The sequence below is a fragment of the Lagenorhynchus albirostris genome, chromosome 1, assembly GCF_949774975.1.
Source record: "Lagenorhynchus albirostris chromosome 1, mLagAlb1.1, whole genome shotgun sequence".
NCBI lineage: Eukaryota > Metazoa > Chordata > Mammalia > Artiodactyla > Delphinidae > Lagenorhynchus > Lagenorhynchus albirostris.
In genome coordinates, this window is record NC_083095.1 from 64,069,111 (window position 1) to 64,213,289 (window position 144,179).

At 43.3% G+C, this 144,179-nt stretch overlaps 1 protein-coding gene, 1 non-coding gene and 1 pseudogene across 6 annotated transcripts; 2 read left to right on the forward strand and 1 right to left on the reverse strand.

Moving 5' to 3' along the window:
• The first annotated feature begins 6,060 nt into the window (after positions 1-6,060).
• SPTSSA (serine palmitoyltransferase small subunit A) lies at positions 6,061-57,310 on the forward strand. Of its 5 annotated transcripts, XR_009539597.1 has the most exons (4): positions 36,071-36,439; positions 37,028-37,103; positions 39,827-39,870; positions 56,158-57,310. XR_009539597.1 is itself a non-coding variant. In XM_060143775.1 (2 exons), exons 1-2 carry the CDS (start codon positions 35,949-35,951, stop codon positions 56,259-56,261), a joined length of 207 nt encoding a protein of 68 aa, XP_059999758.1. In that variant the 5' UTR covers positions 35,890-35,948; the 3' UTR covers positions 56,262-57,310. The 5 variants fall into 5 exon arrangements, 1 of the variants encoding a protein (XP_059999758.1); XR_009539598.1 differs by lacking the exons at positions 36,071-36,439; positions 37,028-37,103; positions 39,827-39,870 and adding exons at positions 34,243-34,349; positions 34,952-35,129 and having other exon boundaries at positions 56,158-56,273; XR_009539596.1 differs by lacking the exon at positions 37,028-37,103.
• On the reverse strand, positions 14,082-14,154 carry TRNAE-UUC (transfer RNA glutamic acid (anticodon UUC)). Its single transcript has one exon. It is a non-coding gene; the product is annotated as a tRNA-Glu (tRNA).
• A 36,474-nt stretch (positions 57,311-93,784) lies between the features above and the next one.
• Positions 93,785-93,953, forward strand: LOC132530532 (small ribosomal subunit protein uS14-like; annotated as a pseudogene).
• Positions 93,954-144,179: the final 50,226 nt, after the last annotated feature.

Consider the following 144,179-nt stretch of genomic DNA (forward strand, 5'->3'; position numbering starts at 1 on the left):
TAACTAGAATCATGCAGTATATACTCTTTGTATGACCTCCGTCACTCAGACTACTTATTTGGAGATTCATCCATGTTGTTGCATATTATAGATAGTTGTTCCTTTTTATTGCTGAGTAGTATTCTATTGTATGAACTTCATATGGATTATACTACAATTTATTTATCGCCTGTTGATAGACATTTGGGATGTTTCCAATTATTGGCCATTACAAATAACACCGCTATAAATGTTCATATACATGTCTTTGTAGGGGCACATGCCTTCGTTTCTCTTTGGTAAACATTTTGGAGTAGGATGGTTAGGTTGCATGGTTGGTATATGTATCACTTTTTGAGAAACTTCCAAACTATTTTCAAAAGTGATGGCAACCCTTTGCATTCCTACCAGCAGTGTATTAGAGTTCCAGCTGGTGCACATCAACATTTGGTATAGTCTGTCTTTTTATTTTTTAAGTCTGTCTATTTTTTGGCTGCAGCTCATGGCTTGTGGGATCTTAGTTCCCCCACCAGGACCAGGGATTGAAACTGGGGCCTAGCAGGCAGTGAAAGTGCCATATCCTAACCACTGGGTCACCAGGGAAGTCCCTAGTCTGTCTTTTAAATTGTAGCCATTCAATTGGGTGTGTAGAGATTTCTCATTATGGTTTCAATTTGCATTTCCCTATTAACTAACTGATGTTGATCACCTTTTCTTATGCTTACTTGCCATCTTTGGTGAACTGTCTATTTTAAAATTGGGTCTACTTTGTTGGGTATGTATTTTGCCAATATTTTGTCTCAGTCTGTGGCTTGCCTTTTCATTTTAGTTAACAGAGCAAAAGTTTTACATTTTGATGAGGTCCAACTTATCAATGTTTTCTTTTTGTGTCATATTTAAGAAATCTTTGCAAAACCCAAGGTCACTAAGATTTTCTCCTATTTTCCTCTACAAGTTTTCTTTTTTTTTTTGGCTGCGCTGGGTCTTCGTTGTGGGCTTCTCTAGTTGTGGTGTATGGGCTCTAGAGTGCACGAACTCAGTAGTTGTGGCTCCAGGCGTGGGTTTAGTTGCCCCACGGCATGTGGGATCTTAGTTCCCCGACCAGGGATCTAGCGGCGTCCCCTGCATTGGAAGGTGGATTCTAACCACTGGACCACCAGGAAGTCCCTTCATGTACAAGTTTTATACTTTAGGGACTTCCCTGGTGGTGCAGTGATTAAGACTCCGCTTCTCTACTGCGGGGGGCACAGGTTCGATACCTGGTTGGGAAACTAAGGTCCCACGTGCCATGCAGCACGGCCAAAAATAATAAAAGTACAAGTTTTACACTTTAAGTTCCTACATTCATGTCTGTGATCCGTCTTAAGTCAGTTTTTGTATGTGATGTGGGATAAAGGTTGAGTGTTTTTTTTGTTTTTTTTTTTGTATATAGCTACCCAATAGTGTTCCTGCACCATTTGTTGAAAAGATTATCCTTCCCATTGAATTGCCTTGGGACCTTTGTTGAAAATGAAATGATCATATGTGTGTAGGTCTGTTTCTTGACTCTATTCTGTTTCATTGAAATATAGGTCTATATTTATGCTAATACCACATTGTCTTAATTACTATAGCTTTATAATAAGCTTTGAAATCAGGTAGTATAATCCCTCTAGTTTTGGTATTTTTAAAGTTGTTTTGGCTATCCTAGGCCCTTTGTATTTCTATATAAATTTTAGAATCAGATTGTCAATTTTAATTTTTCTACCTATGTTCTCAAGTGATGTTGTCCAGTACTTGTCCTTTCTTAGCTGTTCTTATCTGTTTCTAGGATCAAGGTTATATCCTGTCATAGAACAAGGTGGGGAGAGCTCTATTTTTCTGTGCTCTGAAAGATTTTGTATAAGATTGTGATGATTTTTCTTTCAAAATTTGGTTTAACTCACCTGTAGACATGCAAACCTTCAGGTCCCACTCCAGGCCATGGGGGGTGGGACCCAGCCATCTTTTTTTTTTTTCCTAAATAATTAATTAATTTTTGGCTGCATTGGGTCTTTGTTGCTGTGCGTGGTCTTTCTCTAGTTGCGGCGAGCAGGGGCTACTCTTTGTTGTGGTGTGCGGGCTTCTCATTGCAGTGGCCTGTCCTGTTGCAGAGCATGGGCTCCAGGCATGCAGACTTCAGTAGTTGTGGCATGCGGGCTCAGTAGTTATGGCTTGAGGGCATATTTGCTCCACAGCACATGGGATCCTCCCTGACCAGGGATCAAACCCGGATCCCCTGCACTGGCAGCTGGACTCCCAACCAATGTGCTACCAGGGAAGCCCCCAGCCATCTTTTTAACAAATCTGCCAGGTGATTCTGATGTGCTCTGAAGTTTGAGAACCACTATGCAGGATTGTTTATTTATTTTTTTATTTAAGTCTTTAAGCCATTTTGAGTTTATTTTTGTGTATGGTGTGAGGCTGTGTAATAACTTCTCTTTTAAAAAAAATTTATTTATTTGGTTGCACCAGGTCTTACTTGAAGCATGTGGGCTCCTTAGTTACGGCCAGTGGGCTCCTTACTGTGGCATGCGAACTCTTAGCTGCGGCTTGCATGTGGGATCTAGTTCCCTGACCAGGGATTGAACCCGGGTCCCCTGCATTGGGAAAGTGGACTCCTCTCCACTGTGCTACCAGGGAAGTCCCTGTTTTTTCTTAAGACAAGGAAAAAACAAGCCAGAGAACATTTGAACATTTATCCTAATAGGTACTTGCTACTATCTTTCCCCTGCTTTTGGTCCCTGTTTTTGGTCAGGTGGGGTGTGTTGCTGTTACTTCTAGGACAGGAACAACCCCAGCCCAAACACACTCATGGTGTGGAATTTTGGCTTTGGGCTTATCAGTGCCAGCCATGGCCTGGTTGTGTTTTTATCTTGATCCTATTTCTCAGCCAGGGCTGAGGGCTAGCTGTATCACAAGGCTGTGGGAGTGGTTTCGGAATTTGAGAATCTGTACTGTTGCTTCACCTACAGTGGGATTGTGAAGGTCACTGGCAAATACTTACAGATGATTCATCTGTACAAGGGATAGAAATACCTTGAGCTAAGGCCAGGGTTGGTGTTGGGGGCTGGGGGGGGGGGCAGATTGTAAGGATCACAGATCCAAGGACTGAGGAGGACATTTTAAAGGCCTGAGCTGGGGTGCTTGGGGTCTAGGATCAGGTTTGTTCACGATCATATCTATCAATCTTTTTTTTTTTTTTTTTTTTACTAGTCCTGCTTTTGGTCATATCTATCAATCTTTTTTTTTTTTTACTAGTCCTGCTTTTGGGATTATGCCTAGGACACATTCTCCCTTTTCTCCCCATTTATACATCTTTTATCTGTTTTTTATTTTTCAAGTATCTCATTGGTCCACTTGGAATTTATTTTGGCTTTAAATTGTATTTAATGTGTAAATTTGGAGGACACTAACATTTCATAATACAGTGTTTCCCATCTACTACATCTCTTCATTGTTAAAATCTTTCAGTTTTGGGGACTTCCCTGGTGGTCCAGTGGCTAAGACTCCACGCTCCCAATGCAGGGGAACCGGGTTCCATCTAGATCCCACATGTCACAACCAAGAGATCACATGCTGCAACTAAGAGATCACATGCTGCGACTAAAGATCCTGCATGCTGCAACTGAGACTTGGCTCAGCCAGATAAATAAATAAATAAATAAATAAATATTAAAAAAAATCTTTCGGTTTTTGTAACTTTGTAAAATTTACCACACGTTTTCAAAGTTTACTCCTAGGTATTTTTGTTTTCACTATTGCAAATTGTATCTTTTGTCCATTATATTTTCTAACAGGTAATAGTTGGAGGAAAGCCACTGATTGTTGTAAGCAATTGCTGTATTTTATAACTCACTACCGTGCTGAACTTGGAGTTCTGATAGTTTTTCAGGTGACTTTCTTGGGTTTTCCTCCTCTTACCTGCAGGTGGCCCTTCTCCATTGCTCTGCAGGATATTGTACCGCCCTGTTCCTCTGTGAACACGCTCTTTGTTGCCCTTTTTACTTCTTTTCCTCTAGACCTTTTCATTCTCCAAGTTTCAGTCCCTCAACCATTCAGTGCATAGTCTCTTCCTTAGAATGTTCATCCACTTTTTCAAAAGTTTCAGTCTCAGTGTTAATGATTCCCAAGTCTATTTTGAGCCTTGACTCTAATTCTGAATGTCTAGAGGCACACTGGATTTTCCTAGGACCTTGCAAAATCTGCTTATCTAAAACTGAACAGGGACTTCCCTGGCAGTCCAGTGGTTAAGACTCCAGGCTTCCACTGCAAGGGACTCAGGTTCGATCCCTGGTCGGGGTACTAAGATCCTGTATGCCACACAGGACATGGCCAAAGGAAAAAAAAAACCCGAAAACCCCAAAACTGAAAAAATTGTCTACTCTAGGATTCCTTTATGCCTGTTGTGGTATCCACTTCCTAGCTGTGTAGGCTTAAAATTGAAAACTTTTCTTTGTTTCCCACTTCCACTTAGTTATCGAGTCTTTTTTGGTTTTTTTCCATCTTCCTTTCAAATGTCCCCTACTTATCTATCATTTTCCTCTAGTCACACTGAGTCCAGGTCATTTCCATCCCTTTTGGACCATTACAACCACCTGCCAACTGGTTTTCTTGCTGCCAGTCTCCCCTTCATTCATTAGTTCATCAACATTAACTGAGCTCCTCTCTGCCTGGGATTGTGTCAGGTGCTAGGAATTTACAGACAGGGGCCTGCTCTCAACGAGTTGAGATGAGTGGCGAAAACAGGTTAACAAACAATCACAATATTGTGTGGTGTCGGCCATGGCACAAATGTAACACCAGGTGCCACCAGAGTACAGAAAAGGAAGGACTCGGGACAGCTCTGGAGAGGAGGAAATGTTTGAGCTGAGTCTTACATGATTGGTATGAATTGGCCAGGAATTCAGCCCTCTGAGGTTTTAACTCTTTGTTAGATCAAACTCTTCTTTGGGAAAGTTTTTTCTCTGAATACAAATTTTCCATATATCTTATTTATTTATTTATTTATTTGTAGTAGACTTTAAGACTCTTTAAGTGCAGTTATCACATTTCAATCATTGTAATTCAAGAATGGAATCAAATTTCAAGCTAACAAATGGGTAGATGTACTAAGAAACTAAACCTCAGGTACAAATCCTTTCCTCTGCCACAGCTGTATAGTCATATCCCAAATACTATCTAGATTGTTACTATAGGATTCTGGAAATCAACAAGGCTCTCATGGATTATGATGCTGTCTTAGCCCATCCACAGACCAGTAATGTGACAAAGTCAGGTTTATTAACCCATTACAATGAGGGAGCCTACTCACCAGAGGACCAAACAAAGTATAGAGTTAATACAGGACCTGAGGGACATCTCTGGTGGTCCAGTGGTTAAGACTCCACGCTCCAAATGCAGGGGGCCAGGGTTTGATCCCTGGTCAGGGAACTAGATTCTGCATATCACAACCAAGACCCCTCGTGCCACAACTAAGACCTGGAGCAGATAAATAAATAAAAAAAATTTTTAAAAATACAAGATTTGAGGGAATGGTGGAGATAAAATTTCAAAGAAGCAGTGACAGGCTGAAAGCAAAGCAGGGCTCATGTGGTCAGTGTCAGGCTTAAACTGCTGAACTGAGCTCAGAGTGATGTTTCCCTGGAAAGTAAAAGTTTAGGTGTGGAATGTTGTGTCCACAACTCCTTTTCTGAAGCTTTACACCTGGGTTGTAAATCAAGGCTGCTGCTCTGTGTCAGAGTGGCTTGGATTCCCAATCAGGAATGGAATGTTTCATTTTTATGGATATAATTTCAAATAGGAAAGTTTCTGATAATCTATGATTTTAGGGAACAAATGCTTTCAGTGAGTTAAGAAAGCAGGAGTCATGCAAAGAAGGGTGTGATTCTGCTACTTTACAGCTGTAGTGTGTCACGGGGAGAGAGGCTTTTCTTGTTATTTTGCAGCTGCCTTTAACTGTGTCTGTTATCCTAGCCTGGGTAATGGCAAGGCAGATTTAAAATTTTCTCAGTCCTACCAAATTTTGACTTTTTCAGTGCTCACATCACAGTAAGGCAGGATCTGTCGACAAAAGGCAGAGAGGGGTCTGATGAAGACGGGTGCTCCTCTGTGAAGCCTGTGATTAATAGGCCGCCATGCTCCCGGCCTCAGCTGCTTACCTCTGTAGAAGACTGGTATGTGATCATCTGTTATGAATCCGGGCTGTGAGCTTCTTGAGTACCGGGCCTTTCAAAGATTCCCTTTGTCCTCCCAGTTCTGGCATACAATGTTGAATGGACTCACAGATGAGTCATCAGGGTTGCTCACCCCTCAGTTTTTACTGATCTGCCACTCTTTCAACACATCCAAGGTGGAGGTAGGAAGCACCAGCCGTCCCCTAAGCGGTGTGTCCCTAGAGTCCCAAGGACTGTAAAAGTGCTTTTGACTCCCGGTGTTGCTTGATCAGTGAAGGATGGCAGGGGAAGTTATTTGCATATGTGTCAAAATCCGACGACTTCACACAGAGCCTTAAGTCATGTTCTGAGCTCCTTGCAGAATCCCTGGCCCAGCCTTTACGAACAAGGCCTCTTCTTTAGCTGTGCAGGTGTAGTACCGAAGCTCCCTCCAGGCGTAGGCTGTCATGGGAAAGTGAGATGATCCTTTTCTGGAAGATCCTTAAAAAAAAAAATGCAAACAGGTACGCAACAGTCATGGAGTTTTCAACTCACAGAGTTTAAAAGGAGCCGTCTCATATTTAAATGAACTCTTAGCCTCAAACTAACTTCATTGGTGTGTAATCCATCTGTGTTGTCATAGGAGTAGCTCACATGAATCTCTTTAAAGGCGTTCAAGTTAAATCCCTTTTTCTTGGGTTTTCAGTTGCCCGGTGCTTGACCGGGATTCCTGTGCATGTGCAGAAATGTCAGCTTTTACAGGGTCTCTAGGTGCTAGGGCCACAGTGATTTCCTTTCTCCTTTTACTGTAGTAAGCTGCTTTCTAAAGTAACTTCAGCTTCTGGTTTAGAATTATTTTATTGAATCAAATATAGCAGTCCCTGCTTATTAACCATCTGTATCCACAATGTAACCATGATATACCAGTTGCCAGGTAGTTTTCCACTATATAAAAATATGATAAATAATTCATAGGGAGAATCATTATCAAAATATAGCTTGTGCCTTCGGTAGCTTTTACCTGGAGATCTCAAGAGAACTCTACACAGATGATCCAGACTAGCACAGAAGGTACCTTTTGCCATGTGTCTTGAATAAAAGAATGGTCTTCGGGGTTCCCTGGTGGCGCAGTGGTTGAGAGTCCGCCTGCCGATGTAGGGGACACCGGTTCGTGCCCCGGTCCGGGAGGATCCCACATGCCGCGGAGCGGCTAGGCCCGTAGGCCATGGCCGACTGGGCCTGCGCGACCGGAGCCTGTGCTCCGCAACGGGAGAGGCCACAACAGTGAGAGGCCCGCATATCGCAAAAAAAAAAAAAAAAAAAAAAAAAAGAATGGTCTTCATCTTTAGGTAACGCATAAAGCTTTGCTCTTTATCACTGCAAATCTTGGAATTTTTATCAAGTTATTTTTATATAACTTTTTTTTTTTTTTTTTTTTTTTTGCGGTACGCGGGCCTCTCACTGCTGTGGCCTCTCCCGTTGCAGAGCACAGGCTCCCGACGCTCAGGCTCAGTGGCCATGAATCACGGGCCCAGCCGCTCCGCGGCCTGTGGGATCTTCCTGGACCGGGGCATAAACCCATGTACCCTGCATCAGCAGGCGGACTCTCAACCACTGCGCCACAAGGGAAGCCCTATATAACTGTTTTAAGAATAAAATAGTATTAAAATGCAACAAAATCAGTGTTTCCCTCCCCTAGCCATGTTGCTACTACACAGAGGCATCTCCTTCTAATGTAATTGTTTTTTCTGGTGTTCACCTCTATCTAAATAACATGCTTATACCATGGATTCTTGACTCATCAACCTTAGATCACGGTGTTTACTTTCTCTCTGGTCAGCAAGGACCTAGAGCTCTCTCATATCCTGCCACCTCTCAATATGAATGTAGTACAGCCTTTCTTTTTAAAGTCAATATTAAATGATTACATTATTATGCCTAAACTAAGCAGTGTAGGATGGTTACAGTTCCTTTCTTCTACATTGTATATATGTATATTTTTTCTTTTTGTGGTACATGGGCCTCTCATTGTTGTGGCTTCTCCCGTTGCGGAGCACAGGCTCCGAACATGCAGGCTCAGGGGCCATGGCTCACGGGCTCAGCTGCTCCGCGGCATGTGGGATCTTCCTGAACCGGGGCACGAACCCGTGTCCCCTGCATCGGCAGGCAGACTCTCAACCACTGCGCCACCAGGGAAGCCCTCTACATTGTATTTTTACTGGAGGTATAATTTGCCTTTACTTCCTGTTTCCTGCAGGGTGGGGAGAAAGGGAAAGTCGCTTGGCTTTCTGGGGTGGTGATGACACCTGGTGCCAAACAGCTTCTTTTTTTTTATAAATTTATTTATTTATTTTTGGCTTCGCGGGGTCTTTATTGCTGTGCGTGGGCTTTCTCTAGTTACGGCGAGCGGGGGCTACTCTTCCTGGCGGTCCGCAGGCTTCTCACTGTGGTGGCTTCTCTTGTTGCGGAGCACGAGCTCTAGGCGCACGGCTTCAGTAGTTGTGGCACGTGGGCTTCAGTAGTTGTGGCTCGCAGGCTCTAGAGCGCAGGCTCAGTAGTTGCAGCATGTGGGCTCAGTAGTTGTGGCTCGCGGGCTCTAGAGCGCAGGCTCAGTATTTGCGGCATGTGGTCTCAGTAGTTGTGGCTCGCGGGCTCTAGAGCGCAGGCTCAGTATTTGTGGCACACGGGCTTAGTTGCTCCGCGGCATGTGGGATCTTCCTGGACCAGAGATAGAATCCATGTCCCCTGCACTGGCAGGCGGATTCTTAACCACTGCCCCACCAGAGAAGCCCCCCCAACAGCTTCTTAACCAGCCTTTTAACCAATTCTCTTGTCCCCAGCCTCTCCTGTCACTCCCTCAGCCCTCCAGCAGAACCCAAGATCCCCAGTTCCTGACGTGGCCCCAAATTCTCATCTTTGGCTTTTCCTGTATACAGGATACAAAGAGAAATGACTGAACTGAGGAAATCATCGTATTGGAAATATTTCAAGATTTTAAATACTGAATACAGGACTGATTGCTATATCTTATATTGCTATATCCTAGTTCAGAACCTCATCATCTACTACCTGAACTACATTTCACGAGCTATACCCTGTTTAACCCTAGAGTCTTACTGAGTATTAATAGATGTTCTACAACCACCATCACAACAAAGATGCTTTGGTCAGATGAGTTTGGGATACACTGCATTGTGCAAAGTTAGGTTACTGCAGGACATCTAAAAGCACCTAATATGCTAATATGCATTATGACTCCCCAGGAAGACTGTCCTCCCCCGCCTTTCTTTTGATCAGAATACCAGTGTTCCTTGGAACATGTTGGGCAACCCTGAACTTGGTCATTTCAATAACTGCCTAAGGGGGTTTTCCCTGTCTCCAGTCTCTTTCATCCTAAACCCGTGACTTACATTGTTGCCACACTTTTCTTTCTAACTCACAAAGCCAATCTTGGCACTTAAGTTCTCAGAAAGCTTCCCCATTTTCATGAAAAATACAGTCCATCCTCAAGATCCTTCATGTTTCAGCCCCAGCAGATTTTCCTACCCACTCTTCCAACCTTTCCTCACGCACCTGCTCGTTTCAGTCAAATCAATCAAGAGTTTTACCTCAGGCTCACAGAGTAACTGCAAAGTCCTGTTCCTGCTCTTCCTTCACCCAGAATGTTCTGTCGTTACTTTTTTTTTTTTTACTTCTTTATTAGAGTATAATTGCTTTACCATGGTGTGTTAGTTTCTGCTTTATAAAAAAGTGAATCAGTTATACATATACATATGTTCCCATATCTCTTCCCTCTTGCGTCTCCCTCCCACCCTCCCTATCCCACCCCTCTAAGTGGTCACAAAGCACGGAGCTGATCTCCCTGTGCTATGCGGCTGCTTCCCACTAGCTATCTATTTTACGTTTGGTAGTGTATATATGTCCATGCCACTCTCTCACTTCGTCCCAGCTTACCCTTCCCCCTCCCCGTGTCCTCAAGTCCATTCTCTAGTAGGTCTGTGTCTTTATTCCTGTCTTAACCTGTTGTTACTTCTCATCATCCTCCACGAAGGCCTCCCTGAACCACTTCCTTCCCTGGGCGCCACACACATTGGAATGTAAGTCATTCCCTCCCTTGTGCTCCACCGTTTAGTCAGTGATTCTGTTAGACTTAGTTCATTCAACCTTGTAGCTTGTTGTCTCACTGGTGGAATCTAAGACCCCTCAGGATAAGACAATGTCTTTTTCATTTCATAATTCTAGCATGTGTCTTGTACTGGGTAAATATTCAATGAAAGCTTGTTAAAAAAAATTAGAAACAGGAGCACTCTTTGGAGATCTAACCTGAAGCAGTAAGAGATGGCTATATTAATATTATTGAGGAGTTGATTTCTCAATTTCTAGGTTATCCGGCACGTTATCAATTCCGCCCCCCCCCCATCTTTTCAGCAGCTTCATCTCTTTCAGATCAGGGTAAAAGGAAACTGACAGTGAGATTACTGTAAGATTTTCTGTATTTATTTAGTAATTTAAAAAATAAATATTTAATTGGAAAAAAGGTTGAACTTGGGGTTTTAGGTTCCATTAATTTTATTCATGTATTCCTACCCCTCACTGGCAAAAGTAATCAAGATCTAATTTTAGGGATTTTTATTTTATTTTAAATTTTTATTTTTATTTTAAATTTAGGGATTTTAGTTCCTTGACCAGGGGTCGAGCCTGTGCCCCTTGCAGTGGAAGCATGGAGTCTTAACCACTGGACCGCCAGGGAAGTCCCTGAATAACTTCTATTTATCTTTCATGCTTCACCTCTATTTATTCAACAAATACTGACTGAATGTCTGATAGGTGCTTAAATGTCCCATCCTCAGGGAAGACTTGTCTGATGTCACAGATCAGGTTAAGGAGCTCCTGTTATCAGGTAAACCATGTTCTTCCCATTAGAGCACTTATCACCATGGAAGTTACATAATTAAAAAATATGTCTATCCCACTAAAATTAATATCCATAAGAGCAGAGATAATGTCTAATTATCACTGTGTCCCCAGTGCCTAGAATAGTGCTTGGTATATAGTAGGTGCTCAATAAATGTTTGCAGAGTGCACAGACATAAAAGGATTTAATGGAATTGCTTATAATCTAGTTGAAGAAAGACAACATTTTCACATGCAACAGATGTTTACAAAGCAATGTTAACAAGGAAGTGGTTAGAATATATGAGTTTTGAAGTCCTGTTCTGTCTGGATACTCTATGATCCTTTTTTTTTTTAATTTAAAAATTGATAAAAGTTTACTAAGTCTTTGCGTTATGAAAGATTTCATTGGTATTACAAAAGAATTCATTGAAGCATTTTTTTTTTTTTGAGTATAATTGCTTTACAGTGGTGTGTTAGTTTCTGTTTTACTCTATGATTCTTAACCTCACATTCAAGTTGCTGTAGAGCACTCTGTACATTTTGGGGTAATGCAAAGCAAGGGCATGTTCAGAGTCGGGTGTGGTTAATTTCAGGAATATTTCCTAATCCAAATTTAGTATATGTGCTGCCGAACATTTCCCTAATCCAAATAGATGAATTTAAAGCTCAACTTAGGGCTTCCCTGGTGGCGCAGTGGTTGAGAGTCCGCCTGCCGATGCAGGGGACACGGGTTCGTGCCCCGGTCCGGGAAGATCCCACGTGCCGCGGAGTGGCTGGGCCCGTGAGCCATGGCCGCTGAGCCTGCGCGTCCGGAGCCTGTGCTCCGCAACGGGAGAGGCCACAACAGTGAGAGGCCTACGTACAGCAAAAAAAAAAAAAAAAAAAAAAAAAAAGCTCAACTTAAAGCAGAGTTTCTCAGTCTGGGTATACTGTTGACCTTTTGGGGCCAGGTAATTCTTTGTGTTGGGGGCTGTCCTATGCATTATAGGATATTTAACAGCGTCCCTGGACTCTACCCATTAGATGCCAGTAGCAACTCCTAGGTTTTTTTTGTTTGTTCTTTTGTATTTTAATTAATTTATTTTTTTATACAGCAGGTTCTTATTAGTTATCTATTTTATACATATTAGTGTATATATGTCAATCCCAATCTCCCAGTTCATCCCTCCCCACACCCCGTTTTCCCCACTTCGTGTTCATATGTTTGTTCTCTACATCTGTGTCTCTATTTCTGCCTTGCAAACCGGTTCACCTGTACCATTTTTCTAGATTCCACATATAGCAACCCTTGGTTCTGACAACGAAAGTGTCTCCAGATATTGCCAAATATTCCCTGGGTGGCAAAATCACCCCTGGATGAGAACCACTGCCTGATAGGAAGAGAATACACTGGACTGCCTGAGGGAAAAGATTTCTAGAGGATGGCATTCATGGAGGCTCTAAGTTGGGAATGAACAAATCATGCCTAGGAAAATGCCAAGATTCTCTTGGTTGGAATGGGAAGTACCAGGATAGAAAGTGGGTCAAGTTGAGGAAGAGAGCTGAATTCTGTTCATGAAGGGTTGTTTGGGGGCATCGATGTAAATTTGAAAAATGCAAGTTCTGTGGGAGTAATAAGTAATGAAAGTCAAGGGCAGCCTGAGCTCCTTGGGGAATGGGTGGTGTTCCTCACTGGGCTGGGTACCTCCTGCCTGGGCCTTTTATCAGAGCAGTTACAGTTACATCCAGGGGATGTCTCTCAGACTAGAGTGAGTACTCCTCAGGGTCAGGGCATGGGGTGGGGGTAGCACTCACAGGGCCTGTGCAGCACATTGACAATGTTCATCGAATGAACTTTTTTTTTGTTTTGTTTTTTAATAAATTTATTTATTTATTATTTATTTTTGGCTGTGTTGGGTCTTCATTGCTGCACGCCGGCTTTCTCTAGTTGTGGCGAGCAGGGGCTACTCTTCGTTGCAGTGTGCAGCTTCTCATTGCTGTGGCTTCTCTTGCTGTGGAGCACGGGCTCTAGGCGCTTGGGCTGCAGTAGTTGTGGCACACGGGCTCAGTAGTTGTGGCACGCGGGCTCAGTAGTTGTGGCACTCGGGCTCAGTAGTTGTGGCACACGGGCTTAGTTGCTCCGTGGCATGTGGGATCTTCCCAGACCAGGGCTCGAACCCGTGTCCCCTGCATTGGCAGGCAGATTCTTAACCACTGCACCACCGGGGAAGTCCCTTGAATGAACTCTTAGCTGGGCTGACCTGAGAAGGAGGAAGGAAAAAGCCGACAGAGAAGGCAAAAGTCTTCTAGTTTGTTGGTTTGATGTATCTCTTATTAAGTACTTAGAATGATATCAGTACGTCAGACATTTGATTTTTTTTGCTAGTCATCAAATTTTTATACCTTCTGATTTCTATCTTTACTTCAGGCTGGAACAAGAAGAGGAAGGTGATCATTTCTGGCTTAGTTAGTCATGACTATTAGGTGTTTAAGTATGACACATTTTAAATATCTTTCAAAATCAGGAGATGATATCACTGAAACCTTTGTATTAAAAATAAAATAAAACATGACTTTCCTCCTGCAACATCCAATGTAATTATAACATGCCACTATATTTTTAAAAATAAATTTATTTATTTTATTTACTTATTTTTGGCTGTGTTGGGTCTTTGTTGCTGTGCACGGGCTTTCTCTAGTTGCAGTGAGCGGGGGCTACTCTTCGTTGGGTGTGTGGGCTTCTCATTGCAGTGGCTTCTCTTGCTGTGGAGCACGGGCTCTAGGCATGCGGGCTTCAGTAGTTGCGGCACATGGGCTCAGTAGTTGTGGCTCATGGGCTCTAGAGCACAGGCTCAGTAGTTGTGGCACATGGGCTTATTTGCTCCACGGCATGTGGGATCCTCCTGGACCAGAGATCGAACCCGTGTCCCCTGCACTGGCAGGCGGATTCTCAACCACTGCGCCACCAGGGAAGCCCCGCCACTATTTTTTAAAATAATTTTTTTTAACTTTTTTGTTTGGCCTTGCCACACCATGCAGCTTGCAGGACCTTAGTTCCCCGACCAGGGATTGAACCTGGGCCCTCGGCAGTGAAAGTGCAGAGTCCAAACCACTGGACCACCAGGGAATTCCCTAAAAATAACTTTTAAAAATTAATTTTATTCTTAATAGCAGTGACTTTGCGAAACTGTGTGCTTATTTTTCTGATGCTTTTGTTGCTAAAATGTTCTCGGAGCTCTTCATTCTTTTATTTATTCTTTTGACAAACATTTGTTGAGAATCTATTTTGTCCCAAGCACTGCTAGAGACATAAAGATGAAGAGGCCTAGGGCTGGTCCTCCAGGAGCTCACTGAATGGTGGGGCGACAGTTACAGTGCAGTGACAGTGACAATGCAGGTAGAAGGTGCTCTAGGGGAGGGGGTGTGAGGTGCTGGGTCCTTATGGGGGGAGGGAGGGAGCGCTGCTGGGGGTCTAAAGGAGACAGTGAGGGCACCTGCAGGAGGAAGCCGTGGAGCTGGTCCTTGAACGGTGAGCTGGAGTTCGCCAGGAGGGACAGGAGTGGAGACTCAGGTGCTTCCTGGTAGAGGGAATAAAAGTTCTCTTATGGGCTTCCCTGGTGGCGCAGTGGTTGAGAGTCCGCCTGCCGAGGCAGGGGACATGGGTTCGTGCCCTGGTCCGGGAGGATCCCACATGCCGCGGAGCAGCTAGGCCCGTGAGCCATGGCCGCTGAGCCTGCGCGTCCGGAGCCTGTGCTCCGCAACGGGAGAGGCCACAGCAGTTAGAGGCCCGCGTACCGCAAAAAAAAAAAAAAAAAAGTTATTTTATGTAGGCATGGGAGTGAGAAAGAGTGTGCCACAGAGAGAAGGAATAGCTCAGCATGCTTGGGGGAGAGAGGGCAGAGCAGAAGTGTGCAGAACTCTGCCCTCCATGCTGAGGTGATGAAAAGCTGTGGAAAGATTCTTGGCAAGTTGACTCTGGCAGTAGTGAGGAAGGACTGGATTTGGGGGCAAGACAGGAAGATGGGGTATGAGGCTAATACTACTTACCTGCACAAATGGGAGGGGGGGAGGTAACCGAGGGAATATGCACCCTCCTCCCTGCATTCCTAGAGGCACTTGAAGTACTTTTTTTTTTAATTGAAGTATAGTTGATTTACAATGTTGTGTTAGTTTCAGGTGTACAGCACAGTGATTCAGTTCACATATATATATATATGTAAAATTCTTTTTCAGATTCTTTTCCATTATAGGCTATTAGAAGGTATTGAATATAGTTCAATATATTGAACTATATATAATTCAATATATATATTGAACTGTGCTATACAATAGGAGCTTGGTGATCCGTTTTATATATAGTAGTGTGTATCTTATACACTTCCATAACTCTTAGAAACGTGATAACTATCCAATTGGTGAACCGTACATGTACATGGTGAAATGTAGCCCACAGTTCCATGTGTTCTCCGGGAACATAACAATTGAACATTTTTCTTCAAGATAGAAAATGACAGCTTGGTTTCCCCCATTCTCCTCCCAATCAAAAAACCTGTCAGTCATGCTGCACATTTGGTCCATCCAGGTCAGAATCAATGGTTAACCTAAGGTAGGGACTGGGAAGGAAAGGAGGGAGATGGCCAGGACAATGGAGTCATTCAGAGGTTGGGCAAATGATTACAGATTTGGCCAGTAATTTAAGGGGCTAAAGGAGTAGTCTAGGATATTTCCTATATTTCCAGCTTGGTCACTAACTTTAAAAATTGCCTTCTGAGTCCCTTTATGGGTCAAGAAGATCAGTTTCATTACTTTTTAAAAAATTTTTACTGAATAATTATTTATTGGGGAACCTTTTATAATCAGAGCAACTTGAGATGCACAAAGATGAAAAAGAAACCATTTGTTTTCAAGGAATTTAAAACTGAGATGGGGAGACAGATATGTCCAACAATTAACCATAAAACCAAGCACTAGTTTAAGGGTTAAAAACAGAGTTACAAACAACCAACTATGAAGATAAGGAAGGTTTTGAACCCTGACCATTTCTCATTCATTTTGTTTTCTGGTTCAGAACCCTCATATTGGAATGCTAGTATGGGGTGTGTGCACGTAGGTATAAGGATTCAGGTTCTTAGGACCTTTCTTAGAATTTGACTCATGATTTTTCTTCTATCTTTCTGCTGGCAGGAATACCTGCCATTTAATCTTTTTTTTTAAAATATATCTTTACTGGAGTATAATTGCTTCACAATACTGTGTTGGTTTCTGTTGTACACCTAAGTGGATCAGCCATATGCATACACATGTCCCCATATCCCCTCCCTCTTGAGCCTCCCTCCCATCCTCCCAATCCCACCCCTCTAGGTCATCACAAAGCACCGAGCCGATTTCCCTGTGCTATGCAGCTGCTTCTCACTAGCTATTATACATTCATTAGTGTATATACGTCGATGCTACTCACACTTTGGCCCAGCTTCCTCCTCCCACCCCATGCCCTCAAGACCATTCTCTAGGTCTGCATCTTTATTACTGTCCTGCAACTAGGTACATCAGTACCATTTTTTAAAAAAATTCCATATATATGTCAGCATACGGCATTTGTTTTTCTCTTTCTGACACAGTTCATTCTGTATGACAGACTCTAATTCCATCCACCTCACTACAAATAACTCAATTTCATTTCTTTTTATGGCTGAGTAATATTCCATTGTATATATGTGCCACATCTTTATCCATTCATCTGTCGATGGACATTTAGGTTGCTTCCATGTCCTGGCTATTGTAAATAGTGCTTCAATGAACACTGTGGTACATGACTCTTTTTGAATTATGGTTTTCTCAAGGTATATGCCCAGGAGTGGGATTGCTGGGTCATATGGTAGTTCTATTTGTAGTTTTTCAAGGAACCTCCATACTGTTCTCCATAGTGGTTGTATCAGTTTACATTCCCACCAACAGTGCAGGAGGGTTCCCTTTCCACCACACCATTTCCAGAATTTATTGTTTCTAGATTTTTTGATAATGGTCATTCTGACCAGCATGAGGTGATACCTCATTGTAGTTTTGATTTGCATTTCTCTAATAATTAGTGATGTTGAGCATCTCTTCATGTGCCTCTTGGCCATCTGTATGTCTTCCTTGGTGAAATGTCTATTTAGGTCTTCTGCCCATTTTTTAACTGGATTGTTTGTTATTTTGATATTGAACTCCATGAGCTGTTTGTATATTTTTGAGATTAATCCTTTGTCAGTTATTTCATTTGCAAATATTTTCTCCCATTCTGAGGGTTGTCTTTTTGTCTTGTTTATGGTTTCTTTTGCTGTGCAAAAGCTTTTAAGTTTAATTAAGTCCCATTTGTTTATTTTTGTTTTTATTTCCATTACTCTAGGAGGTGCGTCAAAAAAGATCTTGCCATGGTTTATGTCAAAGAGTGTTTTGCCTATGTTTTTCTCTAAGAGTTATAGTATCTGGTCTTACATTTAGGTCTTTAATCCATTTGGAGTTTATTTTTGTCTATGGAGTTAGGGAGTGTTCTAATTTCATTCTTTTACATGTAGCTGTCCAGTTTTCCCAGCACCACTTACTGAAGAGACTGTGTTTTCTCCAATGTATGTTCTTGCCTCCTTTGTCATAAATTAGGTGACCATATGTTCATGGGTTTATCTCTGGACATTCTATCCTGTACCATTGATCTATATTTCTGTTTTTGTGCCAGTACCATACTGTCTTGGTTACTGTAGCTTTGTGGTATAGTTTGAAGTCAGGAAGCCTGATTCCTCCAACTCTGTTTTGCTTTCTCAAAATTGCTTTGGCTATTCGGGGTCTTTTGTGTTTCCATACGAATTGTAAAACTTTTTGTTCTAATTCTGTGAAGAATTCCATTGGTAGTTTGATAGGGATTGCATTGAATCTGTAGATTGCTTTGCATAGTATAGTCATTTTCACATTATTGATTCTTCCAATCCAAGAACACGGTATACGTCTCCACCTGTTTATGTCATCTTTGATTTGTTTCATCAGTGTTTTTTAGTTTTCTGAGTACAAGTCTTTCCCACCTTAGGCAGGTTCATTCCTAGGTATTTTATTCTTTTTGTTGCAATGGTATGTGGGGGTGTTTCCTTAATTGCACTTTCTGATTTTTTGTTGTTGGTGTATAGGAATTTCAGAGATTTCTCTGCATTAATTTTGTATCCTGCAACCTTACCAAATTCATTGCTTAGTTCTAGCAGTTTTCTGGTGGCATCTTTCGGATTTTCTATGTATAGTATCATGTCATCAGCAAACAGTGACAGTTTTACTTCTTTTCCAATTTTTATTCCTTTTTCTTCTTTGATTGCTGTGGCTAGGACTTCCAAAACTATGTTGAATAATAGTGGCGAGAGTGGACATCCTTGTCTTGGTCCTGATCTTAGTGGAAATGCTTTCAGTTTTTCACCATTGAGTATGATGCTTGCTGTGGGTTTGTCATATATGGCCTTTATTATGTTGAGGTAGGTTCCCTCTCTGCCCATTCTCTGGAGAGTTTTTATCGTAAATGGGTGTTGAATTTTGTCATAAGCTTTTTCTGCATCTATTGAGATGATCATATGCTTTTTATTCCTTAATTTGTTAATGTGGTGTATCACATTGATTGATTTGCATATACTGAAGAATCCTTGCATCCCTGGGATAAATCCCATTTGATCATAATGCATGATCCTTTTAATGTGTTGTTGGATTCTGTTTGCTAGTATTTTGTTGAGGATTTTTGCATCTATGTTCATCAGTGATATTGGTCTATAATTTTCTTTTTTTATGATATCTTTTTCTGGTTTTGGTATCAGGTTGATGGTGGCTTTGTAGAATGCATTTGGGAGTGTTTCTCCCTCTGCAATTTTTTGGAAGAGTTTCAGAAGGATTGGTGTTAGCTCTTCTCTAAATGTTTGATAGAATTCCCCTGTGAAGCTATCTGGTCCTGGACTTTTGTTTGCTGGAAGATTTTAAAAAATGGTTTCAATTTCATTACCTGTGATAGGTCTGTTTATACTTTCTAATTCTTCCTGGTTCAGTCTTGGAAAATTATACCTTTCCAAGATTTTGTCCATTTCTTTGTGGTTATCTATTTTATTGGCATATAGTTGTTTGTAGTAGTCTCATATAATCCTCTGTATTTCTGCACTGTCAGTGTGAGTTTTCCTTTTTCATTTCTAATTTTATTGATTTGCATCCTCTCCCTTTTTTTTCTTGATGAGTCTGGCTAAGGGTTTATCAATTTTGTTTATCTTCTCAAAGAACCAGCTTTTAGTTTTATTGATCTTTGCTATTGTTTTCTTCGTTTCTATTTCATTTATTTCAGCTCTGATCTTTATGATTTCTTTTTTTTTTTTTTTTTTTTTCGGTACGCGGGCCTCTCACTGTTGTGGCCTCTCCCGTTGCAGAGCACAGGCTCCGGACGCACAGGCTCAGCAGCCATGGCTCACGGGCCCAGCCGCTCCGCGGCAAGTGGGATCTTCCCGGATTGGGGCACGAACCTGTGTCCCCTGCAATGGCAGGCGGACTCTCAACCACTGCGCCACCAGGGAAGCCCTGATCTTTATGATTTCTTTCCTTCTACTGACTTTGGGTTTTCTTTGTTCTTCTTTCTCTAGTTGTTTTAAGTGTAGGGTTAGGTTGTTTATTTGAGATTTTTCTTGTTTCTTGAAGTGAGATTGAATGGCTATAAACATCCTTTTTAGAACTGCTTTTGCTGCATCCCATAGGTTTTGGGTCGTAGTGTTTTCATTGTCATTTTTTTCGATGTGTTTTTTTTATTTCTTCTTTGATTTCTTCAGTGATCTCTTGGTTATTTAGTAGCACACTGTTTAGCCTCCATGTATTTGTGTTTTTTACAGTTTTTTTCCTGTAATTGATTTCCAATCTCATAATGTTGTGGTCAGAAAGATGCTTGATATGATTTCAATTTTCTTAAATTTTCCAAGGCTTGATTTGTGACCCAAGATGTGATCTATCCTGGAGAATGTTCCATGTGCACTTAAGAAGAAAGTGTACTCTGCCACTTTGGGGTGTAGTGTACTATAAATATCAAATAGATCTATCTGGTATATTGTGTCATTTAAAGCTTGTGTTTTCTTATTTATTTTCTGTTTGGATGATCTGTCCATTGGTGTAAGTGGGGTGTTAAAGTCCCCTACTATTATTGTGTTACTGTCGATTTCTCCTTTCATGGTCGTTAGCATTTGCCTTATGTATTGAGGTCCTCCTGTTTTGGGTGCATAAACATTTACAGTTGTTATATCTTCTTCTTGGATTGATCCTTTGATCATTATGTAATGTTCCTCCTTATCTCTTGTAACAGTCTTTATTTTAAAGTCTGTTTTATCTGATACGAGTATTGCTACCCCAGCTTTCTTTTTTTTTTTGCAGTACACAGGCCTCTCACTGTTGTGTCCTCTCCCGTTGCAGAGCACAGGCTCCGGACACACAGGCTCAGCGGCCATGGCTCACGGGCCCAGCCACTCTGCGGCATGTGGGATCTTCCCGGACCGGGGCACGAACCTGTGTCCCCTGCATCGGCAGGCGGACTCTCAACCACTGTGCCACCAGGGAAGCCCTCCCCAGCTTTTTTTTGATTTTCATTTGCATGGAATATCTTTTTACATCCCTTCACTTTCAGCCTGTATGTGTCCCTAGGTCTGAAGTGGGTCTCTTGTGGACAGCATATATATGGATCTTGTTTTTGTATCCATTCAGCCAGTCTGTGTCTTTTGGTTGGGGCATTTAATCCATTTACATTAAGGTTATTAGCGATATGTATGTTCCTCTTACTATTTTCTTAATTGTTTTGGGTTTGTTTTTGTGGGTTTTTTCTTCTCTTGTGTTTCCTGCCTAGAGAAGTTTCTTTAGCATTTGTTGTAAAGCTGGTTTGGTGGTGCTCAATTCTCTTAGCTTTTGCTTGTCTGAAAAGCTTTTGATTTCTCCATCAAATCTGAATTAGATTCTTGCTGGGTAGAGTAATCTTGGTTGTAGTTTTTTCTCTTTCATCACTTTAAGTATATCCTGCCACTCCCTTCTGGCCTGAAGAGTTTCTGCTGAAAAATCAGCTGATCACCTTATGGGAATTCCTCTGTATGTTATTTTTTGTTTTTCTCTTGCTGCTTTTAATATTTTTCTTTGAATTTAATTTTGTTAGTTTGATTCATATGTGTCTTGGCGTGTTTCTGCTTGGATTTATCCTGTATGGGACTGTCTGAGCTTCCTGCACTTGATTATTTCTTTTCCCATGTTAGGGAAGTTCTCAACTATAATCTCTTCAAATATTTTCTCAGACCCTTTCTTTTTCTCTTTTTCTTCTGGGACCCATATTATTCAAATGTTGATGTGTTTAGTGTTGTCCCAGTGGTCTCTGAGATTGTCTTCAATTCTTTTTTCTTTATTCTGTCCCTTGGAAGTTATTTCCACCATTTTTTTTTTTTTTTTTTTTTTTTTGCGGTATGCGGGCCTCTCACTGCTGTGGCCTCTCCCGTTGCGGAGCACAGGCTCCAGACGGGCAGGCTCAGCGGCCATGGCTCACGGGCCCAGCCGCTCCACGGCATATGGGATCTTCCCAGACCGGGGCACGAACCCATGTCCCCTGCATCAGCAGGCGGACTCTCAACCACTGCGCCACCGGGGAAGCCCTATTTCCACCATTTTGTCTTCCAGCTCACTTATTCGTTCTTCTGCTTCTGTTATTCTGTTTTTGATTCCTTCTAGTGTATTTTTCATTTCAGTTATTGTGTCATTCATCTCTGTTTGTTTGTTCTTTAGTTCTTCTATATCTTTGTTAAACATTTCTTATATTTTCTCAATCCGTGCCTCCATTCTATTTCTGAGATTCTGGAGCATACTTTACTCTCATTACTCTGAAAACTTTTTCAGGTAGATTGCCTATTTTCTGTTCAATTATTTGGTCTTGTAGGTTTTTACCTTGCTCCTTCATCTGTGACATATTTTTTTGCTGTCTTATTTATTTATTTATTTTTATGAGTGGGATTGTTTTCCTGTCTTACTGGTTGTTTGGCCTGAGCCTTCCAACACTGGAGTTTGTAGGCTGTTGGGTAGAGCTGGGTGCTGAGATGAGGACCTCCGTGAGAACTCACTCTGACGAATATTCCTTGGGGTCTGAGGTTCTCTGTTAGTCCAGTGGGTCGGACTTGGCACTCCCACCACAGGAGTTTCAGCCTGACCCCCAGTTCGTGAGCCAAGATCCCACAAGTCACGTGGGGTGGCAAAAAAAAAAAAAAAAAGAGAGAGAGAGAGAACAGTAACAAAGTAAAAAATAAAATTAGACTAGGAAACTAACATATATTTAGAAAGAATATAAAAATAAAGATATAGATGAATCAACAACTGGAAGGTACAGCAGTACCACAGTAGTAAAAAAGATGAGGAGGGAAAAGAAAAAATAAGAAAATACAAAAAGGTGGGGAAAGGCCTTGGCTGTGGAGGGCAGGGCCTAAGCAAGGGTGAGGTTTGGGTGGTGGGCAGGGCCTGTGCTCAGGACCCACAGGGCTGGAAAAGGCCCTGGGGGTGTGGGGGGTGGTGCTTAGGCTCAACGGAACAGAAGGGGCCCAGGTGTGCCCCCCATCCCTGGTCTCAGAGGGTGGGGTCCTCAGCTGGGAGCCCAGCAGGCTTCCTGGGCTTAAGTGGGTGAGGCAAATCCCCCCCCACCCCCCCACCCCATCCTCCCAGAGGGCCCCTACTGTCTCCCTGGCTTCCCTCCTATGCCCTCAGGACCCACATGGCCTGGAGGGGGCTTTGGAGGGCAGAGGACCTGCCTGGGAGCTCAGCAGGCTCACTGGGCCCGAGTGGGTGGGGCAATCCCCCCCAACTCCTCTCCAGCTCCTCTGGAGGGCCCCTCCCACCTGCCTTTCCTGACCTTCCCCCAGGCTCAGGGGCACTGATCCTCTCTGGCCTCCACTTCTCCTCCCCACTCAGTTCCCGCATATCCTACTGGTTCACTTGGGGGTTCCTCCTTTCTCCTTGCGCATCAGGGTTCCCCACCAGTGGCCGGCAGGAGCCCTAGTTACGGGGAGACGCTAACTCGGCGTCTTCCCACACCACCATCTTCCAGTTTCATTACTCTTTTAGTCATTCTGCACAGCATGAAAGATGACTCACTTGGGCATCTTCTTTTACTTATTCCATAGAGCATGAGCCAGTTTGATAATCCGCATGAGTCACTGGGTTATCCTCTGATTGAAACTGACCTCGGGTTATTCACAAAAAGGATTTACTTTCAAAGGGTAAGGTGTACCCTCAGTAAGGATCTGCATGAGAACAAGCCCAAGTTCTGTCCTGCAAAATGTTTTCTTCTTTTATCTAAAATTGGGAAAACATTTCATAATTGGAACAATTTGGTAAAAACTCCGTCTTTAACAGCATTGGTGTACTTGGTATTCTGAAGAGACTGCAGCCTTTCACGTCCTTAGTGCCTTTGGCTCAGGCAGTTTCCTGTCTGGAAAGTCTCCACATGTCACCCTCCTCCCCATTACTAACTGGGGAATCAGACACACACTTTGAGGCCCAGGTTGAATATCACCTCTTCTGCCTTCCTGACAACCTCACATCCCAGGCAGGAAAAGCACTGCCTCTTCCAGACTGTCTTCTCCAGTTGACCATGCACTCTTAATGGAGGCCCCACATGCCCATATTTGAGTCACCATCATTCACACATCTGGATTTAGCGTAAGTTTAATTTATTTGGTTAAGCTGTAGAGGATTCAGAAATGTGGTAACGAATGTCCCATCTGCCTGGGAAGGTTGGAACCCAGAGTCCACCATGAGGAGGCTAGGTGAGGGTGCCCAGCCAGGGGGCAGAACCTCTTGACACCTGGCAGTAGCAACAGGTGGGCACCAGGGAGAAGTGAAATGAAAGCAGGATGGGGGTGGGGTTCAGGGCCAGGATTACTGCCTCTGGAAGGCCTGGAGAGGCAAGTACTTGGTATTGATTTTGGGGGAGTGGGAGGAGGAAAGGGGCTACTGGGATGGTTTAGGGAGGGCACTTAAGGACCAGAGTGAAGACATTACCCAAAATGTGAGAAAAAAATCATGTGATGGGACTTCCCTGGTGGCACAGTGGTTAAGAATCCACCTGCCAATGCAGGGGACATGGGTTTGAGCCCTGGTCCGGGAAGATCCCACATGCCCCAGAGCAACTAAGCCCATGCGCCGCAACTACTGAGCCTGCGCCGTAGAGCCCGTGAGCCACAACTACTGAGCCCATGTGCCGCAATTACTGAAGGCTGTGTGCCTAGAGCCTGTGCTCTGCAACAAGAGAAGCCACTGCAGTGAGAAGCCCTCACACTGCAATGAAGAGTAGCCCCCCTTGCCGCAACTGGAGAAAGCCCGCGACAGCAACCAAGATCCAACGCAGCCATAAATTAAATAAAAGAAAAAAAAATCATGTGATGAGCCTAATGGCTGGCACAGCCTAATGGCTGTTACTGCATTTTGAAAGAGCAGGGAATCATTATATTTGCGAAGGAAAACTTAAGCTGGGGCTGGAAAAACATGATTTGGATATTTATAGAGGCCAGTGGGAAAGAAATTCCAGGCATAAAGGTGGGAGCGAGCATGAAGTGTTTGTGAATGGAGAGGCCATTTGTGAGGGTGAGGCCACCAGCAGGTGTGGAGACTACAGTAACCAGGAGGGTGCAGTCCAGCTGTGGAGATTCTGGAAAGCAAGGCAAAGGAGCCAATATCAAATGCAGAAGGAAATAGGGGCCTCCTATGCTTTCTGAGCAGAAAGAAGAGGCCAGCCATGTGTTTAGGAGATGGTGTAAGTTGTTGATTGAAGCTTGCAGATCCTGGAATTCTGGAATTGCCAGACTTTGATAATCAAATCTGAGTTGAAGGTAAGGTGGGAGAGGCCTGTGGCCAGGTTTTCACACTTGGATCTCAGTTGGTGTGTGTGCTGGGGATACTTGAAGTCACTATAGGTACAATTCCCATCTTCCTGAAACAGTGGATTCATTGGGGAGATTTGTGGGGGGGGGAAACAAGTGCAGATATATATTTCTGGAGTAGAATGCCAATTTAGAATGATGTTTCAAATAAATGTTGTGCCTGTTCTGGCTGGTCCCTTCAGCCTGTACCCAGCCCCCAGCCTCAGGGGAAGACTCATTCCCCTGCCTCTTGGGGTACCTCAGTGGTAATGGGTCAAAGGACCAGCTGAGATATTCTCCATGGTGGTGATGGGAGAGTTAAGGAGACTCACAGCCTTTTCATTTCTATCTACTATGGATAAACCACAGTTTGTTTTTCCACTCACCTATTGACAGACATTTGGGTTGTTTGCAGTTTGGGGCTATTACAAATAAAGCACCTGTAAAAGTCTTTGTGTGGACATATGCTTTCATTTCTCTTGGGAAAATACCTAAGAATAAAATGACTGAATCATATGGTAGGTGATTGTTTAACTTTTTAAGACACTGCCAAAATATTTTCCTAAGTGGTTATATAATTTTACATTTTCATCATCAATGTATGGGGATGGCATTTATATCCTTGCCAACACTTGGTATAGTCAACCTTTTCAATTTTAGTCATTCTAAACAGCACGTAGTAGTATCTCATTGTGGTTTTAATTTGCATTTCCCTAATGTGTAATGATGTTGAACATCGTTCACTTGCATCTTTTTAGATGAGGGTCTGTTAAGCTCCCATTTTTATTTCTTTTATATAGTTAATTTTTTATTGGAGTATAGTTGATTTACAATGTTGTGTTAGTTTCTGCTGTACAGCAAAGTGAGTCAGTTATACATATACATATATCCACTCTTTTTTAGATTCTATTACCATATAGGTCATTACAGAGTACTGAATAGAGTTCCCTGTGTTATTCAGTAGGTTCTTATTAGTTATATATTTTATATATAGTAGTGTGTATATGTCAATCACAATCTCCCAATTTATCCCTCCCCCCATTTCCCCCCTTGGTAACCAAAAGTTTGTTTTCTACATCCTGACTCAATTTCTGTTTTGTTAATAGGTTCATTTGTACCATTTTTTTAGAGTCCACATATAAGCGATATCATATGATATTTGTCTTTCTCTGTCTGACTTACTTCACTCAGTATGACTCTAGGTCCATCCATGTCACTGCAAATGGCATTATTTTGTTCATTTTATGGCTGAGTAATATTCCATTGTATATATGCACCACATCTTCTTGATCCATTCATCTATCAATGCACATTTAGGTTGCTTTCATGTCCTGGCTATTGTAAATAGTGCTGCAATGAACATTGGGGTGCATGAATCCTTTCAAATTATGGTTTTCTCTGGATATATGCCCAGCAGTGGGATTGCTAGATCATGTGGTGCTCTATTTTTAGTGGGTTTTTTTGGCCACGCTGTGGCAGCATGTGGAACTTCCCGTGCCCCCTGCAGTGGAAGTGCAGAGGCTTAACCACTGGACCACCAGGGGAGTCCTATTTTTAGTTTTTTAAGGAATCTCTATACTATGCTCCAGAGTAGCTTCTGAAGCCTTTCTTATTTTTGAATTTTGGGAGAAAGATTGATTGATTTTTTTTTCTTGTCTTACTCTGCTTATCTAAAGACTTTGAGAGAATTCTGACAGGTCTTCAGAGTGTGTTGACACTGGTTGAATTTCAGTATTAGTACTGGGCCAGCATAAAGATTTGTTTTAGGAGAGTATCAGAGACACCAATTCCTAGAACTTATTAGGGCAATGTCATGTAATCAATCCAGCTTTTATTATATATATAATTTATAAAATTATAGTGAGATAATGAGATAATGAGATAACATGTAAGGGCATTCGGGGCAGCTGCTCCTGAATCCCTGGCCTGTGTGATATATGTTCCAGATTGGATTGGAATTCAGCAGTAGGAAGCATAGAGTTCTAGCATTAATGACAGAAAACACTAATTAGTTTTAATGAGTAGATGTGCAGTTTAAGCACATAGTTGGAAACCACCTCCACCTTAAGTTTTGGATGAGCTCTTCCAGAACCTTAAGTTGACTTAATTATGTCTAGAATAAATAGCAGAGTTCAAAACTTATTTGACATAATTTTCAAAGTCATACAAGGGAGGTTATTTTACCTTACCAAATGATTATTTTGTAGAATTCTGCCTCATAGGTGAACTGCTGATCCGTTCAAATATCTCCCTAAAGTAGCCAAATCTCTTGCATATGAATTTTAGACTTGAAAAGTTCAGCACCCTAAAACTGATGATCACCTGTCAGAATGGTTCACTTTTCACAGCAAAGTTTGGGGTTTTAAAAAAATATTTATTTATTTTCCATATTGGTTTTTTTGGCTGCGTTGGGTCCCAGTTGGCGGCACATGGGATCTTTGTTGAGGCATGTGGGATCTTTTTCATTACGGTGTGCAGTCTGCTTGGGTTTCTCTCTAGTTGCGGCGTGCAGGTTTTCTCTCTCTAGTTGTGGTACACAGGCTCCAGGGTGTGTGGGATCTGTAGTTGTGGCGCGCGGGTTCCGGAGTGCGTGGGCCCTGTAGTTTGCCACAGGCAGGCTCTCTTGTTGAGGTGCGCGAGCTCAATAGTTGTGGCACGCAGGTTTAGTTGCCCCGCGGCATGTGGGATCTTAGTTCCCTGACCAGGGATGGAACCTGCGTTCCCTGCATTGGAAGGTGGATTCTTAACCACTGGACCACCAAGAGAGTCCCCACAGCAAAGTTTTAAGATAAATTATATTTCTATAGAGGTTATTAAAAAGGCTACAAAGAATGACACCACAGACAAGGCCAGCTATTTATTTGCAACATAAAGGAAACTAACCATGAAATCACTCTTGTATTTGTACTTGGAAAGCAGACTGAGTTGGAGGAAGTAGGAGCTGTTAATGCGAGGCTTAAGTGGGGCCTCTAGTTTACATTCATTTGCTAAAGAGACAAGCAGCTTTGCAGCTGTGGGTAGCTGAAAGGGTACCTTTAGCTCTTGCACTTGGATCTACCTGCAGGACCCCACCCTTCCAGCCAGACACTGCTCCCTGCCATCTTCTTCTCCCAGCAGCCTATGTGCCTCTGTCCCCCCAGCCTTCTCTGCTTCCCCAGCCTCCTTGCCCCCTCAGCCTCAGACTTCTCTATGAACAGTCTCCTCTATGGCTGCTGGTGCAGTAATATCATGAGAACCTAGTGGGCAGGATGAATCCCATGTTTTCCTTGCCATTAAGTGTGGCTCTGGGTGACCCGCCCTGCCAATCCTACAGCCCCTGGCGAACGAGGCACTCACAGCAGTTTTAAACCTAATTGTAACATTCTTTCCATGGGACACGGGGACATGTTTCTCATTAGACCATAAACTCTTAGGGCAGCGGCCATGTTGCATTGGGCTTTCTGTAACCCAGCCTTGGCACAGCTGCCATACTGTGGGCGGTCGGGGAATGGATTGGTGAACTCCTGGGCCATTTTAACTGAAAAGATGATTCAAGTGAAAACTTTCAGGATGCAAACAACATGGGATAGTTTCTTGAAAATCTGTCATCCTCTTCTCATAGGCTGCAACTATTTTCAGGATGAAAGTTTTCAAGCAGGAATAGGCAGTGGTAGCTGATAAGCCAAGTTTGGATGACAACAGCCAGCTCATTATCTTGATAAGAGTGAGATGATGGAGACTTCCCTGGTGGCGCACTGGTTACCACCTGCCAATGCAGGGGACAGGGGTTCGAGCCCTGGTCTGGGAGGATCCCACATGCTGCAGAGCAACTAAGCCCACGCGCCACAACTACTGAGCCTGCGCTCTACAGCCCGCGAGCCACAACTGCTGCGCCCACGTGCCACAACTACTGAAGCCCGTGCGCCTAGAGCCCATGCTCTGCAACAAGAGAAGCCACCGCAATAAGAAGCCTGAGCACTGCAATGAAGAGTAGCCCCCCTCACTGCAACTAGAGAAAACCCGCGTGCAGCAATGAAGACCCAGCGCAGCCAAAAATAAATAATAAATAAAATAAATAAATTTTTTTAAAAAAGAGTGAGATTATGGGCAGATCTTACCAAAGGAGGCAAATCTAAGATACTTGGGAGAATGACTCCATTATCACTTAGGGAGGGAAATCAGGAGTGGGGAGAAGACAAGAGAATTAAAACTGGTACATGGTTTCTGGCCTGGAGTTCAAAGTACTTTTCACCATTAATAGAGATAAGAAAAGTGAGTTTTGGGTGCAAGATTAGTTTGGACTTGAACATGTCTTTGAACTCCAGTGTCCATAATTATTAAATAGGGATTGTACTTGCTCTCATTTCTGAGGAAATGAGATAATGGATGTGAGAGCACTTTGAAATTTGAAAGCTGGGAAGGACCAATTATGTAACAATAACCTTTATTCTTTTTTTTTTTTTTGCGGTATGCGGGCCTCTCACTGTTGTGGCCTCTCCCGTTGCGGAGCACAGGCTCCGGACACACAGGCTCACCGGCCATGGCTCTCGGGCCCAGCCGCTCTGCGGCATGTGGGATCTTCCCGGACCGGGGCATGAACCCGTGTCCCCTGCATTGGCAGGCGGACTCTCAACCACTGCGCCACCAGGGAAGCCCCCTTTATTCTTTTTTTTTTTTTTTTGCTGTATGCAGGCCTCTCACCGTTGTGGCCTCTCTCGCCGCGGAGCACAGGCTCCAGACGCGCAGGCCCAGCGGCCATGGCCCACGGGCCCAGCCGCTCCGCGGCACGCGGGATCCTCCCGGACCGGGGCACGAACGCCCGTCCCCTGCATCGGCAGGCGGACCCCCAACCACCGCGCCACCAGGGAAGCCCCTATTCTTATTTTAATTATATTTAGGCATATTCTGCCAGCAGTTAGAAAAAAAGACTCGAGGTGAAATTTGGAATCCAAAGGGAAGTTTGCATGCATGAGTGGAGAAGGAAGCAGGCATGAGTGGAGAGGGCTAGAGGGGCCAGCCAGTCCTTACGGATGGGGAAGAAAAAAGGGTTGAATCAAAGGAGTAGTGAGAACTCCAAGTCAGGGTTGGATAGTGTGGGGTGGTAGAAACCAAGACTATGGAGAATTTTTAGAAGCTGGAAATGTTCAACAGTGTCAAATGCTGCAGAGAGGTTGAGTGAGAAGAGAGATGATTAAACTCCATTGAGTCTGGTAAACTTGAGTAAATGGTTTCAGGAGGGGGTTGAGGTAGAACCCAGACTTCATGTGTTTTGGAGTGGCTGGGACTAGGTGCTAAGGTCCTGGAGGAGAGGAGGTGGCAGCTGTGGGTATCACCACAACTATAGGTGCTTAGTGGCAAAAGGAAGACAGTTTGATAATTTTTTTTATACTTTCATTTCAAAAAGGATTTGAAGGGTAAAGTAGGGGCAGAAAGATTGGCTGAGAATGTATTGAGGCTGCAGGGAAGTATGGGGGGAGAGAGAGGAGATTCTTGAGGAGCTGGACGAAGGGTGACATTCAGTCTAAGCAGAGGGAGTGGCTTTACAGATTAGAGAGAACCCTTTGGAGGCTGGGGGTAAATGTGAGGGTCTCAGAGTATTGGCAGAGCAGTGTAGGGGCCACTCAGGAGCACAGAGTGAGAGAATTGCAGAGAAGTTGGGCAGTTAGGAAGACAAGCTCTGAAACTGCTGGGAAGGAGAGCTAGCTAGTTAGCAAATATTTCTTGTGGTACAAAACACATACAAAAATTTGCAAATACAGGTGTTCATTTGTCACATTCAACTAAGAACTATTCACTTTCATACAAATCTAAATAGATAGGAAGGGACTAGATCTTTAATAAATGCTGGTTGAATTAAGTTACTTTCATTATATGTCAGTCAGGCGTTGATCTTACTCATGAATACAGCTACGTGGTTGTGCATGGATGCGTGTATGTTTCTTGTAAAGATGCGGCAGTGTACATTGTTTTCTTTCACACTTAGACCTAATTGTGCCATTCACTTTTTACCTAGGACTCCTCTTTGCAGAAGCTGGAAGCCCTGAGCTGTTATGTTTCCCCCTCCCCTTCCCCTCTCTGGGCAGGAGCCTGAGGTGGGCAGTTTGCACGGGCTATTGGTCACTTTTATCAACTGCATGACCTGCTACCCCAGGACTGAGCTTTGCTGAGGCCTAAAATGACTTCTTACTAACATGAAATTGAAAGACAGGCTGCGAATGAGCAAAGGCCCTGGCTTGCTGATTGGACTGCAGTCAGTGGTCGCCCCTTAGCCCTGGACACCACTTGGGGCCTGCCGTGTCCACAGTGATGTTTCTGGAAGCCAGATCTGGAAGTCAGCCTAGCCCATGTTGTCATTAGCACTGCCTCCCTAAGGTACCAATGTCCCACCTTCCCATTCTGCTCTGGTATTTCCTTCGTCTAGACACATCCTTGCACCGAGCCCTCCCTGCCGACCCTCTCTTGGGCCAGACTCTCCTTTCCCATATAAAAAAGTCACCTCTACTGTTGACCTCATGGTGGATGCTCTGCATACCCCCTGTTCCCTGAGGAAGGGCCCATCTCCTTCCACCACGGTGCTGTGGGCAAGGCAGGTTGGCCTTCTTCTTGTCCCCATTACTGCATCCTAAGCAAGACCACATGCCACCGGGCTTTGCCCCCTCCGTTCCACTTCTCTCTGGAGCTTTCTCAGTGCTCCCTGAAGACTTCGACATTTGGTCTGCGGACTTTTCTTCTCAATCCTTAGTCCTGCCACCATCCTAGATAACTTCAACTTTCATGTGGCCAGCCCTGCCAACACCATTGGCAACGACGGTCCCTTACTTCTCCACCCCACTCTGGCTGCCTGTCCCATGGTCACAGCCTGTGCTCGTCCTTGCCTTGGACTGGCCCGTCTTTGTGATCTCAAGCTTTGGCAGCATATCCGTGGTTATTCTCCTCCAGGACAGAAGCTCTCCCACTCATGTACTCCTGCAGTTCCCAACCTTGCACAGCTTTTTTTTTTTTTAATTTATTTTTGACTGCGTCGGGTCTTTGTTGCTGCACATGGGCTTTCTCTAGTTGTGGCAAGCGGGGGCTACACTTCATTGTGGTGTGCGGACTTCTCACTGCGGTGGCTTCTCTTGTTGCGAAGCATGGGCTCTAGGTGCACAGGCTTCAGTAGTTGTGGCACGCGGGCTCAGTAGTTGTGGCTCACGGGCTCTAGAGCACAGGCTCAGTAGTTGTGGCGCACGGGCTTAGTTGCTCCACGGCATGTAGGATCTTCCCGGACCAGGGCTCGAACCTGTATTGGCAGGTCCTGCATCGTCCCCTGCATTGGCAGGTGGATTCTTAACCATTGCGCCACCAGGGAAGCCCTTGCACAGCTCTTGACGATTCCATTTTTACTTTTCTGCATTTACTTCCATCTCTGATCCAATTCTCACAGCTGTTATTTCAATGATTCTCTTCCCACCAACCTTCTTGCTTCCTTGTCTCTCCCTTGTGCTCAACCAGCAAGACTCCACCCTGGAGCAAGCCTCCTAATTCATCCTCTCCAGTTCCATACATGGGTCCTGTGGATTGCTGGTGAAATTGATAAGCTTTTTCTGCCTGATGATCCCTACCCAGCTTTAGGCAGTCTCTCCCACTCCCCCTTTTCTTTTTCCAACTGTCCACGTCAACCTCTTGCTCACTCTCAACAGAAGGCCTTACTTCCTTACGGAGACTGAGGCTGTAAAGTAGGGAGTGCCTTAACTTACTCTTCCATGTTTGTGTCCATCTGGCTCCCATCTTCTTATCCTTCCCCTCTTAGGAAAAGAGCTACCGATTCCTGTTCATTAAGGCTTTAGATCTGGCCTCCCCATCCCACCATTTGCACCAGTGTTTTTACTCTAAGCTCATAAACTTGCTCACACTTTCCCCATCTGAAAATCAAACCAAACCCAAAACTCTTGTTATCACCCCCCTCCCCCCACTTCCTGCAAAGATAAGGCTGATCAGCTCTCTTCTTACCTTCCATTCCCTCTCTAATCCGGTTTCTGCCCTTATCACTCCACAGTGAATGAATCATCAGTTGAACCCCATGTGGACAAAACAAGCGGGCACTTCCCTGCCTCCTTTCCCTGTCCTCCCCGAGCCATCTGATTTACTGGCTGTCCCTTCCTCCCTTGGCTTTGCCCATTTGTCTAATCCTCCTCGCTGTCAAATCCGTTAGTTCCTTCTGAGTGCCCTTTATTGGCTCCCTTTGGACTCTCGTCCCCTAAATGCAGCGTTGCTGGGTTTATTCTGTGCTCTGCTTTCCCCACGCTGGCTGCTTTCCCTGGCTGACCCCGTCTGCAGTCATGGCTTCAATTACCAATGCTGATTGAAAATTCACATGCCTCTAGCTCCTGTTCAGGCTTCTCTGAAGTTCCAGATCCTCATGCCCAACTGCCGCCTGGACACCTCCACTTAAATGTCCCTCAGGTACCTCAGACTCAGCCTCTTCCTAATAGAATTCATATCTTTTCAGCCAGACTTCTTCTCCTGGATTCTTTGTGAATATTGTCGTTATCCAGGGTCCCGGCCTCTTTTCACCATTCCTAGTCAGTCATCAACTTTAGAGCGATGGAGGGAATTATGTTCACTGGAATCCCGGGGAAGCTGAGGGATGGAGATTGGCTTGGCAGATGCAGTGGATTGGGGGGCTACATACAGCAGGGAGGACTACATGGTAGGAATGGCACTTAGAGAGCTGGCCCAGTGTGGGAAGGGTAGCTATGGGTGATGCTTCCAACCTTGTGTAAACTTCACCGAGCATCACCGAGGGCAGAGGTACTTGGAATTCTTGAAGAGAAAGGAACAAGGGAGCTTGCCTGTGCTCAAACAGATCTGAAGAGAGAGAGTTCAAAGAGGATCAGGGGCAGAGAGAAGCCCAACACAGTAAGATTCAGAAGTGGGAGGGCTGAGAGTACTTGGATCTCTCAGGGATAAGGAGGCCCCAAGTGAGCGTGGTTTATATTTGTCCCATTTACAGTTTCTACCTCTGTAAGGTCTCCAACTGGACCCTCTTTTCCTCCAGGCTATTGCTCACTCCCATGTCTTGTCCAAAAAGCGAATCTTATTAAGACGTTGGCTCTTTTTTTAAATAATAAATTTATTTATTACTTTATTTATTAGTTTATTTATTTGGCTGCATTGGGTCTTCGTTGCTGCGCACAGGCTTTCTCTAGTTGCAGTGAGCGGGGGCTACTCTGTTGTGGTGCGTGGTCTTCTCACTGCGGTGCCTTCTCTTGTTGCAGGGCACGGGCTCTAGAGCGCACGCTCAGAGGCTCAGTAGTTGTGGCGCACGGGCTTAGTTGCTCCGCGACATGTGGGATCTTCCTGGACCATGGCTCGAACCTGTGTCCCCTGCATTGGCAGGCAGATTCTTAACCACTGTGCCACCAGAGAAGTCCAAGCCATTGGCTCTTTTAACTTTTGAACAGTAAGTTAAAAATTCCTTAGCTCCTCACACAAGGTCCTTCAGGATATGGTCCCTGGTTACTATCTAGCCCCATCTCTTGCTGCTGTCTACACATTCTTTTTGCTTTAGCCATGTGAAATTCTTCCAGCTCTTTAAAAGCACCAGGCCTTCATATAGGGGTTCCATAATCCTGTGATGTAATATACTCCCCACCCTAACCCCATTCATTCTGCCATTTCTGCTTTTCCTTCAATACTCAGCTCAAGCACCATTTCCTAGAAGACTTTTACAACCCTAATCTGATTTTCTCTGGGCTATCAAGGCATCCTACACATAACATAAAAATACGATTTACCGCATCTCACTATAATCAGTTAACTTGCTTCTCTTCTCTGGTAGACTGGGTACATTATGAAGGAAGATCTCAGTCTATCTGGCTTTCTATCCCCAATGTTTTGCTCATGAACAGTACTAGATATTTCTAAATAAATAAATAGTGATCAACCATCAAAGTTGTAAAGTTTAAGCAGAAGGCTACTTAACCTAGAAGCCGTTTAACATCTAAATAGCAGGCCATTAATTGTGTCATTTCACACGCTAATCGTGCATCTTCATTCCTGAAGGTGAGTGCAATGTTGCTGGCCCATTTGCCAGTGGGAAAATCTGGACTTTTAAGAGTGCATCTCCAGGAGGTATCTGTCCCACAGACGGATCTCAAGCAGTCTGTCATCTGCAGAACCGACCAGATCCGCGTCCTTCTCCCGGTCTTGACCTACACGGCACCTTTCGCCACTAAGAGAGGTGGGCAGATTGACATATTTATGGTAATCTCTCTCTTGTCTTTAGGTTAAGGAGTGCACGGGGTATGTTGGTTTATGTGGGTGTGCTTTTGTGTGTGTGAGCCCGCGTGTGGGTGGGGAAGGAGGAAGAGGGCAGTGTGTGCATCACTTCTTCACAGATGCCTTTCCTGACCTGCTTGACTGGGCGATGCTCGCCTCCCCACCCTCTCCGAGCACCTTACTCTCCCCCTCTGCACCGATCACAGCTTTTCTGGCATTTGTGAATGCCTGTCTCCTCCCCTAGATCGTAAACTGCAAGAGGTAAGGATCCTAATATGCTCCTATTCACCCTGTAATTCCCCCAGCCCAGGAGGACGCCTAAGGCGTCACTGGTATTCCACAAATATTTCTTCGACTGGCGTTTCTGGGCCCGACTCGGGGGACCTACCGCGTAAGGGAGCCACGGGCAACCCCCGCGGCAGGACCCCAGCGGGCACTACCGCCCCCCAGCCAACTGCCGGGCGAGGCGGGGCCGGGCGGGGCACTCTCGCGGGGACAGTTCTCGGGCTCTCGTGGGCGCAGCCCCGTGAGGGGGAACAGCGGGAAGGGAGCGGGCGCGGCGCGAGGCCGAGGCCTGGCCAATAAACGCCGGCCGGGCGGGGCTCGCGGCCGGCTGCCAGGGAGCGCGCGGGGCTGGGCGTGCTCACGGGTGACGCTCCGGGCCGGGCCGGCCAATGGGCGCGGGGCAGGCGGGCCTGGCGGCCAGGGGCTCTAGGACGCGAACGGGAGGCCGGCCGGACAGACTGACGTTTGGCTGCAACGCGGGAGGCGCGTGGCAGGGATGGCGCTGGCGCGGGCCTGGAAACAGATGTCCTGGTTCTACTACCAGTACCTGCTGGTCACGGCGCTCTACATGCTGGAGCCCTGGGAGCGGACTGTGTTCAGTATCCTGCCCGGGCCGCGGGCGCGGGGCCGGGTCGGGGCGCGGGGGCCCGGGCGGCATCCTCCCGGGCCCAGGGCCTGGCGGGCGCGGGGCGGCGGGAGGACGGAGAGGCGGCCCCGCGGGAACTGCGCGCGCAGACTCGCCTCTTCGCGGCGGGCACGCGGGACCGAGGTCTCGGGGCCGAGGGTGGCGCTCCCGCGGTTGGGGGGTGGGGGACGAGAACTCTTTTGAGATCTGAGGTCGCCGGTGAGTCACTGGACCGAGGTAGAAGCGCCTTTATTGCTGGAGGAGATCCCCTAGGGCGATGTCTACCTGGTGTGCCCTCGCCTGCACTTCGGCCGTGCCAGCCTTTGATTCAATCTCCTGTTCCCGTGGGAGGCAGGGACCGTGTAAGTGGAGCAAATCGCTCCCGGCTTGGACGCTTTTGACCTTTAGCTGTCCCTGATTTAGCTGGCTTTGGTCCTAATAAGAATGCTAACCAGTTTATCGGCTTTTAAGTCAGGTTGTGAATTTGTGCTCATGGCATCCCAATACAGTTTTTGAAAGCAGTTCGTTAATCATCCCTTTTTGGTCTTCAAGATGGTTTAAAAAGTCTGTTCTACTCATTAATTTGATGTTTGCACAGTCCGTAACAGTCGAGCCCGAAAAGGAATATGTGGTTATTTGTAGATAGTGTTTGAAGCTGTGTTTTCGTAGATGGCTAATAACTACTCGTTAACGACTATAGAGCATTTACTACCAGCCAAGCAACTGTGCTAAGTGCTTTGCCTGTATCTTAACTCATCTAACTTTCATAAGCTCAATTAATAACTCAAGGTTGTGAAGAGAGGCTTCCTGAAGTCTGTCTTCATTTGTCTATGTTGACATCCCTTGATATTATTCTTGCAGAATAAATACTCATGAGAGGTAACTTTTTTTAAAAAACTTGAGGGCCAATATGAAACAACTATTTTATATAGCATGCTTGCTTCATACAGGGCCTCTCGTCTTCAGTGTGGTTTAGTTTGGAGTAGCTTCAGAACAACTTTGCAAATACGTGGTAGAGTGACTGAGGTAATTTCATTCCAAGCCTTAATAAGTGTGTTTATTTGTCTTGAACAAATAGGATTGAACAAATAGCATAGGACTGTACTCAAAGCTGAGTCTTTTGTCTCAACACTTTGAGGCATCTTAGCTGCTTTACAAGGAAATTTAGTTTTATTATTGTTGGCATTTCTTTCCAAACCTGGAGTTTAAGAAGCAGAATGCAGAGTTTGGATTTAAAGTCTGAATGTAAAGTATGCCCTAATTTCCTGCACCATTTACTTGTAGCTGCAGTTTAGTTTCACTCTAAGTTCTATAGGTTGGAGCTCATGAGGTCATCCTTGTAAAATGTATACTAAAATATATACCACCTCTTGACTCAGTTAAAGTTATTAAAAAGTGAATTTAAACATAAACAATGTTGTGCTAAATCGAAACTCTTTAAATCAAGTTGAATGTAGTGCCCCACTATCAGAGTCCACACTCTAATTTTACTCTTAAAGGTTTTTGTTGGCACATAGATAAATACTATGGTGTCAGTGGTGTTAAGGTTTTTCTGTATTATATTGCAATAGTAATAGTGTCATAAATACCTCCGTGTTTTTCTTGGGGGGGATGGAGAAATAAATTACGAATAAATTATGAAATGATATGTAGTACCTCTGTGGGTTCTTGCCTTTGAAGCATTTGACTTCTCATTGGTTTATGGGACCACATGATTTCATTAAAAAAAAAAACACACACACTAGTGAGATTTGCAACCAACCTGAAAGAGACCTGCTGGGACCTGTCGACATCTACCTCTGGAGGGGAAGTTTTAACATGTTTCGAAAGTCCCCTTTCCCTATTGGCAGCCATCAGTGGGAAAGGAAAAGACCAGGTTTTGTAACCAAGACATGTTTTGTAACCAGTGAGACACTCCCTGTAGTGCCTTACTGGGTAACATTGTAATCATGCTGTTGAGGGGAGCTAGAAAATTAAAAATCTTTGTTAAAATAATTGGAAGCATAAGTACAAGTTATTTTAGCGTTGTTCTTTTAATTAAAAAAACAAAGGTTTATTCTGTAATGGCTTCTTATGTTTCCATGACATTTTATATTTGTATTTATTTTAAGCAAAATGCAGGCAGTTTTTTTGGTTTATGTTTAGAATTAGATTCCCCCTGAAAGACAGTCCATGTCTCTTCAAGGAAAGAGTTTTTTTTTTTTTTCAACCACAGTGCTGGGCACACAAATAATGCTTGACAAACATTTTTTTTATGACAAACATTTGTTTATATGTTGATTTGTCATTTCAAAGAAATTGCAGAAGCACTGATTTTAAGCCACTTTTAGAGTAGCTTTGGAACTTGACTGTTACTGATGAACAACATTCAGTTCTTGTAGAGAATTCAAGCTTAAAGAAGTAGAAAAGGCTATAGATTGAAAGAACTTCTTTGATTTATTTTGGAGATGTTAACAAAATTTGCCTTGCTCTGTCTACTCATTTGTAAAACATGTACATTTGCTGAGTTCTGTATTCCACAAGTATTGTATACTTTCTAATTGCCAGATACTATTCTAGATAGTAGGGATTTACCTGTGAATAAAACAGATAAAAATATTTATTCTAATCCCACTAAATAAATAAGTAAAAAATTAGATTATTAGATTGTTATAGCTGTTATGGGGAAAAATAAAATGGAGAGGAGGATAGGAACTAGGAAAGAGTCCATGTTCTTTGATTTTTAGTTAGAGTGGTCAGGGAGGGGACATTTAGAAAGATTTAAGCAGGGGAAAAATTCCAGAGGATCGAGCATTCCAGGCAGAAGGAACAGTAACTAGGAATGCCCTGAAGCACCAGCGTATCTGGCTTGTTTCTGGGATAGCTGAGTGGCTGGTGTGTCTGGGGTAGAGTTAGTGGGGGTGAGTAGTAGGAAAGGAGGTCATATCTGTTCCCGTAGGGCCTCCTAGGCATGGAGTGAGAGTTCTGGAGATGAAGGGAGGTGCTCATACCTTTTGAGTAGAGTCACTCAAATCCAGTAACAGTTTTCTCACTGACATTTTTCTCACTGACATTTAAATACAATAAGTCCCCTACATACAGACGAGTTCCGAGAGCGCATTCGGTTAAGTCCAATTTGTTCGTTAAGTCCAACAAAGTTAGCCTAGGTACCCAACTAACACAATTGGCTACATAGTACTGTACTGTAATAGAAAACAAATACAAAAAATAAGGAAAACATTTTTAATCTTACAATACAGTACCTTGAAAAGTACAGTAGTATAGTACAACAGCTGGCATACAGGGGCTGGCATCGAGTGAACAGACAAGAATTATTCACTGGAGAAGGGAGAGGAGGTGGGAGATGGTAGAGCTGAAGGGGACTAACTATTTAATAAAGTAGGAAAATAAACCACAGGAATATACATTTTTCCTTTCCCCATGAGACTCAAAGCTCTTTTCATTTTGAATGGGAAAAAAAATCCTAGGAACAGGGTTTTAAAATTTATTTTAATTTAAAAAATTTTCAACATCCTGAGTTCTGTTCTAAGTTTCCAAGAAGATAGACTTCATTTCTTCAAGGAAATTAGATCCAAGTTCAGGAAAAATTAGAATTGACACATGTTCTCAGGTAGATCCCTGCCCCACCCCTTGTTATTCTGCTGAAAGAGCTGGGCAGTGAGTGCTTTGGGATGCAGGGCAGGAAGAACATGGCGGACTCAGAGAACTTTCAGGGAGGTATTTGAGTTCTTTGCTTTATTTTCTCCTAGGTGGGGAGAAGGTGTGGACTGGGGTGCAGAGATGTGTTGGTATGGTGAGTACGCCAGGCTGACTTGGCTGGAGCAGGCATTCTTTAAGGCAGAGTGGGTGGGAAGTAAAGTTGAAAAAGCAGGTTGAGACTGGTTTTTAATTGAACGGACACTTCTGTGCGTACCTTGTGCCAGATGCTGGCCTAGATGCTTGTGATGTATCAGTGAGCACATGAGACAGAGATCCCTGTCCTTGGGAAACTTTGATAATGAGTGAAATATATAGTGGGAATTCCCTGGCAGTCCAGTGGTTAGGACTCTGTGCTTCCACTGCAGGGGGCATGGGTTTGATCCCTGGTCAGGGAACTAAGATCCTGCAGGCAGCGAGGTGTTACCAAAAAAAAAAAAAAAAAAAAAAGTGTAATATATAGTATGTTAGGTGGTAAGCATTATGGAAAGCAGAAATATAGGTCAGGGGGATAAGAAATGTGTGGATGGGATGGAGTTACTGTTTTTAAAGAGGATATCAGGAGAGGCTTCATTGCAAAAGCATATTTGAGTAAAAAGATAAAGGAGGTGAGGGAGTTAGCAGGGTAGAAATCTGAGGGAAGAGCAGAGCTGGCAGAGGGACTAGCCATTGCAAAGTCCCTGAGTCCAGAGCCTGCCTGGCATGGATGAAGGCCATCACTGAGGCAGGTATGGCTAGTGCAGAGTGAGTGTGCGGGAGAGTCCTAGGAGGTGAGGTCAGACTCTTTGGAGGTCCTGGAGGTCTTTGTAAGGACTTTAATTTTGGTAAAAAAGGGTACTCTTGGGCTTCCCTGGTGGCGCAGTGGTTGGAAACCTGCCTGCCAATGCAGGGGACACGGGTTCGAGCCCTGGTCTGGGAAGATCCCACATGCCGTGGAGCAACTAAGCCCATGTGCCACAACTACTGGGCCTGCGCTCTAGAGCCCACAAGCCACAACTACTGAGCCTGCGCACCGCAGTGAAGAGTAGCCCCCGCTCGCTGCAACTAGAGGAAGCCTGCACGCAGCAACGAAGACCCAATGCAGCCATAAATAAATACATTTATAAAAATAAAAAAAAAAAGGTACTCTTGGAAGGTTTGATAGAGGAGTGATCCAATCTGGCTTTTTAAGTTTGAAAAGGTTTACTTTGGTTGCAGGATTTGGAATAAATTAAGGGTGGCTGGAGGAGGCAAGGGTAGAAGCAAAGGTAGATATTTTGGATTGAGATAGGCTTTGAATGATAATGAAAAAAAGCATTCCTTTTTTTTAAATTAAAAATTAAAAAAAATTATACAACTTTAAAGATTACTTTCCATTTACAGTTGTTACAAAATATTGGCTATATTCCCTGCATTGTACAATACATCCTTGAGCCTGTCTTACACCCAATAGTTTGTATCTCCCACTCCTCTACCCCTATGTTGCCCCTCCCGCTCCCCAGCGCTACATTTTAAGCTGTATGTTCTTTTCAGTAGCGACTAAGTTATTTTCTCAGATTTTCGCTGTATCCTCAAATGCTTAAAGCTAGAATTGAGAAGGATTTTTCTTCACCTGTCAATATACTAGAGTAATTAACATGTTTGACAGTTTATTTTATTTATTTTTTATAAGTTTATTTATTTTTGGCTGCATTGGGTCTTTGCGCATAGACGGCGGGGGGGGTGCGGGTGGCGAGCAGGGGCTATTCTTCATTGCGGTGAGCAGGCTTCTCATTGTGGTGGCTTCTCTTATTGCAAAGCATGGGCTGTAGGTGCGCAGGCTTCAGTAGTTGTGGCACTCGGGCTCAGTAGTTGTGGCTCTCAGGCTCTAGAGGGCAGGCTCAGTAGTTGTGGCGCTCGGGCTTAGTTGCTCCTCGGCATGTGGGATCTTCCCGGAGCAGGGCTTGAACCCGTGTCCCCTGCAATGGCAGGTGGATTCTTAACCACTGCGCCAACAGGGACGCCCTATGCCATTTCATTTGATCTTCCTTTTGTAGAAATGAATGCAGTTTTCCATTACCAGGGAGGGCTAAATGAGGAAAGCTGAGCTAGGAATAACTATAACTGATAAATTATTTTTAATTAAAAAAAATTTTTTTTTGTAGCTGAGTCGTGCAGCATGTGGAGTCTTACTTAGTTCCCCGACCAGGGATCAAAACGGAGCCCTGTGCAGTGGAAGCGTAGAGTCGTAACCACTGGACCGCCAGGGAGGTCTCTGTAACTGATAAATTAATACTTCCAACCCTCCAGCCCAGTGGTATTCAGACTTTTCATTTGTGCATTCCCTAAAAGAACAAAAAGCACATACTGTGTATCCTCTCACTCATTTAAGTTGACATCTGAAATCTTTCATAGTGAATTTAGACAATTACAAAAGATTTAATTTTTTTTAAAATTTTTTAACATCTTTATTGGGGTATAATTGCTTTACAATGGTGTGTTAGTTTCTGCTTTATAACAAAGTGAATCAGTTATACATATACATATGTTCCCATATGTCTTCCCTCTTGCGTCTCCCTCCCTCCCACCCTCCCTATCCCACCCCTCCAGGCTGTCACAAAGCACCGAGCCAATATCCCTGTGCCATGCGGCTGCTTCCCACTAGCTATCTACCTTACTACGTTTGTTAGTGTGTATATGCCCATGACTCTCTCTCGCCCTGTCACAGCTCACCCTTCCCCCTCCCCATAACCTCAAGTCCGTTCTCCAGTAGGTCTGCGTCTTTATTCCTGTCTTACCCCTAGGTTCTTCGTGACCATTTTTTTTTTCTTAAATTCCATATATATGTGTTAGCATATGGTATTTGTCTTTTTCTTTCTGACTTACTTCACTCTGTATGACAGACTCTAGGTCTATCCACCTCATTACAAATAGCTCAATTTTGTTTCTTTTTATGGCTGAGTAATATTCCATTGTATATATGTGCCACATCTTCTTTATCCATTCATCTGATGATGGGCACTTAGGTTGTTTCCATCTCTGGGCTATTGTAAATAGAGCTGCAATGAACATTTTGGTACATGACTCTTTTTGAATTTTGGTTTTCTCAGGGTGTTTTTGCTAAAACCTTAAAACTATAATTTTTTTCTTATACAATTCATAGAACACATTCATCACATGACCTGATTGGCAAAGCTGGTCCTCACTGTGAAGCCAAATAGGCAAAATCAGTCTTAATTTCTGTCAGAAAAAGCTCAGTGTCATTTTTCTGTTCAAATAATTGTTATGTAAACACCTTCAGTCCTGTCTCACTTTTTTGTTGTTGCTTTTATAATTTTATTTGACAATCAGTGGTTAGTTCTCATCCACATTGACTACAGGTTTTTCAAAGTGGTGACAGGTACTTAGGTAACCAACGTATAGAGTTTGTTTGGTGAACCTTCAGCTTCATGTTTTCTGGACAACCGCACAACCACACGTGGATACAGTATGGGACATTCCATAACCCTTTGGCCGAGACAGCTTTGTTGAAACTATTGTCACTGTGCACATCTGGAGCTTCTGTCTCCTTCATGGCAGATTTCTGGATCTCTTTCAGTGCCTGAGGGGCACGCTTCTTGAAACCCACTCCATGGGTGCGCTCCTGAATGTTGACAGTGGATTCTCTGGTCACTACCTCGGTGATGGCAGAACGGCCCCTCTCACCATCCTCCTTGCTGGAGGCATTTTGCCAGGCCCAGATTGCAAAGGTGTCTCATTTCCAAATTCACATGATTAGATGGATAGATAGGTGAGGTTTGGAGCTGTGCCAGGAGTCTGTTACCTGAACGAAATAAAGTACAATGTAAGTGAGTTACTATTCCTTTGTTTGCTGTCCCAGAGGTTATTTTATGCCCTGGGGAAATGCGTAATTGTAAGATTCTGGAAGTAAAGTGAGAGAAGTGAAGTTGTAAGGGGGGGGGGCGGGGATGGGAAGGAGAACTAGCAGATCACAGTTCTCAGATCAGCTTGAGGAGAGAGTACACTGGAAGCTGAAGATTTGTAAACTGATTCCCCTTAACCGATTCTAATCCTCTGAAAAGTCTTGTTCCTCCAGGGCTCCTGTGCTTTAGTTTGAAAACAGCTGCTCTAGCCTGTTTGACACTGCCTGGATATTTGGCTGGCTGTGTAAGAATGTCAGACTATCCCTTGTCTGTACTCCTTAGGATATTATAACTTTTTCTTTAGTAGGAAAAAGTTCTTTTCTTTCAGGAAAGGTGGAAGAGAAAAACTATGCTACACAAGAACTAGGTGATCTGTACTAGGATGTCAGGGAAAGTCATGGGAGGTTGATGGCAGTGGGGACAAAGCACATACAGATGATCTACAGTGTTTCTGCATGTGATACCAGTGACTTTTCAGTAGAGCTGAATGTGGATCCTGTCTCCACTGCGTCATATTCTTAAAGACCTTGTGACCTCCTCCACCCCACACCCCGGCTCAGGGTTTGATTGTTGTAACATTTGTGGTGCTTAGGAGCAAGGATAAGATAAATTCTTTTTTTTTTTTGGCTACGTTGGGGTTGGGTCATCGTTGATGTGCACGGGCTTTCTCTATTTGCAGAATGTGGGGTTACACTTCGTCGGGGTGTGCAGGCTTCTCATCGCGGTGGCCTCTCTTGTTGCAGAGCACGGGCTCTAGGCGCGTGGGCTTCAGTAGTTGTGGTGCGTGGACTCAGTAGTTGTGGCTCATGGGCTCTAGAGCACAGGCTCAGTAGTTGTGGCGCAGGAGCTTAGTTGCTCGGGGCATGTGGGATCTTCCCGGACCAGGGCTTGAACCCGTGTCCCCTGCATTGGCAGGTGGATTCTTAACTACTGCGCCACCAGGGAAGTTAAAGGTAAATTCTTTAGATTAAAAAAAACCCCAATGCTCAATTTTAATAATTAAAACTCTGTGTTCTAAAAGATCTACTTAAGAGAGGATAGATACTTTTCATGAATTGGAATGCTTAAAAAACAGTAGTTATGGGGGCTTCTCTCGTGGTGCAGTGGTTGAGAGTCCACCTGCCAGTGCAGGGGACGCAGGTTCAATCCCTGGTCCGGGAAGATCCCACATGCTGCAGAGCAAGTAAGCCTGTGCGCCACAACTGCTGAGCCTGTGCTGTAGAGCCCGCAAGCCACAACTACTGAGCCCAGGTGCCACAACTACTGAAGCCCATACTCCTAGAGCCCGTGCTCCGCAACAAGAGAAGCCACCAGAATGAGAAGCCCACGCACTGCAACGAAGAGTAGCCTCTGTTCGCTGCAACCAGAGAAAAGCCCACGCACAGCAACAAAGACCCAATGCAGCCAGAAACAATAATAATAAAAAAAAATAGTAGTTATGGAATGATAGACAGTGTTGTATTTATGATCAATAGTTATGAAAAGTAGAATTACTACTAATACAAGAATTTTGGCCATCATATGTTGTATGCGTTCCTGAAAAATTCTCAAAGAAAAGAGTTTATGGGAAAATATCATAAGCCCCTCAAAATCTATGCAACTTCGTAAGCAGGTGCTAATGATTGGCATCTTGGGGGACAACTTGGATAACCTGGGCAGACAGGCTGGGCGCTGCCCCAGGGGCATTAAAAATGCATGGACAGAGTTGACTGGAACTGGTGAAGTGATGGAGATGGTGTGGGCTGCCGTCGAGGAGATGCAGGAGGCAGTGCAATCCTGCCATTAGTTGGGAGCTGTGCTAGCCTGGAGGTGTACCTTTCTGGAGAGGGAGCCCAGGTACAGATGCTAATTTTTTTTTTTTTTTTTTTTTTTTTTGCGGTACACGGGCCTCTCACTGTCGTGGCCTCTCCCGTTGCAGAGCACAGGCTCCGGACGCACAGGCCCAGCGGCCATGTCTCACGGGCCCAGCCGCTCCGCGGCACGCGGGATCCTCCCGGACCAGGACACGAACCCGCGTCCCCTACATCGGCAGGCGGACTCCCAACCACTGCGCCACCAGGGAAGCCCCAGATGCTAATTTTTAATTTTCTTAAAATAGAGCTAAAAGGACTGCAGCTGCTGAGCTGAGGGATGTTTCTTGCTGAAGATTATAATTCTTTCCTCACTAATCTGGCTCCCCTAATTTACAAAAAATCCCATATGAAACCATGCAGCTCCTGTGATATCCTAGTCACATATGGGTTAATTGATGTTCCAGAAATGTGTTATATCAGAACAGATTATATTTTAGAGCAGACAGGTAATTTTTCCCCCTTGACCCTGGGACTTCAGATCTTCATGTGATTAATAGAAACTCTAATTATAAAGACATATAGCGATACATAGCCTTGGTGTCTCTGGGTTCAGAGTTACAAACCATTTTTAGGATTTCAGCTCAGAGTTGAACATGATCATCGCTGGTTTCAGCAGCAGGCTTTTTTGTTTGTTTAGTTTTTAAAGAGTTCATCATCAAGTTGTTCTAAAATCAATTTCCATACTTAAGTATGACCAACACTACAGAAAGCTCAGAGAATGGGTTTTGCTTGCCAACAGTAACCTCTGATGCTGATGTGATATCCTTTACTATGGCCCAAGAATATCAAATTGGCTGACTTACACAGGACTATAACCATATCATTATCTTCTACTTGCTTTCATTTATGGCAACTAGGAAAGCATCAAAAGTGATATATTTGGTAAAAATAAGCTTTCTTTTTTTTTTTTTTTTTTTAATTTTTGGCCGTGCCACGCAGCTTGCGGGATCTTAGTTCCCCAACCAGGGACTGAACCCATGCCCTCGGCAGTGAAAGCACGGAGTCGTAACCACTGGACCACCAGGGAAGTACCACCAGGAAGTAAGGAAGTCCCTTACTTTTGGTGATGGTCTCTAGTTTTTCGAGGTCAAGGGACAAAACCTGCAGTAATAAGAAAGAGTCCTTTTTGGAGCATCATTCAGCAGCTGACACCTGCTTTCCCTTAGAGCTTTGATGGCTTTTCACCAAACAGCCTATGGTAATACTTTGTCAGATACTTTGTTTTCTTTTTTCATTAAGATGGTTTCTTAAAAAAATTAAATTTATCAAAACTTTTGAATATTTCTGAGGATAAAAGTAGCTTTTTAGAGTTAGTTTTACAAAAGGAATTTGACTAATAGAAGATTGGATTGTTTTAGATGACATTTTAGCTTTGTTTTTTAATGTGACCAGGGCCATCAGAGACTGAAAACATTGAAATTAGACTAGTGAAGAGGAATAAATCATACCCACTGGAACAAAGGCCCCCGCCCTTTTCCCAATGAGGAGCTACTTTTGGTTTCTCCAAAGTCTTGCGAATAGTTTGCTAAGGTAGGCGGTGATAGTACGGGGTTACTGGTTAGGGCAGGAGATGTTAGTTACCGTGGTCTTACTTCTGATGTACTGTATTTAACTTTAAAGCATTTCCTCTTTTTTTTAAGTTGCTGAGAAAAGGACTGGGGATGGCCAATCCCGTGTATGGGCAAAAAGTCTTTTATTTATTTTTTTTCCTGCCTAACTGGGAACTTACCAGCTCATGATTAGCTGGGGATCCCTGTTAAAGAAAACAGCAAACAGCACACAGATATATGGTTTCACATCTATTTGCTTTTTAATCCATTGGACCCATAAAATATTTATGTTACGTCCAGGTTATAAATAACCCCTGATTGTTCACTCAGGCCTTGAACAAACAACTTCCGGCAGTGCCTGCACAGTCCTGGCATATTATCTGCTCAGTTCTTGAATGGTTGAGGAAGTGCCTGCTTTGTCTAACAAGGCGCTACGACCGGAAGCAAAGAGCCGCCGAGGCGTTCACTCTCAAGCACTTAACATTCAGTGGCAGAGACAGTTACATACACACAAAACAGAAAAGACTTTTTTTAATTTTTGAGGTTTTTGGTTTGTTACAGTCTGGATTTCACTAGCTTTATTCTCTATTTCTTGAATCATGGTTCCCCCTCTAAAACATAAACGTGATTAATCTTGGTACAGCCGCTGATACTTATACAAACAGCAATAAGGTCTTGGTAAATGGAAAGATTACTCTATCACTTTGTGTATTACCTTCCAATATATGTGTATTATATAACACTGAATATTTACATTTTCTGTGTGTGTGTGTGCGCGTGCCTCAGTGTCTCAAAGAGAAGATTACATTAAGGATGATTGAGAACTGGTGCTTAAATCTCCAAGCAAGTGGGATCCTAACATTACTCCAGGAAGGGATTTCATTTTATGGAGAAGAAACTCAGGTCCAGAGAGGTTGTGATGCCTTAGGATTATACTATAAATAACAAGTTAATAGCTGGGTGACCTTGGGCAATTTCCAAACAGAGGTCTGAGTCATAATGTTAAGTGCCCAAGCCCTCAAGCAATAATTTCAATAAAGATTATATTACCTTTTGCAGAATAGATTTGATTCCAAATTTTTATATCAACCCTGAAAGGTAGGTGATGTGTGTCCCCAAACCGTAGATAAGGAGACTAGTGATCAGAGAGTTTTTGACACAACCAGGGATTGGCAGAATTGCAGCTCAAGCCTAGGTTCTCTTCCAGTGCCATGGTGATTCCAGTATCCATTTCTTGTACTTCACAGTGTGTCAAGGATACTTTAAACTTTGAGAGGTGTGTTAAAGAACGCAGTGGATTGAGAAATCCACTCAAGTACCCAGATAGCAAATAATAGCTGTTATATTCTAAATGGTGTATGTTTAGCTCTGTTTGTGGGAACATTTCTAAGAAGATGAAGGTCACAAGTTCCCCAACCTTGCAAATGTCACAATAAAACTGCCATTTGGAATGGTGCCAAGCATAATCTCAGGGAGTAGTCAACTCAGTGTATTGGAGCTATTTCAGCTACATGGCTAAAATTGCTTAAATTGCATTTGTAGAAGGTTACTTATTAAAAGGCACTGTTTTGCGTGTTTTGCAATGTGATTATTAAGGCTAGTAGAAATTCCTCATGGTCCCATTGTTTACTTGTTCATTTAATATGAATTTCACTGTATAGTTAAGTCAGTTTTAAGTAGTCTCTTATTTGGGGGGGGAGGGATTAATTGGGAATTTGGGATTAACAGATCAACAACAAGGACCTGTTGTGTAGCACAGGGAACTATAATCAATATCTTGTAATAACCTATAATGGAAAAGAATCTACAAAAGAATATATATATATCTGAATCACTTTGCTGTACACCTGAAACATTGTAAATCAACTATACTTCAGTAAAAAATATTCTCTTATGGTTGAGAGCTTTAGGATAATTTAGGGGAATAATTTTGAAATTTAATTGTATAGAAAACTTACTTTTAGAGGCTTATTTAATTATTGTGATTCTGGAAATACTTAGGAGAAGTGGGATCAGAATACAGAAACTTTTTTTTGAGGGAAATAGAATTAAAAGTTAAATTTAATAAGTGGCTCTGGGTAAAAGGTTAGGTTTAATGTTATTATTGTTATTATTTTGAGTAGCTAATAATTGGCATTTGCATCTAGGTGCAAGTGACTTTTGGTAATTTTCTGTTTTCTTGGTCAGAATTGAGAGTTGTTTATTCTGTTTCTGAGAGCTAAGATTTTCTGTTTATTTCCTAGTAGCAAATTAGATCCAGTGATGCCTAACCCAAACTTTGCCAGGGAAAAAGATCCTTCAAATAAAACAGTTTTTAGTCTAGTACTATATGCAGTTCCATTTTCCTTTACAGTTCTTACTTATTAAAAAAATAAGTAAGACTTATTAACTATTCAGGCATGCAATAAAAAACCCATAAAGAATAATATAATGAAAGTGTGCCCATACCAACTACTGAAGAAAAACATGCATTTGAAGACCCTTTGTGCCCCTTCTCACTTGATCTCCCTTCTTCCTCTTCCCATTTCACCCCACTAAGTAACCACTGTCCTGAATTTAGCGTATATAATTGCCATTTATTTGTTATTACTCCACAGGTATGCATCACAACATAATGCTGTAGAAAGTCATGAACTCTAATGTCTAATATTTTAACCAGGCAAAACATCTTTTCAAGTTTTGATAAGTTCTGGGGACTTCCCTGGTGGTCCAGTGGTTAAGAGTCTGCGCTTCCATTTCAGGGGGCACAGGTTCGATCCCTGGTGGGGGAACTAGGATCCTACATTCCTTTGGAGTGGCCAAGAAAAAAAAAAAGTTTTGATAAGTTCTTGTTTCACTTGGAAAGATGTCCTGATTTTATATGCATATAAAAGATTAAAGGTTTGACAATTTAGTGTTCACAAAATTGAGCCTAAGTTTCAGGTTCCTGTCTTATAGTAGAGCAATCTCTGTTAAGCTAATTTATGCATGTTGACTGATATATTCTCCATACTAAATAGAAGAATTATAGTGCCATAAAGAGTACATAATATAATCATTCAAATGGCTGTTTTTAGTAATTCTTACTTGAATTTGAGCCAATGACCTGAAGATTATTACTATACCATTTCATTTGCTTTGTGTATACATTCGTAAGTCTTACATAAAAGCTGTTAAAAAACCCAAAAAGCATCTTGAAAATATAGTATTGCTTAGAAACAGATTTTGGTTTTCTTTGCTGTCGTTGCTTTAGAGTTTGTTGGTCACAGTAATATGTGGAATACGTAGAAAGCACCACAGTGAATCTAGAGTCAAATAATGTTTCTTAAGCAATTCCTTTATTCATCAAATATTTATTAAGCGTGTGTTACGTTAGATGTTGGAGATACAAAAATGATTAGACATTGTTCCTGTGTTCAAGGAGTTGATAATCTGGATGAGATAAATATCAATACATCTACAAATAGGTAATGTCAGGTGATAAGCTCTGTGTGATATGAGTGAAGAACTTGATGAGCATTAGGGAATAGTTAATTCTGCCAGGACGTTGGGGTAAGAATAGAAAAAGTATGAGTGCTAGGGAGAGCCTCAAACGAGAGGAGATGACTAGCTGAGCTCTAAGAATGTTTAGGTTTTACTTGGAGGACTAGGACTTTTCGTACATAGGAAGATATTATAGTGTAATGGTTAAGAACACATTTTAGGAGTTTGACTTGGTTTGGAATTGGCTCCATTGCTTACTCTGATTTCGGGATATTACTGTAGGGCTTAACACAGTGCCGTGCGCACACTAGACAAAATGAAAGCTGCCACTGCTGTTATCCTTAGTCACATTATTAAGCCGTAATCAAAGGCAGAGCAGTCTGAAAATATAGAACATTGTTTTCTGAGACTTGTGTAATATGGCATGAGTAGGATGTGTGTTTGTTGGGGGATGATTTGGAGTGTTGGGAGGTATGATGGAAAAGCAGCATGGTACAGTTGACCCTTGAACAAGCAGGGGTTAGGGGTGCTGACCCCTGCATAGTTGAAAATCTGAGTATAACTTTTTACGGTCGGGCCCTCTGTATCTGTGGCTCCACATCTGCAGATTCAACCAACTGTGGATTGTGTAGTGCTGTAGGAGGTGTTTATTGAAAAGAATCCACGTATAAGTGGACCTGTGCCGTTCAAACCCATGTTGTTCAAGGGTCAACTGTAGATGCTTTTGGTCCCCACCTTGATCGCCTTTGCCAGCTGATGTACTTCTCCCTCGCTGCTGGGAGTGTTGTCTGCTACTGCCTTCTAGCTTCTCCCTTCTCCAGACTACTGCCCTTGGCCAAGGCAGCTGTCTCGCCCAGGTGGTTTTTCCTCAGCCTATCTACAGCCAGTGATTGACAGATTAAGGGATACAAAAGATCAGGCCTGTTGCCTCAAAGCAACACCAACATGTGGTACAATTCATGCTCCAGAGCGCCCTGTGGGAGCTGAGCTCCTGAACCTCCTCAGCTTTTCCCCCTGCTCTGTTCTGTTCTGCTCACTCCCCTTCTGATAAAACTCCCTTCAGAATAACTTATGCAAGAATCCCTGTTCCAGCCTCTCAATTCTTGCCTACTTCTTGCACTCCAACCTAAGACCAGGTACTTGAGCTAGATTGGAAAGGTCCTCAGATGCTTGGCTTAGAATTCCAAGTGCTATCCTAGAGGCATTGGGAAGCATGCATTCTAAAAGGTTAACTCCAGTAAAGAGAGACATGGAAAATAGCCCGAGGCCTAAAGTGGGAGCTTTTAAGTGATTAAGTAAGGAATGATAAGTACCTCAATCATTTATCATTGATAAGGGTAGGGGAACATGAGATAAAAGTCATTTGTTGTGGTTGGAAAGAACGGAGAAGTCTTAAATAATTTGAATTTGGGGAGAAGGAATCAAAGCAATTTCTAGATTGAGTGACTAGGCAAATAGTTAATCTATAGTTATATCAGATAGTGTGTCAACTATTTTCAAATCGTTGGAAAAATAGGACCTATAAGAAGAAGTAGTTTTGGAGAAGCTTAATGAGTTCAGTTTTGGCTCTGTGAATTTAAGCCCGTCATAGGTGGAAATGTCCAGTATCATAGGAAATACTTGTCTGCAGTATAGAAGGTGGGGTCAGGTCAACAACATTAAGGTGGCTGTTTAAGTTATAAGTGTGTGTAGGCCCAAGACAAATCATTGGGAACTCCATTTATCATTTAGAATCCTTTCAACTGCAAGTATGGCAAAGAATATCTAAAGGTGGTTTATGGGTAAAGGGCGTATTTATTGGCTTATGTATCTGAAAATCCAGTGGTAAGGTGGGCCTCAGGTCATTTGATCAGTGTTCTAGCTCCATTTTTCTGTGATTATTTTTGTTCCACCACCTTCATCTGTCAGCTTTGTTCGGAGTTTTGATTTCCTTATGGAGGCAAAGTGACTCCAGTGATTCTAGGATTCTATCAGCAAACTGCATATTCTAGAAGGAGAATCTGTGTTCCTGGATTCCTGGCAGAACTCCTAAACTTTGAGCTGGTTGATCAGATTTGGGGGGTGGGCATTGTTAAAAAGAGAAGATCTTAACTGGTTCAGACCAGTCAGGGCTTATCCCTGGAGTTGGGATAGGGTTAGGCCCACCCAAAGAGCATGGCTGCTGTACTAGCAGGAGGGCTGGAGTGGATGTTTGGGAGAAAAGCACAAAATTAACTCTAATCATCTTACACATTAGTGGCAGACAGGGAAAAAGAGCCAGTGAACTAGGAAAATGGTGCGAGAGAAGGGAGGAGAGCACCAGAGAAGTACCTCAGCCCAGAGCTGAAGGAGTTTTGAAGAGGAAAGATGAGAATAGTGTCAATTCAGAGAGCCATTGGATTTGATAGGAGGTCGTTGGTGCCCTGAGAGCAGTGTCTATAGCCTGGAGAGGTAGAAGGCAGATGGTTGTGTGGGTGATGTGTAATGATATGGAAGCAGCAAGTTTGTACTTTTTTTTTTTTTAAAGAAATTAAGTGGTGAATACAAGGTGGTTGTTTAAGAAAGAACTGGATTAAGGGAGGCTAAAAAGTAAATTAAAAAAATGGTCATAGGGCTTCCCTGGTGGCGCAGTGGTTGAGAGTCTCCCTGCCAATGCAGGGGACATGGGTTCGAGCCCCGGTCCGGGAGGATCCCACATGCCGCGGAGCAGCTAGGCCTGTGAGCCACAACTACTGAGCCTGCCCCTGGAGCCTGCGAGCCACAACTACTGAAGCCCGCACGCCTAGAGGCCGTGCTCCGCAACAAGAAGCCCACACACCATAACAAAGAGTAGCCCCTACTCGCTGCAACTAGAGAAAGCCGGCGCCCAGCAACAAAGACCCAACTCGGCTTAAAAAAAAAAAAAATGGTAATGGGAGAACTACCCACATCTGACGTCTGCATCTCTACCAGTGCACATCTCCTTCCTGCAAACACCCTCCCTCTTGTGAAGTTCTTCACAGGGAGAGCAGCACCAACCCGGGTACCCCCAACAGGGTCATTGGTTTGGCCGCAGATGTGACACTGGCCTCTGCCGCCATATGCAGTGACCCATTTCCAAAGTCCTGTCCATCTTCTTCATAAATCCCGCTTCAGGATATCCGTGTCCAAATTGTCCCGGTCACTATTCTGGGCACTGTGAGGGACACTGAAGGACTAAGAATGTCCACTGTGGCCGTCTCCCTGTCACTAAGGCCCTTCCTCCTAACTCCCTTACCCATCACCCAGCTGCTCCTCCTACCCCCCAGAAAAATGTAAATCACCAAATAATGGTTGTTAATCAGCAAGCACTTGCCCTCCCCACCTCGGGACCCACACTTGACCAACCTTAGCTTAAAGCTAAGACTGAATGCAGGCTGACCTCTCCCATGAAGACTGTAAAATCCCACTATAAAATCAATATGATTTTTTTTTTTTTAAGGCCGTGCTGTGCAGCATGTGGGAATCTTTTTTTTTTTTTTTTTTTTTTTGCGGTACACGGGCCTCTCACTGTTGTGGCCTCTCCCATTGGGGAGCACAGGCTCCGGATGCGTAGGCTCAGTGGCCATGGCTCATGGGCCCAGCCGCTCCGCGGCATGTGGGATCTTCCCGGACCAGGACACAAACCTGTGTCCCCTGCATCGGCAGGCAGACTCTCAACTGCTGCGCCACCAGGGAAGCCGGGAATCTTTTTTTTTAAAAAAAATTATTTATTTTTTTGGCTGTGCCAGGTCTTTAGTTGTGGCATGTGGGATCTAGTTCCCTGACCAGGGATCGAACCTGTGCCCCCTGCATTGGGAGCGTGGAGTCTTAACCACTGGACCACCAGGGAAGTCCCCAAATCATTATGATTTTAATTTCATTTCAAAAAAAATTACTATGGGAGACTTTTCACCCATGTTTGCCAGATGAGGGGAATGAACTTAGGGTCTGAGTCAGGTTTGAGCTGTGGCTCTAAAGACAGCTTCTTGTGTGACCCTGGACAAGTCCCCTCTGTTTTGTCAGTCTCTGATGAGTACTAGTGAATAAACATTTCACAGGAAAACCGTAAAGGTCAAGCAAGATAATACATAAAAGAGGTTTGTCAACTAAACTGTTATACAAATATTAGCTGGTAGTAAGCACATTGTTTATTTAAACCCTATATTCTCATAAAGGTATGTAAGGTATTATAGAACTACTGGTATGTAGAGCTGAAAGTATGTAAGACAGGAGGTGGGGGAGGAGGGGAGAGAGAGAATATGAATGAATGAATGAATGAATGCATAACACAGTCCCAGTTCAGAAGTAGTTATTCCCCTTAGCATGACTCTGCAAAGCAAAAAGCCCTCAGGTTTTACATAATTTTTTTTTTTTTTTGCCATACGCGGGCTTCTCACTGTTGTGGCCTCTCTCATTGCGGAGCACAGGCTCCGGACGCGCAGGCCCAGCGGCCATGGCTCATGGGCCCAGCCGCTCCGCGGCATGTGGGATCTTCCCGGACTGGGGCACGACCCCGTGTCCCCTGCATCGGCAGGCCGACTCTCAACCACTGCGCCACCAGGGAAGCCCTTTACATAATTTTTGTTAGCAGTATTTCGTGTGGCCCAAGAGGAGGGCTCCTTGTTGACTTGCATATATACAGTTTATTTATTTTTTATAAATTTATTTATTTTTATTTATTTTTGGCTGCGTTGGGTTTTTGTTGCTCTGCGCAGTCTTTCTTTAGTTCTGGGGAGCAGGGCTACTCTTCTTTGCAGTGCAAGGGCTTCTCATTGCTATGGCTTCTCTTGTTGTGAAGCACAGGCTCTAGGCATGCGGGCTTCAGTAGTTGCAGCATGCAGGCTTCAGTAGTTGTGGCTCACGGGCTCTAGAGTGCAGGCTCAGTAGTTGTGGCGCATGGGCTTGGTTGCTCCGCGGCATGTGGGATCTTCCCAGACCGGGGCTCGAATCCATGACCCCTGCATTGGCAGGTGGATTCTTAACCACTGTGCCACCAGGGAAGCCCCCTATACAGTTTACATTCCTTTTGGAATGCGGAGAACGGACCACAGTGCAGAATGTTTATGGTTTAGGTTATCAAGGTGACTTTTATTTGATGTTGTTGCGAAGTTTAGTGATAATAATAATAATAATAATAAATGTTTAATAGTAGCAGCTATTATCAGTTTATGTCACTAGTATATGATTGATCTTATCTTTGGCTCTAATGCCAATATCTTGGCCACATTCTAGTTTAAATAATTCTAAAATTCTTGGATCAGACAAGACTTATTCAAGCTTGTAGACATTTTGCAGTCATTAAATACTGTACAATTTTATTCCTATACATTTCTGTTTCTTAGATTGAACAGAGTCACTTTCTCTGCTTCATTTTAAGCAGCCTGATGTTTTGAAATATAATAGGGAGAATAATAGTATGCACCATGTAAGGTGACGGTGAAGACAAAATGAGCTTAAAAAACAGAATGGTGTCAGGCATAGTTAAGGTTAGTGGCTGTAATTATAGTTATTTGTTCTTTATAAATACTTGGTAGGTATGAGAAAGCATTAAATGAATGGGTGCTTCCACATAGAACAATTGTTGAAAACATTTGGGGATTTAGTTTTGGATAAACTGAGAAAAAGTAAATTAAATGAAGTTTCCTTAACTACAACTCAGATTCCATGCTGGTTTCCATCGTGGGGATGGCACTGTACACAGGATATGTCTTCATGCCTCAGCACATCATGGCGATACTGCACTACTTTGAAATTGTACAGTGACCAAGATGTGACCAAAATCAAGAGGTTCTTTAGGGAAGAGCCACTGTCTGAAGTTGGAACGAGACTTCATCAGATGTCATAAGAAACTCTACTAGATGTCAACATAACCGACCCTCTGAATATAAAGACTAAAATTTATGAGTAGAACAGGAAAACAATCCTGACTCATGTGTTGTGTTCTTTATTTTTAATTTTAAAAGAGGCTCTTGTATAGTAGTTTTTGTCTATTTTAACATTGTAGTCATTTGTACTTTGATATCAGTATTTTCTTAACCTTTGTGACTGTTTCAATATTACCCAGTGAAAGCTTTTCTTAATGTAATTTTGAGTACATTTTAATTGCCTTCTATTTCTAAAACCCAAAGTCATTAGTTGGGCTTTATGGTTCTTGCTATCATATGGCATACATATCTGCCTGGATATATTTCTACTCTTGACCAAAGTTTTGTAAGAAAAAATTCACGATTTGGGGCAGGGGGCTGGGGAGGGAGGATATTTTCTTGAGAACTATTTACAAAAGACTTACCTGTAAGTTTGAACTCAGGAGTACGGTTTTAGCTCTCTGGACTCTACTCTTAACAGCTTTTACTTTAAAACTATTAAAGTGTTTCTTAACAATGAAAAAGGAAGATCTTGCTGAAGTTAAAATAAGGAACATTTCACCTTTTAAATATTTAATTTGTGTGTGGACTCATTTCCAGAAAACTTTGGTGATGGTTCTTGTGACAAATGGTGGTGAAGTAGCATTATTATGTAATGCTTATATATAGTAGAGCTTTTAATAGAAGGTAAATCAATTTCCTCTGAGGGCCATTAGTAACAATGTACTTCTTTAAATTTAGTGTCATGATTGTAATGGGTGCTGCAAATGCATTTGCACATTGTAATATGATGAGATGAATTGTTAAAAACTATAGCAAAAAGAAATGTAAACTTGGTTAAAATCCTCTCACTCTTTGTATTGCTTTTTTTTTAAAAAGATTTTTATTCCTTAAATGTAAAATGACTACCTAATTTTTTGATGTAAACTCATTAAATTCAAAGAGAGAAAAATCAGCTGATGTAGCAGTATTTTTTTTTTTCTCGTTGGTTAAATGTTGATCTAATATTTATACTTCTGGATTGATTGCTGTGGACAGATAAGCAGTAAGTATATCTTAACATGTCTCTCAACAAAAGTATCGCTAATTTAAAACATTAGACATTTTTAAACACACTTCCCAGAATGTTTTACTATTTAAAAAAAATATGTAAGTACTTTTGGCCCCAAGTTGTATGAATTAGACTTTTGGAGTGTTTTCTAGTCCAGAGGTACTAAGTAATATATAAAAGTCTGGTAGTTTTAGAGAATCAATTTATATCATTACTATTAGGGAGGGTGAGAATAATATGTAAGTATTTAGTTTTGAAGTGCTTAAAAGTAGTTGGATATGGTTATGTCTGGTTATGGCATAATTATAGTATTCACACTATCTCAAGCAGAATAATGAATATGAGGATTTAAGCCTGGAGTTGTTCAATGAATGCTTAAATCTGGCTTTCCTCCATTGACATCCCTCCTCCCCCCCTTAACCACTGACAGGTAGATTCTAATGTCTGGAGCTCTGGTGAGCTGAAGACAGGAAAAGTCAAGAATCACTAGTTTAGACGGGTATCCAGATTATCTATCCTAGTCCTCTACTCAGAAATCTTTAATTCATCCTCACTCTGCTGAAATCCGTTAAATCACTGTTGTGTTTAATGGTTGTTACGAAACACTGGCCTGTGAGATAGATAGAAGATAAGTTTAGCCTTACAGAGAATCTTGAGAAGAGTCAGAAAGAGAAATAGGAGCAGGTCCACTGAGAGGTAATCAGGGAAGCATATCCTTACCCACTGATGCAAGGGTCTGGTCTGTTTGTCAGTAAATAACAAATGGGGAAATCATTTAACTTTATCTGTTTACAAGTGGGCATTAGACAATTCTCTATAGGTCGCTTATGTTTCAGTATGTCTTCTGAACAGAGATACTGACTGCCTTTTTTCTGGAATATTTTTCTAGGATGTTTGTATGATAGAGAAGATAGAGAAGAGATAATGTCTCCCTCCAGAACAAAGGGCAGGTTTGCTTAGAGCCTTGGAATATAAAGATCATCTCCTTCTGAAGCAATGGGCACTATAAAAGATTTGGGTTCCCTGTGCTCAGGGTTCCTCTCCTGTAATGTGACCCTCTGCATGTACAGGTGTCACCTGGCCCTCTTTACATTGTCCTGTGGGAATTGGAGCTTGGAAACCAAAACAAGAAAATGGTACTTTGACTGTTTCTTTTTTTTCTTTTTTAATTAATTAATTAATTAATTTTTGGCTGTGTTGGTTGGGTCTTCGTTGCTGTGCATGGGCTTTCTCTAGTTGCGGCGAGCGGGGGCTACTCTTCGTTGCGGTGCGCAGGCTTCTCATCGTGGTGGCTTCTCTTGCTGCGGAGCACAGGCTCTAGGTGCACGGGCTTCAGTAGTTGTGGGACGCGGGCTTCAGTAGTTGTGGCTCATGGGCTTAGTCGCTCCATGGCATGTGGGATCTTCCCGGGCCAGGGCTCGAAACTGTGTCCCCTGAATTGGCAGGTGGATTCTTAACCACTGTGCCACCAGGGAAACCCCTACTTTGACTGTTTCTATAAGTAATTAAGTCCATTGTGTCTGACCCTGGAATCTCATGTCTTCTGCCAGTACCCACAAAACTGTGCCAAACTAACTTGTTAGCTTGCAGACCCTTCACTGTTCTTGACAGTTTTGGTGGTGAGAATGCAACAAAGAAGAGACGTGGTCTCTTAGAAGAGAAAGGATGATGGCCCCACGGGGCAGATTCAGAGATGAGACATACCCTGGTGTCCAGTAGGAAATGCTCTTGCTCAGGTATCGGGTGGGTTAGGGGAACCAGGGTCCTCCACTCTCCTACTTGTTACTTAATCATTAGAGGCTGAGTGGTGAGAAAAATGATTGAAACAAGCTGCCTCCACAGTGCCTTAGTGGTTGGGCATGCTCCTCTGAGCAGGTGGAAGAAGGAATCTTAGGGTAATGAGACGGCTCTAAAGATAATGTAGCTGTGGCTGCTAAGCCAGGGAACCCCCAAAACAGAAATAAATGGTGACAGCAGTGAGGGGCATGGTATTCAGTAGAGACCTTTGGGTGGTCTGAAACACTTCACATTTATTCAGGTGAACTGAATGCAAAACCTTGCTAATGGGCTGAGAGCTGCTCTCTCCCTCCGTGCCCCCTTCTCTTCTATCCTGGCTTCAGTTTCATTAAGGAGGAAGATGACCAAAGTTGAGACTCAGTGCATCCTGCCTTAGTATGCTGGGGAGCTTCGCAGAGGGCAGTCAAACTTTCACAGCTCCGTTGAGTAAGTTACCCAAGTCATGATCCTACCCATTCCTGTGGGAGGAGGGGCACCAGAATTCAACTAGCGGAGTCTGGGCAATTTTTGCAGCGGAGAACGGAAATTTATGTGACCCTGTTGGATGCAGCCGTTTGGGCCTATTCAGTGTACTGCTGTAGCTTCCACTGGTGAATGCGTAATGGGTATTGATGTTTACATGTCTGTGCTATCAGTGCCTGTCAGTGCCAGAGGTGACACTCATGTTCGGGAAGAGATGTATGTAGAGAAATACTAGTACCTTTGGATCCCCACAACCCAAATGACCCCTCTGAGCTACAAGTCTCTATGACTAATGGTCTAACCATTTAGAGTCTGGCAAAAAGAGGCGCCTTCCGAGGTGCTCCTTGGATATTTGGACTCCTGGGCCCCCTTGCCCCTGGTAGTGGCTCTCCTTTTGTAAACAGCTAGGAATTTGCTACTGGGCTGTTCTTGGAACTGACTCATGGAAGCCTTTTGACTCTCCGGCATGATAGTTTCATTTCAGGGTGAATCAGCTGGACTCAAACAGGATGGGGAGGCCAAACCAGCCTTGCTGTCAGAGGGAAATGCTGTATTCCAGCGTGCAGCTGACCGGGCTCCGGTAGCGTCTCAGCTTTACATGAAAAAGGGGCAGCCCCCCCTCTGGGAATACTTTACCTCTTGTTCTGCTGCTTGAAGCAAAACTGCTGGTGCAGTGGGGACCTCGGTTCACAGAGATTACCCTGAGTGCTAAGGTCTACTTCACTGGTGGTTTGGCTAAGCTTAAACCTGATGGTATCTGCTGAGCTTCTGCTACTATTCAGCCTCAGTGTCAGCTCTGCAGAACCAAACATGGGCATGCTTGTTCCATTTGCTGTTAAAACTCAAGGCTGTTCTCACAGCCCTGGCCAATACTCTCCTTGATACAACTTATCTTTTTACTGACCCCTGGGCTGTAGCCAATGGTCTAGCAGTTTGGTCTGTCACTTGGAAAACTACAGATCGGTAGGTTAAAGACATCCTTCTTTAGGGCTGCAAAATGTCATAAATCACAGCTGCTGATCAAAGTGTCTGTGTCCCTTATGTAGATGCCCATGATATGGGCCAGTTCTCTGGTACGAAGCTACTGTTCACGTCAAGACTGCGCCACCCGGATTGCCACCATTACTGCCTGGGTCCGTTTTCGTACTGGACGTGGCAACACAGCTACCCTTGTAGGCTCTGTGCAAGGTGAAGGACTCCATTTCTGATGCAGAGGCTACCACTACGAGCCAGACTTGTGACTCCTGCCAAAAGCATTTTGGTGAGGGGGGTGACGTAGCGTGGGCCCTCACCCCGACTTCGTTGCTCTTGGCCAATTGAATACATCAGAACTTTGACTTCCTCTTGGGGCTGTCTGTTGTGCCTCACGGCTGTTGGCATTTTCTGGGCTTATAATATTGCTGTTCCAGCCTAATCAGCTGATTCCAGCCACACTGTTGTGGCCCTTGAAACTGCTCTGTGTCATGTTTTCATGGCCCATTTGTAGCTTGACAGTGGTGTGCTTTTTTTTTTTGTAATCACAAAAGCTGCTCAACCGTGCGCTGACAGTCAAGGTATTCGAGGGCCATTTCATGCTCCCTGCCATTCACAGGTATCTGATATCATGGAGTATTGGAATGGCCTCCCGAAAAATCAATTTAAATATATTTTTGACTCTTAATCCCTCATCTCTTCCTGGTGCATATACCTTAATAAGGCAGTGTGGTCACTGTATGTGGCTGTGCTCAGAAAGGGACCATCTCTTCTCATCCACTCTCTGGTTAGTGATTCGGATGATCTTTTATTATTTTACAATTTGGGATTCCTCCCTGACCATTCCTGGGCATGATGCTTTCCTGTTCACTCATGGCAACCCCAGGCTGGTAGGTTGGCTGCCCAGCCAAAAGGGGGCCTAGGGCTTTCAAACCGGCTCAGTCCCCTGGCTTCTCTCGTTGGATTGATAGAGCTCCGTATCATAAGGCTAATCAGTACGTGGTTGAGTACACCACCTTGGGATTCACCCAGTGGTTCATGCAGGCCAAGGTTAGTGGCCTAATGAGTTTCTATAAGTTTTATAAAATGCCTTATCTCTTTTGTACCTGCCCCTTCCAAATGAGAGGTCTGGGTGAGTAGAGACGATTGGAAAAAAGGCGAAGTTGTAGCTACTGGAATGGGACAGACTGATTTTGTGGTGATGGAGAGAAAGAACAACTCCAGTGCTTGAGGTGAGAACACTTTAAACTCCAGGACAGGGAGGAAGGAACTCTAATGATCTTTTGTCTTTCAGAGCCACCCTGGATCCTTCCTCAGGAAGGAAAATGCCCTGATGTGGCTCTCCCAATGGTGCAAGCCCCTTAAATGGAACTGACTGCCGAATCTGCCATCCCCCTCCTGCACCTCCAGATGGCTCTGACCATGATTTCGATTGCCGTTCCCTTTGACCTTACCAAGAAGTCTATCAAATAAAGCAGAGGATAGCCCCAGCTTCTGCAGCTCCCATGCAAAACACTGGTTAACACCTCTGGATATGTTCCATTTCCATAGCCATCGCTCAGTCTCCAGGGGGTGAACAAATGCCACCTTCCTGCTGGTACAGGACAGACAGGACAGTTTGGACTGTCGGCCCTCAGGCAATCCCTCCAAAAATAGTGACTAGATTCAACTATTTACACTGAACTGGGAACCCTAACTAAGGTATACCAGCTTGCCAGGAGGCCCCTTGGAGGAACTGTCAACCTACGCCCTTTGAATAATGGAGGTCTCACTTGAGGCCAAAAATTGTAAAAACATTTTCTTTCCAGGGACACCACATGTGACCTCTGGACTTTATTTCTTGTGTGGAAGTCAGGAGTTAACTTGTCTCCTGAAAAACACCCTCTGGGGGCAATCATGAGAGACCTGCAAGTGTTTAGAAATACCCCTGACAGATCATGTGGCCCTCAGATGACTGCAGAGATCTCTCCCACAAGGCTCTCCAGAAAGGTAACTGATTTGTTATTCATGTACACCTTATGGGCAGTGATCCCTATAACAGGAGTCATCCAATTAGAAAAGGTGGTACAGAATTTCATGATTTTAGCTGAAGTGATCCATGGCACTGCCTTGGCCTTAGAAGGATTTCAGGTCAGCCTCAACTCATTAGCCAAAGTTGTTACGGATGAGAGAATTGCCCTAGACTTCCTCCTTATGGGCCAAGGTGGAATTTGTGCAATCTCAAGTACACCTTGCTGCGCCTGGGTTAATGCCTTGGGCCAAGTGGAAAGGTCAATACAGAAACATGGCTTTCTAAATTAGACCCTGATAGTTCTGGGGATTTGTTAAGCTGGGTTGGTTCTAGGATGCTGGGGGCCATGGTTGAGATCAAGGTAGGATGGCCTCATCCTGTTGTCAGAATCCTATTTGATAGTAGCCTTAATTAAATGCTGTGCTAGATAAGTTGATTTGGTTCCAGCCTCTGTTGGTTAGATTAATTAGAGTGGCTGATGGAGCGGCGTAATGATGTATAGAAACTGGGACTTCCCCGGCGGTCCAGTGGTTAAGACTCCACGCTTCCAATGCAGGGGTTGTGAGTTCGATCCCTGGTCAGGGAGCAAAGATCCCATATGCCAAGCAGCATGGCCAAAAAAAGAGAGATGTATAGAAACTAATGTGTGCGTGGAGTGGATATTGTTGGGAGATAGTTCTCTGTGGGCCTCTCACATTTTCTGCATGTCTTATAACAGTGGTTCTGATTGCCTTTGTTCCCGACTATCTTTCTAAGGATGTTTGTTAAAGGAACAGCTTTGGAAGATGTAGTGTCTCCTTTGAGGGTGAATGGTAGGTTTGCTTAGAACCTTGGAAGATACAGTGTTCGTCTCTGGAGCAAAAGGCAGAGACATGCTTACTGTCCAGTATAAAAAGATTTGGGTTCTCAAAGTTCAGAGGTTCTCGCCTGTAATGAAACCCATTGTATGTATAGATGTTACCTAGGCCCTCTTTATGTCTCTCTGTGAGAATTAGAGCTGGAGGATCCTTAACAAGAAATGCTATCCTCCAGCTACTGCTGTTGCTGAGGGCAATAAAGACCTTTGTCTCTGACCCTGGAGTCTCCTGTCTTTGTCAGCATCTGTCAGACGGTTAATAGGCTAACTTGTGAGCTTTCAAGCAGAATGTAATCTCGGTCCCTTTAAACTTCTTTACTTCATTTACGTTGAGTAATAAAATAGTACCATGGTTTCATTAAAGCATAATATTTTTTCTTGGTATTTATTTTCTTGATTTGTCAGCTTTCAGTCTTTGGAATATATACAAAGCCTTGATCTTGTTATTTTACTTAATTTAATTTAATTTATTTATTTTTTAAAAAATTATTTATTTATTTATTTATGGCCGCGTTGGGTCTTCGTTGCTGCATGCAGGCTTTCTCTAGTTGTGGAGCGCGGGCACTACTCTTCATTGCGGTGCGTGGGCTTCTCACTGAGGTGGCTCCTCTTGTCACGGAGCACAGGCTTCAGTAGTTGTGGCACGTGGGCTCAGTAGTTGTGGCTCGCGGGCTCTAGAGCACAGGCTCAGTAGTTGTGGCGCACAGACTTAGTTGCTCCGCGACATGTGGGATCTTCTTGGACCAGGGCTTGAACCTGTGTCCCCTGCTTTGGCAGGCGGATTCTTAACCACTGTACCACCAGGACAGTCCCTATTTTATTTTACTTTATTTTATTTTATAGTTTACATGGAAACTCTAGTTTCTCTGATTCTGAAATATTCACCAGGGTTTTTAAAAGCATATGTCAAATGTCCTTACACGAATATTTTTACAGTACAAAATTGAACTCTTTACTAATGGTTGGTCAAGCTATTCATGAGAACCATCTACTTTGCTCCCTCCTCAATGAGGAAAGGCTAGTTTAGTAGTCTAGGTGAGAAAAAGAGGGTAACTTGGACCAAGGTGGTGGTACTGAGGTAGAAGCAAGATATGGTGACTAAGTAGATATAGAGAGTGAGGGGGAGGAGAGAGTCCAGCTTTCTGTCCTGAGCAACTCGGTAAGTGGCGACATTCACTGACATGGGGACTTGGGGGAAACGATCAGGTGTAGGGGTGATCCTGCGGGAGTCAGTGGATTGTAGATGATAAAGGGCTTTGTAAGCCCTAGAGCAGTGGAAGTCATTGGAGAGTTTTAAATGAGGGCGTGATATCAGATTTGCATTTTTTTTTTTTTGGCCACACCCACTGCCTGTGGGATCTTAGCTCCCTGACCAGGGATTGAACCCAGGTGCTCGGCAGTGAAAGCATAGAGTCCTAACCACTGGACCACCAGGGAATTCCCCAGATTTGCATTTTAGTAAGATCATTCTGGTTACAACGTTAAACATGGATTGGAGAGGATAAAAACTCTGGTAGGAAAACTCTTTAAAAGGCTGTTAGAGTAATTCAGGCAGCGCATGGTGGTCAAACTAAGTTTGTTGCAGTGGAGATGAGAAGTGGATAAAATTGAGAGATGTCAAGGGTAGAGGAGATTTGGAAGTCATGGTTGCTGACCAGATTTTTGGCTGACTCAGTTGAGTGGTTATTGAATTTTTAATGAATTTTTGATTCATTAAAAATTAATATAAAGAGGTGAATGGGTTTGGCATAGGAGAAAATGATTTAAGTTTTTGATGTGTCGAGTTTGATGTTGATGAAATATTTGAGTGGAGCTGTTTAGTAGTCTGATGAATATGGAGAGATAATAATCAGGAAATGGATCTGGGCTGAATGTATATATATATATATATATATATATATATATGTATGTATGTATGTATGTCATAGATAGATGATAATTGAAGTCAGAGGAAAGGATGGAAGCTCCTAGGAAGCGCATAGAAGGCAGAGGCTGTTAATCTCGTGTCTAAGCTTATAAAGCTCTTGAAATTATATGTAAAATTTCTGGGGAGCTTTCCCATTGCTTTAATCAGATTTTCAAAGTCATCATTTACTTGAAAGGATTAAGAACCACTGTTATAATCTATATTTGAAGGTTTTTGCAATGAACATGAATTAATTAATAATTAAAAAATCCTATAATGCTATATGATAGATTGGAACATGGCAAAATGGGGAAAAACTGGCAATATCTATGAAAATATGTTTACTTTCCTAATCTACAAAAACATTTTGGAAATCAATAAGAAATAGAGTTCCATAACCCCTATTCAAAAACACTTGGGACTATAAATATTTCAGAATTCTGATTTTGGGGGGCTTTAGAAAGGTAAATGTTGTATGTTATTTAATATTCCTAGTGAGGCCCAGGGCAATATGCAGTTTATCAAATATATTTTTAGTTCTGCATTGAACTATATGAATATTCACAGTAAATGAGGTAAATAAAACTATAAATAGTTTTGCATCAGTCCAGAGAACGTTTTGCTGACAAAAAAGTTCATATCAAACCAGATTATGCTACCAAATGGGTTGTGAACAATTTAAAATTTTCAGAGTCTTTGATTTTGGGGATTGCAGATAAGAGATTGTTGATTTGTACCAACATTTCAGCTGTACCTACACTCCCCAACCACAGACACTTTTATGCTTTTAAGTTTGTTTATTATGTAGCAATATAATACTAATACATTCACGCAGGTAGAAGTGTATATTGTCTCAAGGTGTATCAATATTTAAAAAAACAAAAAACACAACAAGCAAACAAAAAAATATATAGGACTCCCCTGGTGGCGCAGTGGTTAAGAATCCACCTGCCAATGCAGGGGACATGGGTTCGAGCCCTGGTCCAGGAATATCCCACATGCTGTGGAGCAACTAAGCCCGTGTGACACAACTACTGAGCCTGTGCTCTAGAGCCTGTGCCACAACTACTGTGCCTGCGCGCCTAGAGCCCGTGCTCCGCAACAAGAGAAGCCACCGCAATGAGAAGCCCACGCACCGCAACGAAGAGTAGCCCCTGCTCCGCAACTAGAGAAAGCCTGCTCGCAGCAACGAAGACCCAAAGCAGCTCCCACCCCCCAAAAAAATATATATGTCTTTTGACCCAGCAGCTCTACTCTTAGTCTATAAACAGTTAAATTATATGTTCAAGGATATTAATTGAGATGAGGCTTAAACAGTAGAAAAGTGGTAACAAGATGAATGGCTGTTCATTGAGGACTGGTTAACTTATGGTGTATTTATACTTAAAAATGATGTACACATTTAGTTTATGTTATGGAGAGACAGCAAATAGTAAACGGTATGTACTAGATACCACAATAGGCCAAAATCACCACCTCTCCCCCTTTTTTACTGTCAAAGGGCATGATATACTTTAGGTCTGTTTTTCAAAATGGTTTTGCTCATCTCAAAGCCCAGAATTAGGCAGAATTTCCCTATCAGTCACAGGCAGTGCTGGACCAGGATGTGGGGGGAAGAGCCAGCCTCTGGAGGAGCAGACAAATTGGTCTCCCAGGGGGTAGTTCATTCCCAAGAAGATAGGTGAATATCTTGCGTTTCCAGTTCTTCCCAAATTTCCAAGCGGGTAAGTCATTTTACGTCCCCAAATGGAGAGGGGCTAGGAATGCACTGAAGGAAAACCTTTCGTCAAGGAAATCACGAGTGAGAGCAATTCTTCCCTTGATGGCAACACTGGTCTTTGATTTTGCCATCCAGGAAGAAAGTGCTGGAGGTGACCTGTAGGCTTGGCCACAGAGGGGTCAGTGGTGGTGGAGACCTGACTTGAGGGGCATGTCTGAGTCCTCTGCCCTTGCTGTGGTGGCAGCAAGAGGCACATTAGGATTGGGAGAGCCGGGCCAGTGTGAGCAGCCCTGAGAATCTTTGGGTATTTCTGGAGGAGAGCCCTGGGAAAGGATGAAGCAATTTAGATGTTCATAGAGATGTGGCCTCACTTTGCAGTTGGAGGAGATGGGGTCTGGGGATGTCTTGATGACACATTCCTGGGGCGACCACTCCCAAATTGATAACGCAGTCCAGACCTTGCTTCTGAGTGCCTATTTCCTGCTATGTACTGGACACTCTAATTTCCTCTTCTTGGCCCCTAGGACCTGATCCTGGTGCAGTGCTTGCCATCTCAGTAGATGGTACCCCCAAGCATAGTTATCCAAATCAGAAACCTAGGATTTACCCTTATTGCTTCACTTTTCCTCATTTGCCATTTCCAATCCACCATCAAGTTTTGTTGATTCCACCTCCTAAATAATTGATGAGAATTGTCTATTTTTCATTTTTACCTATACTGCCATTTTTCCATTAATTCCTACCTCCCCTGAATCCATTCTTAAAGTAAAACTCTTTTTCTATACTCACAACATTTATGAAACCAAATGTATGTTTTTCTTCCCCACACCAAAACCAATTTTCTCACACCAGCTGGGTGTCCTACAATTCAATTAAATTCTGACACTGTCTACCTGCAGTTAGTGTCAGATCCCACAGGCTTAGGGCCCAGTCGCACAAGACTGCCCCTGCTTCAGACACCAATGGAAAGCCTGGACCATTGTATTTCTGACCTACTGGCTATAAATCAGGAGTTCCTATGATCCCCTCCTGGGGTTTGATAATTTGCTAGAACTCCGGAGAACACTTTACTTATTATTACTGGTTTATTATAAAGAATACTTAGAGGGACCTCATGGTGAAATGGTTATCATGCCTGACTCCAAGAATACTCAGGAGCAGACAAATGGAAGAGATGTATCGGGCAAAGTATGTGGGAAGGGGCAAGGAGCGTCCATGTCCTCTTCAGGTGTACCACCCTCCCAGCACCTTGATGTGTTCACTAACTCAGAAGCTCTCCGAACCCCATTGTTTTATGGTGGTTGCATTATGTGGGCATGATTGACTACATCACTGACCGTTGGTGATTAAACTCTGTCAGTGGGCTTTTAGGTTGCTTCCATGTCTTGGCTATTATAAATAGTGCTGCACTGGCGTGCATGTATCTTTTCAAATTATGGTTTTCTCCAAATATATGCCCAGGAGTGGGATTGCTGGATCATATGGTAGCTCTATTTTTAGTTTTTTGAGGAACCTCCATACTGTTCTCTGCAGCGGCTGTACCAATTTACATTCCCACCAACAGTCTAGACTGTTTGTAGACTTATTGTTTGTAGACTTTTTGATGAGGGCCATTCTTACTGCTGTGTAGTTTTGATTTGCATTTCTCTAATAATTAGTGATGTTGAGCATCTTTTCATGTGCTTTTTGGCCATCTGTATGTCTTCTTTGGAGAAATGTTTATTTAGATCTTCTGCCCATTTTTTGATTGGGTTGTTTGTTTTTTTGATATTGATCTGCATGAGCTGTTTATATATTTTGGAGATTAATCCCTTGTCTGTCACATCATTTGCAAATATTTTCTCCCATTCTGTGGGTGGTCTTTTCGTTTTGTTTCTGGTTTCCTTTGCTATGCAAAAGCTTTTAAGTTTAATTAGGTTACATTTGTTTATTTTTGTTTGTATTTTCATTACTCTAGGAGGTGGATCCAAAAAGATATTGCTGCGATTTTGGTGATTAAACTCAATCTCCAGCCCCTCTCCTCTCCTTGGATGGGTGGGACTGTAAGTTCCCACACTTTAATCACATGGTTGGTTCCCCCAGCCCCACCCTGAAACTATCTAGGGCCCTATCAAGAGTTCCTCATTCAACTCAGGTATGGTTGAAAATGACTTCTTATGAATAACAAAAAACACTCCTGTCACCTCTGTCCACTCAGGAAATTCTAAGGGTTTTCGAAGCTCTGTGCCAAGAACCTGGGATGAAGACCAAGTATGTATTTCTTATTATATCACAACATCTCAGTGCTTCACAAAGCACCCAGACTACTCTATGAAAGAATAGGTCATATGATATCACTTCCACCTAAAACCCACCCATGGCTTTCCATTGTATTTGGGATCAAGTCCCAAATCCTTAACCTTTCCACAGGCCTGGACGATCTGCCCCTCTGTGCTTCACAAGCTTTTTCTTATGATTCTCAACCAACTACCGCGCCCTCTCCCACTCTTCTTTCCACCTCAGGGAGTTTCCCCAGGCTCCTTCCTCTGCCTGGTGAGTGCTTCTCTACTCTTCTTCTAGATTTTCTCTTTTCTACCCAGCACAGGTATCTCTTCTTCAGGAAACCTCTGTGACCCTCCAGACCTGGTGAGGGACCTTGTGACACAGTGTCACTTAGCACAATTCCAGTGATTTCTGTTATAAGTCGTTGCTTTCCTTCTACTCCATAAAGACTTTAAGAGTAGATCTTATGTCTGTCTTGTTCATTTCTATTTCAGTACCTGTAAATATAACTGGGATAAAAAAAGTTATGTTTTTAAGAGATGGAAATTATTTTTTTCCCTAGTTCCTATTCCATGAAACTGACCCACATTCCCCCTCCTCTTTAAAATTTTAATAGCAGGTTCTATAATGGTACTTAAAGGCTATGCTGTTGAAAAAGCAAGACCCATTAAAAATAGAAGGAGCTTAATTTTTTCCCCTAAGCATAAAAATAATATGAGCTTATTGTAAAAAGATTCAGAAAAATTGGATGGCACTTATCATCTTGTTAAAATCATTATCTGATTATTATCATAAGTACTTATTGTTGAGAACGTATTATGTGCAAGTGCTTTACACACAGAATCCTTAAACTAGCCCTTTGTGGTAGGCATCATCTCTGTCTTACTGATAAGAAAAGCAAGGGTCATAACGACTTTCAAAGTCACATACTAATAAGTGATGGGCCTGTGTGTGTGTGTGTGTGTGTGTGTGTGTGTGTGTCTGCAGATTTATGCCTTGGGCTATTAGGCTGAACCTCTGTGTGCCTCCTTCTCTTAAGTGGTTGCTAACCAGGAGGATCATCCTTGATGAATCTGATTCAGGAGTTCTGCAATGGAGCCTGGAAACCCCTACTTAGTCGGATATCCTGCTCTGTAATCATAGTTCTACAATACCAGACAGTCTCTTTTTCTCACTTCAGAGAAAAGTACAAGCAGGCCTGAATTAATTACTGATTATTTCACTTGGGGGCCAAGTTATTTGTGCCCATGTTATTGACTCCTGCTAGCAAATAAGCACTAGACGCCCTCCTCTATAGATCTACAGTAAGTCCCCTACATACGAACAAGTTCCGTTCCGAGAGCATGTTCGTTGAGTCCAGTTTGTTCATAAGCCCTACAAAGTTAGCCTAGGTACCCAGCTAACACAATCGGCTATCTAGTAGTACTTGCTAATGCTCTGGGTAAGTGCTTCTGTGGTTAAAATCTCAATTTGTCTCCAGAGTTCCTTACTTCTCTGTTGCCCACCTTTTGGTCCTGGGGCATCTTGCCTCTGGGATTCTCAGGCTGTTGCAGAGCAAGGAAAGAGAGATCAGAACTAAGCTAAGCAATGTTGGGAGAGAGAAGGAAGAGGAAAGGGAAGGAGGAAAGAGAGGGATGGGAGAGAGCGAAGAATCTGACAAATAAAGGACTATTTTGTGATTATAGAGTAATAGGACTCATTTTTCTTACGTGGCTGATAAATCTATGAAGGCAGTTTTATTAGAGGAGTCCTAAACATATTCTAAACATTTAAAATGTCACATACAAGGAAACAGGACTATAATGCCACTAGAGGAGAAAGTTTGGAATAGTGCCAAGATGTAAGATTTTTTTTTTTTTTTTTCAGTCTGTGGAATCAAGGTCATCTTTGGCTTTGAGGTCTTTGCTTTTGGCCACCACTCAAGCCAAAGCTTGAAAGCATGAAAGCCCTGAGGCGAAGTATCAAATGCTAACATGTTCCGTCAGAATGAAGGCTGGTGTAGGCACTTTCAAGCAAGGCTATTTCAAATATTATCTAGCTGCAGGGTAAAGCTGCTAGTGCAGGGCAATGGTAACCCAAGAACACAGGTGTCCCATCTGTTGCAGAGGCACCAGGAGGACCACCAAGCTGATTGTTAGTGCCTACCTGTGCAAAAGGAGAACCTGTACTGAATGGAATACTTTGTAATTTCTTGAAATAGTCATTGAATGACCCTAACTCTTCAGATATCTTCTTACACATACCTGTCAAAAATGTCCTAAAATTGATAAAACCCAGTGTTAGTAACTATGTGGAGAAATGGGAATTTTCACTCGTTATTGGTAGGAGTGAGAATTGGTATAAGCATTTGGAAGGTAATTTAGTACTATTCAATGTTTTAATGTTTGTATCATTTGATCCAGTAGTTACACTTCTATAAATTTATCCTTCAGAAATACTTGCTCAAGTTTATAACAATAAATTACAAGAATATACATTCAGTATATATATATATATATATATATATATATATATATATATTTTTTTTTTTTTTGCGGTATGCGGGCCTCTCACTGTTGTGGCCTTTCCCGTTGCGGAGCACGGGCTCAGCGGCCATGGCTCACGGGCCCAGCCGGTCCACGGCATGTGTGAGCCTTCCGGACCGGGGCACGAACCCGTGTCCCCTGCATCGGCAGGCAGACTCTCAACCACTGCGCCACCAGGGAAGCCCTACGTTCAGTATTTAAAGAAAATATTTATTTATTTATTTATTTATTTATTTATTTATTTATTTATTTATTTTTGGCTGTGTTGGGTCTTTGTTGCTGTGTGCGAGCTTTCTCTAGTTTCAGTGAGCGGGGGCTACTCTGTTGCGGTGCGTGGGCTTCTCATTGCAGTGGCTTCTCTTGTCGTGGAGCACGGCCTCTAGGCGTGTGGGCTTCAGTAGTTGTGGCATGTGGACTCAGTAGTTGGCCCCCCCAGGCTCTAGAGTGCAGGCTCAGTAGTTGTGGCGCACGGGCTTAGTTGCTTCGTGGCATGTAGGATCTTCCCGGACCAGGGCTCGAAACTGTGTCCCCTGCATTGGCAGGTGAATTCTTAACCACTGTGCCACCAGGGAAGTCCCTACATTCAGTAATTTTAAAACTTTTTTTGATGAAATAAAGCACATTTGAAAAAGCTCATAAAGTTCATATATGGTTTAATGAGTAATTATGAAGCAAACATTCATGTAACCAACACTCATATCAGGAAAGATAATAATGCCAGTTCCCCCGAAGTCCCCAGGGTCTTTCCCAATTACAATTTTACTTCTTTCCTATAGGGGTAACTTCCTTCCTGATTTTTATATCTGCTAGAACTGGGTTGTCCAGTATGGTAGCCACCAGCCACACATGGCTAATAAGCACTTGATATGTGGCTAGGTGGAATTCACATGTGCTGTGAGTATAAAACTCACACTGGATTATGAAGATTTAGTATAAGAAAATGTAAAGCACTTCATTAATAATTTTTAATATGGATTACATGTTGAAATGACAATATTTTGAATGTATTGGGTTAAATATATATTAATTTCACTGTTTTTTTTTAAAAATAAATTATTTATTTATTTTTGGCTGCATTGGGTCATTTCCGTGCGTGGGCTTTCTTTAGTTGCATCGAGCAGGGGCTACTCTTCGTTGTGGTGCATGGGCTTCTCATTGCGGTGGCTTCTCTTGTTGTGGAGCACAGGCTCTAGGCATATGGGCTTTAGTAGTTGTGGCACAGTAGTTGTGGCTTGTGGGCTCTAGAGCGCAGGCTCAGTAGTTATGGCATGTGGGCTTAGTTGCTCTGTGGCATGTGGGATCTTCCCAGACCAGGTATTGAACCTGTGTCCCCTGCATTGGCAGGCGGATTCTTAACCACTATGCCACTAGGGAAGTCCAATTTCACTTTTTTTTTTTTTTTTTTTGCGGTACGCGGGACTCTCACTGTTGTGGCCTCTCCCGTTGCGGAGCACAGGCTCCGGACGCGCAGGCTCAGCGGCCATGGCTCACGGGCCCAGCCGCTCCGCGGCACGTGGGATCCTCCCGGACCAGGGCACGAACCCGTGTCCCCTGCATTGACAGGCGGACTCTCAACCACTGCGCCACCAGGGAAGCCCCCAATTTCACTATTTTTAAAAAATATTTATTTAGGCTGCATCGGGTCTTAGTTGCGGCATGCGGACTCTTAGTTGTGGCATGCGGACTCTTTAAAAATATATATATTTCTTTATTTTTTTGCTGCATCAGGTCTTAGTTGTGGCTCGCAGGATTCTTTGTTGTGGTGTGTGGGCTTCTCTCTAGTTGTGCGCGGGCCCGGTTGCCCTGTGGCATGTGGGACCCTAGTTCCCCCACCAGAGATTGAACCCAGGCCCCCTGCATTTGGAACACGGAGTCTTACGCACTGGACCACCAGGGAAGTACCTAATTTCACCTCTTTTTTCCTTTTGTTTAATGTGACTACTAGAAAATGTAACATTACATTTATGGCTTGCTTTCGTGGCTCACATTATATTTATATTGGATAGCATAGCCTCTACAAGTAACCACTATCTTGACTTTTTGCTAATAATGTTTTTCCTTTTCTTTAAATTTTTATCGCCTGTGTATGCATCTGTAAAATAATATAGTTTTGCCAATTTTTGAAATTTATATAAATGGAAAATGCTTTAAGTATTCTTTCATGTCTTGCTTCTTTTTTTATGTAATTAATCCTGCTCTTACCTATAACTGTGATTCATTCATTTTCACATATAGTGAATATTCCAGTTTATGAATATATGCTACAATTTGTTTATCCATTCTGCTATGCTAATTTATACCCCTACGAGCAGTGTTTGAGAATTACAGCATTATTTTTAATATTAAAAAATGGGAAACATCACAAATGTTCATCAGTAGGAATTGATAAATTATAGCACATCTACGCAGTGAAATGCCACACAATTATTGAAAAGAATGAGCTAACTCTCTGAAATGACTTGGAAAGGTGTCCAGAATACATTGCAAATTAAAAAAAAAAACAAAGAACACATAAAAAGTTGTAAAATAGATTTATAGAATCATCCCATCTAGGCACACAAGTGCAAAAGTCTAGAAGTGCAAAAGATGTTTTTGCAGCAAAACAATAGGCTGGAGAGCCGTGGATTGTAGGAGAGAGAAGGGTGAAGAGTGAAGTAGTTAGAGGGGTGTCCTCAGAGGTTTTGACCTGGAGATGGGGGGACATGTTAGATCAGCTGAGGGGAGCATCGAGGATGGGCGGGCTCTGGGAGACCACCTCCTCTCAGGCTGTGCATTGCCAATTTGGGACATTGCCACAACGAAGTATACTCAGCAGTGAGCAGCAGAGGGAGGCCTTGAATTTGAGTCCTTAGGAAAACATTTTTTTTTTTTTTTTTTTGCGGTACGCGGGCCTCTCACTGTTGTGGCCTCTCCCGCTGCGGAGCACAGGCTCCGGACGCGCAGGCTCAGCGGCCATGGCTCACGGGCCCAGCCGCTCCGCGGCACGTGGGATCTTCCCAGACCGGGCATGAACCCATGTCCCCTGCATCTGCAGGCGGACTCCCAACCAGTGCGCCACCAGGGAAGCCTCATCTTCTTTTAATGCCATTGTTTCTATTGGAAAATCAGATTTAACTTAAGGCAAAACTTTTAGGTAATAACCTGCTGTAGGAATAAGTATTACATGCATGTTTACTTTATCATAATCTACTTTCAATTAATATCAGACTATTTCATGAAGAGTATAAGGACATTACAACAGCACAATTCCATTGACCTACTCTGCCTTTTATGTTCTCATTGCTGTATACGCTATAAGCTTCTCAATTTCTTAATTTTTGCTTTAAAAATCGATGGTCTTCTATAGAAATTTGAGAAGAAAATATATAAAATAAAGGTACTAAATTTTTTTAAACATTTACTCAGATAATTTATCCTTTCTTTTGCCCTTTATTTTTTTTCTGCAGTACTAGAGTTCTGTCAGTTTTATTTCCTTTTAGGCTGAAGAACTACCATTCACATTTCTCATAGTAAAACTTGTGGAGACATATTCTCTCAACTTTTATCTTCTAAGAATATCTTTATTTCCTCTTCATTTTTGAAAGATATTTTCACTGAATATGGTATTCTAGGTTGACCTTTATCTTTCTTATATTACTTTACAGAAATTTCTCCATTGTCTTCTGACTTGCGGTATTTCTGGGGAGAAATCAGCCTTTATGTGTGTCCTTTCCTGCTTGTATATAATGTATTTCCCACCCCTCGCTCCTCTGGCTGCTCTTTTTAAGATCTGCTTTTTATTTTTGGAAATTTGATTTTGCTATGACTAGGTCAGTTCTTTGTGTTTATTCTGCTTGGAATTCACTGAGAGTCTTAAATCTTTGGATTGTTGTCTTTTATCAATTTTGGGAAGTTCTTGGCCAGTGTATCTTCAGATATTTCTTCTACTTCACTTTCTCCTCTGCTTCTGGGACTCCAATTACATTAATGTTAGACCATTTGATATTTTCCCACAGATCTGTTCTGTTATTATTATTATTTTTTCTCTCTCTTTTTCCTCTGTTTCAGTTTGGATACTTATATTGATCTAAACTTGGCTCTGTGATACTATCCTCTACTTTGTCCGATCTGTGGTTACACCCATCCAATGAATTCCTTACTTCTGATATCGTATTTTTCATTTCTGGCATTTCCATTAGATTCTTAAAAAAAAAGTTTCCATGTTTCTGTTGAAAGTCTTCATCTCTTCAAACATATTTTCATCTTTCCCATTAGGTACTTCAGCATTTTTACCATAGTTATCTTAAAGTCCTAGTCTGATAATTTCAATATTTGGGTAAGGCCAGGGTCTGTTTCTATTGATTATTTTCTTTTATGACCATGGGTCCACATTTTCTTGTTTTTTCCATATGTATTTTGATTTTTAATTGCATTCTGGGCATTTAATATAAAAGAATAGAAGAGACCGAAGTAAATGTTGTTCACCTTCAGAAGGGTAAATACCAGGCTACTAGAGTGGACGAGTCAATCTGATCTGTCACTGAGCTGACTGTGCACTTTTACTGCAACTTGTTTTAGTTCATCACTGGCCTCAGATGTTTTCAGAGTGGGATCTGGACTTTCTCTCTAGCAAGACCTGTATGTATCTGAGTCCTGGTGAGATTGCAGGGATTTTCTGGGACTTCACAGCTCACCTCTCATCTTGTGGAACCATTGGATATCTCTCCTTGCTTTACAGACCAGCTGCCCAACTTTTGGGTTGCTGGGAATTTGCCTTCCATTCCTGACATCTCCCATACTTAATTTTTTTTTAAAAAAGAGTCTTCCTGAAACGTAAGTCCTCTAGTTAGGGGCCTGGAAAGAAAAAGCTTTATTATTTACTGTGAAAGTTTAGCTAGCAGAAGAATCTACATTTCCAGGACAATTTTTCCCTTATAGTTACTAATTTGTTTTTGCTAAATCTTCAGCATAAATAATGTAAAAATGTAATTAAATCTAGAAAGCTTTTATACTTCCCCAAATCTTCTAAAACTTATTATAATTAGCAGTGTAACCAGGGTTTTGTTTTATTTTTAATTTGACACAGTAGTGGAGGATCCCAGTATTTTGAAATACAAGATTCTGGTCAAAAATTATACTTACAACTGAAAGATTACTAGAACAAACAGATTGTCACTGAGTAATTCCAACTATGTTAGGCTCGTGAGACTCTGAGATGTAGTAGCAGATGATAAATCTAGCATTTCCAGTTGATCATTTTAGGAGATAATAGTGTCCAATAATAGTAATACATGTTTAACCCTTGAAAGTTGTCATACTGGCGAGCGCTGGAGCTTAAGTGAGGTGGGAGTGTGAAAATGGCAGCGGCTGAGGAGGAGCCGAAGCCCAAAAAGCTGAAGGTGGAGGCGCCTCGAGCGCTGAGGTGAGCACTACCTGACATAGGGTGGAGGGTGACGGTGCCTGCCGCTAACCAGGGACCACGTGGGGTTGCGCGACCGAGGCGCCCGGCGGTATCTTCACCGCTGGCATGGGGCCCACGCACGGGACCGGTTGCTCGGGTAGCTGCCCGCCTGGCTGCGACGCTTCGCCCGGCGCCCGACCATTTTGGCCGAGTCGCTGCCGGCTCCGGAGACGCTCCGCCGTCCTTGGCCAATCAGAGCGCCAGCCGGGGATGCAGAGCCGGCTGTGGGCGGGCTACGGGCGCCACGTGGGAGCCCGCCTGCGCACGCCACGTGGGAACCTGCTTGCGCCGGACCGGCTCTGAGGAGAGACAGTCGCGGGCACCTCCTGTTCCCTGGGGGATGTCAAGGAGAATGCCCAACGACTGCTCCACCCTGGGGCAAAGGCAGAATTCTTGGGAATTTTTCGTAAAGGTCGCGGAAGGGCGCCTTGACCTTCCTTTTCGTACATACATCGAACTGAATGATGGTATCTTTGGAGACCCTCTACCGGGACCAAGACCCCGCCTCCGAGGTTTTGCGGACGTGGCATTTGCCTAAACGGTTAGCAAAGCTTGATTTTTCTTTTTTTCTTTGCACTTTTCACATCAGTGGAGATAGTTCTGCACCTAAGATTTGCTTCACGTATGATTTGATGTTGTAGCTTTTACTTACAAAAAGTTATTGGTTAAAGTATTCCTAATAAGTATAAAGTGCAGTATGCACATTCCTTGATGATTTTGAAATGTTCCTTGGAAGGCAAAGATTTTTCTGTATAAAAATAGACATCAAACTGATTTAAAACTATTGGGACATTGGGCTTCCCTGGTGGCGTAGTGGTTGAGAGTCCGCCTGCCGATGCAGGGGACCACATGCCGCGGAGCGGCTAGGCCCGTGAGCCATGGCCGCTGCGCCTGCGCGTGCGGGGCCTGTGCTCCGCAACGGGAGAGGCCACAACAGTGAGAGGCCCGCGTATCGAAAAAAGAAAAAAAACTATTGGGACACTCCTGATTATACAAGACAAATCTCATGTCTTCCAACATTACCCTTCTTCACCTCTGAAAGAACGAATCATTCATAATTGAAAAGGAGAGATCATTTAGGGGTTTGGTGGTGTGTTAACACCACTGTTTTGAATGGATGGTGACCAAATCCTTGCCAGTACCTTTAATGTATTCCTGTTATTTTCAAAGGGTCAGAGGGTTAGTGTGCCTACCTTATATGTGAAGAAAATACATTTTTTTTTAAAGTTTAAATTGTCATACCGATGTGTTTCTGAAGCTTCCTGCTTTTATCTCTATGGAAATCTATAGAAAAATTCAGTTTTGATTTAAGCTAAATTTGATTTAGTGTCAAGGATTGTTCAACTAGCTGAAAATTCAGAGACAGCTTTGGATTTACATTTTTCATGTTTCCATTTCTGGGCCTGTAGAATTTATCAGATTCATTCTCACTGCCCATTGTTTTTTTGTTTGTTTTTTAGTTTGGCTAGAAGATTTCTTTATTTACTTATTTTTAAAAAATAGATCTTTATTGGAGTATAATTGCTTCACAATACTGTGTTAGTTTCTGTTGCATAACAAAGAGAATCAGCCATATGCATACATATGTCCCCATATCCCCTCCCTCTTGAGCCTCCCTCCCATCCTTCCTATCCCATCCCTCTAGGTCATCGCAGAGCACCTAGCCAATCTCCCTGTGCTAAGCTCCTGTTTCCCACCAGCCAACTATTTTACATTCAGTAGTGTATATATGTCAATGCTGCTCTCACTGCGCCCCAGCTTCGCCCTCCCACTCCATGTCATAAAGTCCGTGTTCTATGTCTACCTCTTTATTCTGGCCCAGCAACTAGGTTCGTCAGTGCCTTTTATTTTTATTTTTTTAAGATTCCATATGTATGTGTTAGCATATGGTATTTGTTTTTCTCTTTCTGACTTACTTCACTCTGTATGACAGACTCTAGGTCCATCCACCTCACTACAAATAACTCAATTTCATTTCTTTTTATGGCTGAGTAATATTCCATTGTATATATGTGCCACATCTTCTTTATACCTTCATCTGTCAATGGACGCTTAGGTTGCTTCTATGTCCTGGCTATTGTAAATAGTGCTACAGTGAACATTGTGGTACATGATTCTTTTTGAATTATGGTTTTCTCAGGGTATATGCCCAGTAGTGGGATTGCTGGGTCATATGGTAGTTCTATTTGTAGTTTTTTAAGGAACCTCCATACTGTTTTCCATAGTGGTTGTATTAATTTACATTCCCACCAACAGTGCAGGAGGGTTCCCTTTTCACCACACCCTTTCCAGCATTTATTGTTTCTAGATTTTTTGATAATGGTCATTCTGACCAGTGTGAGGTGATACCTCGTTGTAGTTTTGATTTGCATTTCTCTAATAATTAGCGGTGTTGAGCATCTTTTCATGTGCCTCTTGGCCATCTGTATGTCTTCCTTGGTGAAATGTCTATTTAGGTATTCTGCCCATTTATTTATTTATTTATTTTAACATCTTTATTGGGGTATAATTGCTTTACAATGGTGTGTTAGTTTCTGCTTTATAACAAAGTGAATCAGTTATACATATACATATGTTCCCATATGTCTTCCCTCTTGCGTCTCCCTCCCTCCCAACCTCCCTGTCCCACCCCTCCAGGCTGTCACAAAGCACCGAGCCAATATCCCTGTGCCATGCGGCTGCTTCCCACTAGCTATCTACCTTACTACGTTTGTTAGTGTGTATATGTCCATGACTCTCTCTCGCCCTGTCACAGCTCACCCTTCCCCCTCCCCATATCCTCAAGTCCGTTCTCCAGTAGGTCTGTGTCTTTATTCCTGTCTTACCCCTAGGTTCTTCATGACATTTTTTTTTTCTTAAATTCCATATATATGTGTTAGCATACGGTATTTGTCTTTTTCTTTCTGACTTACTTCACTCTGTATGACAGACTCTAGGTCTATCCACCTCATTACAAATAACTCAATTTTGTTTCTTTTTATGGCTGAGTAATATTCCATTGTATATATGTGCCACATCTTTATCCATTCATCCGATGATGGGCACTTAGGTTGTTTCCATCTCTGGGCTATTGTAAATAGAGCGGCAATGAACATTTTGGTACATGACTCTTTTTGAATTTCGGTTTTCTCAGGGTATATGCCCAGTAGTGGGATTGCTGGGTCATATGGTAGTTCTATTTGTAGATTTTTAAGGAACCTCCATACTGTTCTCCATAGTGGCTGAACCAATTCACATTCCCACCAGCAGTGCAAGAGTGTTCCCTTTTCTCCACACCCTCTCCAGCATTTATTGTTTCTAGATTTTTTGATGATGGCCATTCTGACTGGTGTGAGATGATATCTCATTGTAGTTTCAATTTGCATTTCTCTAATGATTAATGATGTTGAGCATTCTTTCATGTGTTTGTTGGCAGTCTGTATATCTTCTTTGGAGAAATGTCTATTTAGGTCTTCTGCCCATTTTTGGATTGGGTTGTTTGTTTTTTTGTTATTGAGCTGCATGAGCTGCTTGTAAATTTTGGAGATTAATCCTTTGTCAGTTGCTTCATTTGCAAATATTTTCTCCCATTCTGAGGGTTGTCTTTTGGTCTTGTTTATGGTTTCCTTTGCTGTGCAAAAGCTTTGAAGTTTCATTAGATCCCATTTTTTAATTTTTGTTTTTATTTCCATTACTCTAGGAGGTGGGTCAAACAGGATCTTGCTGTGATTTATGTCATAGAGTGTTCTGCCTATGTTTTCCTCTAAGAGTTTGATAGTTTCTGGCCTTACATTTAGGCCTTTAACCCATTTTGAGCTTATTTTTGTGTATGGTGTTAGGGAGTGATCTAATCTCATACTTTTACATGTACCTGTCCAGTTTTCCCAGCAGCACTTATTGAAGAGGCTGTCCTTTCTGCACTGTACATTTCTGCCTCCTTTATCAAAGATAAGGTGACCATATGTGCATGGGTTTATCTCTGGGCTTTCTATCCTGTTCCATTGACGTATATTTCTGTTTTTGTGCCAGTACCATACTGTCTTGATTACTGTAGCTTTGTAGTGTAGTCTGAAGTCAGGGAGCCTGATACCTCCAGCTCCGTTTTTCGTTCTCAAGATTGCTTTGACTGCCCATTTTTAAACTGCATTGTTTGTTATTTTGATATTGAGTTCCATGAGCTGTTTGTATATTTTGGAGATTAATCCTTTGTCAGTTGTTTCATTTGCAAATATTTCCTCCCAATCTGAGGGTTGTCTTTTTGTCTTGTTTATGGTTTCCTTTGCTGTGCAAAAGCTTTTAAGTTTAATTAAGTCCCATTTGTTTATTTTTGTTTTTATTTCCATTACTCTAGGAGGTGGGTCAAAAAAGATCTAGCTGTGGTTTATGTCAAAGAATATTTTTCCTACGTTTTCCTCTAAGAGTTTTATAGTATCTGGTCTTACATTTAGGTCTTTAATCCATTTGGAGTTTATTTTTGTGTATGGTGTTAGGGAGTGTTCTAATTTCATTCTTTTACATGTAGCTGTCCAGTTTTCCCAGCACCACTTATTGAAGAGGCTGTCTTTTCTCCATTGTATATCCTTGCCTACTTTGTCATAGATTAGTTGACCATAGGTGCGTGGGTTTATCTCTGGGCTTTCTATCCTGTACCATTGATCAATATTTCTGTTTTTGTGCCAGTACCATACTGTCTTGGTTACTGTAGCTTTGTGGTATAGTTTGAAGTCGGGAAGCCTGATTCCTCCAACTCCGTTTTGCTTTCTCAAGATTGCTTTGGCTATTCGGGGTCTTTTGTGTTTCCATACGAATTGTAAAACTTTTTGTTCTAATTCTGTGAAGAATTCCATTTGTAGTTTGATAGGGATTGCATTGAATCTGTCGATTGCTTTGCGTAGTATAGTCATTTTCACATTATTGATTCTTCCAATCCAAGAACATGGTATATGTCTCCACCTGTTTATGTCATCTTTGATTTCTTTCATCAGTATTTTATAGTTTTCTGAGTACAGGTCTTTTGCCTCCTTAGGCAGGCTCATTCCTAGGTATTTTATTCTTTTTGTTGCAGTGGTAGATGGGAGTGTTTCCTTAATTTCTCTTTCTGATTTTTTGTTGGTGGTGTATAGGAATTTCAGAGATTTCTCTGCATTAATTTTGTATCCTGCAACCTTACCAAATTCATTGCTTAGTTCTAGCAGTTTTCTGGTGTTATCTTTCGGATTTTCTATGTATAGTATCATGTCATCAGCAAACAGTGACAGTTTTACTCCTTCTTTTACAATTTGTATTCCTTTTATTACATTTTCTTCTCTAATTGCTGGGGCTAGGACTTCCAAAACTATGTTGAATAAGAGTGGCGAGAGTGGACATCCTTGTCTTGTTCCTGATCTTAGTGGAAATGCTTTCAGTTTTTCACCATTGAGTATGATGCTTGCTGTGGGTTTGTCATATATGGCCTTTATTATGTTGAGGTAGGTTCCCTCTCTGCCCATTCTCTGGAGAGGTTTTATCATAAATGGGTGTTGAATTTTGTCAAAAGCTTTTTCTGCATCTAATGAGATGATCGTGTGGTTTCTATTCCTTAATTTTTTGATGTGGTGTATCACATTGATTGATTTTTGTATATTGAAGAATTTTTGCGTCCCTGGGATAAATTCCACTTGATCATGGTGTATGATCCTTTTAATGTGCTGTTGGATTCTGTTTGCTAGTATTTTGTTGAGGATTTTTGTATCTATGTTCATCAGTGATATTGGTCTATAAGTTTCTTTTTTTGTGATCTTTTTTTCTGGTTTTGGTATCAGGTTGATGGTGGCTTTGTAGAATGACTTAGGGAGTGTTCCTCCCTCTGCAGTTTTTTGGAAGAATTTGAGAGGGATTGGTGTTAGCTCTTTTGTAAATGTTTGATAGAATTTGCCTGTGAAGCCATCTGGTCCTGGACTTTTATTTGTTGGAAGATTTTAAATCACAGTTTCAGTTTCATTACTTATGATAGGTTTGTTTATATTTTCTAATTCTTCCTGGTTCAGTCTTGGAAAATTGTACCTTTCCAAGAATTTTTTCATTTCTTCATGGTTATCCATTTTATTGCCATATAGTTGTTTGTACTAGTCTCTTATAGTCCTTCGTATTTCTGCAGTGTCAGTTGTGAGTTCTCCTTTTTCATTTCTAATTTTATTGATTTGTGTCTTCTCCCTTTTTTTTATCAGTCTTGCTAAGGGTTTATCAATTTTGTTTATCTTCTCAAAGAACCAGCTTTTAGTTTTATTGATCTTTGCTATTGTTTTCTTTGTTTCTGTTTCATTTATTTCTGCTCTGATCTTTATGATTTCTTTCCTTCTACTGACTTTGGGTTTCCTTAGTTCTTCTTTCTCTAGTTGTTTTAAGTGTAGGATTAGATTGTTTATTTGAGATTTTTCTTGTTTCTTGAGGTGAGGTTGAATTGCTATAAACTTCCCTTTTAGAACTGCTTTTGCTGCATCCCATAGGTTTTGGGTCATCTTGTTTTCATTGTCATTTTTTTCTTTCTTTTTTTTTTTTTTTAGCGGTACGCGGGCTTCTCGCTGTTGCGGCCTTCCCCATTGAGGAGCACAGGCTCCGGATGCGCCGGCTCAGTGCCCATGGCCCACGGGCCTAGCCTCTCTGTGGCATGTGGGATCTTCCTGGACTGGGGCACGAACCCGTGTCCCCTGCAACGGCAGGTGGACTCTCAACCACTGCGCCACCAGGGAAGCCCTTTTCTATGTATTTTTATAATTTATTCTTTGATTTCTTCAGTGATCTCTTGGTTATTTAATAGCACACTGTTTAGCCTCCATGTATTTTTGTTTTTTACAGTTTTTTTCCTGTAATTGCTTTCCAATCTCGTAGCGTTATGGTCAGAAAAGATGCTTGATATGATTTCAGTTTTCTTAAATTTTCCAAGGCTTGATTTGTGACCCATGATGTGATATATCCTGGCGAATGTTCCATGTGCACTTGAGAAGAAAGTGTATTCTGCCACTTTAGGGTGGAGTGTTCTATAAATATCAATTAGATCTATCTGGTCTATTGTATCATTTAAATCTTGTGTTTATTTATTTATTTTCTGTTTGGGTGATCTGTCCATTGGTGTAAGTGGGGTGTTAAAGTCCCCTACTATTATTGTGTTACTGTCGATTTCTCCTTTCATGGTTGTTAGCATTTGCCTTATGTATTGATGTGCTCCTATGTTGGGTGCTTAAACATTGATAATTGTTATATCTTCTTGGATTGATCCTTTGATCATTATGTAGTGTTCCTCCTTATATCTTGTAACAGTCTTTATTTTAAAGTCTATTTTATCTGATGCGAGTATTGCTACCCCAGCTTTCTTTTGATTTCCGTTTGCATGGAATATCTTTTTTCCATTCCTTCACTTTCAGTCTGTATGTGTCCCTAGGTCTGAAGTGGGTCTCTTGTAGACAGCATATATATGGGTCTGGGGTTTGTATCCATTCAGCCAGTCTGTGTCTTTTGATTGGGGCATTTAATCCATTTACATTAAGTTTATTATTGATATATATGTACCTATTACCATTTTCTTAATTGTTTTGGGTTTGTTTTTCTGGGTCTTTTTCTTCTTTTGTGTTTCCTGCCTAGAGAAGTTTCTTTAGCATTTGTCGTAAAGCTGGTTTGGTGGCGCTCAATTCTCTTAGCTTTTGCTTGTCTGAAAAGCTTTTGATTTCTCCCCAAATCTGAATGAGATCCTTGCTGGGTAGAGTAATCTTGGTTGTAGGTTCTTCTCTTTCATCACTTTAAGTATATCCTGCCACTCCCTTCTGGCCTGCAGAGTTTCTGCAGAAAAATCAGCTGATAAGCTTATGGGGATTCCTTTGTATGTTATTTTTTGTTTTTCCCTTGCTGCTTTTAGTATTCTTCTTTGAATTCATTTTTTGTTCATTTGATTGTGTCTTGGTGTGTGTTTCCTATGGTTTATCCTGTATGGGACTCTCTGTGCTTCCTGGACTTGGGTGACTATTTCCTTTCCCATGTTAGGGAAGTTTTCAACTATAATCTCTTCAAATATTTTCTCAGACCCTTTCTTTTTCTCTTCTTCTTCTGGGACCCCTATAGTTCGAATGTTGATGTGTTTAGTGTTGTCCCAGAGGTCTCTGAGATTGTCTTCAATTGTTTTCATTCTTTTTCTTTATTCTGTTTCTTTGCAGTTATTTCCACCATTTTGTCTTCCAGTCTGCCTCTGTTTTTCTGTTATTGATTCATTCTAGTGTATTTTTCATTTCAGTTATTGTGTTGTTCATCTGTTTGCTTGTTCTTTAGTTCTTCTAGATCTTTGTTAAACGTTTCTTGTATTTTCTCAATCTGTGCCTCCATTCTATTTCCGAGATTCTGGATCATCTTTACTATCATTACTCTGAATTCTTTTTCAGGTAGATTGCCTATTTCCTGTTCATTTATTTGGTCTTGTAGGTTTTTACCTTGCTCCTTCATCTGTCACATATTTTTTTGCCGTCTCTTTTTTTAAATTTTTTTAATGAGTGGGATTGTGTTCCTGTCTTACTGGTTGTTTGGCCTGAGGCTTCCAACACTGGAGTTTGTAGGCTGTTCGGTAGAGCTGGGTCTTGGTGCTGAGATGAGGAACTCTGTGAGACCTCACTCCGATGAATATTCCCTGGGGTCTGAGGTTCTCTGTTAGTCCAGTGGTTCCAACTTGGAGCTCCCACCGCAAAAGCTTCAGCATGACCCCAGGCTCGTGAACCAAGATCCTGCAAGCCATGTGGGGCGGCAAGGAAAAGAAAAGAAAAAAAAGAACAATAACAAAGTAAAAAATAAAATTAGACTAGGAAACTAACAGATATGTTAGGATGAATATAAAAATAAAAATATAGATGAATCAATGACCGGAAGGTACATCAGTACCATGGTAGTAAAAAAGAGGAGGAGCTAAAAGAAAAAACAAAAAAGGGGGAGGAAGGGCCTTGGCTGTGGGGGGCAGGGCCTAAGCAAGGGTGAGGTTTGGGTAGTGGGCGGGGCCAATGCTCAGGACCCACAGGGCTGGAAAAGGCCCTGGAGGCTGTGGAGGGTGGGGCTTAGGCTCAAGGAACAGAAGGGGCCCAGGCGTGCCCTCACCCCTGGTCTCAGAGGGCAGGGGACCTCATCATGGAGCTCAGCAGGCTCCCCGTGTCTGAGTGGGCGGGGCAATCACCCTCCACTCCTCTGCCGCTCCTCCTGGAGGGCCCCTCCCGCCTGCCTCTCCTGATCCCCCTGCCCACCCTCCTATGCCCCCAGGACCCACGCAGCCTGGATGGGGCTCTGAAGGGGGGTACCAGCTTGGGAGCTCAGCAGGCTCCCTGGCCTGAGTGGGCCAGGCAATTGCCCTCTGCTCGTCTCCCACTCTTCCTGGAGAGTCCCTCCCAGAGAGTCCCTCCCACCTGAGTCTCCTGATCTCCCCAGCCTCAGGGGCACAGATCCTGTCTGGCCTCCACTTCTCCTCCCCCCTCAGTCCCCCTACGTCCTACCAGTTCATTGTGGGGTTCCTTCCATCTCCTTGGGGGTCAGAGTCCCCCACCAGTGGCCAAAAGGCACCCTAGTTGGGGGGAGAGGCTAACTTGGTGTCTTCCCACACCACCGTCTTGACTCCACCTCTAGACCTGCTTACTGTTTTTAAGGACAATCTCTAACTTCTGATATTTCTAAACAAGACTCATTTGAAAAATACCTGTCATTTCTCATGGACTTAATGAAACTTTTTGCTTTTTTTTTTTTTTTTTTTTGCTGTTCGCGGCCCTCTCACTGTTGTGGCCTCTCCCATTGCGGAGCACAGGCTCTGGACGCACAGGCTCAGCGGCCATGGCTCACGGGCCCAGCCGCTCCGTGGCCTGTGGGATCTTCCCGGACCAGGGCACGAACACGTGTCCCCTGCATCGGCAGGCGGACTCTCAACCACTGCACCACCAGGGAAGCCCAACTTTATGCTTTTATATCTGTCATTTCTCATGGGCTTAATAAAACTTTATGCTTTTTCAGCTGTGTAAAAGTTTAGAAAATTGATTCATTTTTTTCTTGCTTGATTCAACTATGTTAAAGACAGTCATCGGAGATGATGTTAATTTTTGCCTTTGTGTCTTATCTTCTTCAGTGTTTTTTAAACTTACCAAACAAGGAACTTCCCTGGTGGTCCAGTGGTAAAGAATCTGCCTTCCAGCGCAGGGGACGTGGGTTCAATCCCTGGTCAGGGAACTAAGATCCCGCATGCAGTGTGTCAACTAAGCTCTTGCACCTCAATGAGAGAGCCTGCATGCTGCAACGAAAGATCCCACATGCCTCAACGAAGACCCTGCATGCCGCAACTAAGACCCGATGCAGCCGAAAAATAACCCCCCCAAAAATTTGCCAAACAAGGACACAGGTAGGTTCACTTATTGAATATTTGTTACGATCAGTATGAAAACGCTGATTTATAAATATTTCTGTTTGGTACAATTCTAGGTATAAAAGTAAAAAGATGTAAGAAAGGCAAAAGTAAAAAGCTATATAAAAAACAGGAAAACAAGGAGCACATAAAATTATTTTTAGAATTAAATCACAGCAGCTTTTACTTTAGTACCAACTATGACAAGATTTTTTCAACTTTTAAATTGGAATATTTTCAGTAATTCAAAAGTCTTGGAAGAATGGTATACATAACAGCATATATTAATAGCTTTTACCTCAGTTTACTGATTGTTAAATATTGTTAATATTTTCTAACAATCTAAAAAGTTACATCTTTTATTTGGGTAGTTGAGAATTCTATCTTGTTTCTGTTTTTTTTTTTTTGGTAGTTTGCTTCTTGGTGATTAGGTACAGAGACAAAAAAGACCCTGTGATAGAATCATCCCCTCACTTTCATCAGTGCCTACCTCATGGTATCTGCTACTTGTGAGCCATTCATTTAGGGCATGGGTTCTCTTGGATCATAGCAAGGGGTGAAGAGGGGAAATAAGTGAATATTCTCTCTATAAGGTGTCTCCCTCCCCTCCCCCTCCTCTTTTTGATGAGTACTTACTGGTCTGAAGAATTAACCATGCGCATCAAAGCAGGGTGAATTCAATTTTCTTTTTTTCTTATCAAGTGAAGAAAGGTCAGTCTTTCTAGGTTTTTCTGGTGTAGTGTATCATCCATCAGAAAGTTTGCTATGATTTTGGATTCTGTTACATTTCCCACAAACCTGTCTTCAGAGTTAATAGTTTATAGCACTCTCGTTCAGATAAGAAGGATTGGCGCTGGAGGATTTATGATATCTAACCTAATTTTCCATCACCATACCTTGACCTTGGCTTTATAAGTTGTAGCCCATACAAAGCAATCGATTGCTACCCGATAGAGGCAAATGACCCTCTTTAACTCTAGGGCAATAGCTAATAAGGTCTTGATAATTGTGATTTATCCACTGTCAGCGGTGATTGCATGTGCCTCTCTGAAGCTGCCCTGAATTGATGGATGCAACCTGTATGACAGGAAGCCAGTTCCAGAGGCTTTCTCCTTTTATCCTTAGCATTGCCAGGGCTCCTAGAATGGGACCGATGAAGTCATTTTTCTTTCATTGTGGTTTTTTATAATGAAATACGGTAAAAATTCATCTTCTCTCGAGCACGCCATTTTTCCCTTGTCAGATCTACAGTCTTTCCTTGACTGAACCGATTTGTTATCTACAAAAGCAGTGGCCTTGCACTTCCCTTTTGATTCAAGGAGCTCTGGGTTGGCCAAGAGGTGTTTTCTTCTATAAATTTAGTAGTAGGTCAGCTCTTTCCTTAGCCAAGACATTTGGTTTCCCTTTTAATGAATTTGAGAGAAAAAGAAATATCTGTTATTGGTGACCCTCTGGAATACTTCAAGCTATCTCATCCTTCAGGCATCATTGACCAACACCCTAGGCAGTAGCAAAACCCTGTGTTAGGAGAAACCAAAACTAATTTTTCTGTATGTCCCAGGATTGAAAGATACCTTAGTCATTAGTAAAAATGAGGATGTGGTAATCTGGATCCCTCTTGTTTAAAGACGTCATCACATACGAATTTGAGGAGCACTCAGAGTCAAGCCCTTTGTGCTTCTGGCTTGTCTGAAGTGAAAGCCTGTTGGCATGTTCTTTAAAACATTGAATCATGGGTAATACTGGATTTACTATTATCAGTAAAACAAGAAAGTAGCTGGGGCAAGAAGAGAAGATCTTATATCCTGATGTTCAGCCCTGCCACAATGATACATTTTATATATTTTTTCCACTGGCTTTTGCTGGGTAGTATTTGATTTCAGTTCAGTTTGCATCTGAACTCCTATATGCTTTTGTGTTTGTCCAGATTTATTAAATAAAAGTGTGTTAAGCATTTCTTGGGCACAGGAAAATGAAGACTCCTTCAAGCTTTCTCAGGCCCTTTCTTCAGTGTACCCCACCTTCCACATTATTATAATTGTCTATTATGACACAGACCGCTAGTTCCCCTCAATATCCATTTTCCCTTTCTTCTGTACAGATAGAATTCCTGTTTTTTCTTTTTTAAAAATTAGTTATCTATTTTATACGTATTAGTGTATATATGTCAATTCCAGTCTGCCAATTCATCCCCCCCCCCGCTTTCCCCCCTTGGCGTCCATATGTTTGTTCTCTACATCTGTGTCTCTATTTCTGCCTTGCAAGCTGGTTCAAGTACAGACAGAATTTCTAGTTTTTAGCTGGGTGCATGGTTGCCCTGAGAATAAAGGCTACATTTCCCTGTACCCTTTGCAGCTAGTTGTGGCCATATGACTCTATTCTGGTCATTTGGGATGTGAGGGAAAGTAATGTGTATAGCTTCCAGAAAGAAGGGCATGCCCTTTCTTTTTCTCTTCTTTTACTGTGCTGAGTAGAATGTAAACATGACAGCAGGTCATCTTAGAGCTTGTGGACAATGGCAACCCTCAAAGGATGGTAGTGCAACAAGGTAGAAAGAGCCTTGGTCCCTGGACAACCCCATGGAATAGAGCAGATCTGTCAGCCCTACACCTTTATCTGGGCTGTTTCATGAGAGAGAGAGAAATCTTATTTAACTCACTGCAATTTGGGGTCTCTGCTTCATGCATCCGAACCTGTATTCTAATTAAAAACCTATTGTCTGGGGACTTCCCTGGTGGTCCATTGGGTAAGACTCTGTGCTCCCAATGCTGGGGGCCCGAGTTTGATCCCTGGTCAGGGAATTAGATCCTGCATGCCGCAACTAAGAGTCTGCACGCTGAAACTAAGAAGTCCGCATGCTGCAACTAAGACCCAACGCAGCCTAAATAAATAAATAAGTAAGTGAATATTAAAAAAAAAGTGCTAAAAGATTTCTCAAAAAAAAAAAAAAGACCCCCCCCCCCCCAAACCTATTGTCGCCTTTCCCAGTGGACTGAAGCTCCTTGGGGATAGGCACTATGTTCTGGTCACCATTTGTGTTCAGCTAGTTCAGGACTAATTGGTTGGCTCTGGAGGTGGAACTGGAAACAGATTAGTTTTTTTCCTCCAAATGAAAGGACATTTTTAACGAGACACAATTACGTAGGGTACAAGTAAAACACAAGTAAACTTTTCTGCTGCCTCTTGCCTTCCTAGACTCAGTGGGGAGGGAAGGGGAAGGTCCCTAGGCAGAAAGGCAGGATAAGAAATAACCGGACTTTGTCTAGTATCCATGGTCCACTAGGATGTCGCCACCCTCCCCTCTCTACTGTTGGTATGGTTGGAACCTAACCCTATATGCACCCTTGCCCTTCTGCCTAGGGGCTCTCCCCTTTCTTCCCCACAGAGTCTAGGAAGGCAAGAGGCATGTGCATGTCCCATTGCCTTAGGCTATTCCACTGGGCTCTCCTTGAATGGGGCCTGCTCTGGGGTTCAGACTCTGGAAAGAATTTGTGCTGGTAGCCTAGGCAGCCTAATTACTATATCAAGGTAGACAGGCATTTGGGGGTTGGGTTACAGAATCACATTAAGGGCCAGATACTTAGGGGCTGGGACCCCCCCCCCAGGCAAAAATGACTCATTGATCCTATAAAACATATGGATCCAAGCCAATTCTATGCTTACATTAAAAGCACCTTGTACCGTCATTGTCAAGTCATAAACCGTAACAATTGTTTGGACAAAGAGAATTTAATATATACACTGTTAACTAGATATAAAGTTGTTAACTAAGTAAGCGAAAAGGCAAGAAAAGAGCACCAACGCATCACAGAGACAGCAACTGCAGGAAGCAACTACCACTCACAGGGTTTGGGCAGCAAAGACTAGCATTACTAAAATTTAGACACTGGGAGGCGGGGCCTGTGGGTGGAGCTCAGGCCTCAGGGGCAGCCACAGCTCTACTGGGACCAGCATCTCTGAGCTTGGAGAAGGATCCCTGTGGGCTTGAGAACCGGACCACTAGGAAGGAGACAGCAGCTGGGATGAGGCTAGTGTTACACGTGTTGGAAAAACTGCAAACTGGATTTAAATACTTCCATGGGGGTGGAGGCAGACACATTGCTGGTGTGACGCTCACAGTACTTGTGAGCAGACAGGAGTCCCTTCTCTCTCTCCAACCTCCCAGTCTCCCTTGATCAGAGTGGAACCTGACAGGGAGACTGCTGGCCAGGCAGAAATGTGGTTTGCAGACGCCTAGTTCCAGCACCACAAGGCACAGCATAGAAAGATGGGTTTGGAGCTGAGAGACTAGAGCTTAATAACTGGCACACACCTCAATGGTGTCTAAATTCAGACTGTTGCAAGTTGTGTCAACTAGCATGATAGGTAAGGCCTACAGACTTCAGCGACTTAAGGGACAATCTGGTGACTTAAAGGGAGAAAGATTTGTTCCAGGGAGATGAGGCAGATAAAACATCACAGGGCTGGTGATAGGAAATAAGTCTCAAAGAATGCAAAGGATTTCCATAGGCAAACCAGTGTAAGAAGGATGCTCCAGTGAGAAAGAACAATAGACTCAAAGACCCAAAGGCGGGTCCAAACCCTTAAAAAGACTGAGTTACAGGGACTTCCCTGGTGGCGCGGTGGTTAAGAATCCACCTGCCAATGCAGGGCACACGGGTTCGAGCCCTGGTCTGGGAAGATGCCACATGCCGTGGAGCAACTAAGCCCATGCACCACAACTACTGAGCCTGCGCTCTAGAGCCCGTGTGCCACAACTACTGAGCCCACGTGCCACAACTACTGAAGCCTGCACGCCTAGAGTCCGTGCTCCACAACAAGAGAAGCCACCACAATGAGAAGCCCGCGCACCGTAACGAAGAGTATCCCTCAGGACAGAGCCTGAGCTACTCAAGCCTTTGGGCTTCCCTAGGATAAGGCAGGAGTTGGGGCATGACTGGGGGAACCCAGGACCAGCGACCTCCTAGGAATCTCACCCTCAGAGTAGGTAGGATTTTCTATCAATTCTTCCTCTCTAAGGGTGATGTTTTATGCTGGGCTGACTTGGACAAATTACTTAAAATTTCTGCTTAGGGAAGATTATTCCCACTTGATAAATAAGGAGACTGAGGCTCTACAAAGTTAAGTAACATGTCCATGATCACAGAAGCAGCGACTCAGATCACCTGATTTCCTACTGGACATCATTGCCTGCATATCCCCGTGGATTCTCCAGCTGAGCACAGCCAGCATGAATGCCTTCCCTTCCTTCACACCTAGCGCCAGACCTTCTTTCTGGATCTCTGAAGTCAGTTGGTGACTATATGGTTTGGGTTCCTTCCTTCTTTCTACCTGCATGCCCCTACCTTACCCCATACAATCAATCATGAAGTCTTGTAGATTTCACCTGCTAAATATACATTGTCTACTCTCTGTCACTGCTGGCTTGTCTTTATTCAGGTACTCACTTGATTGCTGCTAAAGCTTTCCATAGGTCTCCCTGTTTCCAGCTTTGTCCTTCTCCAATCCAGGCACCATTCTGAGGCCAGGGAAAGCTTTCAAAAACACAAAAATGTCACTCTCCTTCTTAAAAAGGCTTTCAATGGCTCCCATGGCTTCCTGGAGAAAATCCAAGATCCTTTATATTTCACAGTGAGGCCACCATAACATGGTCCCTATGAACTCCGCCAGCTTTGCTGGCCTCTGTCTCCCTATCTTGGGGTGGGGCAGGGGGACACCTGTGGCCGGGAAAACAGGGTCGAGGTTCACCTTGCTCCCTCCACTGACTAAGCTATGGGCAAGAAATCACAGTGATGCCACGTGGTGTTCTGTGTACCCCAGCAGGTCGCCTGCTTCTGATTTAGTGGCTGTGCTGCTCCAGCCTTTGCTCACTGCGGTGTAGCAGTGATGCAGACCCTGCGGGCTTCCGTTTTCTCTGCTGAAATGAGTGTGTGAGGGTGCCTCTGGGAATTGCTTCTGTGCTCTCTTGTCTAGTCCTCTTCCTCTTTTTCTTTCTTTGTTCGTTTTTTAAAAAGTATAATTAGCCTTTTGTCTCATTGCACCTGAGAAAACAAGATGGGTCACGGGCAGCTCTCCTGGAGCCATATGAGAAAATTCAGCCAGGGTTCTCCTCTTGCAGTGGCTGCTCAAGCCAGCTGGTCTGATCCGAAAATGCCGCCTCCATAAGTGCTGCCAGTGTTTCTGATAGTACCCCAAGGATATTGGCTTCATTAAGTGGGACTAAGTGAACTTCCTGGAATGGGTCACCCAACATACCTACCTTACCCCAGAAACAATGCTAGATCTTTGTACATAAAACAAACAAAAAGCGAAAACAAAACAAAACAAAAAACAAAAAAAGAAAAGACTAACAAAGCAAAACAAAAACAACTTCAAAAGATAGTATATTTATATTAGACAGGAATCTTTTAATGCAAAGGGTAGAAACTCAATTCAAATTAGCTTAAGCCTAAAAGAGAATTTATTAACTTATTTAACTGGTAAATCTAGGGGTAGAGCTGGATCCAGGGATACAAATGTTATTATTATCATTATTATTTTTCTCTCTTTCTGTTCTGCTACTGTCTGTGTTGGCCACATTCTCTATTTCAAGATGTGTTCCCTGTGTGCAGGAGGTGAAGGGCGGCATGGCTGCAGCCACCCCAGAAGACCGAGAGCTTCTCTCTCTCAACGTCTCTCTGTAAACTCCTGAGGAAAGACTCTGATTCATTCTGCTTTACTCATTTGTCCTACCTGCTCTCCCCCTCCCCTGCTCCCCTCAATCCCTGGGTCCAGGAGGAAGGGGAACACCACTTACTACAAAGGCCTAAGATCAGAAGCCCATTGCTATGGTCGAGGGGTGGAGAACTCTGATTGAGACTTCATCCAGAACCGCATAGAACTCGGGGGGCAGTTACCCAAAGAAATGGGGCTCTTGTTTTTAGAACACGGAGGAAAGGCATGTTGGGTAGACAAAAAAAAAAAAAAAGACAACCAAAGAGATATCTCTACTATTATCACCTCCACTACAAACACCATCACTGTTATTGGAAACTACCGTGTTCTAGGCACAGAGCAGGTCCTTTATTACACAGCCTCTGTCATAACATTACATATGACACTCACCATTTTATAGAAGAGGAAGCTGACGCTTAGAAAATTTAGCACACTGGCTCAGAGTCATGGAGCTATTCTGTCTGAGGCCAGGCCCATGCACTTTGTACTGCACTAACCTTCTCCTGGTTGGGGAGTCCTCTGTCTTGACATTGTATGTTAATTATGGCTCACAGATGGCCCTATGAAGGAGCAACCGGAAGAGGACATGACTTTTAAAATTGACTTTAGTCACATTGGCCAACTCATGTTTTTCTAATGTTGAAGGTGCATTTTTTTTTTAAGGGAATTCCTTTATTTTTATTATTTATTTATTTATTTATTTATTTATTTATTTATGGCTGTGTTGGGTCTTCATTTCTGCGCAAGGGCTTTCTCTAGTTGCGGCAAGCGGGGGCCACTCTTCATCGCGGTGCGCGGGCCTCTCACTATCGTGGCCTCTCTTGCTGCGGAGCACAGGCTCCAGACGCGCAGGCTCAGTAGTTGTGGCTCACGGGCCCAGTTGCTCCGCGGCATGTGGGATCCTCCCAGACCAGCGCTCGAACCCGTGTCCCCTGCATTGGCAGGCAGATTCCCAACGACTGCGCCACCAGGGACTCCCTGAAGGTGCATTTTTATGATCCAATCTGTGGAATGAGGTTAAAGAACCAGTACTTTTCTCTCGTGGGCTGAATGTGACTGCTGAGGTGAAGATGAGGAGGGATGAGTTATTATTATTATAATATTTTTATGTGAAAGGGGCATCCCACGGTATCTTGTGCTCAGCAAATGTGACTTTCCTCCCCTTCTCAAGAAACAAACCAAGAAACTGGGAAAAAACCTCTCTCTCGATTTTCCAAAATAATCCCAGCTTCACTATGCTTCCCAGTTCTAATAGATTAGGGCTGAGTTATTTAACTGGAACAGGGCTGCATAAGCTCATGCCAGGGACATGAAAGCCCACCTACAGACATTTTAAATTCAGTGTTGCCAATAAGCATTTGTAAAAACAGAAGCCTACAAAGCAGTTTTGTATCCATTCTTTACTTTGGATTAAGTTAAAAAATCATTTACAATGGGTTTGCCACTAGCTGTTAAAGACATGAAGCATATGGATAAGTATCAAAAACAAAAGCATGGAAACAATTTACCCTTGACTCTGAGCTACATAGTGGGTTGAGGGAAGAAGTCAATGTTACATATATACTTAAACATATATACTGTATATAATTAAAATGTACTCTATCTCTTACAGAGTTCACACACACCCACACACAGTTTCAGTGCTCTGTGAACTTAAAATGTGGCTCACCTCTGCAGTGAAGAAACTTAGAGGCATTAACATGGAGCCTGGTTTTATCTTTTTTATTTTTATTTATTTATTTTGAAATCAAGATTTGGGGGAGTCTAATTCTCTGCAAATACAGATTCTCTGTATTTCTAGTATATTCCCTTCTGTCTTTTTTTAAAAAATTGAAGTATAGTTGACTCACAATGTTGTGTTAGTTTCTGATGTATAGCAAAGTGATTGAGATATATATATGTATTCTTTTTCATATTCATTTCCATTATGGTTTATCACAGGGTATTGAATGTAATTCCCTGTGCTATACAGTAGGACCTTGTTGTTCATCTGTTTTTTTATATATATAGTAGTTTGCCTGGTATAGCCTGGTACCATCTTGATCACAGTATACTTTTGTATCTAGCCTGGTACGATCTTGATCACAGTATACTTCACTAGGCTGGGGGGGGGACTCTCAAGGCACATGAAAAACGTTTATTTGACTTAAGTCTCCCAGTTATACGCCTTCCGTTAGTGGCTGGCTGTCACAAAGGGCTTACAGAGACTGTGGTGTTTATAGGTCACCATTGGTGTTGTCCCCTTCACAGTCTCCTGCTCAGGGTGGGAGGTCATATTTTGTTCCACCCTCCTGGTCAGGGGTGGGCACGCAGGCCAAGGTGAGTCAGGCTGCAGATGGGTCAATGGCCTCTAAGATGACTCAATGCCAAGCATCTGCCCAAACTGTCCAGATGGTGACCACACTGGAATAAGCAATTTCTTTGTCTTTAAGAGGATCAAGATGTAGAGAGAGTCGGTGGGTTTGAGAGCAGGAGCTGCAAATACGTGGAGAGGGCCTTCTGCAGATGGCACGGGGCCTCAAAGCCACAAGTAAGCTGAAGTCAAGAGGTAGAGGAAGGGCATGTAGAGCTCCCAGCCATCATGGTAACAGGTGTTCCTTGAATGGGACTTCCTAGGCCAGTGCATTTGGGAAACACCACATGCATATCCCCTCTTGCAGAGTCACAAGGTGTTTTAGTATTTTAGAGATTCTGAAGATCCCACAGCAAGAAACTTGTCTAAACACTGTTAACTCAGTGTTTCCCAGATGTATTTGACCACGGAACTCTCACCTGTTCCCATTTTACCATGTTCCAGGGAACGATGTTTGGAGTGGGAGCTGGCATGTGGGTGGGAGTAAAAGGAGAAATGGCAGCAGAAACAGAGTGGTGGCTCTGTCGAGTTCCTGGTCGTTAGATCTGTTCCACACTCCGAACTGCATTCTAGTTGTCATGAGCCAAGGTCTGTCCTTGGGCTGCCATGGTATTTTAGAGTTCCTTATTTCCACCAGTATTCCTATCTCAAACCTCCACTCATTAAGATGAATTGAGTCTTTTTACTTGTAACTAAGAGACTGACTAATGTAACTGGATGTTAGCTGTGTCTCCCCAGATACTACGACCAGTGACAAATGTCCCTACTTCCTTGTGAGACGTTGGACCACCTATGTGGGATGTGCTAAGAGACCGTGGAACTGGTGTGGCCAGTATTCACCCCTCGTGTGCTTCAGGTGAGGGGGAAGAGGAGGGAGAATCATCATGGGGGTGGACGGTGAGAATCCTTTGGAGAAAGAGTTGTCAGTGTGTCTTCCTCGGGGATGGGGGAGCTGTCTCCCCCAGCGTAGTAAGCCAAATCAGGGGGCCTTCAGAGTTTCAGGTGGAGGGACTGGTGCCTGTTTTCACAAGAGCTGGCAGAATGAAGCAAGAAGGCACTGATGGAGGAGCTGGACTCCCGTGGGTGCAGGAACTAAGGTGTGAACAGGTGAGGACCCATGACAGAGGGAGTGGAACTTTACCATAATAAAGACAATCTCATGGAGGGGCAAGATGAACCCAGCATCAAGAGTCTGGAGGTGGACAGTAGGGACACTAGAGCTGAGGGGGTGGCATCTGTGGCCAGAATAGGGAAGAACCTTTGTATTCTATTACAAGTTAACCACTAAAGGGATGTTGCCTGTAAGCTTAAATTATACATAATGGGCAATTTCTGGGAACTCTGCCTCCCAGGTAATGAGAACTAAGCTAAAATACCTTTGTTTAGCTCACTGGAAACATCCTGACCAGGCCCACCTGTGAATGACTGCAGGGAGGAAGAAATTAACACATCCCCTCCGAAGGCTGATGGGAACCAGGAAATGCTTGACTTTACGCCTGCCCGTTTTAGTATAAAAGAAGCCTGAATTCTAACTCAGGCAAGGTGGTTCTTTGGGACATGAGCCCACCATCTTCTTGGTCTGCCAGCTTTCTGGAGGTTGCTATTTCTTTCTTTTTTTTTTTTTTTTTGCGGTACATGGGCCTCTCACTGTTGTGGCCTCTCCCGTTGCGGAGCACAGGCTCCGGACGCGCAGGCTCAGCGGCCATGGCTCACGGGCCCAGCCGCTCCACGGCATGTGGGATCTTCCTGGACCAGGGCACGAACCCGCGTCCCCTGCATCGGCAGGCGGACTCTCAACCACTGCGCCACCAGGGAAGCCCTGAAAGTTGCTATTTCTTGCCGCAATAACTCGTCTCAGTTTACTGTCCTGTCCTGTGGCGAGCAGTATGAGCTCGGACTAGGTAACAGTACCATCTATAGTGGTGACTACATCAGGGTCCTTGGTGGGGAGGAGGGTTCCCCTGTGAGGAAGAAGTGTTGGTAATTGTGTGTCTGCTGTGCTGAGGCCTGCTTTTGGATTACAACTCCACCAGTGGAAGAAGATTTCACTCTCCCTATCTCTTTTCCCTCCTAGCACTCCTGGTCCCTGGGGGACCCAGAGGCAACAGAGGGCACAGTGGAGGAGGCATAGAAGGAGCTGACCACGGCCCATGCATCCCATTCTCAGCAATTTTCCTAGCAGAGGTAGGTCCCAGTTGGGGGAAGAGAGAAGTTTTAACTGAATGTGAGTTTGGAGATTGGCTTTTTGACCAGGCTAGAATTTTTGCCTAAAATGACCACAGGACTTTTATGCTCTGAGGGACTGGAGACTCTTTGAGCCTCAGGTTGGGATGGAGAAGGTCCGCATGTGAGTTTTGCAGAGGACATGCCTTTGGCTCATTCAACCCTGTACTCTACGGACCCAGAGTAGGACATAGCTAAACATCAGTATGAAGTGTTTAGAAGTGTTTACACTGCTTCCTAAGTAACTGTGCATGAACTAATTCTAACATGAAAGCTTTTGAACACTTACACTGCGTATCTGATTAACACAATCAATTCATATGTGTTCAAGCATTGAACATTGTTAAGCACCTCAGCTGGATACTGGGACTGTGAGGGTGAATAAGAGTTGCTTCCTGTCCTCAGAAGCATGCAGTCTAGTGTGAGAAGCCCTAGTCCAACCTGGGGCTTTCCTCCTTCCGGCTGTAGAAGAATCACAGTGCTGTTGGTTTAAATGTATCGTCACTCCTGAGTCTGATTTGGTAGGTCTGTGTTGGGGCCTAAGAATCTGCATTTTAACAAGTATCTTGTTCTAAGACCACCCATGGAAAAATAATATAATAATATTATTTATATAAAAATAATATATATAAATTATATATATTAAAATATATAAAATTATATATATAATATAATAATAATCTAGCCTTCTAATCAGCACCACATACCAAAGCAGTTAAAAAAATAAATTTATTTATTTATCTGTTTTTATTTTTGGCTGTGTTGGGTCTTCGTTGCTGCACCCAGGCTTTCTCTATTTGCGGCAAGGGGTGCTACTCTTCCTTGCGGTGGGAGGGCTTCTCATTGTCGTGGCTTCTCTTGTTGCAGAGCACGGGCTGTAGAGCGCAGGCTCAGTAGTTGTGATGCACAGGCCCAGCTGCTCCGCGGCATGTGGGATCCTCCCAGGCCAGGGCTCAAACCCGTGTCCCCTGCATTGGCAGGCAGATTCTTAACCACTGTGCCACCAGGGAAGCCCCAAAGCAGTGTTTACTGCATTAGAACATGCATTACTGACTGCCACAGAATTTGCACCTAGGATAGTATTACCCACTTGGATAAAGTTTCTGCCTGTTCTTCATTACATCAAATGAAAACAGCTGGATAGATTTTCATCAAATTAGAAGAGCATGTTTGGGCTTGTCTGACTTAAAAGACAGGGTAAAGGAAATGAACTTTGGGAGTTCCTAAGGAGGGGGTCCTTTGCAGAGAGGCAGCCATCTTCAGAGCAGTGTCAGGCACTAAATTCTGACAACGCTGCTTTTCCCAAGAGCAGGCTGGGCTTAGGGTGGAAGCAGCAGGAGTTTATTGATTTAACGGTGGTTAATGATTGATGTGAGTGGCCTTGGGGAGGCCAGGTACCGATAACAGAATTTTCACAAAAAAATATGCAGGAGAAAATGGACTATAAGTGTGTGAACACAGAATTTTAATCCCCATTCAGCTGTTCGTCATGGAAATTTGGCCAAGGGTTCTTGCTTTCTCTGTTTTCCTGATTTTATAATTAGGACACTGCTGACTCTTTTTCATAAGGTTGTTTGTAAGGAGTCATGAATGAAATGCCGTGTGAGCACTTGGAAACTTTATAAAGATGAGTATTTTTTTGAAAAGATGAGTTTTGTTGTATGTTAAAAATGCGGAATAAGTTAAATGTTATTACAATATCTTGGACTTGGTTTAATCTGGCTTCCCTTATGGTGTATTGTTTATTTTCCTTATCGTCTATTTTGATGACTCGGTTTACAAGTGTGATGCAATTTTGAAATCCCATGTGATTAGATTGAAAAAATGTAACATGGGAACCAGGGCAATTGGAAAACAAAGGGTAGGCGTATTTTTAGAAAGCCGAATAGGACTTTTAGAGATAAAACAAGCGTGGAGAAGTATGCTAAGCAACCGACTATGGACTTACAAATAGAGGAGTTCATTCTTCTGGTTATTAATTTCCTAAGGGGCCTTGAGCCATGAATATAGATGAAATCTATGAAAAATTGACACATGTATTTAAATCAGGGCAATATATCACCACACCTAAGAGATGGTGCAATATGAAAGTCTTAAATATTTAACATAATGCTATGCCATATAATTACATGTATGGCATTATCTTTAATAGGAGCTGATTAATGAGGGTGACATAAAGCAAGGATGAATATTAGCTATTCAGACACTGATGTTCAGAGAGCCACCTGAATAGTCATTTTTCCTCTAAGTCCTATTCCTTAAGGATTATAGAAATGTCAGTTGTTTTTGCAGAGTTTCCATTTCATGAAGCAGTTATTCATAATCCCCAGAGAACTCTTCCTTAACAGACTACAATAAAACTTAGACTTGATGGTGGTGACATTTTAGACCTAAATTACTGCCTTCACGGTTTAAATAATTATCCTGCTATGTCTGTGCAAGGGACTTTCAAATTATTCACTTCATTCCTGGCTTATCTCTCATCTCCACCACTTGACCGGTTTCTTGTCCCTTACAACTGAATGCAGGAGGCTGAATTTCTATTTTCCCCTTAAAATTATCCTGCTTGTTAGTAGTACTTCCAGGGTAATTCATCTAAAATAGTGTTTTTAGCAATTCTTCTCAAAGGTCATCTCTGGCTGTCCATTTCTTTTTTCATTTTGGCACTGAATAGCAGCTATGCACTGGTCCATCCTGGGATTTATATGTTTCTTCATCTCTCTTTCTCTGTTTCTGTACTTTCTTCCTCAATGGTGATTCTCTTTCTTTCTCTCTCTCCATACATATATGTGCGTGTGTGTGTGTATAAAATTAAAAAAAATTATTTATTTATTTGGCTGCATCAGGTCTTAGTTGCGGCACATGGGATCTTTTGTTGTGGCCTGTGGGCTCTTCATTGTGGCACGAGGGCTTCTCTAGTTGCAGTGCGCAGGCTTCTCTCTAGCTGTGGCATGAGGGCTCAGTAGTTGTGGTACGCAGGCTAGGTTGCCCTGTGGCATGTGGAATCTTAGTTCCCTGACCAGGGATCGAACCCTTGTCCCCTGCATTGGAAGGCGGATTCTTAACCACTGGCCCACCAGGGAAGTCCTTATAATCTTTTTCTTTACATAGAGTTTTTGTGAGCAGTTTTAGGTTCACAGCAAAACTGAATGGAAGGTACATATACCCCCTGCTCCTACACATGCATAGCCTCCTCCATTATCAATGTCTCCCACCAGAGTGGTATATTTGGTACCACTGATGAACCTACACTGACACATCATAATCACCCAGCGTCCATCACTTACATTACTCTTGGTGTTGTACATTGTATGGGTCTGGATAAATGTCTAAGAACATATATCTATCTTATAGTATCATATAGCAAAGCAGTTTCACTGTGTTCTACCTATTCATCCCTCCCTCCCCCTAACTGTCAATTTTTAAAATAAATAATTGTTCAGTGCCTGTTATCTACTAGGAATGGACTAGTTACTTAAAAAACAAACTAAAAATAAGGTCCTATGTTATTAAGAATCTTACAGTCTGTGGGAAACCAATTATGTAAATAATTAACCTAATGTAATATGCTAAATTGCTTTAAAGTGGTTGTGTATCAGTGTCAGTGGTGCCATGGGAGAAATGGAGCTCATAAGTCAACCTGGGGAATGAGCTTTCCAACAGACCTATCGTCTCTCTCTCTCTTTTTAAAAAAAAAATTATTTATTTATTTGGTTTTGGCTGCTTTGGGTCTTTGTTGCTGCGTGCGGGCTTTCTCTAGTTGCGGAAAGCAGGGGCTGCTCTTTGTTGCGGTGTGTGGGCTTCTCATTGTGGTGGCTTCTCTTGTTGAGCAGCATGGGCTCTAGGCGCATGGGCTTCAGTAGTTGTGGCACGTGGGCTCAGTAGTTGTGGCTTGCGAGCTGTAGAGTGCAGGCTCAGTAGTTGTGGTGCACGGGCTTAGTTGCTCCGCAGCATGTGGGATCTTCCCAGATCAGGGCTCGAACCCATGTACCCTGTATTAGCAGGCAGATTCTTAACCACTGTGCCACCAGGGAAGTCCCAGACCTATCTTCTCTAGTAGGAGTGTATGTATGCAGTGTGGAGAGTGGTTGGTATGGAGGTGGCAGGGGATGGCATCTAAGCTGAAAGAATGGCATGTGCAAATGCCCAGCCTCTCTGGAGGATAAGGGGTGCTCAGAGTGACCACAGGAGTGTAGTATGTTTGAGGAACTGGCTGTGTGATGGGGTGCAGAAGGAGATGAGACTTGGAAGGAAAGTGGGGACAAAGGTCGTGAAAGACCTTGAATATCATGCAAAAGGAGTTTATTAGATTTTGTCTTGGAGGCATTGGGAAGCCACTGAAGAAGTTTGAGCAGTATACTGATATGATTTTTTAAAAAATTGAAGTATAGTTGATTTTCAGTATTGTGTTATTTTCAGGTGTACAGCGAAGTGATTCAGATATATATATTCTTTTTCAGATTCTTTTCCCTTATAGGTTATTACAAAATATTGACTATACTTCCCCATATGTTAGAAAAATCTATTCTTGTGGAAGGGTGGAAAATAGACTAGAGGGCAGCAAAATTGGAGACAAGAAAGGCCAGTGAGGATGCTTCCATAATATTTAGTTAGGGAGACAAAGAGGGCAAGAATAGTACAGTGGGGAGGAGATGGAGAAGAGAGATTTATGAGGTACACAGGATTTAGTAATGATTAGATATGGGGAAAGAAAGAGGGAAGTTGCTGGCTTGGTCAACTTGGCATTTACGAGATAGAGAAGACAGAAAAGGGAGCAGGATTTTTCGGGGAGGGTTAGGGTGGGGTGCGTGGCAGGGATTGAAAAGTGGAAAGATGTGTTTGGCTTTGAATAACATTGAGTGTGCAGAGCTGCTGGGACATTCAGGTGGAGTGTCGAGCAGAAAGTGGGCTGCACAGTTCTGGAGCTAAGAAGAGAGTTCCAAGCTGGAGACGTTGGCTTGGCAGTCATGTTTGTCCATAGGTGTGGTAAGTGAGTAGAACAGGCAAGTATGAGCAGAGCTGAGTAAGAAGAGTCAGAAGACAAGAGGAATAAGGAAAGGAGCCCAGGCTGTAGACATCAGGACTGTTCAACTCTAAGTATTTCAACTTGAGTCTCTCAAGAACAAGAAGATCCTCCTAGACAACCACGACATCGTTATTACACTTCAATTTATTATTTCAATAACATTCAAAATCTTGTCCATACTCAAATTCCCGAAGCTGTTTTAAGATGTTTTTTAAAATCCAGTCTCTACTCAAGTTTCATGCATTGCACTTGACTGTTACCTTTCTTTTTTTTTTTTTTTTTTTCGCTGCGGTGTTGGGTCTTCATTGCTGCACACCCTCTCCAGGCCCCTCTCCAGTTGTGGCGAATGGGGGCTACTCTTCGTTGTGGTGTGCGGGCCTCTCATTGCAGCGGCCTCTCCCATTGCAGAGCACGGGCTCTAGGCGCGAGGGCTTCAGTAGTTGTGGCATGTGGGCTCAGTAGTTGTGGCTTGCGGGCTCTAGAGCGCAGGCTCAGTAGTTGTGGCACACGGGCTTAGTTGCTCTGCAGCATGTGGGACCTTCCCGGACCAGCACTTGAACCCATGTCCCCTGCATTGCAGGAGGATTCTTAACCACTGTGCCACGAGGGAAGCCTGGCTGTTACCTTTCTGTAGTCTCAGTGTAGAAAGTCTTCCCCCTTTTCCCCCACCCCCGTTCTCTGTGACATTGATCGCTTTGAGGGTCCAGGCCAGTTGTTCTATAGGACACTCCATGTTCTGGACCATAGTTAGATTTAGGCCAACTGTTTCCAGTAGCTCATCAGTAAGTGATGTTTGTACCTCCCACTGCATCACATCAGGGAGGTTCTAATGTCAGGAACAGACCTCCTTTATATTTAGACTTTTGACTGTTTTATCAGAAACTGCCCAAATTATTGGATCTGATATTTGGATCCAAATTATATATATATATATTTTGGTGGCCTGGTCTTTTCCACAAAGTGATACATATTCTGAGTCTCTCATCTTTAAAATATTGTCTAACCTAAGTCTACTTTGCTGCTGTTAATTCCCATTGTTTTTTTTGCGACATGCGGGCCTCTCACCGTCGTGGCCTCTCCCGCTGCAGAGCACAGGCTCCGGACGCGCAGGCTCAGTGGCCATGGCTCACTGGCCCAGCCGCTCCGCGGCATGTGGGATCTTCCCGGACCGGAGCACGAACCCACGTCCCCAGCACCAGCAGGTGGACTCCCAACCACTGCGCCACCAGGGAAGCCCTCCCATTGTTTTTTTCTTGATTTTATTTTCCCATAGAAACCTGTGTTGCAAATAGCTTATTCTGAGTGAAGCCTGGTGGGGTTCAAAGGAATCCACAGCCTTACTTAGGTCAATCTGGTTCACTGATGTAGCTGTGTTTCTGTCTCACCAGCCATTGTCCCCTATAATTGTGATAGAGAAGACCATGTTTGAGGGATGGACAGAGAGACAGCTACCTGCTGAGAAGACTGAACAGAGCAGCCAGATAGAGGAGAGGTGAACCAGAGAGGAGAGAATATTTATATCAGTTAGGACCCTTTTGGTGGCAAGTGACAGAAGCCAAGTGCCAACTGGCTAGAGGAAAAATGGAAATGTATTCTAAACATATAGGGGTAGTCAGGTGTGTAGGTATGGGCATGTAACTGGAATTTGCTACCAAACATTATGGGAAACCCAAGACATTTTTTTGTTTGTTTGTTTTTCCTCTCTATTCAAAAATTCTTAGGGAAGTCACTGATTGGTATAGCTTGGTGAGGCCCAACCCTGTACTGATCAGCCATGGTGGGGAGGTGGAGACATAAGTATGCAAAACAGGCAGCTGGGGCCAAGCTGGGTGGTTTGAACATTTCCTAGGGAAGGAAAAATCGTTAATCAGGCTCTAAGAGGGCTTTATTGCCATGATGTCAAGATATTTAAGGAAGAGTTTTAGGATATGGGGATGCGTCACCGTGAGATACAGCAGGAAGTCAAATGAGAGAGAAAAACGTACCCATTGGGTTTGGCACTTGGAATGTCAGTGGTAACTTCAGCAGGATTAGTTTTAGTGGAGTGAGGGCAGTGGATTGAGGAGGAAATAGAAATAGGGAGCAGAGAGTTCTGTATTCTAGAAGCTTGTTTGGAAAGGAAGGAGAGGTGTCCACTAGCAACTTAGGTCTAAGGTGGAAGCAGGGATTGCTCACCTGGGCCCCGTGAGCCTAGGACTCTATCAGCCCCTTAGGAATGGCATGCAGAACTTACCCGCTTCTCAAAGAAAGATTTGTGAGCCACAACATTTAGAACCACTGTGGTGAAAGAAATGTGGCAAAAGAAAGGGAGAAAGGGAGAGGTGAAGGAAATAGAGAGGATGGATCACTCGAGCATGCCTTCGACGAGGAGGGCGGGGTGGAAACCGGAACTCAAAGGAAATCATTACCCTTCTTGGGAAGAGGTTTATATATTTTTTTTTGCTGAGACTGTAGGGAAGATGTGAAATCCAGGGCCGATGCAGACACCTTTGTGGTTAGCATGGCAGGGAACCGTGAGCATTGCATTTCTCTCTCCTTTCATGGTCCGTCTTGGTCTGGTATTAGGATAAAAACTCTTTCTATGCATAGCTGCCCGAGAGATGGTCATAGTCTGTTCTCTTTCTTCGGCTTTGCCATTGGGCTTTCTGCCTTCGTGATTGCTCCTGACTGACGTGCTTTGTCACTTGTGCCTGACATGCACAGCGAGTTAGAACCTGACCTGTGCTGGCGCTTTCCCTTGCCCTGCCCCTAAGACCTTCTAAAGGTCACTCAGTACTCCTTGTAGGTGAAACTGACGCGCGTGCGCAGTTAATCACACCTTCACCCTTTCTTAAACATAAGCTGCATTTGGGGCTTTCCCCCATTTGGGGGCTTCTTGTGTTGGAGTCTTCTGGCAAAGAGTGAGTTAATAGGCAGGATTCAAGAGACTAGGTGCTTATGTGGGTGGATAGTTGTTGAAGTTAATTAATTCACAGTGAGTGACCTTTGTTTCTTAAATGATCTCAAGCCAGAAGGCCGGAAACGGTGGCCTCTGGGCTAGGAGCTCAGGGTCTGGAATCTGAACTGCTCTTCTCTCGGAATGATCTCAGCTCTGTCTTTTAGATTTCCCAAGCCTTAAATTTTACCATCTGCCAATGCAAATAATATTTTCCACTAATGTTAATGGGGGACTGTGTCTGTTCACCTTCAGTACCATGAGAACAGTCTGTTGAACACATTATTGTTAGAGAGAGCTGGAAACCCTTATAGGCCACTCCTGTGATCTGAATGTTCTCCAAGCTGCAATTGTGGGAGAACCGGTTTCTGAAAGAAAAGCTTTGTGACATCCTTTAGAAAATCGTACTCATGGACAATACTCATATACTAGACAGAGTGTTGTGATTTTTAATTTAAGAGGATTTTTTATTGTAAGGGCATGTATTTTCCTACTTTTGATTTTCATAAACCCTCAAAGCTGGTAACCTTTCTGTGCTACTGAGATTCTCTTTAAAAATAATTTAATAATACTTTAAGTCAGATAGAGAGAGACAAACACTGTATGATATATGTAGAATCTAAAAAAAATACAATGAACTAGTGAATATAACAAAAAAGAAGCAGACTCACAGGTATAGAGAACAAACTAGTGGTGATCAGTGGGGAGAGGGAAGCAGGGAGGGGAAATATAAGGGTAGAGGAGTAAGAAGTACAAGCTATTGTGTATAAAACAAGCTACAAGGATATATTATACAATATGGGGATTATAGCCAATAATTTATAATAACTGTAAATGGAGTATGACTTTTAAAAATTGTGAATCACTCTGTTGTACACCTGTAACTTATATAATATTGTACAACTATATTTCAATTAAAAATAATTAATAATGGACTTCCCTGGTGGCGCAGTGGTTAAGAATCCTCCTGCCAATGCAGGGGACACGGGTTCGATCCCTGGTCCGGGAAGATCCTGTATGCCGCGGAGCAACTAAGCCCGTAAGCCATAACTACTGAGCCTGTGTGCCACAACTACTGAAGCCTGCACGCCTAGAGCCTGTGCTCCGCAACAAGAGAAGCCACCACATGAGAAGCCTGCGTACTGCAACGAAGAGTAGCTCCCGCTCACCACAACTAGAGAAAGCCCGTGCGCAGCAACGAAGACCCAACACAGCCAAAAATAAATAAATTCAAATAAATTTAAAAAAAAAGAAAAAGTACCTTCCTTAAAAAAAATTAATAATACTAAATCAGTGATCATTAGGCCACCTGGGACTTAGCTGTACTTCCTTTTTTAAAAAAATATGTGGCATTCAGTTCATTCTTTTTAAAATTTTTTTCACTTTGAAAAATTGTGGTAAAATATACATAACATAAAACTTACCATTTTAACCATTTTTAAGTGTCCAGGCCAGTGGCATTAGTGTATTCACATTCTTGTGCAACCATCGCCACCATCCATCTCTAAAATTAGCTGTACTTCTTTAGCAATGAAAGTAAATGATCTGTTTGCTGGCTTCGGCGATTCCTTCTGCTGGGGATCTGCAGTAAAGTGGCAGACTGACTCCTTGCTTCTGGGAAGCCTCCTTTTTCTAAGGAATGGTTCCGAAATGAAATGAGAAGTTCTGAAGACAAGAGGCCCCCACTGAAGACTGACCTTGTCAGGGTCCACAGTAGTTTAGGGTTTGTATTGCAGCTGAGCCTCCATGTCCTCGCGGCTATTGTTTGCTGACAAGATGAAGTGGGTTTTATTTGGAGGGCAGAGGAGAGTTCCCAAATTTCTGTAACATCTGGAGTTGCAGAGCTGGAGGGCGTTTGGTGCTGAGTGCCATGGTGGCAGCAAGGTTGATGGCCCAAATCAGCCGCTGCAGCTGCGTGTGTGTGTGATACCACACAGAAGTGGTAGGAGATAATAGGGAGGTGGGTGGGAGGGGACCAAGTGGCACAGGATCTGTCCTCAGGGAGTGAAAAGGGCACTGTCCCAGCGAGCTGACTGGAGGAAAGAGAGCACACGTGGGTGGTTGACATCAGCTTCACATCCTGTTGGAAACTTCCCCTTTCTTCCCATGCAAGCTGAGAAATGTGGTTAGCTGGGAGCAGGGTGGATAGTAGTTTAGAAATTTCAAGCATAAAACTCTGATCATCTTCAACTCTTTCCCAATGATTCAGTCTTTCTCTGGCATCCTATGAATGAAAGATATCATCGCCACAATGTTTGGCTCAATACCTGTTCCCTAAAGACCGCCTTGTTTCAAATGTGGTCTCATCCGTACTCACTCTTGTTTCATCAAAGTGTATTATGACAGGTGTTAGAAAGCTCACAGTTTACAGCCGGTATTGTACTGAAGGTCAACACAACAAAGAGAGGACCCTGGTGTCCTCCTGACTGGGTTAAATGTCTTTTTTGGAGGAGTGGGTTTTTTTCCCCTTTGATGTGGGGATAAAAGTTTTCCATTTATATTTGTGGAGGAAAGTTCCTTTGGCATTGCCCAGTAGCTCTGCCAGGGAGGGAAATGGGTGTCCTTTTCATTCGATTAAAGAGTCCACTGCAGATGAGTTCAAGGTCATGGACTCTGCACCCCCTGAACTTGACTGAACACAGCATTGCCCTATTCCTGAGGGATGCCTCAGAGAGGGCCAGGACAGCCTGCTCCTGTTCCAGTGAATAGCCAGCCATTCACTGCTTCTGTGGTATCATGTTGGATGTGGGTGCCAAGTCCCCCTGTTTCTCAGCTCCCCTTCTGTGGCATGGGAAACCTGGTGGTGGGATGGGGAATGTGATCTCCTTGTTCATCACCTATGTTGATTTACGAAAAACCAGTAAGGAAACATTATACTGGACCCATACTACTGAAGGGAAATTTAGACAGAAAGAGCAAGAGACTTGGTCAGTGGGTTGACTGGCATGTCTGTCAGGCTGTTCATCTGTCTACTTCTTTCTTCTTTCCTCTCTTGTGTCTCTGTCTTCGTCTCTCTCTCTGTGTCTCTCTTTCAGTCTCTCTCCCTTGCTGTAACTCTCTCTGTCTTATATCTTTCTGTGTCTATCTCAGTATGATTATCTTTCTTTCTTTCCTTTTTTTTAAAAAATAAAATTTATTTATTTATTTTTGGTTGCATTGGATCTTCGTTGCTGCATGCGGGCTTTCTCTAGTTGCGGTGAGTGGGGACCACTCTTCGCTGCAGAGCGTGGGCTTCTCATTGCAGTGGCTTCTCTTGTTGCAGAGCATGGGCTCTAGGTGTGTGGGCTTCAGTAATGGTGGCACATGGGCTTAGTTGCTCCACGGCACATGGGATCTTACGCAGAAGAGTAAGACGCGGAGATCACCTTCCTCCCCACAGATACATTAGAAATACATCTACATGTGGAACAACTCCTACAGAACACCTACTGAACGCTGGCAGAAGACCTAGGACCTCCCAAAAGGCAAGAAACTCCCCACGTACCTGGGTAGGGCAAAAGAAAAAAGAATAAACGGAGACAAACGAATAGGGACGGCACCTGCACCAGTGTGAGGGAGCCGTGAAGGAGGAAAGGTTTCCACACAGTAGAAGCCCCTTCGCGGGCGGAGACTGCGGGTGGCGGAGGGGGGGAAGCTTCGGAGCCACGGAGGAGAGCACAGCAACAGGGCCGCGGAGCAACAAAGCGGAGAGATTCCCGCACAGAGGATCGGTGCCGACCAGCACTCACCAGCCCGAGAGGCTTGTCTGCTCACCCGCCGGGGCGGGCGGGGGCTGGGAGCAGAGGCTCGGGCTTCGGTCGGAGCGCAGGGAGAGGACTGGCGGCGTGAACACAGCCTGCAGGGTGTTAGTGCACCATGGCTAGCCGGGAGGGAGTCCGGGAAAAAGTCCGGACCTGCCGAAGAGGCAAGAGACTTTTTCTTCCCTCTTTGTTTCCTGGTGCTCGAGAAGAGGGGATTAAGAGCGCTGCTGAAAGGAGCTCCACAGACGGGTGCAAGACGCGGCTATCAGTGCGGACCCCAGAGACGGGCATGAGACGCTAAGGCTGCTGCTGCCGCCACCAAGAAGCCTGTGTGCGAGCACAGGTCACTCTCCACACCTCCCATCTGGGAGCCTGTGCAGCCTGCCACAGCCAGGGTCCCGGGATCCAGGGACAACTTCCCCGGGAGAACGCACGGTGCGCCTCAGGCTGGTGCAACGTCCTGGTGGCCTCTGCCGCCGCAGGCTCGCGCCACATCCACACCCCTCCCTCCCTACGGCCTGAGTGAGCCAGAGCCCCCGAAGCAGCTGCTTCTTTAACCCCGTCCTGTCTGAGTGAAGAACAGACGCCCTCCAGCGACCAACACGCAGAGGCGGGGCCAAATCCAAAGCTGAACCCTGGGAGCTGTGCGAACAAAGAAGAGAAAGGGAAATCTCTCCCAGCAGCCTCAGAAGCAGCGGATTAAATCTCCGCAATCAACTTGATGTACCCTGCATCTGTGGAATATATGAATAGGCAACGAATCATCCCAAATTGAGGAGGTGGACTTTGAGAGCAAGATTTATTATTTTTTCCCCTTTTCCTCTTTTTGTGAGTGTGTATGTGTATGCTTCTGTGTGAGATTTTGTCTGTATAGCTTTGCTTTCACCATTTGTCCTAGGGTTCGGTCTGTCCGTTCTTTTTGTTTGTTTTTACTTAAAAACATTTTTTTCTTAATAATTATTTTTTATTTTAATAACTTTATTTATTTTACCTTACTTTATTTTCTTTTCTTCTTTCTTTATTTCTTTCTTTCTCTCTTTCTCTTTCTCTCTTTCTCTATTTCTTCTTTTTCTCCCTTTTATTCTGAGCCGTGTGGATGAAATGCTCTTGGTGCTCCAGCCAGGAGTCAGTGCTGTGCCTCTGAGGTGGGAGAGCCAACTTCAGGACACTGGTCCACAAGAGACCTCCCAGCTCCACGTAATATCAAATGGCGAAAATCTCCCAGAGGTCTCCATCTCAACACCAACACCCAGCTTCACTCAATGACCAGTGAGCTACGGTGCTGGACACCCTATGCCAAACAACTATCAAGACAGGAACACAGCCCCACCCATTAGCAGAGAGGCTGCCTAAACTCATAGTAAGTCCACAGACACCCCAAAACACACCACCAGATGTGGACCTGCCCACCAGAAAGACAAAATCCAGCCTCACCCACCAGAACACAGGCATTAGTCCCCTCCACCAGGAAGCCTACACAACCCACTGAACCAACTTTAGCCACTGGGGACAGACACCAAAAACAACGGGGACTACGAACCTGCAGCCTGCAAAAAGGAGACCCCAAACACAGTAAGATAAGCAAAATGAGAAGACAGAAAAACACACAGCAGATGAAGGAGCAAGATAAAAACCCACCAGACCTAACAAATGAAGAGGAAATGGGCAGTCTACCTGAAAAAGAATTCAGAATAATGATAGTAAAGATATCCAAAATCTTGGAAATAGAATGGAGAAAATGCAAGAAACATTTAACAAGGACCTAGAAGAACTAAAGAGGAAACAAGCAACGATGAACAACACAATAAATGAAACTAAAAATACTCTAGAAGGGATCAATAGCAGAATAACTGAGGCAGAAGAACGGATAAGTGACCTGGAAGATAAAATAGTGGAAATAACTACTGCAGAGCAGAATACACAAAAAGAATGAAAAAACTGAGGACAGTCTCAGAGACCTCTGGGACAACATTAAACACACCAACATTCGAATTATATGGGTTCCAGAAGAAGAGAAAAAGAAAGGGACTGAGAAAATATTTCAAGAGATTATAGTTGAAAACTTCCCTAATATGGGAAAGGAAATAGTTGATCAAGTCCAGGAAGCACAGAGAGTCCCATACAGGATAAATCCAAGGAGAAACACGCCAAGACACATTAATCAAACTGTCAAAAATTAAATACAAAGAAAACATATTAAAAGCAGCAAGGGAAAAACAACAAATAACACACAAGGGATACCCCATAAGGTTAACAGCTGATCTTTCAGCAGAAACTCTGCAAGCCAGAAGGGACTGGCAGGACATATTTAAAGTGATGAAGGAGAAACACCTACAACCAAGATTACTCTACCCAGCAAGGATCTCATTCAGATTTTTTTTTCTTGTTTTTTGCGCAACGCAGACCTCTCACCGTTGTGGCCTCTCCCGTTGCGGAGCACAGGCTCCGGACGCGCAGGCTCAGTGGCCATGGCTCACGGGCCCAGCCACTCCACAGCATGTGGGATCCTCCCGGACCGGGGCAAGAACCTGTGTTCCCTGCAGTGGCAGGTGGACTCTCAACCACTGCACCACCAGGGGAGCCCTCTCATTCAGATTTGATGGAGAAATTAAAACCTTTACAGACAAGCAACAGCTGAGAGAGTTCAGCACCACCAAACTAGCTTTACAACAAATGCTAAAGGATCTCCTCTAGGCAAGAAAAACAAGAGAAGGAAAAGACCTACAATAACAAACCCCAAACAATTAAGAAAATGGGAATAGGAACATACATATTGATAATTACCTTAAATGTAAATGGATTAAATGCTCCCACCAAAAGACACAGACTGGCTGAATGGATACAAAAACAAGACCCATATGTATGCTGTCTACAAGAGACCCACTTCAGACCTAGAGACACATACGGACTGAAAGTGAGGGGATGGAAAAAGATATTCCATGCAAATGGAAACCAAAAGAAAGCCAGTGTAGCAATTCCATATCAGACAAAATAGACTTTAAAGACTATTAGAAGAGACAAAGAAGGACACTACATAATGATCAAGGGATCGATCCAAGAAGAAGATATAACAATTGTAAATATTTATGCACCCAACATAGGAGTACCTCAATACATCAGGCAAATACTAACAGCCGTAAAAGGGGAAATCAACAGTAACACATTTATAGTAGGGGACTTTAACACCCCACTTTCACCAATGGACAGATCATCCAAAATGAAAATAAATAAGGAAACACAAGCTTTAAATGTTACATTAAACAAGATGGACTTAATTGACATTTATAGGACATTCCATCCATAAACAACAGAATACACATTTTTCTCAAGTGCTCATGGAACATTCTCCAGGATAGATCATATCTTGGGTCACAAATCAAGCCTTGGTAAATTTAAGAAAATTGAAATTGTATCAAGTATCTTTTCTGACCACAACACTATGAGACTAGATAGCAGTGACAGGAAAAGATCTGTAAAAAAATACAAACACATGGAGGCTAAACAATACACTACTTAATAACGAAGTGATCACTAAAGAAATCAAAGAGGAAATCAAAAAATACCTAGAAACAAATGACAATGGAGACACGATGACCCAAAACCTATGGGAGGCAGCAAAAGCAGTTCTAAGAGGGAAGTTTATAGCAATACAATCCTACCTTAAGAAACAGGAAACATCTCGAATAAACAACCTAACCTTGCACCTAAAGCAATTAGAGAAAGAAGAACAAAAAACCCCAAAGTTAGCAGAAGGAAAGAAATCATAAAGATCAGATCAGAAATAAATGAAAAAGAAATGAAGGAAACGGTAGCAAAGATCAATAAAACTAAAAGCTGGTTCTTTCAGAAGATAAACAAAGTTGATAAACCATTAGCCAGACTCATCAAGAACAAAAGGGAGAAGACTCAAATCAATAGAATTAGAAATGAAAAAGGAGAAGTAACAACTGACACTGCAGAAATACAAAAGATCATGAGAGATTACTACAAGCAACTCTATGCCAATAAAATGGACAACCTGGAAGAAATGGGCAAATTCTTAGAAATGCACAACCCGCCAAGACTGAATCAGGAAGAAATAGAAAATATGAACAGACCAATCACAAGCACTGAAATTGAAACTGTGATTAAAAATCTTCCAACAAACAAAAGCCCAGGACCAGATGGCTTCACAGGCGAATTCTATCAAACATTTAGAGAAGAGCTAACACCTATCCTTCTCAAACTCTTCCAGAATATAGCAGAGGGAGGAACACTCCCAAACTCATTCTACAAGGTCACCATCACCCTGATACCAAAACCAGACAAGGGTGTCACAAAGAAAGAAAACTACAGGCCAATATCACTGATGAACATAGATGCAAAAATCCTCAACAAATTACTAGCAAACAGAATCCAACAGCACATTAAACGGATCATACACCATGATCAAGTGGGGTTTATTCCAGGAATGCAAGGATTCTTCAATATATGCAAATCAATCAATGTGATACACCATATTAACAAATAGAAGAAGAAAAACCATATGGTCATCTCCATAGATGCAGAGAAAGCTTTTGACAAAATTCAACACCCATTTATGATAAAAACCTTCCAGAAAGTAGGCATAGAGGGAACTTTCCTCAACATAATAAAGGCCATATATGACAAACCTACAGCCAACATCGTCCTCAGTGGTGAAAAACTGAAAGCATTTCCACTAAGATCAGGAACAAGACAAGGTTGCCCACTCCCACCACTCTTATTCAACATAGTTTTGCAAGTTTTAGCCACAGCAATCAGAGATGAAAAGGAAATAAAAGGAATCCAAATCGGAAAAGAAGTAAAGCTGTCACGGTTTGCAGATGACAGGATACTGTACATAGAGAATCCTACAGATGCTACCAGAAAACTACTAGAGCTAATCAGTGAATTCGGTAAAGTAGCAGGATACAAAATTAATGCACAGAAATCTCTGGCATTCCGATACACTAACGGTGAAAAATCTGAAAGTGACATCAAGAAAACACTCCCATTTACCACTGCAACAAAAAGAATAAAATATCTAGGAATAAACCTACCTAAGGAGACAAAAGACCTGTATGCAGAAAATTATAAGACACTGATAAAAGAAATTAAAGATGATACAAATAGATGGAGAGATATACCATGTTCTTGGATTGGAAGAATCAACGTTGTGAAAATGACTCTACTACCCAAAGCAATCTACAGATTCAATGCAATCCCTATCAAACTACCACTGGCATTTTTCACAGAACTAGAACAAAAAATGTCACAATTTGTATGGAAACACAAAAGACCCCGAATAGCCAAAGTAATCTTGAGAACGAAAAATGGAGCTGGAGGAGTCAGGCTCCCTGACTTCAGACTATACTACAAAGCTACAGTAATCAAGACAGTATGGTACTGGCACAAAAACAGAAAGATAGATCAATGGAACAGGATAGAGAGCCCAGAGATAAACCCACGCACATATGGTTACCCTATCTTTGATAAAGGAGGCAGGAATGTACTGTGGAGAAAGGACAGCCTCTTCAATAAGTGGTGCTGGGAAAACTGGACAGGTACATATAAAAGTATGAGATTAGATCACTCCCTAACACCATACACAAAAATAAGCTCAAAATGGATTAAAGACCTAAATGTAAGGCCAGAACCTATCAAACTCTTAGAGGAAAACATAGGCAGAACACTCTATGACATAAATCACAGCAAGATCCTTTTTGACCCACCTCCTAGAGAAATGGAAATAAAAACAAACAAATGGGACCTAATGAAATTTCAAAACTTTTGCACAGCAAAGGAAACCATAAACAAGACCAAAAGGCAACCCTCAGAATGGGAGAAAATATTTGCAAATGAAGCAACTGACAAAGGATTAATCTCCAAAATTTACAAGCAGCTCATGCAGCTCAATAACAAAAAAACAAACAACCCAATCCAAAAATGGGCAGAAGACCTAAATAGACATTTCTGCAAAGAAGATATACAGGCTGCCGACAAAAACATGAAAGATGCTCAACATCATTAATCATTAGAGAAATGCAAATCAAAACTACAATGAGATATCACCTCACACCGGTCAGAATGGCCAACATCAAAAAATCTAGAAACAATAAATGCTGGAGAGGGTGTGGAGCAAAGGGAACACTCTTGCACTGCTGGTGGGAATGTGAATTGGTACAGCCACTATGGAGAACAGTATGGAGGTTCCTTAAAAATCTACAAATAGAACTACCATATGACCCAGCAATCCCACTACTGGGCATATACCCTGAGAAAACCATAATTCAAAAAGAGTCATGTACCAAAATGTTTATTGCAGCTCTATTTACAATAGCCAGGAGATGGAAACAACCTAAGTGTCCATCATCAGATGAATGGATAAAGAAGATGTGGCACATATATACAATGGAATATTACTCAGCCATAAAAAGAAACGAAATTGAGCTATTTGTAATGAGCTGGATGGACCTAGAGTCTGTCATACAGAGTGAAGTAAGTCAGAAAGAGAAAGACAAATACCGTATGCTCACACATATATACGGAATTTAAGAAAAAATAATGTCATGAAGAACCTAGGGGTAAGACAGCAATAAAGACACAGACCTACTAGAGAATGGACTTGAGGATATGGGGAGGGGGAAGGGTGAGCTGTGACAGGGCGAGAGAGAGGCATGGACATATATACACTACCAAACGTAAAATAGATAGCTAATGGGAAGCAGCCGCAAAGCACAGGGAGATCAGCTCGGTGCTTTGTGACTACCTAGAGGGGTGGGATAGGGAGAGTGGGAGGGAGAGAGACACAAGAGGGAAGAGATATGGGAACATATGTATAACTGATTCGTTTTGTTATAAAGCAGAAACTAACACATCATTGTAAAGCAATTATACTCCAATAAAGCTGTAAAAAAAAAGAAGATCTAGGAAGCAATATGCTCCTCTGAAATGTAATAGAGAGAGAGAGAAAGAGAGAAAGGGCGGGGAGAGAGAGAGAGGGAGAGGGAGGGAGGGAGGGAGAAGAAGAGATATTGAGAGAAGAAGAAGGAGGGGAAGGGGGGAGGGAGGGGGGAGGAGGGAGAGAGAAAGAGAGACACAGAGACAGAGATAGCAATGGAGAGACCTAAAGGTACCAAGAGAAACAAGGTAGAAAGAGACAGACATACTAAAATACACGTAGAATGAGAGAGAGAGAGAGAGAGAGAGAGAGAGAGAGAGAGAGAGAGAAGGAGACACAGATGTAGACTTCATACATGCCAACCCATTGATCAAGTCTCTTGCCCTCTCTCTCAAATTTTTCTTTTGTTAGGGTGGGTCCAGTATAATGTTTCCTTACATGTTTCTTAAAAATCAACATGAATGATAAGCAGTGGTGTCCAGTAATATGTTGTGTGCTGTGGGGAATATAAAAGATTGGCAAGAATGTGGCAACTCTGAAATACAGAGAAACCCGAATAAAAGCTTTTTTGTTCCTAGTGATCAGAACACAATAGACCCATTATTTAACTGCATTTTATGTATTTAACATAAGTGATTAGGCATGGACTTTGGAGTTGGACTGAAGAAATTCACATCCCAGCGCCTTCACTTCCTAGTTGTGTGACTTTGAGTAAGTTACTGAACTTCTCTGAGCCTCAGTTTTCTTATCTGTAAAATGGCCTTAATAGTGGTACCTCTTTTATGAGGTTTTTAAAGAGATGATGTCCAACAGTGTTGGGCATAAATAACTTTAGCCATTTTTTTTTTAATGAACAGTATTGGTAAAGTTAATTTAATTTAAAACACTGAATAAACTAATCTGCTGTTAGGATGTATCAGCTGCATTGTCCTGCTTTTAGGACTTGGTGACCTAGTTTCTGGGAGCACTCTCCTCAGCCCAAGAGCTGTGGTGACCTGGAATCTCCAGCTCTGATGCCTGCAATTTGCTTATCAAGCAGCCGTTACCCATCCACCCCCACCCACACACACACACCAGGCACTTTCACCTGCTGGTGCATTTGATGACGTGGTTCTCTCTGCCCAGAACACCCTTCCCTTCACTTTTCCAACATTTCCAATGGTCAGAAGCCCAGGAACTGCTTTGAGTAGCTTTCCCCAGCACAGAGAATGAATACTACCCTCTCTGCAGACCCATGCCACTGTGGAAGCATCCCTGTTGTGGCCATTATCATAATCTCTCTAATTAAAAGCAGGGTGTCTGCTCATCCCTGTAGATTGTGAGTTCTTTGCAGACTGGCAGTGTCTTATCTGCTTCTGTGTTCTCATAGGGTGGGCAGAGCCCCTGAAGATTCTGGGAGAAAAGACTGAGAGAGCCTTACACCATTTGTCATGTTCCAAATTTTTCTTTTCTTTGCTAAATAGTTACCGGGAGAGCCCAACCGGCGTTTTAGGCATTTCCATCCCACAAAAGACTAGACAGGGTGTGGTTGTAGATTAGTTTTATATTTTATGTATGGCTTGGATTACATCATAATATTTTCAGGCTTGTTACTTTGGTTTTTATTTTAATAAATAATTTTTTTAAAAAAATTTATTATTTTTGACTTCATTGCTCCACGCAGGCTTTCTCTAGTTGCAGCGAGCAGGGGCTACTCTTCATTGTGGTCCATGAGCTTCTTATTGCGGTGGCTTCTCTTGTTGTGGAGTACAGGCTCTACGTTCGCGGACTTCAGTAGTTGTGGCTCGCAGGCTCAGCAGTTGTGGGTTGCGGGCTCTAGAGAGCAGGCTCAGTAGTTGTGGTGCATGGGCTTAGTTGCTCTGCGGCATGCAGGATCTTCCCGGACCAGGGATCGAACCCATGTCCCCTGCATTAGCAGGCGGATTCTTAACCACTGCGCCACCAGGGAAGCCCCAGGCTAGTTACTTTGAAGCTCCTCTGGCAGAGACTAGAAGCAGCCCACTTTCCAAATCCAAAGGAGATTGGAAAGGCTGTAATTGGATACTGTCACTGTCAGTCATCTTTAGCATGATAGGGAGGCGGGTCACCTGAAGAGAGAAGTGCTTTCTAGGTGGTGTTTGCCAGGCTTGACTGTGGACAGATCTTGTTTAGTTCACCCCTTCTAACTTGGGGGATCTTGACTCTCCATTTGGACTTTTAAAATGTTGAATATTTAAAGAGAGAACATTTGCATTGGAAGTCTGAGAAACCAGTATAAGTAATATCTAATTCCTTAGTACTGAGTAGAAAAAAAAGAGACTGCTGTAAAGCCCTTCAGTTTGATGTCTCAGAGTTCAGAACCTCTTGCAACTTAATTTGTAAGAACCTTCCTATCATTTTGGGGGCTTATGGGAGAAGGAAGACTGCCATGATATTTGGACAAAACTGTCCTTAAAACACCAGGATAGAGTACAGTCATATAACACAGTGCAGGTACAGAGCAGGTGATTGGGAAATGCTTACTGTATAACAGGAATTTATGTTGTTTAAAAGTGTTCCTCGGGCTTTCCTGGTGGCTCAGTGGTTAAGAGTCTGCCTGCCAACGCAGGGAACACAGGTTCGAGCCCTGGTCCGGGAAGATCCCACATGCCGCAGAGCAACTAAGCCTGTGTGCCACAACTACTGAGCCTGCGCTCTAGAGCCTGCGAGCCACAACTACTGAGCCTGTGTGCCACAACTACTGAAGCCTGCACACCTAGAGCCTATGCTCCGTGACAAGAAAAGCCACCACAGTGAGAAGCCCATGCACCGCAATGAAGAGTAGCCCCTGCTCGCCACAACCAGAGAAAAGCCTGCACGCAGCAACGAAGACCCAATGCAGCCAAAAATAAAACAATAAATTTATTTAAAAAAAAAAAGTGCTCCTTACAGAAATCAGTGTCCATCATTTTGGCAGGACATGAGCAAAGTGATGATGTAAGCTAAGGAACTAGTTTTGCATAGCCTGGAGTTGAACTTGAAATTTCACTGTTTCATCACTCCACAATTTTATGTATCTGAACCACAGGCTGATTCAGATCCTGGGCAGGAATTTAAATTCTGGACTGACTGAACTCTGGTCAGGTTCCACTAGGCTTTGACTGACTTCAGCCCAAGAGCCTGGGGCTCTGGTGCAGGCTCAAGAGTTGAACAGAATGTTATGAGGTCTCCCTTTCCCCTGAACAGCTGGGGAAATATTATGAGCCCCTCCTCTCCTTGACCACTGAAAAGTCCATACTGGTCTGAGATCTGCTGAGAATGAGTTCTCATCTCTTTAGTTTAAGGTCAGTTTTTAGTCTTGATTTGGCCATAGTAGAGTGAAATCCATATGCCTTTCTCAACAGTGCTTCTGTGTTTTTCAGGGAGGGAAGGGAGTGGGGAATCCCCAGGCTGTTTTTTTTTTTTTTTGGGTCTTCGTTTCTGCACGCAGGCTTTCTCTAGTTGGGGTGAGCGGGGGCTACTCTTCATTGCGGTGCGCGGGCTTCTCATTGCAGTGGCTTCTCTTGTTGCGGAGCATGGGCTCTAGGCATGCGGGCTTCAGTAGTTGTGGTGCGCGGGCTCAGCTGCTCCGCGGCATGTGGGATCTTCCTGGACCGTGTATCGAACCCATGTCCCCTGCATTGGCAGATGGATTCTTAACCACTGCGCCACCAGGGAAGTCCCAATGTTTTGTAGTAGATTAACCGAATGATGCTTTTTGTTAAAAAAATTTACTTTGGCTGCACCAGGTCTTAGTTGCAGCGTGAGAGATCTTTGTTCTGTCATGTTTAGTTGCGGCATGTGGGATCTTTAGTTCTTGGCTGCGGCATGTGGACTCTTCATTGTGGCATGTGGGATCTAGTTCCCCGACGAGGGATCGAACCCGGGCCCCCTGCCTTGGGAGCATGGAGTCCTACCCACTGGATCACCAGGGAAGTCCCACCAGGCTGTTCTTCTGAGTTCAATGAGGGTTGCAGGCACCCTCGAGGTTTCGAAGACTTCAGGGTGAGCCTGGCCAGGTGGTTTTGGGCAGTTTTGGGCAGTGGGTCCATGAGCTTCTTTGTCTTCACACTTGTCATTAGCCCTTCATTTGTAAGCTGAGTTTTTAAGGTTGGATTTACCACAGTGCTGACCAACTTGGCTTAGACAAAGCATAACTCCCCTGATGATTTAGCTTCTGAATCTGCACGTGCTACGTGCCAGCTTCCTTGGGCCACATAAAAGCACAGGTTGCCGCTTGAGTCTGCTTTTCCTGGAAGAACGGAAATTCCTGACACTGTGTATGACAAAGCAGGAGCTGTAGAAGAGGATTAAGGCTGAGGTTACAGGAAGCACAGTGGTGACTGTTGTGAGAGCAGGCGCTCTGGGGCTCAGATCAGGCTCCCGGGGCTCCGATCCTGGCCACACCGTTTCTCCACTGTTTGGCTGCAGGCAAGCCTCATTGGCTCTCTGACCCTCGGGAGCCTCAACTGTGATCATGACACACACCCTGAGACAGTGGTGGGGGGAGGACTGTGGAGATGCCTGTAAACCACAGTGCTGTAGGGGCTGAGCTGGGGAGGGGGGCACCCTGGACAAGAGTCTTTATCCACTTCTTTCTTGCTGTTTGGGTATCAAGAGGTATTCTGTCTGTGGTGGGTGGTACCATCTTGGATGCTGAAAGGAAGGAGACACATGGGGTGGTCTTTTAGGAACTCATAGTTTATTTATTAAAATTTTTTTTATTAAAGTGTGGTTGATTTACAAGGTTGTGCTAATTTCTGCTGTATAGCAAAGTGATTCAGTTATACACATATATATGTTCTTTTTTAATATTCTTTTCCATTATGGTTTATCCCAGGGGATGAATATAGTCCCCTGTGCTATACAGTAGGACCTTGATATTCATCCATTCTAAATGTAATAGTTTGCATCTACTAACCCTAAACTCCCAATCCATCCCTCCACAATCCCTCTCCCCCTTGGCAACCACAGGTCTGTTTTCTATGTCTGTGAGTCTGTTTCTGTTTTGTAGAGAGGTTCATTTGTGCCATATTTTAGATTCCACATATAAGTGGTGTTTGCCTTTCTCTTTCTGACTTACTTCACTTCATATGATAATCTCTAGTTGCATCCATGTTGCTGCAAATGGCATTATTTTGTTCTTTTTCATGGCTGAGTAGTATTCCATTGTATATATATATACCATATCTTCTTAATCCATTCATCTGTCAGTGGATTTAGGTTGTTTTCATGTCTTGGCTATTGTGAACAGTGCTGCTATGAACATAGGGGTGCATGTATTTTTTTTTTTTTGCCATGCCATGTGGCCCGTGGGATCTTCATTCCCTGACAGGGATTGAACCCGGGCCTTGGGCAGTGAGAGCACATAGTCCTAACCACTGGACCACCAGGGAACTCCTGCATGTATCTTTTTGAATTACAGTTTTGTCCAGATGTATACCCAAGAGTGGATTACTGGATCATATGGTAGCTCTATTTTAAGTTTTCTGAGGCTCCTCCATACTGTTTTCCATAGTGGCGGCACCAACTTACATTCCCACCAACAGTGTAGGATGGAGGAACTCATAATTCAAACCAGACATCTTTAATGCACTTGAAGTAAAGCTTGCATAGAAATCACATAAAACAGTGCATGCATACTTGAAAAAATAGGTTCCTGAAAAAAAAAACTACATTTTGTATTTTGGTGAATCGGAAATTTCACTGGTTGGGAGGTGGATCTTCATCTGCCTGCACATGTGCCATTAGGGTCCATTTGGAAATCCGGGGGCTCTTTGTTTAATCAAAGATGGAGGAGTTATAAAATGAGGGAGAAGATGTCTTATGCTAGCATTTTCCCAAATGCTTGCAGAACACTTCATCTACAAGGTCTTTTGGGATAAAAGGTGTCTGGTGTCCAAAAAGGGCTGGAAACAAAATAGGGTTAAGGAATGTTGCTTTACTATGCAGGTGTCCTTCCCTGACCCCAATGGGACAGTGTATGTTAAATATATTAAGATTAAAAGGCGTCTGGTAACAAGAAAATCTTGCGTAACCCAGGACTTCTCAAGCTCATTTGAATAACAGCTCTTTCCCAGATAACTCCTATTTAGTGGGAGAAATGCAGTGGCCAGAGGTTGAGAAATACAGCTTTAATTGTTGGATGTGGCGTGAGGTTGGTTTCGTAAGGTTGAGCTGTGAGTGGGTTTTCCGGGAAGATTCTCAAGAGAAAACTAATACAGATGGAAGTTACATGGACCACTGAGTAGGTTTTTATCCCTATTAAAAAACTGGGAGTTCGCCGGTGGTCCAGTGGTTAGGACTCCGCGCTTCCACTGCAGGGGGCCCGGGTTCCATCCCTGGTCTGGGAACTAAGATCCCATGTGCCCTGCAGCATGGCCAACAACAACAAATTTCCCATTTCCTCATCTTTTTATTAGAGACTATTTCAAACGTACAGGAAAACTGAAAGATTAGTTGTATGGTCAGGCCACTCAAGATGGCTGTTCTCTTGCTCTTTGTACATCTGCTGCTGGGCCGGTCTCTGCTTCACCTACACTGTACTCACATGGCTATCCAATCCTCTTAAACGTAGGGCTTACTCATTAACTACGTACGTGCTTGCTCCCTGTCCCAGCTGCTGGTTTCCCTGGTAACTAATGAACTAACCTGATGTCAATTATGTCAATTCCCGCTATAAATGGTAGCCTCCTTGGTCCTCGAGCAGGGAACATTGGTGCTGTGTCCTTTCTCCTGCACATGGTGGGGTGTTGCTCCAGGACCTTTTGCTTCTGATTTGTAAGATTCACTATCTAACAAGCCATTGATGTCTCTGTCCCTGTCTCTGGGCTTTCTCTTCGGCAAGGCAATAACAGGGCTTACAGGACTGTGGGGTGCAGCCCAACATTAGTACAATGAATTCTCAAGTTACATACACATTATGACACATCACTTCTCAATATTCAGCATACATCACTGAAGAATACAGATATTTGTTTACAGACCCACATGTCATTATCCCTCCTAAGAAAACCACCTAAAATCAACTTAATATTTAAATCCCCCCATCTTTATAGCTGGTTTTTTAAAAAAAATCAAATAAATGCACAATTACGTTTTTTTTGTGTGTGTGTGGTTGTTACTTATTTTAACTTAGAATAGTTCCTCTCTCCTTTTTTTTTTTTTTCTCTCCCATGACATTGACCTGAAGAATCCAGGCTAGTGGTCATACGAATGTCCCACATTCTAGATTCGTCTGTTTCCTTATGATGTTCAGTTGTTCCTCTGTCCGGTTAATCCTCAGCCCTGGCTGCACATCAGAACCACCTGTCTTGATTAATTGCCATTACAAGGAAGCGGGATTAATTGGCCCACTCTTCTCACTGGGGGTTATTTAAATCAAATTTAATGCCTAGAAAAGAGAATACGATGCCTGAGTTCCACCCTGAACCAATTAAATCAGAATCGCTGGAGTTCAAGCTCAGGTGGCCCTAGTTTCAGAATTCTCTAGGTGATTCTGGTAAGCAGTCAGCACTAAGAACTGCCACTCTATTCTGCAGATCCTATAAATTAGAAGTTAGATTCAGGCTACACATTTTTGTCTAGAATACTTTGCTGCACATTGCAGTCATCTTGGAAGCTTTAAAAAATACGGATGCTTGGGGCCCAGCCTAGACGTTCTGATATATTGGTCTGGAAGCACGGCCTAGGCTTTGGGAATTTAAAAATCTCAGGTGATTTTAATGCAGTCAGAAAGACCCACTTCCTTAGGTTATTTTTTTATTTAACTTGCATCCTATCAGGAGGCACACAATGTCCCCCTGATCCATTATTTGTGATGCCAAGTTCAATCACTGGATGAAGGTGGTCACACCAGACCTCTTCATCAGCTCTTCATCGCCAAGGTACAATTGCTCCCATTCGCAAAGGTAAGTGGTCTCTGGGATGATACCTTGGTGCTGCTAACAAGTTTTCATCCAATGGTTTTAGCTTCCACTGGTGATTGTTACCTCGATCAAGTATTTTATCGAGGCTGGGGGGGCGCTTATAAACAGTGATCTTCTATTCTTGTCATTCCTTCCACGTTTATTTGACTTTCTTTTGTAAAGAAGGGCTGTCCTGTTTATCCTCTCTGCACCCCCTGGACTCATGTATTTTCATTTAGTAACCAGTTACAACCATTATCCTTTTTGATATTCAAATTATGCTAAATTTGGCCAGTGGGTGCCCCTTCAAGCTGGCTTTTTTTGGGGGGTGGGGGGCACGTGGGATCTTAGTTCCCCGACCAGGGATCAAACCCACACCTCCTGCATTGGGAGTGCGGGGTCTTAACCACTGGACCACCAGGGAAGTACCAAGCTGGCTTTTTCTTAAAGTAAAATTTTTAATTGAAAATTATAACATATAGAGAAATACACAAAAAAATCAAATCTGTAGTTCAAAATTTTCCCAGAGCAAACACCTGTGTAACCAGTTCCCAGATCAAGAAACAGAACAATGCCAGTACCCCACCAGCCCCCATCACACCCTCTTCCTATCTTGGCCCCCACCAAGAGCCTTACATCTAAACTTGTTGATCAGTTTGCCTGTTTGGGAACTTTGTATGAATGGGATCATAGAACATGTACTCTTGTGTCTGGCTTCTTTGTTCATCATTGTGTTCATGAGATTCATCTATGATATTTGAAGTTGTAGCTCTTTTTCATCCCTCCTGCAATTTATTTATCAATTCTAATGTAGGTGGGCATTTAGGTTGATTCCAGGTTCTGACTATTAAAACAGTGCTGCTATGAACATTCTGATACTTGTCTTTGGTTGAACACATTGTTGAGTTTTTGTTCGTTTGTTTTTTGTTTTTGGAGGGGATACCTAACAGTGGAATCACTTGTTCATAGGGTATGTCAACTTTATTCAATACTGCCAAACAGTTTTTTCTTTGGATATAACCCCATTGGTCTTCGTGTACTTTTACTTTCTGGCAGAAGATTTCCTGGGCTCATCTTGTCTGTTCTCTGCCCGAGCCCTGGAATCTGCCATTTCTCTGAGGAGCCCTGGTGCTTTTGAATAGGGAATAGTATTTAAAAACCAAGATCTGGGGCTTCCCTGGTGGCGCAGTGGTTGAAAATCTGCCTGCTAATGCAGGGGACGTGGGTTCGTGCCCCGGTCTGGGAGGATCCCACATGCCGCGGAGCAGCTAGGCCCATGAGCCGTGGCCGCTGAGCCTGTGTGTCCGGAGCCTGTGCTCCACAACGTGAGAGGCCCGCGTGCCGCAAAACAAACAAACAAAAAACCCAAGGTCTGCGTGCTAGTGGTTCTCACTGATACTGGAAAGTCATTGCTTTTAGTTCCCTTTAGTGGACAAAGCTAGGAAAATCACTAAAGAAAATAATCATGTGTTTGAACTGCTCATTCCAATTCAACATTGCAGGATTTTTTCCTTAAGTCTGTTTTATTTTATATGTGCATCTCGTTTCTCTTACGTTGAAAATCTTGGTTCCTAATAACATCAATGTTTTGTTTACTAGCTTTGTTCTACACTTACATAAAACGTTGCAAAATTGCAATACTACTATTACTATTGACAGTGATATTATATGAGTTGCAGTAATGTATGTGTGAAGCTTTAGATTTCTTTGGAGTTATTTTTTGTCTCTTGCGAGCAATTTATATGATGCTAAATCAAATGGCTTAAATCTAATGAGGATGAAGAATTTATCCAGTGGCTTAAGAAGGTGGGTGTTGTGCTCAGAATATTGACTGTGCAGGCTCAGCCCTTCTAGACAATTACACCTGTGGAGTTCCCACTGTTTTCCCCTCCCCCCTTCTCTAAATACCTTTTTGAGGGTTTTCAGGGTTCCACTGGGGAGGAGTGCACATGTCGGGGTGCACTCCCTTCTCTCACACACAGGTTCCATGGTCACCAGCTTCCCACACCCAGGTTGTGAGAGTTAATTTTGTGTCAGCTGGGCTGGGCTCTGGTGCCCAGTTGTTTGGTCATATTACCAGTCTAGATGCTGCTATGAAGCCATTTTTGAAAACTGATTAACATTAAATCAGTAGATTTTGAGTAAAGCAGACTACAGTTCATGATGCGGTGGGCCTCATCCAGTCTGTTGAAGGCCTTAAGGGGAAAGACTCAGGTCCTTGGAGAGGAAGGAACTCGGCCTCCACACTGCTTTGAGACCCAAGACATTAACCTCCTGCTGGACTTGCCAGCCTGTCCCCTAGATTTTGGATTCGTCAGCCCCTATAATCATGTGAACTAATTCCTTAAATCCCATCCCTCCACTCCTGCCTCTTTCTCCCCCTCTTCTCACACCCCCATTCTCTACACACACACACCCTATGGGTTCAGTTTCTATGGAGAACGCTGGTTGTCTCAAAACCTCAGACAGAATGGTTGGGGGTCTCTGCTGTGTGGCCCAGGAGTGGCCCAGGGTGAGCAGCAGTTGGTTATCATGCAGGCAGAAGAGACGCGTAGCAGGACAATAAACGCTGCTGCTGAGGGAGCGGGTGCAGGAAATGGTGGGGGAGAACCTGCCTCCCCTCCAACTCGGAACTCGGCGACTGTGGCTGCCTGCGCCTGGCACGTGTGACCTTTGATCGATTGGGAACCAGAGTGTTTCCCGGGGCCAGGAGCAGCCTAACACCCCCTGCTCTGGTGAGAGAGGAAGAGGCCCTCTCTGACCCTCGCGATCCTGTCGGTGGCCCTCAGGTGGGCCAGGCTGTGTGCACAGCAGGCTCATGTTTGGGAAGGGCTTCCCCTCGGCAGCAGAAGGAGCTGATTGTTCTCATTGCTCAAAGAGTAAAGGTCAAGCCGCTTGTTGTAAGAGGCAGTATAGGATTTCCTCTTTCATCTTAGCCCTCCCCGGGAGGAGGAGAGTTTTGGTAACCTAGAGGGAAACACAGAATATTCAGGAACATGATAATGCGTTGAAGTTAGCCTATGAGATAGTGTAAACAACAGAAAAGTTGATTTTCCAAGGTCGCTCCATTCGGAGATGAAAAGGCTCCTCCAGTGAGGCCCAGTAAGATCATACCAACTGTCCCTCCAGGAGGGAGTTGGCCCATGTGGGGTGCACAGACCAAGTGGGAAAAGACCAAGGGGTGAGTGGAGGAAAAAAAGAGAGATGGGAGAGGGAAGAGACCCCAGGTTTCCAGGCGACGGGAAGGAAAAAGGTGGCACCGCTTTTGTGCACACCCTGCTTGTCTGTAAACATCCATGATCAAGATTCTCCTGGGGCTTCCCTGGTGGCGCAGTCGTTAAAAATCCGCCTGCCAATGCAGGGGACATGGGTTCGAGCCCCGGTCTAGGAAGATCCCACATGCCATGGAGCAACTAAGCCCGTGCACCACAACTACTGAGCCTGTGCTCTAGAGCCCGCAAGCCGCAACTACTGAGCCCACGTGCTACAACTACTGAAGCCTGCACGCCTAGAGCCTGTGATCCACAACAAGAGAAGCCATTGCAATCAGAAGCCTGTGCACCACAACGAAGAGTAGCCCCCGCTCGCCGCAACTAGAGAAAGCCTGCGCACAGCAACGAAGACCCAACGCAGCCAAAAATAAATAAATAAATATATTAAAAAAAAAAAAGATTCTCCTCAGTAAGTAACTGAACCCACCACTCTCCTACAGACATGGTCAAGGGGAAACATCGATAATCAGTCTAGAGGAATGCTCCCGCAGTCCTGCAGGGGTTGGTTTGTGTGCTCTACTTATCAATAGTTAGGGTTTGATGGTGGCATAGAGAGTAGGGGCGTGGCCCTGAGGTCCACAGTTGGGCTCCAAATCCTGGCTCTGCACTGCGTAGCTGTGCACAGCTGCCTTAGTTACAGAATCCCTCCAAGCTTCCGCTTCTTCATCTTGGTATTTATTCTCCTTTTATTTATTTAATATTTAAGAATATATTTCTTCTCTAGCTTTTATTTTATTTTTAAAAATATTTATTTAATAAATAAATAAGGACTTCCCTGGTGGTGCAGTGGTTGGGAATCCGCCTGCCAACGCAGGGGACGCAGGTTCGATCCCTGGTCCGGGAAGATCCCACATGCTGCGGAGCAACTAAGCCCGTGCGCCACAACTACTGAGCCTGTGCTCCAGAGCCCGCAAGCCACAACTACTGAGCCCATGTACCACAACTACTGAAGCCTGCGTGCCACAACTACTGAAGCCTGCACACCTAGAGCCTGTGTTCCGCAACAAGAGAAGCCACCACAATGAGAAGCCCGTGCACTGCAACAAAGAGTAGCCCCTGCTCGCCGCAACTAGAGAAAGCCCACTCACAGCACTGAAGACTCAACACAGCCATAAGTGAATGAATGAATGAATGAATGAATGAGACCTGCGCCAGGCCTTAGCAGTGGCATGCAGGATCTTTTAATTGGGGCATGCAAACTCTTAGTTGTGGCATGTGGATCTAGTTCCTTGACCAGGGATCGAACCCAGGCCCCTTGCATTGGGAGTGCAAAGTCTTAGCCACTGGATCACCAGGGAAGTCCCATAAGAATATTATTTCTTGTTTCAGGTTCTCTTCCCTCTGTTGTATCTACTGACTCTAGTATGTTTTATTATTATTGGTTTTTAAATTGTGAGTTTATTTTTGGTGGGGATTCTTTTATTTTTAAATTTATTTTGGCCAAGCAGCACGGTGATCTTAGTTCCCTGACCAGGGATTGAACTCTGTGCCCCCTGCACTGGGAGCACGGAGTCTTAACCGTTGGACCACCAGGGAAGTCCCTCAGTTGCTTCTAATTCTGCCTTGAGGCTTGGGTTCCAGCCTTGTAGGGTCTCTTCCTGCAGTCGGCTGTGGCCCAGAAACACATGCCCTATGTCTTTAAGCACTTCATAGCCCTGTCAGATGGAAGAATCAGCAGCCTGGTAGTGTCACCTGGGAAGAGGACGCCCCCACATGTGCACACCCGTTGTTCAGGGGAGTCTGTTTGTAGCAACAGGTGGATATGACCACCAAGCAACCTGGGAGTTAAATGCAAGTCCTGAAGGCCCACAGCCCTGAGGTTCCGTGAAATCAGCCCCACTTCTTCAGCTCAAGGCAGACAAGAAAAATAACAGCAGAGACATTGTAACAGTCTTATTATGTCTTTCCTTTTTCTATGGATAATGTAGGGGTGGTACCTGGCTTCTTATACCTGAATCCTGAAACTTCTTTCCTTCTTGAGGATTATTTACTCTGTTCTCATGGACCATTTTTCACCCTCTGTCACAATTTCCTTTGTGGATTGACCCTCCTTTTCCTCTTTTCTCTACAAAAGCCAAGGCCATTATGTGAAGTCTTAACCCAATATGGAGATCTAATCAGTCAGTTCCTTTAAGGAGAACACATAATTGAGGTCAGGTTAGTGCTGTCTGAGCATCTGATCTAACCTGGAGAGAAGGATAATAAATATGCCCTTTAGATCACTGTTTTCAACCATTTTACCCTGCATTTGTGACACCTTTGATGTAGTTCACTTCAGACACTCTGAGAATGGTGCTTTTCACATGTCAGATAACTAAGGGAACCTCTAGATAATGTCACAGTTGAACTCTCCCAGGTTTGTCAGGATGTTGATCATTCAAGTTTTGGAGTAAAGCATCCCTGTGTGCCTTAGATGCTGCCTACCAATACTTTGTTGAAGATGGAGAAGTCAGACTTACGTCCTCATTCACATTTGCTTGGTGGAAGACACACAGGTTAGGAATCTTCTTATTGTGAGTGACCCCAAACCCCAAACAAAGTAGCTTAAACAAAAGAAACACAAAGCAAAAGAATTCATTGGCTCTTGTCACTGAGAAGGCCACAGGTAAAGCAGCTTCAGGTGAGACTCGAGTCAGGACTCAGGTGATGCTCGCAGGATGCCCCCCTTGGCTCTGCTCCCACTCTCTGGCCCCGCCTAAGGCTCTGTGTAATGGTCCCTGGAATCGTCAGCTTCCCATCTTTTTGACACAGTCTTGAGGAGGATACGAGAATGCTTCTCATTCCCATGAGCCTAGCAGATAATTTCCTCCTCTGAGGAAATTATTGTGGCCAAGAGAGTGTGCTAGGCTAATTGGCTTGAGGTGGGCCACGCAGTCACTGTGGGGCCGGGAAGTGGAGTGAACTTCACCTGGGCAGCTGGGGTCTGTGAGTGGGTGGGCTCTCTGGGGGAAAACTGGGAAAACAGAGCTGGGGAAATGGATGCTGGGAGGCCCAGTCAGACAAATGAGCAAACATGTGCACTGCGTGACTTAGATGGCTATGGGGAAGGTAACAGTTTTTCTCAGAAATGAAACATTGAACATGCTCAAGGCTTTTGGACTATTCTGAGACCCTTAAGACTTTGTACCTTGTTGTCCAGAAGAAAGAATTTGGACCGGAATAAAATGCAAAAGCAGGTGTCATTGGTTATTTTAACCATTAAAAGAATTCCCCTGTAGAGCATTTATTTGTTGATTCAACGCATTTATTGGTTGCTTACTAGTACCAGGCACTGGACGGGACATTGGAGACAGAGGCGTGAGTGCCACCACCACCAAAGCCATGGGAGCTGTGGTGACTCCATCACAGGCTGATCAGCAGCGTTGCGTGGGTGATGATGATTATTATTTTTTTTTCGATATGTGGGCCTCTCACTGTTGTGGCCTCTCCCGTTGCGGAGCACAGGCTCCAGACGCGCAGGCTCAGCGGCCATGACCCACGGGCCCAGCCGCTCCGCGGCACGTGGGATCTTCCTAGACCGGGGCACGAACCCGTGTCCCCTGCATCGGCAGGCGGACTCTCAACCACTGCGCCACCAGGGAAGCCCTGCGTGGATTACTTTTAATTTAAGTTTTAAAAAGTGAGTTATATATGCGCAGAAGTACACAAACCTTAAGTGTACAGCTCCAATCTATCGAATTGTAACTTCTGCAAGATTTTTCCATGTTTTAGCTATAAGACAGCAGGGTTCTCCCTCGCTGGGATTTAATAACCCCATCTACTTAAAAACATGAGATCAGTTATCCAGACTTAGCAAAGAGCTTCGGGAAAAGAGTCCTTGCCACGAGAATCATTCCTTTTCTGCCCTGCTCTGTTTTCTTCCCTGTCTGTTTCTCTAGCCTCTCATCTGGTGCTTGTTCTAGACCCCTTGGGACCACATTCCAGTCCCCACTGAACCGTGTCCTTTGCCCTGGTTCTCTTTCACATGTCCTTCCCCATTTCTGCCTATCCTTGCCGAATGATTCTAACTAATTCTGCCAGATGTACTTGCCTCAGGGTAGACTGGAAGTACGACTTACCTCCTGGAGGGCAAATTCTTATCTTCTGTGTCAGAGTACCCTCCATGTTCACAGCAGTCATTACCAGAGCACCTGAGTTGTCTCGCCACACCCGCAACCCTCAACCCTTTCCCAGCACGATGCTTCCGGCAGCCACCATGCAGCAGTCAGCGTTGGCATGCAAGATGAAACGGTTTTGCTAGTTTTGGTCTTCCTCGCTGTCAACAAGAGAAACAATTTAATTGCCCTCAGATCTCAATAAAGGGGTTAATGCTGTTTCTGCCCTTGTATCTGCGATGTCACTACTTTGACAGGATTTTCTTTTTCTCGGCAGCAGTTATCAAAGCAGGAGGTGGGATGGGCATCGAGGTGAGGTTGCCCGCCCGATGTAGAAAAGTCAGTGCTGTTTTCAGTGCATACAATCTGCTGATAGGCAGGAGAAAAGATGCTCCAGAAAAGAAGTTTACATTGTTTTAATTCTCAGAAGGTTGCTTGTAGGAATAAGACTTTTGTTTAACCCTAATCGTATTGTCTGCCTTACAAGGAAAGGGGGTAAAGAATCAACGTCAAGTCAGTCTAAATATCAGTTTCACTGCCAGGGCCCTGGGTTTGATCCCTGGTCAGGGAGCTAAGATCCTGCAAGCCACATGGCACGGCCAAAAAAAAGAAAAAAAAAATCAGCTTCAATAAGGTAGATAAGCAAAGGTAAGTTGATTTTTAAAATAATAAAAAATACCAACCCCCTTGTTAAAGATACACATGAAATTCACTCACAGTGCTCTTCCCACAATTTCTGTTATTTAAGATGATTAGATTTTGTTGAAAAATGAATTGGGATCATGATTTCCCTACTTTTGTTCATGCAGCTTACACCCGGAGAACAGTCCTTTGGGAAGTGATCTTTTCAATATCGATTGTTCTCTCTGAATTAAGCAGTAGACTCTTGATTGCTTTTCCTCCAGTAGGTTTTCCACAGCAGCCGGATTTCTGAAGTGGCGATACCATGGGTCGTGTCATTGTCCCGTAGCAGCCACTCCCCAGGCACCCATTTCTCTGTCCTCTGTGTTGCTTTCTTGATAGTGCTCATCACATTTGGAATTGTGTTTTGTCTGTCAGGCCCCTAGAATGAATGAGCGAGTGTTTCAAGCCCTTTGATAGCTTCAGTTGCATTTAGGATTAAGTCCTATCTCCTTCTCGAGGCACCATCCAAACCCCTGTCTGTTTCTCTAGCTTCTCATCTGTCGCTTGTTCCAGCTCCTTGGGACCACATCCCGGTCCCCACTGAACCGCGTCCTTTTCCCTGGTTCTCTTTCACATGTCCTTCCCCATTTCCAGAATACTTATTCCCCCAGTTGATTCCTCTTCACCCTTGACCCACTGACCTGAGTAAGAACACCTTACTCTGTGCTCTTTGGATTTCCTTCATCACCAGGTTATCTTGTTCTATTATTATTGCACATTTATTTGTCCAGATTCCTCCACTAGGACGTGAAGTTTTGGGCAGAGGCCTGCCCACTCTCTAGTTTTTTTTCAGAGCCTGGGAGAGAGCCTGGCATATAGATAGTTTTGAACCAGGGAAAGAAAGAAAGAAAGAAGGAATGAATGAATGAAATACCCACAAGTAGCTTAGAAGTGGTTCCACTTTTGTTAGCTGAAAAATTATGCTAAAATTATGTTTTCTTTATCACAATTATCTATCAGAAAGCAGGATGAGGAAAAGGCCAGAAATCCTGGACCTGGGTAAATCATTTTCCCCAAACTAGATCTGTAGTAATCTATAGGTGATATGGGAGCCTGGGTTGGTGGTCAGGACACTTGGCATTTATGTCCTCATTCTTCCACATTCCAGGATTTCTAAAGCATTGAAGAGCAGATTCCAAACTACTCTCAGGGTCAGGAAAAAAATGCAGCTAATTCCTTTCGGGTCTAAAAGGTTCTGTGATTCTACACTTCCTGATTTATTAGCATCACCAATTAGGCAGACCTAATTAAGCTGAGCTGAGATGAGGTGCAGTAGGCTGATCCTTAACGGGAAGATTCATGGGCTTCCTTCTCTAGTCCATCTGAGGCAGGGAAGGGAAGGCTCACCAAGCAGTCAGCTGGACGCTGAGGATGTCTTGGTTCCTGTTACGGGAAGACTGTACAGCCAAGGCTTAGCCTGCAGGATTGGAGCGAGAACCAAGAAAATATCTGAGGGCACCCAGTGGCCATTCAATGAGAGTGTCACCAGGATATTCCCCCCCAGATGGGCCGATATAGATGATTCATTTGGGAACTAACTGGACAAAGAGACAGGATGAGTGGGAAATTTAGTTGGCAAGAATTATACCAGAAAAGATTCTTAGTGAGGGGACTTTAGGGTCTTAAATGGTTTGTTTTGAAGAGTCTCAAGCCTCCCCAGCACAGCTCTTACATGCCTGAAGGCCACAAAAGGCTCTAGAGGCTCCCCCCACCCTGATGCTTTGTATGCATCAGAAACTCTGTGGAGCCTTGAGCTGGGAGGAGTCATGAGTTCCCACATGTGATGGCCCTGGAAGCCCTCACACTTTTAGTGTTGGGGGCTTTGGGCTGTGTCTGTTGATGCGAGCCCAGAGGACTACGGCCACTTTTGTTTTAAAGACTAGATTTGAATAATGTTGTACAACTTCCCCTTGGTGTCCATGATGAGGGGAGGTTGTTGGGAACATGCACCAGAGAATCCTTCTGGACTGTTGGTCAGATTGGCAGAGGAGGACTTCTTAGTATCCTAGTCTCTCTAAGACATTGGAATAGACACATCCAAGGACTTCTGGGCATTGTCTAAAATTAAATCCATGGAAAGATTAAAGCAGAAAGACTTCTTTAGTTTGGCCTTCATACCTACTTTCCTTCTAATCAAGATATGGACTGATAGAGAGTCTTAATTGATATCAGAAAATTGGGAATGTTGGAGATTATGGATTTTAGTTCATGGATTTTTTTTTTTTTCCTATACAGGGACTGAGTCACCTCAGATAACTGAAAAAGAACCAAATTCCCGTGGGTCACCTGAACTGGGTTAATTGCTCTTGTGGTGTTAATTTTAACTTCTAGAGACTTTGAATTGCCAGAGGCAGTAGTTTTAACTGTGGGCCATCACCTTTCCTTAGAGAACTACCTTTTAATCAAAGGGGACTGTTTGGGGTTGGACTAAGGGAATTTTGGTTGGGAGGGGGAGGGGAAGAGGAATGTGCGGGGGTGGTTAGTGCCTTTTCACTGGGAGGGCCTCTGGAGTTACGCTTGCTAGATCCCACGTGAGGGTTGCATGAGGCTGATCTACAAAAAAGAGGAAAACTGCAGTTAGCTAGGTTATATGCAGGTCACTCCCCAGCCATTTTTAAACCCCAATGTAAGTAAAGTTTCCCAGGTACCTGTTACAATGACAAATTGTGGTCTTGGCAAACTGAAGTCTGTACCCATATAGTAGAGTTTGAAGGGAGACCTTGCTCCCTGGTCCTAGGAAGTTTTCTTGTAAAAGTGGGATCATCCATTGTATTCAAACCTGGGCTCCTAGTAGGTCAGAGCCCTCATTCTGGGCCTTGTATTGTTCGCCAATGTAATAGTGACCTGGAATCCTTGGGTCCTTCAACTCACACACCATCATCCGCAATGCTCAGGTGTCAACAGTTATTGAATCTCAGGATTCTCAAAATTGTGCTTCGGGGAGGGGTTGGGTCCCGGGAATCTGTACTTATAACAGATCTTTCAGTGGTCCTTAGAGTTTGGGAGGGCAGGAAGGAAACCCCACTTTCAGGCTCCATAGCCTCCTTGCTGATCTCTGAGCTTTCAGGCCTGAGAGACAGGAGGAGACTTCTGAGGCAAATCTCTTACGATACATCTCTGTGTGAAATCTACACTGAAAACCCCGTTAGTCGTGGACGTGAAGCAAAGTTGGAAAGGGTGCAGCTTTTCAGGACCTGAAAAACAAGTTGTGTTAAAGCAGATGACGCCCTCGCCCCTCCCCCCCCAAATTTGCGAGTATTAAATTTCTTTTTCCTGTTTCCTCCTTTCTCCAGCCATTTACCTAGGCAGTATGCAGGTGAGGCTAAGAAGGGGCAGTTTTGGAAGCTCTGTGTTTGCACACTCTGAGATTCTGAGCCCAGCCTGGGTGCCCTTGACTGAGGGCTGAGCTTGCCCCGGGGGACAGCCTCTAAGTCTGGAGCAGCCTTCTGCTCTCTGCTGCCCCCTGGTGGAATAGTCTCACAAGGCACTCCAGGCCATCTGTAAGAGGACAGGATTAGTTGGGGTGTAACAAACTGGGGACCGGGTGTGAAGGAGAGTTTCATTGGTTAGGTTCTCGTGTAGGAAAAAATTAACAAGATACATAGAAACCCTTCGTCTAAAAAAAAAAAATCCATGCACTGCCATCCTTCACATAAAGCTTCAGTTTCTGCTATCGCATCCTGACACGTGATTGTCCCTGTCTCTTGTGGCCTCACTTCAAGATCCTATCTCAAGGAACTTTCCAGGTGGTCCAGTGGTTAAGACTCTGCACTTCCAATGCAGAGGGCCCGGGTTCGATCCCTGGTCAGGGAACTAGATCCCACACGCATGCCACAACTAAGAGTTTGCATGCCACAACAAAGGAGCCCTCGAGCTGCAACTAAGACCCAGTGTAACCAAATTAAAAAAAAAAAAGATCCCATCTCAAATGAGTTATTCTCAATAATAAAAATCTTGTCAATTCTTTGCTGAAATCAGGTCTATCCTATTTCTCAGGTCTGTTAGTTTAGAAGTTCCATTTAAAGAGGAACTTGGAACTTTAGAGTTCCATTTAAAATTAGGTATGGCTTGTTCTTAGTAAATCCAAGCTGGTTCCAGCAATTACTGCATCCTTTTGTATAAGGGGGCATAGTATTCTGGTTAAGAATGTGGACTCTGGAATTAGAGCTCCCTGCGTTCAAGTCCCAGCTCTATTACTGAGTGAGAGCACTGCCTACTGCATGTGGTGAGGATGAGATGAGATGACATATGGAAAGCACTTGGTACAGTGCCTATCACATAACCATATGGATGTTAGCTGCTTTCTAAGTTCTCACAATTTATTCATTAAATAATTTGTTCTAGACTTTACCTGGAAGAGTCACCAAGTCCTATAGTTTGCTGACTGCATTCTTCATGATTTCTCAAGTGCTAATATATTTTTTTTACTTTTTTATTTTTAAATTTTTAAAAAGTTTATTGAAGAAGAGTTGACTTACAGTGTTTCAGGTGTACAGCAAAGTGATTCCGTTATACACTGAATATATCTATCTACCTACCTACCTATGTATTCTTTTTTATTATAGGTTATTACAAGATATTCAATGTAGTTCTCTGTGCTATTCGGTAGGTCCTTGTTGTTTATTTTATATATAGTTGTGTGTGTCTGTTAATCCCAAATTCCCAATTTATCCCTCCCCACCTTTCTCTTTTGGTAACCATAAGTTTATTTTCTATGTCTGTGAGTCTGTTTCTGTTTTGTAAATAAGTTCATTTGTATCATTTTTTTTAGATTCCACATGTAAGTGACATCATATGACATTTGTCTTTCTCTGTCTGACTTAACTTCACTTAGTATGATAATCTCCAGGTCCAACCATGTTGCTGCAAATGACATTATTTCATTCTTTTTTGTGGCTGTGTAATATTCCATTATATATATTTTATATATATGTACTATGTATATATATATATCTCACATCTTTCACGTGCTGATATTCTGTGGGAAACAGCAGACACAGCCTCAGCCCAGTGTGGTCACAGCAGGTGGTGGGGAAAAGCAGTCTCTCCTGGTCACTGAGATGCCAGGAGTTAAAGTGCAGGTGCTTTTGCCAGATCACAGGTGTCTGCATGAAAGCAAAACCTGCTCTGCCTCCAGTATGTCTAAACTCTTCACCTACCACAGTAAAAAACAAAAACAGGAACAGCAAACTTTGCACCTTGAGATAAATCGGAAGTGACAGAGTACCCTGACTGGTCTGATCCCCCAAATTATAAAACATTGAATATTTCCCATAAACCTGGGCTCGCAAACAAAAATAGTTTTATCTCCAATTTTTGCTGTGTTGTTGTCTGGAGATAGGAGCATTATGAGTATAGCAGTCATGTGAGCAGGTTGCTGCTTTCTCATCATGAAGGGACTGATGTGAGCTTTGTAACCTTGGTAATATTGTGTATTTTTTCCTTTAAGTCCTTGTTATGTTTTTTATTTGATGAACCAGTCCTTCTGAAGTCTGATTCCCTTGCTCTCTTTGAAGGTGAAGTTTTCTTTCCTTTTCTTTTTTTTTTTAATATAGATTCATTCATTTATTTATTCATTTTTGGCTGTGTTGGGTCTTTGTTGCTGCACGCGGGCTTTCTCCAGCTGTGTCGAGCAGGGGCTACTCTTCGTTGCGGTGTGTGGGCTTCTCATTGCAGTGGCTTCTTGTTTCGGAGCACGGGCTCTAGGCTTGCGGGCTCAGTAGTTGTGGCTCACGGGCTCTAGAGTGCAGGTTCAGTAGTTGTGGCGTGCGGGCTTAGTTGCTCCACGGTATGTGGGATCTTCCTGGACCAGGGTTCGAACCCATGTCCACCGCATTGGCAGGCGGATTTTTAACCACTGCACCACCAGAGAAGTCCCTCTTTCCTTTTCTAAATTCTTCTTTCTCTGGGTATTCCTTTGATACCTGTCACGCCTGAGTCATGCTAAAATGTGAAAGCTCAAATATGTTCTGTCTGGGCCTTTGTTATTAGGTTACAATAAAAAAAATTGATTTTGAAGTACTTTTAGGCTTAGGAGAGGTGACAAAAATAGTACAGTGAGTTTCAATATACTCTATATTCCACTTCCCCTAATGATAACATCTTACATAAATCACAGTACATTATCAAGCCAGGAAATTGACATTGGTATTAACTCAGTTACAGACTTTATTCAGATTTCACCAGTTTTTATGTGCACTCTTTTCCTTCGGGTATATAATTCTACGAAATATTATCACACGTGTAGATTTGTGTAAACACCGATACATCCAGGATACAAAATTATTCCATTGCCAGAAAGAAACTCTGACATTACCCCTTTATAGTCAGTCATACTCTCCCCCTAACCTAACCCCTTACAACTACTGATCCGTTCTTTATAACTTTGTCATTTCAAGGATGTTATATAAATGGAATCATACAGTATATAAACTTTGGAGATTTTTTTTCACTTAGCATAATGCATTTGTGATCCACTCAAGTTGTTATGTATCAATATGTTTCTTTTTGTTGCTGAGGAGTATTCCATTGTGTGATATACTGTACTGCAGTTTGTTTATCCATTTGCCTGTTGAAAGATATTTGGGTCATTTCCAGTTTTGGGCTATTACAATTAGAGCTGCTGTGGACATTTGGGTACAGTTTTTTTTGCGTGTAAATATAAGTTTTATTTCTCTAGGTTTGAGTGACAATCTTAGGTTATAAATTGTGTTTGCAATTGTATTTATAAGATTACTGGTGTTAAGTAGTGCTTCTTGAACTGACCTGGGTAAGTGCGAAAAGAACAGAGGTAACTTAATATATAAGCAATGCACTTAGGCCAAGTGAAGTCAAATGACATGGCATTTGGTGCTATTGATTGTTGACAGTACTTCAAATAGAGAAAAGTGGTAAGAGAATTGAGTTGTCACAAAACACACTGCCAAACTCAGAAGCATTTGTCTGAAAGCATCAGTACCATTGCCATATTGTGAAGAGTGATTTTTGTTCCAGCGGAAAAACTTCATTCATTTCGTGATATTAAAACAGTTGTTCATTTGGATTTTTATTGGTTTTATAGTTTTTATTTCATTTATAATTTTCTTTTTAAATTTTGTGGCTCTGGACCAGCATATAATCAGCTCAACTACTCAATAAAACCACTATAGTATATGTGATTTAGTAGTGGTGCTGGTACTGAATAAAGTCAAAGTGAGACACGAGGGAAGGGTTCTGGGCACAACCTAAAAAAGAATGACATAGCTGTTGAGGATATGACAAAAACTGGTTAGAACCAGTTAAGCCCAAGACGGTGGAAGATTCGACTTCCAGTAGACCTTGAGCCTCATTATACGCTCCTTATAATACATTAGCATATGCTAAATGACACACCCACAGGCACCATGACAGTTCCAGGGCCGACCATAAAAGGCCAAAGAGTGGGCAGTGCCCCAAATTCCTGGAAACCCTGCGCCTTCCCACCAAGTCATTGAAGTAATCCTCCCACTCATTAGCCTATGAAATTACCCAGCCCATAAAAACTAACCACTCCATGTTTTGGGCCACTCTCGCCTTCTGAGACGGGCTGCACTCTGCCTATGGAGTGTGTAATTCTGCTTCACTTTACAGTGGCTCGCTCTTGAATTCTTTCCTGTGTGAAGCCAAGGACCCTCGCTGGGTGGCCCATCCCAGGAACTCGCCTGAGACCTGGGACATGACCCTCCTCTCCCATTTTCCTGCAACCTCTTTACAAAGGATATTGATAAATCTACTTCTGACCTATCACTTTGCCTCTTGCTGAATTCCTTCTGTGCCGAGAAATAAAGAACCTGAGCTTCATTAAGTCCTGAGACGAGTTGTGTTGTTTCAGTTGGAAGATTGTGGGTTCGAGTTTCATCCGAAGTGCAGTTGGGTTCGAGTCCCATCTGAGGTGTGCGGTTGCAAAAGGAATACACAAATACACTTATATTAAAAAAAACAAATCTATAAGGATGGGACTTCCCTGGTGGCACAGTGGATTGGACTCTGTTCCCATTGCAGGGGGCCCGGGTTCAATCCCTGGTCAGGGATCCCACATGCATGCTGCAATTAAGAGTTCACATGCCACAACTAAGAAGCCCGCCTGCCGCAGCTAAGACCCGGCGCAACCAAATAAATAAATAAATGAAAAAAAAATCTATAAGGATGGGTATTCATACTGTGTTTTACATTTGTACATATTTACTATAGTTTGAATATTGGATCAAACAGAGGTTAAAAAGATGGCTTAAACAAATGTAGAAGGTCCACTGTCTCATAAACATCTGAGCTAGTAAGTTGTCCAGTAGTGTAGCATTATCTGGAGACCCAGTTTCCTACTAGTTCACTCCCCTGCCTTCTCCTAGATTGGTGCTTCTCAAAATTTAATGTGACTATGAATCACCTGGAGTTAAACTTTTGTTTTTTTTTTTTTTGGCTATGCCCCTCGGCTTGAGGGATCTTAGCTCCCCAACCAGGGATTGAACCCTGGCCCTCGGCAGTGAAAGCACAGAGTCCTAACCACTGGACCGCCAGGGAATTCCCTGGAGATCTTATTTAACTGCAGAATCAGCTTCAGTAGGTGTGGTGTGGGCTGAGCTCCTGCACTTCCACAAACTCCCAGGTGATGCTGGTCGCACAGACCACGTGTGAGGAGTGAGGTCCAGGAGTATTGCTTTCATTCGCGTGGTTGGAGCTGGTTTGTCACCACTTCTTTGGATTTCCAGCCTGTGGGAAGGAGTCGAGAGGAAGTAAAGGGCAAGCAGCTTCCTTATGAGAACAGGACACAGAAGTTGTAGACCTTCCTCTCCACTTCTCACTGGCCAGAATGTGGTCATGTGACCATACTCAGTTGCAAGGGAGGCTGGAAAATGTAGGCTCGAGGTAAAATCTGAGGAGTTCTGTCAACTAAAAGGAAGATGGGGAGAATGAATATAAGGGAATTATAAACAGTCTCTGCCATGATATTTAAAGAGAATTGAAACCAAGACAGGATCTGTGAGAATTTTTTTCCTTTTACACTACTTATATCTGAGAAACACCCATCTGAAGTATAAAGTATATACCTCCTTAGCACTCATGCAAGACTTTTCATAACCTGTCCCTTGCCTACGTTTGCAGTGTCATCTCTCCCCACGATCACACCCTTTGTGCCAATTCTTTTGAATGATTTGCTTTTGCCTGAAAAAACGTGTTCTCACACCTCAGTTTCTTTGCACGCGGTAGTATTCCCTTTGTCCTTCCCCATCAGCCATTTGCACCCTGCTTTGGGCTAGTTGGCAAAGCTATATTCCCAGGCAATAGAGTGCACCGCACAGTGTAGGTGGGGATTTGGCGAATTTGTGTTTTCTTTTGTTTGTCTTTTTTTATAGAAACCCCCTCCCGGCCCAAGAGAGAATGGGTAGGTAAGCACAGATGCTGACTTCTCTGGAACCTTCAAACCTTCTGTGCTACTGATGGGAGCCATGAGCTTAACTTCACACTTGAAAGGCACAGCTAGACAAGTCCTAGACTTGTCTGTCCCCCAGCCCCACTGCAACATGAGAGGAAGGCCCACAGTGTTATAATGAGTGTTTTCTGTATAGAGATTCTAGGACAAACCTAGAAGCGAAGTGGCTGGATTCTATTGGAAGATGTTATTGACTCATTGGGAAGCCTTCAGATACTCAGTCAACTCCCTTACAGAATACTAGTTTACTTGTTTAACTTAGGCTGGAATATGTAACAGCCTAAGGTTTTCTTTTCTTTGAGAATATTTTACAGTTGCCTACAGATCATCAAAATTGAGGGGATGTGTGTGTGGACATGTGTTAGAAGAAATATAAAATTCCTTTCAATTTTTTTTGGTTTCATCTTTCTAGTTAGAATAGAATTCTCAAGAAAACTTTCCTGGAGGCATTTATACTTCAAGTGATGCTTCCTTTAGGAAACAGCAACAAAAATTACCCATAAAATTTAAGGAACTCACTGCATTTTCCATTCTTTTTAATTTAAATTTTTTTTGGCCGTGTCACACACCCTGCGGGATCTTAGTTCCCTGAGCAGGGATCAAACCCATGGCTCCTGCAGTGGAAGTGCAGAGTCCCAACCCCTGGACCGCCAGGGAATTCCCTTCTATTTCTTACATATTTTTATCCTTGTAGTATCAGGAGCTCCTCATTACTCTTTTTTGTGATAATATGATTGCTGGGTTTTTAAAAAAAATTTATTTGTTTTTATTTTTGGGTGTGTTGGGTCCTCATTGCTGTGCATGGGCTTTCTCTAGTTGCAGAGAGCAGGGGCTACTCTTTGCTGCGGTGCGCGTGCTTTTCATTGCAGTGGCTTCTCTTGTTGCGGAGCACAGGCTCTAGGCGCACGGGCTTCAGTAGTTGTGGCACATGGGCTCAGCAGTTGTGACTCGCGGGCTCTAGAGCACAGGCTCAGTAGTTGTGGCACACGGGCTTAGTTGCTCTGCGGCATGTGGGATCACCCCGGACCAGGGCTCGAACCTGTGTCCCCTGCACTGACAGGCGGATTCTTAACCACTGCGCCACGAGGGAAGCCCCTATACACTTTCTCTAATTGCCTCATTGATTCATTTACCTAAGAGACCTAATGGCTGAATTAA

Excerpts from the sequence above, each read along its gene's own strand:
- SPTSSA (XM_060143775.1), top strand. The coding sequence starts at position 35,949 with ATGGCGCTGGCGCGGGCCTGGAAACAGATGTCCTGGTTCTACTACCAG. Across the intron at positions 36,052-56,157 it reads CTGGGAGCGGACTGTGTTCA|ATTCCATGCTGGTTTCCATC; the intron begins GTATCCTGCCCG and ends ACTACAACTCAG.